Source organism: Rhea pennata, chromosome 5, assembly GCF_028389875.1.
Source record: "Rhea pennata isolate bPtePen1 chromosome 5, bPtePen1.pri, whole genome shotgun sequence".
NCBI lineage: Eukaryota > Metazoa > Chordata > Aves > Rheiformes > Rheidae > Rhea > Rhea pennata.
In genome coordinates this window covers 27,052,663-27,172,203 of record NC_084667.1, presented here as the reverse complement: position 1 = coordinate 27,172,203, position 119,541 = coordinate 27,052,663, and the positions used below count along the sequence as shown (strand labels likewise).

General features: G+C 37.5%; 1 protein-coding gene across 5 annotated transcripts; it reads right to left on the bottom strand.

The window, feature by feature from the left end:
* Positions 1-17,503: 17,503 nt before the first annotated feature.
* ANO5 (anoctamin 5) lies at positions 17,504-73,580 on the bottom strand. 5 transcript variants are annotated; one of them, XM_062576261.1, is made up of 22 exons: positions 73,469-73,580; positions 62,462-62,529; positions 56,011-56,058; positions 50,470-50,514; positions 49,130-49,243; positions 42,777-42,845; positions 41,267-41,551; positions 40,808-40,921; positions 39,534-39,649; positions 38,538-38,672; positions 37,099-37,204; positions 36,951-37,011; positions 35,158-35,309; positions 31,312-31,386; positions 30,432-30,654; positions 27,865-28,034; positions 26,683-26,780; positions 26,279-26,409; positions 24,442-24,647; positions 23,186-23,367; positions 21,986-22,091; positions 17,504-21,183 (listed from the first exon to the last, which is right to left on the bottom strand). In XM_062576261.1, the coding sequence occupies exons 1-22, from the start codon at positions 73,527-73,529 to the stop codon at positions 20,962-20,964; spliced, it is 2,787 nt and encodes a 928-aa protein (XP_062432245.1). In that variant the 5' UTR covers positions 73,530-73,580; the 3' UTR covers positions 17,504-20,961. The 5 variants fall into 5 exon arrangements, with proteins under 5 accessions (XP_062432245.1, XP_062432246.1, XP_062432247.1 ...); XM_062576262.1 differs by lacking the exon at positions 50,470-50,514; XM_062576263.1 differs by lacking the exon at positions 56,011-56,058.
* Between the last annotated feature and the right edge of the window lie 45,961 nt (positions 73,581-119,541).

Here is a 119,541-nt window from a genome sequence, read left to right as displayed (position 1 = left end):
TATTTCTTCTTTCCGGCATCTCATAGTAATCTGCTGACCTTAATCACTTTTCAGTGCATTGTAGATGCAAAATGTCGTATTTCTTTCTAAAACTTTCTAAATATTATATTTCCCTCAGACTTCGTGCTAATCTTAAAATTTCTGTGAAGTAGGTTTTTCAATTATAAAAAGATTGAATGTATTACTTGTACCCTTAACAAATTTGTCTGAAATTTTTAAGGTCTTTCACTTGCTTACTTAATTTGTGACAAAAGGTAAAGATCATTTTATAAAAATAAAATTAAAATAACCCATTCCCCAGTGAAAACGTGTGATGCTCCTGCAATATTCTGAAAGCAACGGCTCTTTGGAATTATATAAATATTTTTTTCTGATATTGCCCTCTGGTGGAGGGTTAACGAAGTTTTACGGCAGCAAAACACTTCCGTGCAAGAAAGGTCAATTAATTTAACACTGAAAATTCCATAATGACTATTTTATCTGTGTAGAATTTTAATATTTCATTTCAAAAGTGTAAAAAACCCACAAAGTACTACAGTGGCAAATAAATTTAAACTATGTATAATTGAAATGTTGTTAATTAACACCATAATACATTGTTGATATCTATGCCCTGGTAGGTATTGAATGTGATTTTCAATATAGGTTTCATTGTAGAATCCTCATTACCTTTACACTGCTGAAAGGACTTTTCCCAGTACATACAAGCTTAGATAGTTACATAACCAAATCCTCCCAGTGTTTCAGACTCCAACATGCCAATGCAGATGCTCAGAAGAAACTAGTATTAATAGATTTTTTTCTGAGTGGCAGAGGAATAGGAAATCATTTAATAAGGAAGAAATGGGAATTCGGGAAACCAATCCTGTCAGAAAAGTACCTGAGCATTTTTTCTGAGCTAGAAGTTGATTGAAAAGTCTGTGGAGCAGAGGATCTTAGCAATGTTTATTCACACATTACCTACAACAAGGAGTCCTTTTTTAGAAGGCTCAGCTCTGATGTTATTGCTGCTGCTGCTATTACTAAGTACTAGCAATAAATATTACTGAAATAATAACATTTAATAAGTAAATGATGACCTATTTGGGAGAGATAAATAATTCATCATATCACATAAGAATGGATTTAAAGGCCAGATGAGACTTTTCTGGACATAGTCTCTTGCTGGAGGAAAATGAGTTAGTCCTTAATTGTATGAAATATGAAAAATGGCAAATATCCCTAGGACAGTAAAATGCTTTAGTGAATAGGCTGCTGCTGTAGCCATTTAAAATAGAAATTTTATATCCATTACATATAATAGTCAGAATTTCCAGAGTCACTTCCTGGTCAAATTCAACTGTTTTCATTTCAATTCAGAAACTAATACGCATAGTAAAAAGCTAATGTCATTAGTGTTGTAAAATATGTACAGACTTGCCAGCTTTTAAAACAACATTGTATATTAGTTCTTCAGTCTGGTTAGACGAAGTCATTTCTACAAGAAACAACACATTAATGTATTATCAATATTATTATTAAAAATTACTGTTATAATGAATGCCTTTCAAGCACTGACTTCCATCCAAAAAGGCCTAATTCAGACGTCATTGAAATCAGTGGGAGTTCTTTCCACTGGCATCAAAGGCAAGTGAAACAGGGGACTATGCAGAAAATTCTAGTTCTGATATCACTGCAAAATGCTCACAAATGCTCAAAGAAATTCACTTAGAAGTCACTCAATAAAAAAAGAAACAGTTCTGAGAAAGTTCTAAGAATAACTGTGGGATGATGCGGTAGATCCAGCAGAACGCTGCAAATCCCTGCTGCTCTGTGCATGGGGCAGAAAGGTGATTGTTTAATCCTGAAGTCTTGTAATTGAGTTAAATTCTCTTTGCCTGATAAATTTTCTTTTTCTTTTGCTTGCCTGGAGGATAAAGGAGTGTGTCCTTATCTGCCCTTTTGTTTCCATAAATAGTTTCTTTTTACAAGTTTCTGACTGAGCTGTTTCAACAAAGAAGATGAGTAATTACAAATGTTTTAAGCTCTGTTTTTCCTATTACTATATATCTAAAGTCAAGATTTTCCACAATAACCCTCAAAATAGTGTCTAAATATAGTACAACCCATTCATGGGACTGTATAATCAATACCGTAATACACATTTCTGTCTCTAAGATTTGGTCTTGCTGACTTGAATTATACCCTAAGCTGAAATTTTCATCAGTGATACATTCTAATAATATAAAAATAGGTGATTTATGTAAACCCCATTTTTTGATCTTATCTTTGCTGCTATATTCCACAGTATGGATTTACTCTTTCTTAAGTGTCATGTATGCAGAGCTTATAAATGAATTTTTAGAAATAACTATATATGTATTGATTTAAATTCATATGATCATATTCATTCTATCTAAGAGATTTTGTTTTCTATGTCTACTAAAAGGCTACAAAGTATGGTTTTTAATGATATAGCTTCACCTTTGGAAATAAATTATGTGCTTAAAATCTTAGTTACGCCATTACATGCTTGCATATAATACAGACCCACTCGGGACTGAGGACATCATGAACACGCTTCACAAATTAAGATCTAACTCATGCACCTATTTAGGTTAGCTGGCCATTAAATCCAATGGAATTTGATGTCATCTTAAAAACACAGCAATTTAGTGTATATTTTGGAACTGTGGAACTGTAAAATCCCACAGCAATGCCAAAAATAATGATTTCACTTCTCAGGCTGCCAGGAAGGAGGTTGTCTGGAAGAAGCAACAGCTTTGTAAACTCTTTTTCAGCAAACTGTTTACTGAAACAAATAAAGTCTCATGCCAGGACTATGACTGAAGAGGAAAAAAGGGGGCCAAAGAGATTATTTTAAACCATTAACTTCCTCATTATCCTTAAATGTAAGGAGTCACTCTCTGGAACAACTTAGGTCAGCTTTTTGTTTTATCCTCCAATGTCATGCCAGGTGATCCACAGCAGCAACTGGTCAACTCTCTTGAGAGATCACGGAGTCAGGCAATTTAAGCATTCATATTTAGTGCCCATGTGTTGACACATTAAAAAGGAGTCTATGCACTTCAACTTGTAAAGGTTCCTGAATCCCAGCCAAAATTATATGAAGTTGAGATGACACAACCTCCTAGATGATTTAGCCTTAGAGACATATTCAGTAGTGGCTAAAATCTGTTTTATGGCCAAACAGCCTTACTCTTTTTTTTTGCACATGAAACTCCAGATCCAGGTTATGTGCACAGTGTGGTCATTATGTCTTGTTGAGAAGTGTATTGCACAATTGTGTTGAAAGGAGTAGCTGTAACATGCTGTAATGCTAGAAGTTCACAGAATTTATTTCTGGTTCCTGATGATCTCTCTCAGGTACATCATGAATGAGATTTTAATTTCCTGAATTATAGGCTACATTGGTAACTAACTAATTAATGTGTGTACTGGAACAACAGAGAGTGGAATGATACTGATTGCTTTGTCTGAAAACACTATAAAAGAAACATGGCAAAAGCTGAGCTTGGGGATCAGATCTTGGACCTGCGTCACTACGTCAGTACAAAGAAGCCTCATTGTAAAGGCATTTATTTATCTTTCTCTTTACGTATCTTTATGTATGTTTATGTATCTAGGTACCTCAGAGAGTAGGGGTTTGAACTGAAACATACTAAAGAATGCATGCTAACTCACAGCATCTGGACAGAAAATACATGTTCACATGGATAGTCACTCTCAACCAGCCCATGCTCCCTGAAACACAATTCTGGAACTTTGGTTCAAGATTGCAGGGACAGACTGAGAGAAAAACGTGACAGGAAGCTGGCCGCAGGGACGAAAGCAACTATGATTGTGGATTTTGGCAAGTAAAGTGCGGTAGCTCTTCTACTACTTTGCTTAGCAGTGGTATGTGTCAGCTTAGAAGCTATTTTGACTACTCTCTTTCAGATGCCCGTATTCAGTTGCTAGAACATTATTACGTTGCTTTGCCACCAGCCTAATAAGCACATAGAGTGTGCTTATCATAGACAGAAATGCACACTAATTCTGCAGGGTGATTCAGTTTCAAGATGACTTGGAGGTACTGAGCCCAGAGATCTCTACACTTACGTAGGTGATGAAATAATCTAACCGCTTGCTACAAAAAGCAGTATTTGGAAAGTTGTTATTGCTTGTTGAGAAAGTAGCAGTGGTAATTTAAAAGAAGAAAATGAGCATAAAATATCAGACAGTAGCTTTTTTTTGGTTTTGATTAAAGCAAATTTTATTTTTAAGCAATTAAGCTCCTAATATTAACTATAATGGCAATATCTAACTTTTAAATAATCCAAGGTATGTTTTGACTCGTGAGTAGCAAAGGCAGATCTTCTTACCCTGTTAAAGCTGTTGCTTCAGCCCTCTAGTGGTAGAAGTTACTAATACACTTGAAGTGGTGCTCATTTTTATTTTCGAGTAGCATGAGATATTTCACTTTGAAAATAAAACACTAATTGATTTTAAGTTAGCATATACGACTACTTCATGGCTGGAAATTTTCCCATTATATTACATCAAGATTTAATTATTTCCCCATTCCCTCTTGCCTGTTCCAGACTTAGTTTGTTTTTAATATTTGCAACTAGATTTTAAAAAAATCTAATAAACTTTCAGCCGATGGCAAATGTCTTTTAAATTGTCAAAGCAATGATCTCTATATTTTTTTAAAAAATCTCATTTTCTTTATATCTGTTGGGGATTTTGATGGTATAAAATATATTTATCTTAAAAGTGAACGTAGGTGCTTATCTTCTTGCCAGATATTATAAGAACATCTGTTCCTTTGAATTCCTGTACTGATCCATGAGTTAAATGCAAGCAGATCCCTAAGGACTTCAAGCCATCTGTCATGTTACACAGACAGATACACACCTACCACTGGGGGTGAAATGGAGTAACAATTTTCTCAGCATACAAGAAGGCTATGCAACACTTGGTGAGTGGGATGAATTATCCATGATGAAATTTAGCCAAGGACTGAAGGATAACAATCTATCTTTTATTAATGTGACAGTTAATGATCTTTTATAAACTATTGTCATTTTGTTTTTCCATGATGTCCATCATTGGCTATGTAACAACATAAATTAATCTTAGACAAGATTCAATTTCATCTTAGTTGTATTAAGGCCTCTTTTCACTACTTTAAAAACCTAAAGGCAAATGTGCAGATTGAAGAATGTGTTATGGTGCTTTTTTTATTGCTAGAATTAGAAAATCAGAATCAGCTTTTCTAACGGTGCAGTAAACTTTTCTGTTAATTTGTATTAACATTATTTTAAAACTTAATGGGGGAAGTCTGGGGAGGAATTTCTTTTTCTCCTCTGCTAATCCAGATCACAGGTTGGATTGAAATAGGATCCAAAGTGATTATGAGGGAACTGATGCACAAAACTGTGTAAGTCTAATTTCTGCAAAAATCTAGACTAAAACAGTCAGCACTAGATGTTGTTGTTGTTGATCTCCAGTCTCATTAATAGCAGAGATTCTCTTTAATATTACTCTGTCATTTGAAAAACAGTTCCTCTGCTATGGGTAAACCCATGGTCTCACCCTCTTTTTATAATAAATACTTAAAAAAATAAGAGCAAGATATCTTCTTTGGAGAACATATCCATTGATTTGAAGGGATAAAAATCAAAATGTTATTCTTCTTACCACAAGACATAAAGGAAAAGTAAAGACCATAAAAGGTTTTGAGGAAATCTGAGCACAGAATGGCTATTCCTGTTGCTTGTTAAACACATAAGATGATTCTCCTTCCCTGGAAGCATTAGAACAGTATGTAATTGAAGGTGACAGGAAAATTTGTTCTTTATTTTAGGGCACTGCTAATAAATGCAATGGTGACTATGTTGTGTTCCATGGTGGCAGAGGGGGGAGGACCAGGGCTATCAGATAGTTTTAGGACAAAGTGCTTTACCCATCCACTTTCAACTGCTGTCAAAATAGACAAGATATCTAAATGTAACTAAAAATATCAAAATTCTCCTCAATTCTATTTCTAAATGTCACGCTTAGGCTTCATGCGTATTTCTTTTCATTTCATTTCATTTCATTATTTCATGTTGTTTCATTTTATTTTATCATATGTCATTTTAGCATAGATATTTGATACTTATTTTTTTCTTATTGCATAAGTAAATCGTCGTAGATCTAGTGGATGGATTATTTGATTCCACTGGAGGAAGCTGTGGCTCCAAATACACTATATAGTGCCATGCAGCGATATTAGCTTTGATAGTGACTTTATAATGCCACTGCTATGGCATAATTAGGCTGTACAGACACATTCACTGAAGCAGGTGAAACGCTTCTGTATCCTTATGTAGCATCTTAATAAGATTAAGGATATGCCCATCTGCACATTTAAGAGCATAGTCCTGATTCTCTTTGAAATTTCCTTCCCCTGCCTCTCCAGATTCCCCTGGCTGTAGTTAGCCACAACTTCAAACATTTCAAGGGATGCCTGTGGCTTACTCAATGCCAGCTGGGTCAAAATGAGCCCACTCATTCTTGTCTGACTCAGTCTCTGCGTGACTACTTCTGATGTCATTAGCTATGCCAGAGTTTCTCCTACAGAGGAGATGAATTCCTTTTGTTTATTAGTCTATTGCAGGACTCAGAAGTTCAATCAGCTCAAAATACTTACACTCAACCTCAGTCTGTCTCTTAGGTTGGCATTTTCATCCTGAAAGTCAGGACCAGCTTCTCTCTTTTGTTTTTCAACCCCAAAACCCTCAGCTTAACAAATGATGTAGATAGAGCCTCCACCATGGCCCCACACTGCATTTATATTATTATACAACTCATGTTCTGTAGCTGAGGGGCTTTCTGGCTCTTCTTCTGGCAAAGACTTTCTGGCTGCTTCCCTTTTTTACCCAAAGAGTACAGTTTTATGTGTAGTTCTTAACTGGCTTCTCTCACAGCTCGGAGAGGTGATCAGTTTTGCCACTAATGCTCTTTCTATATGCTATGGTATCTGACATATGAATCCCACTTTGTTTGCCAAAGCCAAATGTTGAAGCATAGATTTAAAGTTCTTAAAAGGGAACAGTACTTGTTCTTCATTTTGGTGCTACAGAAAGTTCTCAATACATTAGAAAAAAATAATCTGTAGGAAGAACAGGGCAAACCTTGAAGTTCCTTCTTGGGCTATACTGGTACCTAACTCAGCAGGAGGCTTGTCTCTGCAGAAACGTATCAAGAAAGGAATCCAGGATTTGCCCTTCTGTACAGAACTAACTTTAATGTGCACATTTCATTTTACCAATGCTCTATCTTTAGCTGAGAACCCCTGCATGCACAATATTACATCTACACTCTGCTTTCAGAAGTGATGCCAGTTCCTCAAAAATTGTCTTACTGTTGGGTTTTTTTAAAGCCCTGCTCAAGAATAGATATTTTTATCTGTTAGCCTGCCTTATTCATGAAAACATGCATTATACTACAGCCCAGTAAAGATCAAGACTGAGTGTGTATAAATACGTAAGAAGAGGTAGGCTATGAGAACAGTTCTATTGCTGTTTGCCAGATGTTCTGGGATTGTACCCTGGGGACTGCAGCTAGGTAATTAATTTCTGCAACACATACTTGTTAAATTTAGCTGTTTGTTTTCTTGTTCTCTCTCACTTAATATTTTCCTCCAGTTCCAAACTGTAGATCTTACTTTGTATATAATTCCAATAAAATCACTGACGTTATTTCTAGAGCACAGGATCTAAATACTTTCTTGTACAGTGATTTGAATCTTGCCATATGTTTTCTACACAGATCAGGTTTTTTTTTGCCTTCATCATGATAGCCTGACTTTTAACTTTCTTGCTTGAGAAGGTACTAGCTGTACAGAACTGGAGAAGCTATCCAATGTGTCTGTCTTTGTGTACATACAAGGAAGGGAACTAGACAGTCAGCAGCTGAGTAATGTGCTTGGCACAGTGCTTCTTCCCTCTCGTCTCTCAACACCATCTTCTGTCCCAACATGAAGTGTCACCTAGATTTTAGACCAGACTCCCTGTACTTTCAAACTTCAGGTTCTCTGCTGCAGATTCAGCCTTCCAAACTGGGCATTATTTGTAGTCAGTGATTTTTTTTTTCTAAATTGATTTGGGGGGGGGAGGGGAATCGTTTTTCTGTTTTGAGGAGATGTATGTATCCGGCAAGACTTGCTCCGATTGGCCAATTGATTCACACTTAACATGTTATATTTTCCTTGGTTATATATTCAGAAAGTCTTCTGCTTTTCAAAGGGCTGAGTAGATCAGAACTATAACAAAGGCTAGCTTGTGTGACCTTTGGAGCAATGGAATTCATGGCTTTTTGACTTTCTATTAGGAATAATCATATAATCATCTAAGCTCTGAAATAACTATATGTCTCCAAACTGAGTGGCTGAAAAGCAACTACTTCTCAAACACCCATTCTGTCAGTCATGTCTTTTTCACTTCCAAATCCTCTTCTACTATGAGGCCCCACAGCTCATGGAAACACCTTTCCCTGGAGGTAGTTTATCTTTAATAAAAATCTCCACTGAATCTATGAGTTCAATCAGTCTCATATTACTAAGTCACTCTTGGTGAATTGCGTTGGTCTTCTGCTCTCACTGACAAATTTCTGTGGCAGGCTGCCAGCTTCTTACCATTTATGTCAAGAATATTAATCACTCTGAATGGTGCATTCTTCACCATCAGTGCACATCATAAATCACTGAGAGGTACTTTTGCATCTGGTTAACATTATACCTAAGGGCTTCACGCAGCACACTCCTTCCCAGTCTGCATGGGCATCTTTTCTTCACTCATATGTTGTACCTTGACTGGTATTTTCTGAAAGGCTTCGTAAATTGGTTGCTTGTCTTTCAAAAGCTGACCTATACTCTCCATCATTCTTAATAGGTTTCAAAATGACTCTTATTAATTCTTCTTCACTAGAAGAATGGGTGACCGATCATACAGCCTGCAGGTAATGGGAAAACATGGCCAGGGAGGGGTAGAGAGCGCAGGATTGTTTCTTAAGCTTATCTGGGGCATTGAGGAGGTCAGGTAGCGTAAAAAGAGTCCAAGTTTCTCTACTCAAACTCCATCTCCAGGAGTACGATGTTAAATAAAATGGGACTGTCTCATGAGCTTTAGCATTTCTGAGGAAAAATCTCACCAAGATTCAAGGTCTGGTATTGCTTTCCCACACTACAGACAGGTAGTCAGCCTGAAAGTAGACCATAACTAGGCCTTTTGACAGGGAAGAGAGGGATTTATGTTTCACAATTATAGGCCTTTTTTCTGAAATACTTTATGCCTCATCTTCTCATCTAGTCTCCATTTCCCTGTGGTAGGATAACGAACAATTTACAGACCCTGTGGCTCCTGAAATGTGTATGAATGTTTTTGTCAGCAGAGGTGGGATGGCCAATGGCCAATGTGCAGTGTAGCTGAATTATTCACTCACTTTCTTCTCCAAGCTTTTTCTTAGTTTAAACCTTGCTATTTTGCAGAAAAATCAGAGGGACACAAATAGAAAAATACCATTTCCAAACTGTCAGGAATTAGTAAACTGTTGATCATGTTGCTAAACATACAGGCCCAGTTCTGATTCCATTAAGAAATGCTTGGCCCCAGTGTATCTTCATCAGTTTAGCTGCTATTAGCTCCTCCAAGAGAAATCAGGTTCAGGAATTCTTTGGTTTGTGTGCATTAGGAGAGAGGACTGAGTAAACGGAGCTTGCGCAAATGCTTTTTTCTTACTATTACATTCAAATACCTGGTACTTTTCAGCATTTATTATATATTCTTTAGAACTGAATTGGCCAGAAAGTAGTTCTCCAGCTAAGAGGAATAAGCTGCTAATCATGCATAATCTTGCTGATGTTACAGCCACACGACAATGCGTAAAAGCAAGTATCTAAAGTGCAACTTGAATGTGAAAATTGATAACTCAGTTTTGCAGAACAAGACAGAAAATTGAGATGGTCAAAAAGTGGAAAACTTGGCTTTGCCTTTGAGGAATGCAAACTTCTGTTCTTAGTATTTGAAAATATTCCCCAAAGCATACATTATCACCCATCTAGGAGATTTCTTTTTGTACATTTTAAAACTTTTTCAGTTAAAAAACTGTCAACATAGAAGTTTTCTTTTTCATGAAAAATTCTGTTAAAAAAAGAGAGATTAACAACCAGGAAAGCAAACTGAGGGAATCAGTTCATTTCAAAAATGGGGATTCAAAACATGCTAACCCATTTCACTAGTCTTTCTAACAGTGCATGTGATGTACGAAAGGAATAAAATAAATGAACAAATATTATTGGAGAGACTGGCTGTGAGTCTTCAAAAAATTTTGAAAGCATAATCTTTTTCAAGGGTATAGTTTCCCTGCCAGCTCTGCTCATCACCCTCCTAACTTCAAAATCATAGAGCATTCAGGGTTGAATACTGACAGTTTTATTGCCCATAGCCATCTTGCATGATTGGAGGACTGAGCTGCCCAAATAGTTAGTAATAGCTTTTAGAATAGAAGCACCAGTGCCAGTATCTGTCCTACATAAATGGCAGAATGTAAATACGTTAGTAGTTTAGGCATGTCTGAGGGCTGGCAACGTAGGTGACTGGCACATGGGTCAGGGTAGTCTCTGTCCATGAGGAGAGGTAAATCCGTAGCGACTGCTGTTTTCAGCGGATGCACTATGGCCAAGCAGTGATCCATGCTCAGACATGTGACAAAATGAATACTGCGGTAGTAGCAAACATGGTAAACGGTCCTAGTTATCTTGCAAAGGACAGCTCCAAAGACGCGGTGCAGCTGGTTCATGTGGAGGGAGACCAGAAACGGAAGGGTTAAGAGCACGTGTTAGCTAAGAACAGGTAGCAAAGGAAAAGATTGCACAGCGTTTCCCCTGGACATTGAGAATCCAGAGGACAGGGATGGTCAAAATCACCCCACAGATGGGATGAAGAAAAAAGTCCCTGGAAGGAGAGTCCTCTGAACAGTGTCCAAGATGGTATCTGCATTCCCACAAAAATCTGTCTCTGTTTTCTGTCCAGATGCAGAGAAATAAAACACAATGTTTTCCACTCCACGTGACAGAATTTGTCTCTCTGCACTACAGCTAACATGAACATCCTGTGACTGGTTGTATCATTACTGCCAGTTCTGAGAAGAGATTTATGGTTAGGTTGTTCTCATTTTTTTGTGTGTTTGACATTTTACTGACAAATCATTTGGGTCTGATCAAAGCCCATTATAATAAAAAAGGGGGAAAAAAAACTGCCTACTGGTTTGGATTGGCCCCATCAGAGCAATTCTGGGTCCAGTTGCTCTTCCAGCACACTAAACACTATTTGTTTCTGTCTATTCACCTGGAGCCCATACCATATACTTCTGCCATTGAACTGTCTATGTATTTCTGAGTAATCAGGTAGAAGTAATGCTCCCTGTAATAGGAATGTTTAAATGAATATTGGAAAGTATTTGTGTGTCTATGTTTCTCATTTATGCAAGGTTTTGTGCTATGATCTGACTTTCTTTGTTAAGGTGAGTTTTTCTGGGGATGTAATCTACTAGATGAGTCTAAGAATGCCTCTGCATCAAATCCCATGAAGAAGGAGTAGGGAAATGTCTCATTTCTGGATTTTGTGGTAGTTCGGACACGAGGCTCCTATGCACCTATGCATACAACATGGTGGGCAGAGGGGGGAGACATGAGGGTCTTCACTACATCTCCTCTGGATAGGCCACAGCTGAGCAGAGGTTTTTGAGAATCAGCATTTCTGTCTTTAGCACCTGAAATAGGACCATACCTGGGACAGATTTCACCATTTTGCCTAACAATGACAGTAAAAAGATTCTGAAAGAGTTGCATAAATCTTTGCTTTTAAAAGTGACAATGTATTCTTTGAAGACACTGATCCTGTATCACTTGCTTTTCTTATGCTGAATAATATCTCTTTTGCAGATAGAGGCTTCAATTATAAACTCCAGAATGACTAAGAATTTTGTGCATTTGGGTGCTAATTGGCATTTAGTTCTGAATTTAAAAACTCTACCAAGCTGGAGTTAGCAAAAGCTGTAATTGTCCTCCCCACAAAAGAGAGTGAAGTTATGTACTTGGCTAAGCATTTGCCACATCCTTGTCATACACACTACTCTCTTCTGCACAAGTACTTGCTTCTGTGACTCTCTTAGTGCGGAGGAATGAGTCAGGTCCCTGCAACAGCACATGCATGAATAAAGTACTGATAAATGTTGTTGCATGTGTGGGAGAAGGGAAGGCTGCTCAGCACATGGGGAGGTGTCTGATTACACTGAATAGACATTTGAAACAGAGTTTATCCTCACACTGGAGCAAGATAGTGCTCCATCTGCTTTCTTTGTGTTTGATTTCTTCCAGCTGCAAAAGTAGAGCAAAACTTGCTTTTCTCTTCCCTTCAGAATTAGCCTCTTAAGGGCCCTATTTCAGTTCTTGTATTAACTGCTAATAAAACTGGCTCCTCTCTTTTAGGCAAGGGAGAATTGCTGACAAACTAAGGTTCACATTTAAAAGCTTCTTATGCACATCTGAATATTAGCAAGTCTCCATAGCAGTTTCTTGACATAGTCTGGCTTCGAGCTTGTCTGTTGCTTCAGTTTTCTATCTATCTTCTCCAGTTCATCAGCCATCACACTTCTTTTTTCACCTCTCTCCTTTTGAAGATAAGTTAATCAACAAGAATTTCACAATCCCTAGCTAAGTTCCGTCCCCCCATGTTCAGTGGGTAACCCTAGCACCTCGTGCTTAGAGCGAAAGTGCAAAGCAGATTTATTTCTCCTTTGATTTCCTGTACCCATGTCACCTCCTTCAGCTCTAATCACAGTGGTGACCCCATAGATTCGTCATTTTAGTAGTGCCAGAGAGAATACTTCAATATGATAAAAATTTTGAACGCTATTTGTTGGTACATGGTGGCTTGGCAATTGTGGCATCTTCTAATTAAAGAGGAGTCATCAGGACAGGCTGGTTGTAGCCTCAGAATAATTTGCGATCTTCACATGAGCATACTACAACAAAAGTATAATGAAAAAGCAATGACCTGCTTACTGCTGTGCCATAAAATGCGCAGAATCTGGTTATTCCTTCAGTCAGAACACAAAACTTCTCTATTTAGAAAATTTTTAGTGAAAAAATACCTTCATGACAGCGTATCGGACTGTCTCATTTAGAAAAAAGTAGCTGATTGAAATGTTTCCCCAGTAAAACACCCCTGCTACACCTCACAGGATCGTCTCTCACCGCATCGCTGGCCTGAACAAACACATGGCAGCTTCCGCGCTGAAGTGGCAGGAAACATCATAAACACGGGGCGCTCTGAGTTCTTGCCTGAGATACGAGGATTATTTATTGAGAACTGCAATTTGGGGCCAATATGCTGATCCTTCCTCCTGACGAAGCTCTCCAGTGCCTTGTCACATGCACGGCCCTTTGCAGTGCCTTGGGAGGGTGCTCTGGTGGCCCATGCGTCTCGTTTCTGTTTGAGAAACGGAAACCGGGCAAGCAAGCCTGATGAGCAGAAGTGCAATGTGGCAGCGAGGATTTTCTGTGTTGCAGTACTGCCACACTGACTCCTGTGCTACTTCTGAGGATGCCAGAAAGCTATCACGACGTGGAGGCAATTCAATGTGAAAGAGGAAAGCAGGGACTCCTTCCTGATGGCAGTGCACCAGTAGCTTGCTTGTAACACCATGAAGTCTAGACACCTTGTAGTGTTGAATTGCTAGTACTGCTAGTGGTCACAACAATTGCCATTGTATGGTTAGCCATGTGCAAATACATTGGCCCACCTATTTCAACTGCTTTTTCCCTGCATCTCTATTATAGAGAAGAATTGAAATCTTGGCCCCAGCTGAAGATAATAGCAACATCTCCATCAGTATAGATGGAGTCAGGATTTTATCCAAAGAATAGCAGAGATGGCAGAACCAGAAATGAGGCTTAACTGTAGCATTAGTGTGTTTGCTGACACTCTGCTAATGTGATAATGTCAACAGAAATGTTTATTCAAGAGCATCTGATAGCAAAGCCTTCTCTTGTGATGAGGCTGTAGCATGACATAGATCCCAGCCTTCTTACCAGTTTTTCCTAATAATACCTTCTCTCTGGAGTATTTTTATTCCTCTTTTGAAAGCATATTAAAAGAGCCAGCTAGCATGCAGCCCAAGCTTACTGAACATTTGCTTCCTGTTACATTGCATTAAGGACTAGTTGAGACAAATTAGTAAAAACCATGAGCAAGAGAAAGAGCTGGAATAAAGGGTCGTTTGATCTGGAACTTTCCTGCCACAGGTTTTCTTTGCTGAGGCTGACACAGTCCAGATGTACCAGTAATGGTAAGCATTTCAAATACACTGTGGCATGGAGGGGAAAACAAGACAATTTATAAAAGACTTACTTATTTAATGCCTTTTGACTTTAGACATAGTTATGATGTCCTGTAAGTACCTCAGGACCAAAACACTAAATTCTCTTTATCTTACTGTAAAATGGTAGGCCACTGGGATGCAGGTGCTATCATTTCTTTAAGGCCCTCAGATGATAATGGCACAGAATCAGTAAGGTTGGAAGGGACCTCTGGAGATCATCTAGTCCAACCTTCCAAAGATTTCTTGATGCTGGTCCTACTGGGGCTTGAATCCAGGACTTTCTGGATTTTTACATCTGTAAAGCAGATGTGATAGCCACTACACTATGGAATTCCCTTGCTATGTTCTCCCCCAGGTCAGTAGGACAGGTGACTGGAAGGATTGCCTAGAACTGAGCATGGATCCATTGAGGAGCTTTACTTCAGTGCTCTAGTTTATCAAAACTGCTGACAGCTCAGTTTCACTGCAGCTGCTTCAGCTTTCTCCTTGCATAAATGGGACTAGTTTCTGATGCATCGGTCGTACTGGGGGTGGTTAACTGCCCTGGTGCTGGAGAAGCAAGTACTAGTAGAAGAGGGTCGGAGTGTGGTCAATAGATGCCTTAGTGTATATGTAGTTCAATACAGATGAATATAAAAACCCTGTATATTACTGTAACTCTTCTAGACTTTATCCATTTTTATAGTAGTATGTATATAAATAGAATCAGGTCCTTTATGTATTTCCAGCACCATTTATTGTTGTTAGACTTGGAGATCTAATTACTTGGCTATTCTTCTGTAGCTAACCAGCTATGATTTGACTGTCCCATCATTTATTACTTGGCTTTTCAACACAGCAGTTTAAACTGGCTGACTAAAGGTGTCCTTCACAAGAGTTTGTATTTAAAATAATTCCATAAGCTTTTACTGCAATTACTCTGCCTTCGGTCTGTGCACATCTGTATCAGAGGTGTGAGATCATCCCAAAAAAAAAGAGCTGTCATGCATATAAACATTATCATTTTAAATAAGAGCATTGCTGCTGTTAGGTTAATATCTTTACTGCTACCTACAATGATTCAATTTAAATCACATAATATATTAAAAAGTCACCTGAGTTTAAATATCTATCCTTATTTCTGTTTGTTTGTACAGGATAGATGTTCAATATTTGAGCACAGAATAATTGAGATTTCTATTTGTTTCTAGCAGAGACTGTTCAGTGAATGCACAGTATTTTTAAGCTATGAAGGTTTAGAACACCAAAGGACAAAGCTAGGTTAGTTAAAAAAAAAAAAAAAAAAAAAAAAAAAAGAAAGAAAGAAAGAAAGAAAGAAAGAAAGAAAGAAACATTTCTGAAGAGTTAACAGCACTGTTTTGTCCAGGAGGTAAGAAAAAACTACACTTCAAAAATGTTTTAGATTGACTCATTTCTGACTGAGAAAGCAAAGTCACTAATTGTTACCCAGGAATATGCATATGCACCATCCAAAAATTGATATGGCTTTTGGAATTTCACAGCATAGTCATCTCCCAGCAGATTTTTCAGCACACATGTTTATATATATATACATGCATATGAAAAACCTCCCTGAGCTGCATCTGAGTGATATAAGTGTTGGGTAGACATGACTCGATTATTTAAAACCAGAACAAGACTTATTTTAGCTATGGCTTTTCCAGGATGCCAAGAAGATGCTGATGAGTTGTTGCACCCACCCTGGGCATGCGAGAAGAAAGTCAAGCCCTGGTAGCTTACTGAGGTTGCAAAGTAATTCGGATATTCTAGAAATTATTTTGTTGTCTTTCATATGGTCATGAGCACGGCATTGCTTTACGTCTTTCCAGCTGTTCAGAGAATGCCAATTTAACAGCCTTTGCCAGGCTGCATTTGCCTTCTCTCTGTACCATCTGTGTGCCCTACGAGATGTTAGGGACCCCAACCCCGCTCCCAGGTTCTTTCATTGATAAATAGTCTAAATCTTGTGTCAGTTACAAGCTAGGAGATGAAACTGAGCGGTTGCCACTGGTGTAGTTGTGCTGACCTCAAATATTTTCAGTGTCCTATCTAAGGTGTTATCATCTTCATGAACACAGGTTTTCTTTCAATTCTGAATGTTTGAAAGACTATTCGGACTGTTTTGTTCATCTGACACCTCTCTTTCATTTGTGTTTCATTATTGCTACTGCATGTCTCAGTAAGTTAAAAAGGAGATGACCTACTAGCTCTGGAGGGTGTTCTTGTTCTCAGAGTAGTTCCGGTAATTTGGTATGTAAACAGGAGCAATAGCACCTGTTGATGCTAGTTATTGACAGCCAATGCTAAACTACAATCCAGATTTATTGCCATTTAATCTAGAGACCTATGCTGGTGCTACAACTGAGTTTTAAGATAGAGATTAAAATATGTAAGCAGTATTCATGAACAATAATACTTTACCATTCCCTTGGAAAATCTTTAGCTCTACCGTATTTTCCAGTCTGACTGCTCAAGAGTGAATGCATATATGTGAACCACTGGTGCTACTTGTGAAAAACAGTTTCCACAAGTGTGTGACTCACTTAGAACTTCTCATCAACCGAAGTCCTGGCATTGAAAGAAGCAGCATTATACTCCAGAAATAAAGGGGAAAAATAGCTTAGCTGGAATGAACTCTGCTTGTGTGTTAATGTACTGTTTGTACCATACTTATAGAAAGCACAGAGTCTTTTTCACTGAATTATCTTTGCACATTCTTTGTGTCCATAAATCCGCCCATGGAGCATTATATACACATGCTACTCTGTCAGTGTGCATTGTCTACACTATACATGAAACTTGGTAGAGGTTTGCCTTAGTAACCATTTTCCTAAGAAAATACAAAAAGACAGAAAATGGCTCCACAATGTGGTTATCATTCAAGTGTAAGAGGGTAGTCAGATGCAGATTTTCATAACAAGTTTCCTACTCATACTAATGGAGGAAATCTATATAGAGCATCCAAATACACTGCAATGAGTTGAAGAAATCTGTATGAATACTATCCATAAGGCTCTTTGGCCATTTTTCTTTTAATACTTCAGCTATTCTCTGAATTTGTGGAATATCCAAAAAATAAGTTGACAGCATATTAAAAAAACACTGCTTTATTTGCCAACAGATTTAATTCTTATTAAATGTACATATATGTTAGCCAAAGGCAATGTTTAAAAAAATTATCCCAACATTACTGTATCATGTATATCAGCATCATACTTGGTAGTCAAGAATGCTACTCCATTTACATGACAGTACAAGTCAAAACAAGCCATACACACAACAATAAGAAAGTTCATTATTTCCATTCTTCCTGTTATTTGTTTTCATAAAAAAGCAAAAGCATACAAAAATCAAAAAAAAAAAGTATAGTGTTTTGTAGTAGCACTCTTATTTTGCAGTCATTTGCTTAGATTATACCATAATAAATCTTCCTAAGCTGTGAACACTACATTTCAATTTGGGGGGGGGGGGGGGGGGGGGAATCCCTGATCTTACTATACTTTAAAGGCCAATTTTGTTTTCGAACTGATTACAATGAAGCAATCTACTGTTCCTTAAATTAGAGCAGTTTCAGCACAGGAGTAGCTTCACTTTGGTAAAGGACACTTCCAGATACATACTTTAAACATCAAAACTAAATATTCCAACAGTAAGAACAAGTATATCCCCAAACTGACCGGACCATTTTTTTTGATTTTTGTCAATTTCAAGAACACTTCAGTGAATATATATGCATGTAGACCATTATAAACCTAATCATGCTAATGATCTTCTGTTTGTGAAAATACTGCTTAATAACTTGTAAACCATTACATAAAGAGATGTGTTAGAATATGGTCTTATGTGACATTAACTGTTAATATGACAACACATCTTCTCTTCAACAATTTCTATATACCAAGAAGTAATGCTATAAAGTGTAATGATATATTTATATACATATTTAAATAAGCTGATGCCACAGTTTTTCATTTTGTTATTACAGGATATAACATATGCAGAACATCATCTCTATAGTATGGAACAGGAAGTGATGCTAACTTCAAAGCAGCAAGAAATGGGATAAAACATTCAATCAAAGTCAGAGTGTATACGTGGGGCTTCTGCACATTAACGCTGCATCCCAATTTCTCTCTCCTCGTTTTCCTCCATCTTGCTTTCAAATAGCATTATTCATTCACAACAGCTATTTCATTGACATCTTTTCATATTAGACACTTTATTACAAGACATGAAGAAATTAATATTGTCTTTAGAAACCACCTATTTCAACAGAATTTTCAGATGTTTTTAGCTTCAGACCTGTGCATTTTGCACAGAAATATCTATATTATTTTGCATCTCATCACCTCACTAACTGAAGCAATTCTTTGCCATTGCTAATAGTAACAAAACTGCGGAATCTAAAGTAAGCAACTTAGCAATATATATATTTAAGAAGCAGAAAAGTGCTTGCATTATTTAAATTCTGATGTTGCATACATAATTACTATGACTGATACTCCTTTTTGGCTTATACATTAAGCAGCAGAGCTATCTTATTTACTGCATTCCTGCAGTAAATCCATTACTTCAAATGCATGTGAATATTCAAGAACATGGTCAGTTCATCATAAACATGGATTAACAATATGTTTGACTTATCAAGCAAACTTACAGAATGAAAACGAATAACTTACAGTAGAGAGAAATGTACACCTGCTTCAGCCCCCTGGCTGGAGCCCAACCATGTAAAGTTTGTTAGAGGTAGGCACTTCAACATCAGAACCTCTGCTAATAATGACAATTCTACTCAAGACATTGATTTAAAACTCTGTTACGATAAGGTTACTAGTCAAATGTTCCAAGACATAGGCTGGGTCTGCTAAAACCGTAACTGGAAACTAACCTGTGGACCTAAAACAGTATGTTATTTGGCTGATACAGAATACAAATCTGATTTTTTGTATACTTGCAAGGAAGTATAACTTTCAAAGTGCAAATATATTAAGATTTCTAACACTAGCTAGCATACTTCAGCATGAGACAACTCAACAGTCTGGCGCTACTTCACCTAAGCAGTCCAGTTTTGAACTGCTCTATAATAGTTTGCATAGCGCTAACACACAGAAGTGTGCCAAGGCAGGCATTGTTTGGCTAACACCATACAGTTTTGTGTGCAGGTTCACAGTATCATGATGCCTGCAAGCACACTTTGGAAATACACATTTCCACATAGTGATCATTTTCACATCTTTTGTCAAATGCAAATGAACAAGGCACTAAGCAAAGTGTTGATATGTTTTAAATATCCAGCAAAATCACAAAAACGTGTAACTGCTTAAAATTATAAAACAAGGGCACATTCATAAACTGGTAGATATTTTGCACAAGTAGATATTATACAGAAATTTGGTAATTTTGTAGAAAAGCCCCATGAGAAAACATTAAAAAAAAAAGTCCTTCTTGATTTCTTTTTTTAAAGTCATGGCTCCTATGTGTAAAGACAATAGCAACACAAACATACATTACTTGACATTCCTGAACTGTTTTGAATAGTAATCCTCATCTCTGTACAATTGTACAGCTAGATCAATTAGTATGGCAGCTCAGCTCCCAAACTGCTGGACTCTGTCTAAAAGTCACAGTCCACTGTCTACACTCAGGACAGATAGACTGTTTTAGCCCTTTGCTGGCCTTCAGAGATCAAAAGAAACCAAACCAAGGACCAGATCTGGCCAAAACTAACGTCAAGCATATTTTTCTAACGGTAGTTTTTGAAGTTGAGGAAAAAAAAGAAAAAAAAAAAAGCTGCATTCCTCCAAATTGTCTACATCTTTTCAAAAACACAAATTAGATGATTCTACAGTATTTGCATTTAAAGAGCAAACTCTTTGGCAAGTATCTTTATGAAAATATGTTTTTTTCCTTCATTATGTACTAACAGAATTCTATGCCTTAAAATAATTCCAAGTGGAATTAGACCAATATATCTTTAAAAATCCATTCCATCTAAAAACATGTACAAGTTCAAAGTTATGAACAAATGTTATATAAGATATGTAGTGGATTCAAAAAAAAAACATAATCCAATCCCTGCATCAGAAGTATTATCTGATTTAAAGGATCATGCCATTAAAATAATCACTTTCAGCATTTTCCATAGCAAGAGTCATTTAAAATACACTTTTCATTCAGCTGGGACACAGCCTGAGCTGTGCATTTAGGAAGAGTGGGAAGGGCTTGATGATAATAACCACATGATCACCTGTGAGTCCTTATTTGGGAACATCCCCTATCCCGGGAATCCAAATTCTAGGATAACAAGATTACAATTATTATTCAAAGTGATGGGTAAATAGAAAACAGTGCTGAAGTCATAGAAATTAAGTACATTTACTAAATTTAGAATGCTCACTAGAATTTCTTTAAAAAAGTCTGAAATCAATGGACTGAAAGCAAAGGGTTAAAACTATCCCATAGCTCTCAAGATGATGCATACTGAGCAAATCACAGAAAAAAAAAGGCCCAGAGATCCATGAGCTAAATCCTGTACAGCAGTTTTTTCAACTACATTGCGCTGGATAACTCCACTTTCCCTTCTGTGGCAATGAACTCCTTTTGCGTGGCTTGCGTATCTCCTCGACATAGCTTCTCCTTCAGTTTTTCAAGTTCATACTCATGTAGGATTTTCTGTGTTAAGTACTTTTCACGTTTTATTTTGGCTTTCACGTCTGCAGGGACATCAGGAATCATCCATGCTACGAAGAATTTGACAATGAATACAACATGCTGCAAGAAAAAAGTCAGGGAAAATGTAACATCCCATTACTAGATTAAAGTACTACTACTTTATTTAATACCAAAATGATCACTTCTCTTTTTCTTCATACAGACTATTTATCATTCAGTTGTCCCAGAACAATATAAACTAATGTGTACCTGAGATGCGCACAAAGATTAAACCCTTTCTTTTATGGTGAAGTTTTAATTCTAAACCATTGCATTAATTAGCAAATCCAAGAGAAAAATGTCAGGTTTTGAATCCCCAGCATTGCTTCTAATATCTCTGTGTGTTTTCTTAGAAAATTCACATTCCCATGTGCATTCAAATGCGCAGCTTTTGAGAAGTTGTAAGATACATTAGGAAAAGTGATAAGCATAACCCTTAAACAGCCTAATTCTCTCTTCAGAACTTGCAAAACACCAGATTAATACTCAAAAGTCAATTATCCAAATCATTGATTTAGCTATTTTTATCCCACATTGATGACTGCAAAAATGCTTTCAGGATTCTGTATAGCAGTTGTCTCACATACAGCATTCTAAGGAAACCAATAGGAGCTCAAGTGCTAGTCCTAGCGGTTCATGGCTCTTGCCATCTGTCTCTTAAGCTATTTTCGCTGTTTCTACTTTGAGATTAACTTCCTGAAGCTAAAAGACTGAGTTATACTTGTTTTCGACATGGAATATTTGATATTACCTAAGGAAGCAACTACTTTGTACTCTCAGCAGTTCTAGCTCCTGTAGTATTAACAACTATCTACAGAATCTTTAGCACTAATTTCAGAAAGAAATTATGTGGGGAACATACCTCCATAATAATTATAAAGGCCATTTTTGCAGCAAGAATGTGCCAGAACTGCATAGTGTGTAAATATTTCCTCTCGTGATCTGGAGGGTATCGATAGTCCCTGTACCTGTTCAGTAGAAAGACACGTAAAGGTGAAATGTCACATTCAGTCCAAGACAGACTACAAGCTCAGTGACACTTACATGCAAATACAGCTGTCATTTAAGAAACCTTTTCATCTTGTTTTAAATGGTCTGCTTCCTTTCCAGAAAAAGGCTGGCTCTCATAATTTGTTTCTATCTAATGTTTGCTTAAACATCCTCATTCACAGCAATGGAGCATGGAGGAGGATGGGCAAGAAGTGCAATTTTACACATAGGTTACTTTTGTTTTCAGGTCTTGGTCAAATAATGCAGGATAGAGTGATGCAATGTAGTACACATTGATGGACAAATGTTGAATAAACGCAATGGAAGTTGACAGATTATGTACTGGACAAATGTTGGGTTCAATCACAGGGCAGTCTTGAGTATGTGTTCAGCATTCAGCATATAGACAGAACTCCTGAAGTTTTAAAGCTAAAACATCACAGGACTGTGGCTTCTTAAAGGATTTTTCTCTACAATATATGAAGTGTTTTCCCTTTACCACAGATTTCTCTAACCTTGTCTCTCAATTCTTCTTCTAGAAGCTTCTGATTTTTCTTTCAGCAAGAAAGGACTTTTCTCCCATGAAAATGAATGGTTCCAGATTCTCAGTAAAAGTGAGAATATTGCACAGTGACATTTGACTTTAAAGACCATATCTTATTTTCAGTAATGGTGCCTCTGCTTTGGAGTGTAAATTGCCCCTTAATAAAGCTTCCTTGGCCACTTAAGCATGGTAGCTAAATACATTCTAAAATATAGGCTCAAGTCGCAACCTTAGGGACATAAATCTCCTCTGTCACTCAAAAATCAATAGCACAATTAAGAAAGAAACAAATTCTCATACTAGTGAATGAATAAATAAAATGAACAATAAAAAGGTGACTTTTTCATTGCTTACTGGCAGGATCTCTTACTACCTCAAACATTGTCTTGTTAATAGCTTAAACAGTATCTTTCACACTTGAGAATTGTGTCATTTATCTTCTATTAGACTATTTAGATCTGCACTGACTTTTTACAGCTTATTGTAAACAGATAGTGACAAAGTGCTTATTATCATACCAACACGAACCTGCATACAACAAAATCATCTGGATTCATTTTTGGCTTGTTTCTGCCAGGAAAGTCTGAGATTAGAAACACTGACAAACTGTTGTTTATGTATCCAGACATAGGTGAGTCTTCATTTGTAGAATAAGCATAGTAGTAAACTAAACGAGGAATCATATCTGATGTGAAAGCAACAATAAAAGCCTGAAAAAGAAATCAGAAAAAGAAATTGAAGTACCACCACACAAAACTTGTGAGCAGATTAATAAAAGGCTTTTAGTACTGTAACTCTGAGACATAACCCAGGATCCACTTAGCAAGGGTGAGCGCAATCATTGCCTTGATAAAGGAGCTGGCTCTAGCCTTTACTGTAAGGAAGAGCTAATTTTAAATATTTAGTGAATAAAATACGTGAATAGTCTTTGGAAGAGGCACTGAAACCCCCAAATCTTCTTCCCTAGATGAGTGTTTTGACTTGAAAGCATTCCTTTCCTTCCCATTTAATAAATTATGAATTACTTTATGCAATACAGAACTAATTCATTGTACTTCCCATCCTCAGATCAAACCATCTTCTATCAGTGATTACAGCACTGAGAGGAAGACATGTGGGTTTGAATTCTTGTGAGAAAAGATGAACTCGAGTCTGGTGTGTGATCACTAAGTTATTTTATGAAAGAAGGGGAGCCATTTTCTCCAACTGCATTTCAGAAAGAAACAATGGCTACCAACATATTCTGTCTAAAAACGCGAGAAACTCAAAATGCTCGGGTATCTTGCTAGTTATGCAACAGCTGCAAGCAGTTTTGCTACCTAAGACATTTGTAGATCTGCTACAGTTTATTTTGTATTAAAAAGAGTTATTATTCTGCTCAGAAGACTGTTTTACATTCTATTAAAGACAGAATACCAGATGTAGCATTTTTTAATACATTATAGACACTATAATAACAAGACAGAAACATCATCCAACTGATAGAATTAATCCACCTCTGCTAATCCCTATGGTTCCCTGTCTACAACCTTGGTGCTTCCAACTAAACTTCATCAGACTAGCTCACGCCATTCCAAAATACTGGAAAGGACGAGGGAAAGATTATGGCCCAACAAAATGTGGATTGAGAGACACACTGCCAAACTCAAATGCCCGTATCTCCTAGGGCAGTATGGGATAAAGTGAGTATTGCTGACAAAGGAGAGAAAGTGCCTGCTGATTTTTAAATCTGTAAATTTTGAAAATATGATACAAAGTTGACTTAGCACAGTTTAATTACTTACATTAGTGACAACAGACAAGATGGCCATCCCGTTTAAGATTTCTTGCCAAACTCCTATGCTATGCGCTTTGGCAGCAACAGGTCTCCTGTACTGAGTGGTTAACTTCCAGGAGTCTACTCGGATCTCCAAAATATTATTCATTAGAGCAAGAAGGGGAGCCAGAGGAAAGGAGGCCACAAAGAGAGTAATAAATCCAAACTGAATTACTGCAAGAGAAAAAAGAAAACTATCAAAATCTGCCCCAAGGAGAGAATCTTCAGGGTGACAATGGAATATTTAAGATACCACTACCAGACACACTGCAAACTTCTGCCAAGCTGCACAATAAAGTATCTCCACTCCTGCCCAGAGTGACATGCCAGTCTGCCCCAGCCTGTTGACTTCCCTACTCTCCCACAGCTGCCCCTCAGCGGCAGCCAAAGGGAAGGGGCATGCGGGTCCTGTCACAGGACCAGTAGTAATGGATACAGATTTTTTTCATGGAGCTGCATTTTTCCTCCAGTGAATGGAAAGTAACTGTAAAGGAATGTGCTTATATGCTATATTTCTGAGTTTGAGAGAGTAGATGTAAAAATGAATAAATAAATAAAATTTGTGCAGAGCAAACCTTTGGCTTTTTAAGCTTGCTATCAATTCACTCCTAAAGGAAAAGCAACAACAACCTTAGCTCTACCAGCTGTTATTGGTTTAGTCAAAATATTAATTTTGTTCATATTAGTTTCAGTGGGGAGTCTTAACATAATTTTAAAACTGCAAACAGAATACACAAGTGATTCCTTTAGTAACCACCAAAAGGAAATGTGTTTTGATACATTCTGTATCATTCTGTGACATTCCTCAGTGCAGAGCCAATACTGCCACTATATTTTAAACAAAGAAAATGAAACAGAACATCTTGTCTGCTTTAGGCAATGGATGATAGCTCCACACATACCAGTCATCTGATCTTTCATGACTTCAGTGATAAATTTTTTATCTTATTCAAAGAAAAGTCTTACTAGCTCAGCTAGTAGTGCTGGTGTGTACTGGCTCAGCTCTGCTTCATGAACAGCAAGGAAACCTATTACCAGGCGTGAGTGACAAAACTGATTGTCCTTCGCGTATCACCACACCATAGCCCTTGTATGAACTAGCTACATGACAGGAATAGAGCTGCATAGGTCTAGGCAATCTATTAACACTTAAAATTACTTCTCTGCAAATAAAACAATACAAGAGAGCCCCTTTCAACAAATTTTGTCCTTCTAGTAGACATATTTTTTCCAAGGTATTTCACACTTAGTTTGACTCTAATTTCCAATTTTAATTTCTTGGGTTTCATAAACAAGTTTCCTACACTGATCATGTTAGCATCATTTTTGAAAAGTCTTTTTTTGTTACTCATGCTCCCTCTGCTGGTCTATTGGGTTGCATCAAAGCACTAATCAGTGCAAACCTAAAGCCAAATAGATTCCCTCTGATCCAGTTCTTATATCTCATATCTGCAGTACAGTCTTACAGTATATTTGGCATTCATTCCACACTTAGAATTTCCACTGACATTGGCAGAAAACATGCTTGGGAACAGTGACAGAGCTGGCTGCACTAACATTCACCAGCCAAATGAGGGAAATAAACAGTTCTTGTGGTGTTTCTACGAAACTCCCTGCATTACAGGATGCATAGATGGCTTTGTTTATTGGGCTGGAGTATTTCATGATTTCCAGCAATTCATGCTCTACTGTTTACCAGACTGAAGTGGTGCCATCATCCCTCAAAAAATAACTGAAAAACAATTGTCTTTAAGTGTCAGTAAAAGGTGGTTTGTCCTCATTCCAAAAGTGTATTTTTAACTTACCCATTTCTAGATATTCATAGAACAGGCCCAAGGCTCCAAATATCTGCAGATCATGGTCCTGCTCCCAGCGACTGTATAGATTTTCTGGATTACTTCTTGCTTTCCGGCGTCCCCACCAGTTACAAATCCAGCTATATTTGCAGAAAAAGGTAACAATGGAGGAAGTAGATCAAGTATTCCTTTCTCTCTAAACAAGCTCTTCATTGCAATGTGCTTTTACAAACCCGGTTTCACAAATAAAAACCCAAAAGATCATGAACAAGTCTACTTTTCAGAATTGATGTGGTTAATTTACATACAGTATCTTTCTTCATTTGGTTCTTCATCTGACCTACTGATTATCATTCTTTCCAATAATTCCATAGGTCTGTAAAACAGGCATCTTAGTGGAGGGGATAACTTACGGTACAATGGCCTCTTGGATATTTCCCCAGATCTGTTTGCCAGCCATGACTATGGTGAGCTGTGTCGTCAATTCTATCAAGCAGCCTGCAGGATCACACTGATAAAGACATATCAGGAGTTAACAGTAACATCATAATGGACATTACCCAGGTCAAACATATCCTACCCTTGTAGATGTGAGAGAAAGGACAGAAGAAAAGTTCATGAACTCCAGCTAAGATTTTCTCCTAAGGAGGGCTGTTACCTAAGGGCTCAGTGAGCTCAGTACTTTCAATACACATTAAAGCAGAGAGACCATTTAAAAGTGTAACTCTGATGCTTAGGAGCAACTCAGGTGCTTTAGGCTGACCACTGTGCAGATACACAAGATGGGGAAGTACCACACGCAGCAGCAGCAACTCCACTGCCCCAGCAAGGTGAATACACCTAGATCAACACTGATACAGCAAGCATCTGCTTTGTTTATTGGTTTTCCCACACTGGAGGTATTTAAATACCTGCCAGTATCTGGTCTCTGCTGTTTGCTGATAACACTAACTTTAACATTTCTAGTCTTTAATTTTTATTATTATTATTATTTTTTAATAATTTAGTGGCCAGACCAGTACTAGGAGACACTCAATTACTTATTGCACTACATTACTTCATTCTGTTTTGCATCAAGTTTTTTCTTCACTATCGACTTCCAAGCAATATTTAGCATTAAATATTACATTTAACCTCTGTACATGTAGCATGTGAGAGGTGAGAAAAAAGCAAAAGCTTACAGAGGTGCCTCTTAGCAAATGGTTTCTAAAGATGTGCTTCAAAAAGCTAATGAAGATACCTGGAAGCCAGTGGCCATCTCCATTTACACTAGCTTTCTTCAACCTTCAAAAAGAGTCACTTTTCAAACATATGGCTAGAACCACTGGTATTTCAGAAGTGAGGCCAACAAAGACTTAGAGGTTTTTCTTCACCTTTTTGACAAGTATCACAAGTTTTCACTACCAATATTTCCACAAACAGCAACAGCAGGAAGAGCCCTTGGAAACCCCTTCATCAGCCTCAGGATGGCCAAAAAAGGTCCAGCTCATTCCAAACCAAGCATACAGCTGGCAATTTATGGCCCCAGGAGGTGGAAGGGGATGAATAATTTAACTAGTTTATTATTCATTCCATCTTCATCAATAAAGTCCTACCTCTTCATTTCGCCAGCGATTAAACATGTACGTGTATGCACCTGGATAACCAACAAACTTCCCTTTGAAGAAGGCCACATAGAAGCAGGATGAATAGTAGTTGACAAACTGGAACAGAAACATTTTCATAGTGAGCCTGTTCTCATATTCCAGATGAGTTCTGGGAATCTCTGTAAAACCAGAATATAATAATTTTATTCTTTTTATGCCCTCAAAAGGACACAGATTCATAAATACTCATCACCCCCTGAGCCCTAACATCCCAAAGGAAAAGAGCTCAGCAAATGGTATTCCTGTTCACAGACATCTTCCTCTTTATTTACAATGCAATGTTCTGAGTAGGCAGGCAAGTGGAACTCATTCTTGAAAAGTTTATCAGCTTCTATTTCCCCTCCTTCATACTGCCTGCTAGCACTTGCCTCACTCAAAAAAAAAATCTCTCATCTTTCAGTTCCTAAAAATAGCTTATCTCAAAACTCAACCAGCAGTGTCCCCTAGAATAGGGAGCTTTAGTTTTGGCAATGCACAAAATACAGAAAAATTTTGCTATAATACTGTTTCAGTGTGCTGGATATGTGCAACTTCAATAGAAGTCAGCAGGAACTGGAAGGGCCCAGTGCCTCCAAAAGACAAGGCTCACAGTAGGGGAGCATGAGGGAAGTATACAGGAACTTTGGTGATACTGAACATCATTAAGCCTTTGCTTAAGATTTTGCTGCCTTCTCATAATCACATTCTCTATTTTGCTTACTTTTTCTAGTAGTAGGAAGCCCTAAGTATATCACTTGTAAAATGTCATGTTAAATAATAGCAAATAACCAATTCAAGTTGGAAGAGATGGCAAAAAAAATAAACCACAAGAATTCCAGTTCCTCTGATGTGGTAAGACTCTAACAGACCTTAGGCTAAAGGTATTTTATACTGGAGTAAATTCACGCTTCTGAATTTGGCCTAAGTTTGCACTAGTGAAGGTATATTAGGAACCTGATCTTAGAGTGTACAATACAGGAGGCAGTACTCAGAAAGGTGAGGTATAGTCTTCCTACATGCAAGGGTTCACTGAAATACCTTCTATTCTCAGTGAGCCATTCAGATGATTCCATCAAATAGCATGTCCACGATACCAGAGGTGGGCTGTATCTGTATGTCTGAAAGTAAAATCTGATCTAACCTTTTTAAAGAATTCAAGAGTGAACGAAGTTAGGACAGACACTCCTGACAAATACGGTCAGTATTTTTTACTCCCATATTCGACTATCTCTAAACATCAGCTGAGTGCGGCCTCCTGTGGCTGCCACAGGAGGGCAGCAATCCCATTAAAGTAAAGTTTTCCATCTGTAACTGATAAACAGAGTAGTGTTGACATTTACACCCTGCATTTAAAGGCAACAAAGTAACAGGGCTGAGCCTTCCCGCTCTTATTTTTGCCCTTCAACAAGAAATATAAAAGCCATAAAATATTATTTTCTCTTTTACTTATTTATTTTTCTAGTGGCAATTTTACCTATTGTTCTATCTTTCGTTGGTCAAATTTGGTCTAGCAAGATAATCAACAAAGATCTCAGAATTAACAGATGGTTCAGGATCAATCAAAATAAAGTCAATGCAACATCCTATTATGTTTCTGCATACGCCTTCTACTGAGTTAATTTCACTTGTAAGAACTCAAAAAAAGATCATCCAACTGCTTTTGACAGCTGTACAAACGTGTAATATTTTTCAGCTCTCCCCTTCTCCTAAACTGAATATTCTACAAACTTAATTTCTCTCTATACAGCATCTACAGTGACTTCTACGTATAAACCATAAAGGGCAAAATACACAGAAATGGTTGTAGGGAAGGATATTTCAAGCATTCAAGCTCTCATCCTAAGACTCATGTATGAAACTGGTCTTAAGCAAACAGATCTTTCTGGTTCTGCCCTGTCTGCCATCAGCTCTGGAAGCAGTCTGCTGAAGACAATGCTACTGATGGCTGTAGCCACAAAGTATCTTGGGCCTGACTGCTTCTCTATTTGCTCAGGCTCTGCCTTCAAATCTTGTAACTCTGGATCTGTAAATCCATAGCTAAGGAAGGTAGTACTGAGACAACACACTATCCTATCCCCTAATCTACTACCTTTTCCTCTGAAGTAAGACACGATTATTTAGCCTTGCTTTTTCTTGCAAGATGGCTGTCAAAAAGCTGTTACCTGTTTCCAAGAATATTACTTAATAAACATTCAGGAGTTCTAATTGAAACACTGCTAAATCAAGACAGCTTCATCTCACTTTGATGAATCTCATGTAACACAAAATGATTTTTAATTAATGTTCAGAAATACAATTGCCTCTCTGTGAGACTAATTTTAATATATACAAGCATTATAGTAAGAGAAATTAGCTTGTAATAACTACTCAAATGCAGGGAACACATTCCATATAGCCATGGATACAAACGAGTAGTTGCTGCAAACATCATAATGCTCCCAGAGTGCCCAAGGTGAGGACAGCCACGTCAAGCACCTCTAGACAGATTCTATCTGTAATGTCTCCTGGAGAGTATTGTCTTCAAGTGCACTACTTACCCATATCAGTAATCCAGACAGCTATTCTCTCATATAAGAAATTAAGTATCATGATGATGACAAAATTCAGGCAGGAAGCTGTGACTGAAGTTGCCAGTTGAGGTGTCAGTAATCCACTGATGGGTTTTAAAGTCTGAGTATTTTCCATGAGGCTGGCAAAAGCAGCATACACTGCAAGACGATACACGATCACAGCTATCATGCTAGCTATAATGAGCGATACCTAAGGAAAGGGCAAAGATTTAAAATATACTTACAGCTCAGTATAGCTAATATGGGCAACTTTGGAAATAAGACGTAAAGAATCATGCTTTACACTTTTAAAATTTCATTCTTTAAGCACGAGTTCAGCAGCACTGAAATGCAAAGTACACAGGTAACATCTTGTTTTATTAGATACATTAAACTCACCAAAATTATTTTGTTAACACAGGAAAAGCAAGACAATATAATACCAATATTCAAAAAAAAAGAAATAGTGCAGAAGAATACAGACTCACAAAAATAAAGATAGAAAGGACACATTAAATTATATTGCCTGCTTCCTGGTAAACTCATTGTATAGCTATTTCTCTTAAATTGCTGTTACATTTCTTTGTAGGGATTTTTTTTTTTTTTTTTTTTGCCTTTCCATTTTTTCAAGATGATCTGGTAGCAGCATAGTTATCCATATGCTAGAAAGGCTCATCCCATTTCTAGTTAATGACAGATTTCCAGTCTTACCTTTCATCTGGATTCAAGTGCACTTTGCATGACAGCAGGAAACGTATAGGACAATAGTAGAAGGGAAGGTTAAATGCACTAGTATATGTTAATGTGATGATTAGTGATAATCAGCAATTCTAATATATGTTAAAGTGATGATTCCAAAAATGCTCACCCAGAACAACACTGTAGTTCCTGAGATGCAGAATCGTACAGCCTGGCTAGTTAGAGGCAAATAAGGCTCCATCTCCTGAAACAGTCAAGCAAGCATAGCACAGTTCACAAATCCATAATCTTAATATCAAGCAGCACAGAGAGCTCTCAACAGCTGTGTGAAAGTGACCACATCTGAGGAAAACCATTCATATCCCCTCTCTAAAAGAGCAACTACAATATGATTTTGAATGTGCTGATAAAAAAAAAAAAAAAAAAAAAAAAACAGGACAGAAGTGGCCATAAACAATGCTAAAAGTAAACACAATACCTGGAAAGAATAATTAAACTTTAGCAAAAAAAAAATCAATCACTGTCTGAAGGACAAAGACCCACTTCTTAATCACATGAACAGGACAGATATTTATTGTAATGCTAGGTCAGCTGCTGTACAGCTCTAGGTTATTAGACTGAATCTTAAGAGATTCTGCATGTGAAGTTTTTTTTTTTTTTTTCCAAATCATCCTTTACTTGAATGTACCATGTTGTTCCACACAGCCAGAAAGCATTTTCCTCCACTCCTTCAATTTATCTTTTTATTGAAGAAATGGTTACATTCATTAGTTGCCAGTATCTGCTGCAGCATCAGGCAGCTAGGTCTTACCCAAAAGACTATTCCCATATAGCACAAGAACAGTTTTCCACGTTCGTGTACAGTTCTCTCTTTAGCAATCAGTTCTAATTCCTAAAATATCAGATTACATGCATTAAGAAGAGATTACTTAAGAACTAAGAAGAAAATTTAATACAGAAAAATCTGAAGCTGATAAAACTTTGGGACAAAGTACCATACTGTGCTTATGGGACTCTTGGACAAAGGAGCCCTGATTACTAACGGCCAGCACAATTTTAAGTAAGCTACAACTGACTATTTTGAAATTGTAGATACTTATTTTGAAAGCAGAAAATATTTATGCTGTAACATGTTTTTGAAGCAAGTTTAGTTTCTGTTATACAGAAGTCCAGACTGTGCTGCACATACTGGTGTAACATGGCACAATTACTATGAATACAATGGACGCATTGAGCAGCACATTTCCAAGACAATCAAGCAGTATCAATCATTTGACATAAGTGTTCCTTTTTGATGGCAATATTCTGTAGCCAGACCAGTAATTAGTACATTCATATAAATTAAGAACAAACGTTGCAGACATTCTAGGTTATTTTAGCACGTAGTTTTCTACTTAAAAAACAAAATGTAGGCAATAACATTGTGCAGCGACATAGCCTAATTTTGAATAGAATGCTTTGTCATTTACATAAATTAAGACACTATCAAAATCAGCAAAAATGAAATATAGCTATCATCTAGTTAAATACTTGAGCACTGCAAGTACCATGTCAATACTTTAATCAACAGTAAATGAGTTATCAGTTAAATCTCAAGATCGGTGATTTCAGCATACCTAGAACTTAGAATCATGGCTGAGTAATGAGAAGTTTTCTAACTGAAGCAGTTTCCTGGAACCAGTAAACTCTGTGACTTGTATCCATAACATCTTTTCAGACTACAGAATTAATCTATTTTTAAACATTCTCCTTTCCCATGTTCAGTATTAGACAATGTGTAATGAAAGGAAATTAGTGTGGCTAACCTGTGTAGTTTGCTATAACAGGGCATTGAAAAGGATCATTGCAAAACCCTATAACACATAGCTTCTGAAAATCCACTAAGGTAGTAAATGTGATGTGTCATAAAACAAAGGATTATCCAATAATTGAATTTCTATGGTAACTGTCAATGCATAAATAGTGAGCAACACTAAACAGATATGGATTGCCTCTTTTACTTTATAAATCAGTACTTCAGTCTGGGATGAGAAGAATATATTAAGATTCCATTTTACCTAAGGGATCTGTGTGCACTTACAGAGGTAATAATCTCCTCCTCCAGAGCACTAACATAAATGGACTAGCTAATGCCATCTTTGGCTGTAATCTGCTGTGGCTGATTCACCTCAGCAGGCTGCAGGTTTTGGTCCATGCTGTATGCCTACGCATCAGTCCACTACTTCCTTGTCCTCACCTGATTGTGCTCTGCCGCAGTATGTTACTCCAGAGGACACAAGGGTCATGAACTGCCTGTGTGATTTTTCCCCTGTTCTCTCTCTTTCAACTGCAGCAGAACCACAATGGTTCAGCTGGTTTTGGTTACTGTGCAGCTATGTAAGAAAATGGAGGTTTTGAGCCTAGCCAAACAAGACCCACACTAGCAAATATCACACAACAGGCAGGTATCTGATTTCAGTTACTTGAACTAGCTAGTCCAAAATTATGATTTGCCTTAAACTGTTTTCCTGAGCCTGTAGAAAGTAGTATCTCTGCAGAGCTACACTCAAAATCATATGGCATGATCTTTAAAGATCCCATGTGACTGGAGCATGCAAATTACAGTTATAAGAACAACATTAATGCTGCATGTGCTGAAAGGGAAAAGAGAAACACTCATGAGAAATGAGATTAGTGTGTATATATATACATATATATGTATATATACACACACACACACCCTAATCACGGAGACAGTCCTGAAAGGCTACTGTGTGTATAATAATGGTGTTTCCCATGCTCTGTCCAAGTTTTTATTTGTTTTCTGAAGAAATGTGTTACCTTACTATACTCATGACTGGTACAAACAGATTATTTGTACACAATGCAGTTCTAGGAGGAGGGAGGATGTTTTAAATACTTCTGACTGAGGAAGTAGATGTACTAGAATGTAACCATCTGGTTCCTAAATTTGTCAAGTAACTCCTACCTAAATTAAGATTTAGTGAAGATGATTAACTGCACTATTTAACTCTTAAGCAAGTTAATTGTATATCAGTTAGATTTCAGAGAGAGGACTTCTTGAACCTTCCTCTTACAAGTGCTCCCCAAAATACGTTTTGAAATCATAAGTGAAACCACAGCTTATGTCACACTTAAGCATCTAGATAAAGACAACTGTTGCTTTCCATGTTGTGTAGGGATGAGTAAGATTGCTCTACTGAGAGCACAAAAACTTCAGAGACTGCTATGCTGAAACGTGAATGACACTGTAAAGATGGTGTTAAAGTGAAAAGTATAAACTGTGCCTTAGTATTCCTCATTTAATGTAACAATTTCCTGTAGAAATTAAAATCATTTAATTAAAATTATGAGCAAACCCCAGAGGAAAAGAACACACACTCATTTATTCTGGGTCAAGAAGCCTACCTAAGAGACACCTGCATGGAGAACCATGGTTTAAGAGATAGGGCATGCCTGTCATGCAACAGACTGAAGTGCTGATTGCCAGTTACAATTAACTTCAGACTGGAAAGCAGTACAGCCACACCACTGTGGCACTGTGCCAGGATAAAGAGACCCCTGAAAGGCAGGGCTATTAGCTGCAGTACCAGTCAATGCTAACAAACCAACACTGCTTTCAGCAGTTGAAGAGTTTATGTCTGATACTAGTCAATCACAGAGTGCAAACCTCAGCTCTTACCAACTGGATGCCTTCAGTGAGAAAACAGCAAGTGTTACAAATTCTGCTTTGTTAACCAATGCACTCTATTGTGTTCAGTGAGCCTGCAACAGGGTGTGGTTGGCACCATGTTCTACATATTTAAGCCAAGATCTTTGCGATCATAAACACAGTTGTGTGGAGATACAGTATCAGAGCAGGGCAGGCCCTCAGCTATACGTGCTGCACTGCTTATCCACATCACACAAATCTCTACCTAGCAATCAGATGCTCATACTTTATCAAACCCTTCCCTAAAGTCTTTCAGCACAAAATTGAATTTGCATGCATGTCAATTCAGAATGTTTTAATTACCTGAGTTACGGGGTTCTTCTTCTTTTGGGTACATTTGGCTTCATACTCAGGCCTCAGCTGGAGCTGCTGCTGTTCTTCCTCGAAATCAACTAAGTCCCACTCATATTTCAATCTAGCTTGTCGTCGCTTCCAAAACTCCAAGAAAAGAGTAACTGCAATTTGAAAATGTTAAGAAACAGTTAAAAAGGGGAAAACACTCAAACTTTTAGGAAATGTGAACAAGTTTATTACCTACATTAAATAACTTGTCTCTGTACCAGCTCCTGTTCTGCAGTCCATTATTTGCTCTCACAGTGTGACCTACTTTTATTGACTACCTATTAAATTTCACAGATAACAAAAATAACATGGATTAAATGTATTTATGATCTGAAGTCCAGAAGCGGATGAAAAGGAAGATGTCAAGACAGGATATGGATTATTTCCATATTTATGACAACCATGTTCAGTTACACTTTAACTATTTTTCAAGCATAAATATCAATACAGATTACCAAAAGAAAAGAGATAATTCAGTTAATTCCTTGCGTATAGATGTGTAACACATGAACTGTATTACAGATAAGCAGAACCGTTTCAAAGTACTAAGTTCAAATACTTCTGTTACTTTTTTGATAATTATTTGATATTGTGGTCATTTTAAAGACAGTGAATATCTGATACCTTTCAAGTGACTGAGACTGGCTTAAGAACTGTTTTTAAATACAATGGAGATCTTTTTAATATATAAAACAAACAACTATGAAAGTGGTAATACCATACAATGTTAAAAAAAGTCTTTTATCAACTATTTTAAAATGCAAGCCTTTGGTAATCTGATCGTTCTTATTTGAACTCAAAAGGTTATGGTTTATACAAACACTGGAAATTTTATCTTGTGCAGTTCTACAATCTTTTGCTGGCACTTCCTGAGTGACGAATCTATGTCACTAAAAGGTGAGTGCTTAAAACCACAAAAGGTTTAGAAAACAGGCACACAACATCTTAAAGATTTTTTGAGAGCATGCTGTGAAAAAGCTAGTGACTCTGATAACAAATAGAAAAACAAATGTGTGTGTTATCTCCTCAATTTGGATACAGATTGTTGTTCAATTGTGTTATTTGATACAGTATTTCCCCTAAACAGTAGGCAAGGTATTTGAGGAAGTAAGAAATACTAACGATGTTATCCTGAATCCATAAAGACGTATAGAATTCAAGAAAAGAACATGTATTCAAGACAAGTTTGAACAAGTATCTGTTGATGTGAACCCACCCTGATGGCAAGTCTCAGGAAATCTACCCATTTCTTCATCATCAAAGCATACATGTAATTGAAGTTGATTCTTGTCCTAGAAGTGCTACTGGTAATGTGGTAGTGCTCCAGTGAAAGGACACAAAAGCCCTCTATTCCCTCATGTGGGCACTGATAACTTGCAGAACTCAAGAAAGTTATGAGTTCTTCCTTCAGTAGGAAGAGCTCATATAAGGACTACCTGTGGTTGGACCATTCTAGTTAGGCTACTAAGGAGAGAAACAAATGGTAGTAGTTGGAGTACACAATGCTCAGTGACATCCTAGATAGCCTACATACTGTGTTTTTTGTTTCGGTGGTGTTTTTTTAAATATCTAATCACTCGATAACCTTAAATTATTTTTGTTCTTTCATCAGATACAAGAAGTATCTATCTGAGACAAATCATTAAAACATAAAGCCATTTTCTTCCCCTTCTTCCCACCCCAGTGTCCCTCAGCAGTCTGTCCAAGATCTCCTTATTACTTCAAAGAAACTTATTATTATTAAATGTACTCACCCCATATGCCCATGAAAATGGCAAAAAAAAGAGTTGCCACATTATCAAACAAATGGGAATACTGAAACAGAACACACAGGAAGAGTTCAGTAACAATACAGTTTTCAGCATAAGCAAAATGACAACGGCTGGAAAATCAGATACAAACCTCTGAAGATGCACAGGTGGTATTTAGTTTCCAGTAGTCACACTCTTGATCACAAAGAGGGCACATGATGATCTCTCCTCCAATTGCAGGGTCACAGATTTCTTTGCTAAAGAAGAAAATGGTTTACAGTATCTGTTTCATATTTATATTAGAAAAACAATGTCAGAGCTTCATTTGTTCAAAGCTCAACACTTGCAGTTCACATAGCTGTCACATCCACTGACCTGTAGTGAGTCAGATCAGGACAAGAAAAAGCAGCAGCTACAAGGAGGAAAACTAGCAACTCACTTCACATATGCGTTGTGGTTTTTTTTTTAGTAATGGATCAGAGGTCCATAAGAAGCTGAACTGCACATACACAGCTTTCAGGTGAGACAAACTGTGTTATTTTTTGTTAGACTAGTAAAGTGGTCATCACATCTTTTCTAAAGCCAAAAGTATTAATTCAACATTGCTATCTACAGCAAAATATGCTACTTCGATCTGACACGCTTTTTCATCTACTTGTTGAAGAATTCCTATTTTAAAACATACAGAATTTAATTCCTACAGTTGGTAAAGTTTACAATTCTATATATGTTTCCTTTATACCCAGAGAAATCTGAACACGCACAGCAGTATATCCAGGTGAATTCAGAATATGGTAACTATAATGCAAGTCTCAAAATAACATAATTCAACAGAATGGGCCAGATGTATATCTATACAGAATATAAATGCTAAGTCAAATGCTAGTTTCTGAATTTTAATTTGTTGTATTATCTTTTACAATTAAAAATGAAGAAAGTTCCTGCAAGCCTTTTCATTAAGAATCGAGAGCAGAGAAATAGTGTCAACCCTCCTCCCCGACGAATCCCTGATTATTGCAAATCCTGCAATTCTTTGAAGAAACAAATACAAAATTATTCACAAAAGAAACTTTAGCAAACTCTGGCATGACATAAGGGACTCATGTTTAAGAGAAAACACTGCTGATCTACCTTGTCCTCATGTTTTTGATAGTTAATAAAAAAGATGACTCTCATCCCCATTAACTCCGCAAAAGGTCTACAGGCTAGTCTGTGAAACAAATTAAAATTTAAAAGATGAAGGAAACAATAGTTGAAAGAATACAACTGACATCTCTCAAAATAGTTTGTTAAGATCTTATATATTGCAGGTACTCCAATATAGAAAATTATTGCCAAATAGCAGTAAAATACCACCTCTTGCCTACAGGTTGAGTCTTACTAATTTATAGTCATCAGTTCTACATTAGCTGTCCATCACCATTTTAGTCCATAAATACAGCTGGAGAACAAATTGGTCTGCCCCAAGATTAAAAACATGTTAAGTTATCTGTTTTTCCACAAAAATAGAAGTTTTGCATTGCTTGATTTGCTAGGTAAGTCTTAGTTTTTATCATCACAAGTGCAGGAGATTGTCAATATTACACTCACCTGCTCATATTTTCATCCATTGTAAACAAGCCATAAAGAAAACAGATTAAGCCAACAACTGCTGCAAGGAACAGCATCTCAGTGTAAAATCCTAACCAGGCAAAATAGATTCCAATCTTCTCGCCATAGTACTTCCTGAATACAAAAAATGCAATTTAATAGGAATATAAAGCAATGTTTAAAGTTATAATAGAGAAAAATGGCCACAGCAAAATTGAAATACTGCACAAAATTCTCACATAACAGAACAGCAAATCCATTAATGTACACTGGTAAAAACAAAATTTGAATCCAGCCACAGTTAAGAGTTACATGAGCTGAATGAACAAAATATATTGCCTCTTTTGACTCTTTCTTTCTGGCAGCAGCTCCAGCTTTCAATCACTCTTTCCCCTGCCTATAGGATAATATACATAGAGATTTACAAGTTTGATTTTCAAAGTAGTTATATAAACTGGGTACAATAGTTCTGATCACATAGTTGGAATGAATGGGCTATTTATCACAGAAACACAATTGGTTGTTTTAAAAAGGGAGCGAAGGTAACCCATGAAAAAAGTAACATATTTGTTAAGTAAGAATATGAGCTGAATCAAAGAGCTTTAAGTAAGTTTAATTTAAAATTGAGTTCAATACCGAATAAAGAGTCAAGCTTCACAAACTGACTGTTATCAAAATGTTTTCAAGTCTGTGTTGAAATCTGAGAGTTTCAGCTCCATCTTTAAAAATATCTGCCACAGCATCTTGACTGTAATATACTAGGTATTCTTCATATGTGTTCATCTATAGTTGAATTACCCGTAAAATATCTGACCCTAAGAGCACTGGTTAGATTGAACAGGGCTTGATTTGAGGAAAAACATTTTTCCACTTGCTTATAAGAAGATTTGCTATGTACTCCACAGACCTAGTGCCCAATTAAGTATTTCTTTCTCATCAAATCTTAAAAGGCATAAAAATTCAGATGCAACAATTGCTTCTGAGATGGTATTTTACCTGATGAGGTCCAAAGGCTGTTCTTTGTAGAATCGTAAGAAACGGGCCCACTCCATATACAGCGTGTACCTCTCACTGTCACAGTTTGGATCATTTGCCTTTTTCCAGTACTGGCACTGCGAGCAAATCAGAGGAAAGGCAAAACATCTCAGTGACAGACCCAAATACTACACCAAAAGAAGTGAACGCTAATGAAGAGGTGCCCCTCTTAAGCTTTGGCCAATTAAAGTAACTTTGAATTTAAAGTTATTACGGCACTTCAGCACTTAAGTGGAACCATTTCTCTATATGTAGTTTTTAAAGATAATATGCATTTTCAGAGGATATTAATCTTAGACATTTATCCAACCTGTACTGTAACCACACCATGTTATGCTACATGAATGTTGCACTGGTGCAACATGTACTTTGTGATACTCATTTGCTCCAGTGGATCATTGAAATAAATTGTTTGCTGCTTTACACTCTATATACTTGCAGAAGCTCAAACTTTCCTTAAACAGGAAACTCATATTTTACTCCTCCTTCATTAAAAATAATGCAAATTGTTATCTATAGTTCAGAATCAGGCTGTCATTGCAAATTTCACAGTCAAGAGCCTTTTGCTGAGATGTAAACTAGGGGATATAAATTCAAGTTTTCATATCTCCAAGTACTGCAATATATAGTGCTCAGTGCTGTGGTTTCTAAAGCTGTAATACAAGTGTGTGCAAAAATGAAATTCTGACTAACTTCCACAGTGTTCATCACCACCAGTTATCTACCACTCCAAAGTAAGAAAAATTTTGCAACTTCATCAGTTTCCTAGAAATTAAATGTGTTAAAATAAACACTGTTTCTGATAAATCTTGTAACTTTGTTCTGCATTGTAAAACTCTGCCTCTTTAAAATATTTGGCTATGCTAAAAATTCAGTTTGTTATGTTGTTTGGCTTTGTTTTGAATGCCTCTTACCTATGAGGAAAGCATGAAGAAATCCAAAATTTATTAAAAGACTAAGTATCCACATTTAAAAATATTTTAAAGTTACATATTTAATTTTTTTAAAATTATTTGCAAGTAAATATGAATCATCCATAAGAAACATTCTGGCACATAAAAGCCAAATTGCAGGGCTGGCAGATATTTCTTGTGTATTATAAAACAGAATTAATTTCTAGGACAAGTTAAAGAGTTTGAGTACATTTTCATTTCTGCTGGAAACAGGAGTCTCACTATAGGTAAAGATAAAAACATTGGGAAACGCTCAAAGAAAGGGAAAACTAAAGTACTTACATCATGAAGAGGATATGCAGCTGAATAGGTGCCATTATTTAGCAGTCTTTTAATACCAAACTTTTTCTTCCCTTCTTCTGTTCCATATGGGCAACGTGTTAAAATATAATAAACCTAGATTCAAATACACACATTTCAAATCTCTCGTTTTAAAGCCATTTAACAGAGTCCTATACTGGCTGATGGAAAGAGTATGCGATCTGTGAATTTATCTAGTTTTGCTTACCAGGAGTGCCCTGTACAAGTCTGCTGAAGGCAAACTAGCCTTCCTGTAAAGGTCCCAATCTATTCCAACAAATATTATTCTGTGACTCCAAGAAAGATGCACAGGTATCTGCATCTACGTGTCTGCACATCTACTCAAAGATTTTGTTATATATGTTCCTTTCCTGCATGTATATTCCCATGACTCAGTCTAAATCTACATGTAAACGTAAATAGACAAATTCATATACGTACTATTCTGTTTCTCATAGACGGCGAGAAGAAAGTGCTCTCATTGTTAATGAGGTACAACTCCTGCTTCTCCTTGCTGAATGGTGCAGTGAAATAATCTGGTTCAGGATGCATCACCTTCTCGGGAAGCCTGAATGGTGTAAGCATACAATCCAAGGGGTTCTCCACCATTGAAGGAATATCATTTTCCTTTATGGGAACTTTAATGTTCAGCACTTCTGCATACGTGATCAAAACCTCCCATGGGGCATGTATCTTCACAAAATAAATTTTGCCATCTTCAGATTCCTGCCCCAAAAGAGTTACATCTGACATTAGACTAAATTGCATTTTACTGCAAAAATTTATGAGAATAGTTGTTACACAAAATCTATTTCATTTTGCACATTTTCCAAGTCTTAAAAATAAAAGTGTGTGGGGGGGATACATTTACTGAAAAGCTTATCTGATCGGTCGATTCTCAACACAGATGATTGCATTACAAAGCTCACAAAGGATTTTAGAACTACAGTAATCTCACACACTGAAGCCTGAACGCCACATTACATTCTGCATTGGCAATAGAATAGTTTGCTGTCAGGACACTCGCCCCTTGGTGACCCATATGTCCTGCTCACCACTGTGCTGCACTGTAAAATTTTTCCATTTCCCAAAGCAAGCAGTTTTCCTATAACACGGTAGACCCTACAAGTCTCCTTGCAAAAAACTTACTACCAACAAGACCTATAAAGTCTGTTAGAGCCTTGCAGGTATGATGAGGAATAATCTTATCATAGCCTTCCATCCTACAGCATATGTCACGGAGTGTTGTTCTGCATACATTGTATATAATGCACACAAGAGACTACAGCAATCAAGTATTTTTAACATGCATCTCACTGAATCCCTATCTGTAAATGTTAAAAGTCTAAATCTCATCAGAAGTTATTTTGTCCTGCCCAATCTCTGGCAGAGAAGGAAAAAAAAATGTGATGACGACTGTGACTGTCAGGATTGTGTGCCGTCCATACATATTAAGCAAAACAGTATCACTAATGAAATGTCCTAAAGTTGTCACATCAGGGTTCTTCCTCATCCTATTTACAATATCCAGTGGTCAGGACTTCAAAATATGACACTAGTTGCTTCACTCAGTTTTAAAGAGCCTTAAAGAGATTAAATCTAGCTGTGAGTATACTTCCGATTTGCTTGGGTCTGAATTACTGAATTAATTCACAGCTATTTTTCACTTCCTTTTTGGTAGAGAATCAAATGCAATCACTTATTCCTGAAGCAAAACAGCTTTCTTCTTACAACTCCTATGAACATATCTGGAAAGATAACTGAAAGATAGATACATTTAGCTTGTTTCACGGAAGTCAACAAAATCTATAAATGTCAGTATTTTGACTATTATAATCACTTATAAAATAATTTTTCTCATGGGGAAAACAAAAGATTTATTAATAATTTGCAGATCTATTTCTTCGGCTCTAATTTTCCTTCTTTTTTTTGTTTTTTGTTTTGGTTTTACCTTCTTGTCTTCCGTTTCTAGTTCCAAACCAGCCTTTTGGAGATTGTTCTCAAATTCTTTTCTTCTTTCCTGAAAATACACAAACAGACTTTAATAGCTGATGAACTGAGGTAGTTCTACTCCTTCACGCTAAAATGAAGGAGAGCCCTTTAAACTATGTGAAATTTGTAAAAAGAAAGCAGAACAGAAAAATTGGCCAATGGATATCAATTCACTTCTGAGTAATGAGCTAGCCGTGTGTCAACAAAACACTAATTTTGTTCACTAGCAACATGAAGGACTGCAGCTCAAAATGGGAGAGCTATCTGTTAGTTTAGGAAGAGTCTTGTAAACTAGACAAATTTGTAAACCAGACAGCAAAATAGAGTCTTCAGCATTTTGGGGTGGGGGGACTTTTTACAGTTCAACTTTTTTGTTTGTTTGTTTGTTTTAAGAGAAAATGGAAAAACTAGATAAATAGAAAAATTCTGGAAGGTTAAGAATGGCCATTTATTGTTGGTAGGGATAGCTAATTACCAGTTTAATAGTCATTCCTGATGCAAATGTTCAAATACCGACTTAAGACAATACAAACAATATACTTCATAAACACCTGAATTGCACAACTAGGTAAAAGTATAAAAAAATCATGACATGTAAGCCTACATATATTTAGCTTAAATAAAGTCAACATGGACTTCATACAGAGGTCACTAATCCAGTGTGTGGCAGCTATGTGGCGTGTCTTGTTGCTGTGTCAATGCTACGGATGCAACAAGTTAGGAATAAATTGGAGACCCTGAGGTTTACTTCTCTGAACTCTTTATTTTGTCAAGTAATTCTCAGGTAGCAGCTTTAGACAAGAATATTATCTTTCTTCCTCTCCTTCTCTGTAGGATGACACCAATGCTTACTCCTATTAGGAGACTCAATTAATCTTCTTTTAATTATATAAAATTTACTGAAGAATTGCCAGGAGGAAAAAAAAAAAAACAGAATTTATGTGAAATATTGAGCCCTAGTCTCATTTGAAAGCAAAACTACCAACTGATTTCCAGCAACGCCGTACAAGATGTGTTCTCTAGACTGAACTGTTAGCCCTATGTGACATTCTTCAAATGTGCTTCGAAAAAAGTTCTCAGTCCATTTCCTTTTCCCATTTTTCCGTGAGAAGCAAGCTGCCCTATTTGACCTTGAGTTTGCATAAACTACTGAAATTAATACAGAATGAAGAACAGGTTTAAAGATACTCAAATCTATGCTAAATGTGTTGATATATTTACTGATAGTAGCCTTGCATTATCATCTGTAACACCTGGTTTTGCTGACTATCAATGGATATTAGACTAGATACTGGCCTAGAAACTTAGTAAACATGATAATCCCTGCGTTCTCACGCATGCTGGAGCAAATGTAATTCCATGCATTACTTTTAAATTTATCTACCCCACAAACATGAATATACACACCTGTATAAACACACAGGAGAACTGTTGTTTGCTGACCCACTGATCTGACAGAAAACAATCCAACTTAAAGGGAATTTATGATTACATTCAAAGGTGGTATATAAAAGCTGACACTCAAGTCTAGTATCCAAAGCTACATACTATTCTGGATTACATTTTCTCCAAACAAAGCAGACTGCCTTGCATTCTTTCCCTAGCAATCCTGAGGGAGATCCAAATGAGTCAGCACAGAGGGCTCTAGGCCCTTAGAAACTCCTACATGCCAGTTCCTCCTCTTTCTGCCCAGCTCAGAAATAGACAGAATCATCTTACTAATCTTTTCTTACTACGTACTTATTGCGATAAATTGCAGAACTAAAATAGAAATTACCTGCTGCTTTTTATCAGTTTGCTCTTCTCACCAAATTATCTCCTTTGAGAGGCACATGAACGTATTATACATTCATGTACTTTCCAGCTATTGGAAGTAACTATCTTTAAAAGAAAATCAACCTACTAAAAAAAGTTCCTCTTCTCTTGACAAGTACTTAATTTCTTCATAATGCCTCCGCCTAAAGCTTAAAATGGACAAAACATAGTCTTGGGCCAGTGCTGTCTTGTTGATGTTGTTTGTTTAATAGGTACAAGTTCACAATCTCATAAACCTGAAAAGCTACGCTTGGGGCATGTATTCTGGATTCCAAAATAAACTGTGTAATTCCACTGTCACAGAAAGTAGAGAAAAAGTAACAAACAGTTACGTTAGCCTAATATGGGTCTCTCTCTGATCTCCTTCCTTGCATTTTAAGTATAGTTAAAAAAAAAAATCTTAAACCTCTCTGAAGAGAAACCACACTTTCTGAAACCCCAGTGGCATATACAGGACGTAGTGCAATAGCGCATTCACCTCTCCAACCACACCACTGTGGATATCGCACATACTGGTGCCCAATAACTTTACCATCTACTGTACGCTTCAGCATAATGAACCATCCTGATAAGATTAATACAAATCCAAAGTCCAATGGCACTAATGTGCCCGAAGCAGAGGCAACACTGCATGATAAATTACCTAAGGAAGATAGTTAACTGTTATAAATCTGTTTCTTGATAACAATGTTATTGCTAGTAACAGCAGCCAGTAAATAAAAGAATAAAGTCATTCTCAAAGTTCACAACATATTATTCTTTAATGAAAAACCTCTTCCCCCTCGCTTTTTCCCTTGCCTTTATGCAAGAAGCTCTAAGTCTTACATATCACAGTGCTCTGACATATTCTGAGTCTTAAGTAGAACACCGAGACATAAATACAAATTCCAGGAATATTACAGGACCTTAAGGCACACATGAATTCTGCTCTTATTTGTACTCTGAGAAAACACAATTCATGTCACAGGACTTGCACAGATGCACTCAATCTGAGTTCTGGCTGCCTACACATCTCCAGGTGACACCAGAGACACTGAGGAGAGACCACTTGCCATCTCATCTCCTTCAGTCACAAGGCCTCAAGGTTTATCAGACAGATAAAGTACTTGTGCTCACCACAGCCCCTCAGGGGCTGCCCACAGACCTTGTGAGCATGTCCTGCATAGCGCAAGATACATCAAATAGCTGTCTTTTGCAAGTACCAGCCAGGTTGTTCTGAAGCAGTGTGGAGAGGTGCCAAATTTGGACCAAGACTCATTTTCAGTCACCCTTGAAGAGCTGGGTACACTGCTTCTCCCAGCTGGCAGCCAAACAGTGTGCATCAGGAGCACTAAACATCTGATTTTTTTGCTGTTCCTAGCTCCCTAGCTTTGGGCTATCTGGTGTCTGGGAGAATGCAGAAGGTTCTGTCTGAGAGGATGAAAAGTGGGAAAGGCCTGGATAAAATTCCCACTTTCTGTATCTCCATGCCCCACTGGAGACAGGCAGAGTTTGCTTCCAATAAAACAGACAAGTCACTCCACACAGAGATTTCAGAGTCCTACTGCTCTGGAGTTCCCTGAGAAGAAAAACACTTTGGGGTAGTAAAGATCATGTTTTGGGCCTCCATAAATAAGATTTTTTTTAAGTATATTTATTTTTCCATATTCTTGTATCATAGATGGGGTGGGGGAAAAAGATGGGGGAAAAAAAAAAGATATTTCAGTCAATCTGTTAGAGGCGCTATGGAAAGTAAATTGTCTCACAAAAAATATATATTCTTTTTTACAGTAGCTTTGTGGTTAGAATTTATGCATATAGCTCATAGAATGCAAAAGCAAATTCAAGCTTTTTCAGCTGCAGAGTTCCTGGGGAACATCACAGAACTTACCACATTTGTTCTATAAGAAGCTAAGGGAGTAAATGAATAAACTGCCTCATATCCCAAATATCTGTATCAGGGCTGTGCTGAAATGCACAAGGAAGTTATTTATCCCACTCAGAAATGCAAAATAAAGCTGCTTCCTCAAGACAAAGAAATAAAACCCTTTGTCATAACCGTTACTTTTTTCTGTGAATGTTTCTATTCTTAGCTTCTACATTTTGCCAGATCACTGTACTGCAGGGAAAGAAATGTGCATTTCTTTCCAACAAGAACTGTCCAATAGCAAGTATGATATCTCCAACAAATTCCAAAGGCTGCAATGCCTCAATATTTAAATATTGCCCCCCACCAAAAGGAGACAGCATAGTACTTCTATACTAGCAGGCCTGTATTAATTTACTGATACACTCATTGTCAAAAGGCTTACAATGGATACAAATATGGGGTAAGTTTCATTTTTTCAGCAGATTTCCCAAGAACTCTGTGTGAAAAAGAGTGTGCCCTACCATTAATGCTTTCAAGTCTGTCAATTCTGCAGCTGCAGAGGTAACCAACAGAGCCACAGATCAAAGGCCTTCTTCCACAGAGACATAGCTAATTTGCAAGCAGCAGACATAGGCAGAATTAAATCTTATATGTCTGTTGCAAAAGAGTAGAACATCTACAACAAGGTTTATGTTTCTCGCTAACTAGGTTCACCTTCTATCTCAAACAGAAACCACAAAATTAGCTACTATTTCTTGGGCTCCCTCTCATCCCCTTCCCACACCAGGAATCCTTTAGTCACTGACACCCTAGACCGGTAGATGGTCTATCATCAGGCTAAGATCCTTGCCTCTCCCAGTGACCTATGAAGCAATAGGTAAGGAAACTGCTACATACTATATGAATGACTGACTTGAATGAACTTCTGGTTCATTTTTTATTTCCACTTTAAGTACCGGTTAAATAATCTCCTTTTCTTTCCTCATGTTATCTGAGCATGACTAATGGAAATAGTTTGTTTATTGTGCAATACTTCAAGAGTTTCTTTATATGTTTGGTGAAGTTATCTTTTTCTTCTCTCTGCACTGACTGGCCTCCTTTCTCCTTCTTTAAGACGCATTTCGCTTTATGCTAAAAGATAGTATCTGGCTAGGATTACAACTTGAAGAAGCCAAAAAAAGCCCAGGGTGGGATTGAAAAAGTAGGCCCTTAAATAAACCTATAGTTCCACAGCTATAAAGATACATAGCTGCACAAGCATGTGCATACAGCTACACATTAAGCTATTTGCCTATAAATTTATAACATGTAATAAGATGCAAGGGGTTATGTTCTACACTACATTGTATTTGTATATAAGTATAGAAAAAATAAGCGTTTAATGAAATCATTATTTCTTTCACATAGAAACGTAATCAGTAATTATATCAAACAGCCCAATTTTTCAGTCTTTGTTCAAAGGAAATTTTTAATTATGAAACATTTTAATACTACAACACATAGGCAAGAAGTAATCTTTGCTTGACAGAGCTTCACTTTTGACTGTGATTTTAGTAAAAGTCTCAGTATAATTATACTTTTTCAGAATGCCTTATCTTTCAGAATAATGGGATTACACAAAAAAGCAGGCTTTTTGCCATTTTCAAGAACTAACTTTTGTGAATTTATTGCAGAGACCAGTTTGTAAGCATAACATCTCCTGGCTCAGAAAGGAGACAGAAAAAAGGGAACTAAAATGCCTTTTTTTTTTTCTTAAAAACTTTACACTTTATGTAAGTTTATTACTTGTCTTAACTGCAGCTCATAATATTGGATTTTACAGCAGAAACAAATAACTTGAATTTACAAACTGCCCAAATTAGACCTCAAATGTCAGTGTGAGCAAGGAACAAATACACATATGTTATTTACTGGCCTATTGCTACCATTCACGTAACTGGGTCTTGCTGGGAATTTCAGGGATGATCCCTAACTGGCATTGTGGAGAAAGTCTGTACTTTGTTCTCTGCTGCACAGAAGGTCTCTTCTCTCAGACACTTTAAATATCCTTCTAAAAGGAGGAAGGAACTTATGCAGAGAGCAGGCCCAGCACTGCCGTAGAGGAGAGGTGCCAAGATTATTTTATAGAAACGGACTATATTTTGATTTTCCTTCCTTTGACTTCAGTTAGAGCAGAAACAGGTTCTTAGATGCAATACTGAATTCATGCAATTTTTCTTTTATTTTTTTATACTCCGAGTAAAACAATATAAATTATTTTTACATCTTATTTGAATAATGTTTTACTCATTTAGAAATCTCCTTCATTTACCACTGTTTACAAACGCACCTTCAGCAAATAATACAGCTAGTAAGACTATTAAATGAAGCCAGTAAAATCATTTGCAATACTCGGCATGAAGCGGCCAGCTTAAATAATGCAGAGTGATCAGTTCAGTAAGTGAAACCTTAAACGTTTAGTAAAATTAGGTCAAAAACAAACAAGAGTAATTTACACAGAAATTTCTGTGCATAGAATGGGTTTTAACAAAGCCATAAATGTTTGCAAAGTTCAATTCCTACTGAGTATAGTGATTCAAAAGACTTGGTAAAGGATATTCAGGTTATGATAGATAAGAACTACGAAGATACCATAAGAAGCAGCTTACCAACTTTTTTTCCCATTCTTTATTAAGATCGTCCACATAGGATAGAACAAAATCAATTCGACGGACACCATCCCTGAAGAAAATAGAATCTTTGCTTTCATGTCTTTTATCAATCTGCGGAAAACACAGGGCTCTGATTAAAGAGAGTCAAGTATTATTGTCACTCTTAAAACAAACAAACAAAAGAAAACAAAACAACCCACTCCAACAGAAGACACAAACGTTTCCCCCAATTGGTTCAATTTTTAAGTTTTTTTAACAGCTGAAAATGCACTTGGCAAGATTTAACAATGGTTTCATCCAGTTAAAAGTAATTTCAAAATTAATTGTCTATATGCACATACGCTACATGTATTTATGTTTCTTATAGCAATTGTTTATGTTATCACTGTTCACAGGTATTGCCACAATATCATTTATTCTTTCACAGATTTTAGCATACATAAGGAATGATCAAGGCACATGTTATTTGACAGCATGTTTTTTTTTCTGCAAAGTTAGTAGGAATGCCACTCTATAGAAAAGCAGAATAGAGCACAATTCAACTTCAAGCATGTAGCAAGAGGTAAAATCCATGCATTTTCATCTCTATAACAAGGTTCAACCAGCCATCAGAGAGGAATGTGTCCCAGCAATGATACCTGGTGATTACATACAGAATTAGCACACAAACTATACACAGGTTAAATTTCATAGGGTGCAAAATTGAGTACTTGCTTTCTTGGCAGGAAAGGGAGGACAAGACAAATAAGATGTACCAATTCAAAAGGGAAATTAGCATTCCAGCTGATCCATTAAGTTCATAGTTTCATATATCAGCATGACAGAATGTTGCGTTAATGACATGCATCTTTCTCAATGTTATGTCAATAAAGTCTATTACCTCACTGGCCTAGTAAAATTAATATCGTATTAGGGAATATTATTTATTATTGTGCCAGTATTTATCTCTTCAAATGGCTGACAAGATTTCAGTTTCATACAGCAAAGAGCTCTCTATGGAGAGCAACACTCTAGTCTAAGAACTCTAGTCTAACAGTCTAATCTAGAAGTTTTTTTCTTTCTTCTTTTTTTTAAAAAAAAGTCACACCCATCAGCAAAAGTGGCACGTGAATTTGGTTCTCATTTTGTTAGATTAAAAACAAAACCCAAATAATTTGCACAGGGATATGTCAGTCTCCTCCCTCTTAAGCGTTATAGGGATGCAAGTGAAAAAGTTCTCTGAAAAAAGCACAAAACATTTATAACTGAACTTGGCTTAACAAACAGCATCACACAGTGAAGCATGTTATTACTGCAGCCATCCAAGCCACCTGCAATAGCATTCATCACTGTTTTACCCTGAGACGCCGCTTCAGGAACAGCTTATATCTCCTTCCAGTCTGCTGGAATAACCAACAAGTCATTAGCAAACCCCACTGCTCTTTGCCAAGCCCCACACTGCAACTGCTTCAAGCCTATGCTCTACATCCATTTAAACTTTGTGGGAAACCTGTGTACTTAAAGCCAAGAAAAATCTCCAATTATTAGGAAAAAACCAACCATCCATAGTCTGACTATAGTATCTTTACTTTTAAGTACTGACATTCATTGAGATAATAAACTCGGGTATTTGAAAATAATAAGCCCCTACACACACTACTAATTGCTATTAGTTGGCTAATTAAACAGGTTAAAAAGGGAAGAAAAAAATCTTTTTCAGTGTAATACAAATGTAGTAACAAAAACCAAGCACTGGCTAATAATAAAGCATACATATTTCTCTTATGCTCGTGTTTTGTTGGATCCTGTGAAACAAAGAAAAGTGACAATCATGTAACTCCAGAGCTAACAAAATTATAAGCAATAATATCCACATATTACAGAACATGCATTTATTTTCGATTAGGTTTGAGTTTAAAAACAAGAACACACACACAGAGACACATACACACTCCAGGTTTCATCGTTTTGCACAACTTTATACATCATCCCCAGATATACTGACAAGTGCCGAAACAAGAAGCTAGCCTATCTGGACCAGCCACACATTCCAATGAATTTCTTTATTTCTATAGCTATACTAGTCTTTGGGAGATACAGAATGCTATTTTGCAAATGAATCAAGAAAACACAGTTTTCTTGCTGTGATCCTGAAAGGGCTGCGATCCTCTTTGCCTTCACAGTCAGACAACTCTTTCTTTCTTGCGAAACAGATCTAGCAGACCAACTAAGAGACTACTTCATAAGAACTGAAATCAGGACAGTACCTCAGAAAATACTTTTGCTTCCATATACGGTACATGCTCACATAAAATTAAGAGGCTCATAAAAATCATGGAATCCAAGAAAAGAGAAAGTTAGCATTTTCTAAATTCTTTTTATTTTGCGCCTACAGTTCTGTTTGTACAAATAACTGACAAACAATTTGAAGTTGTTTAGATGTGAATCTGATTAGTAGATAGAACCTGGCAGATATGTACACAGCATTAGCAGTACTGTAATTATTCACCATTTAAATAATGGAACCACAAAGTGCATTTTAACAATTGATAAAATGGACAATCTGTCTAAAAATCACACCAACACAACCACCAATTTAAGACAACAAAGGCTTGGTCCTAGTGAACTATCAAAAGCCATAAACAGAAAGAAAAATAAAATGAGTTTGGTAATATTTATTAAAGCTCCTGCCAAAGTGAAGTTCACAAGTTCTTTGGGTAGCATAGTTACAATTAGATCATTCCATAGTTAAAGTAATATTTTGTCTTTAATGTCAGAGTCTGCTGGTTTTCTAAAGTGTATCATAATCCAGTTTGCTGTCATTGAAGTTTTGATTATTAACTCAGGTATGTGAAGATACAATGGTTTATCTTAGATTTGATGACTGTGCCCCTTCTCAAACCAGATTCATTCTCCTTCTAAACATATAATTCTTCTTCATAGAAAAATAACAGGCCTAGTTATTACTCATAAATTATTCCTTCCCATTTTGCTGCTCTTTGATTTCACAAGATCAGTTTTGCATATTCATGCAATTTGTGCATAAATATGAACTTATACACCTAAAAGTACATAAAACATTGACTGGCTGCACAGATGAATCATAAAACATGGATTACTAAATTTTACTTTTTAATAGTTTTTTTTCAGAATTGTGATCAAAATACTTGATCTTAAGACAGCCTACAGGTATTAAAATAAGCCACACCTCACCACAGTTAGCAGATACTTCGTTATGTTACTTGCATGTCCTCTGGAATACAAGAATCCGAATTAAAATTTCCAAAATACATACAGCAAATAGAAGCTTTTACATAACTGCTGTCCTAAACTACTTAATGAGAAATCATCGGAAAGGTGAAGCCAGACTCTTCTCAGAGGTGTAGAGCAAAAGAGGAGACAACTGTTACAAGTCCCAACAACAGACATTCCTGCTTGATAAAAGGAAGTAGTTGAACAGGTAGACAAAGGCTGCCCAAGGAGGCAGTGGCATCTCCATCCTTAGAGACTTTCAAAACTTGACCAAGCAAGGTCCTCAGCAAGTGGATCTAACTTTAATGACAGGCCAGCCTTGAGCAAAAGGTTGGATGAGAAGTCTCCAGAGGTCCCTTCCAACCTAAGTTATTACTATCCTTTCATAGAATCACATGCTGCATATGTTCAACATTTATCAGTGCTTCCAAGAGTTCTATAAATTCAACAGCTACAAAGTAAATTTATTCAAAAACATGCTCAAAAAACATTTTCAAAAAAGAAAAGGAAAGTATCCTTCTATTTTCCTGTAGTAACACCAGTTTTAAGTTTAATCATCTCTAAAAACTAAGTGGTTTTATAGCATCTGGACAGATCAGCTAATTGAACATTAGCTACCTACCGTACAGGGTTGAATTTTCTTTTTATGTAGTTGCATAAGCACAAACTTACTGGATTCATATGGAGTTATATTAATAGTCACAGGTTATCCCATACTGTTAACTTCTACCTAGACATCCACCTGAGGTCAGCATGTTGGACTATGTTCAGCTAAACAACAACCCAGTTAGCACTACAAGTAAATATACTGCAATCCTCATTTTAGACATAAAGTCCCATGGTAATGTAATGTCCAATAGAGAGGTTGCAAGAAAGACTAAAACGTCAGTATCGAAATAAAGCAAGCCTAGTTCAAGACAAAAGTTCCAACACATCATGTTCAGTTTTGCCCAAACTGATCTGGGTAAAGTGAGTAAATGCTGGCCAGCAGTTGCCACCCTCTACTTATTATACTCTCAAATCCAATCCTTTAAACTTTGTCATACCACTAAATACCACTTTATGAACAGGCCGTCACCACCTCATCCCCAGAGGGGGTTTAGCTATGCCTCTCCAGATCCAAAGCAAACAAGCCAGCCACCACTAAAAGGAAAGGGGAAAGCAAACTGCTAGATGCAGCATTAACCACTAAACATAAAGTGCTTCAAAGAAATAACTTTGGATTGATGCTGAGTGACAGACTGTGGTAAACATCTCATTTACCGTACATCTGTGCATTTTGGTGGGCGAGTATGACCTTGGTTAATTCAGCTATCCTTCAAGGCTCTGATATAATGGTACCTGCAAAATAAATTTGTATCAGGCATGAATGATTTAATCCTGTATATTCTCACAGGATTTGGAGAATTTATTTCTGGCCATCCACATAACCTTATATACTCCTTAGCACAGCACTCTTCAGGCAACCAAGTTTCCTCTAAACTCATCTTGCTACTAAATATCCTAGCCATCTCCATGCCTGCACATTAGAAGACGGAGCAATTTTGCTTAACGGTAAAACTTCAGATTAACGTTCAATCAAAAAACTGCAAGGTTCTTAGAAATTCAATTCTCTCTCCCTCTGGAGCTTAACATAAGACAAACATCCAACTTCGCAGAACTGAGACCACAGGTTCAGCAGTCAGCTTCCTTCACCTTCTGCTTTTTGCATCTCAGAGTAAAGAGATCCTTTGGGATAGTAACCTCAGGAACAGAGCAGTAACCAACACTAACCTAAAACCAAGAAACCTGAAAAATTACATTCAGTAGAGTTTATAATATAACTCTACAGAATGTAATTTTTCAGGTTCTTTGGTATAAATGGTATGCTAAAAAGTTATATCATTATTATTACCATCAGCACATCTAAGAGGTATATAATCATAGTCCTATATTGCCAGAAAAAGTGTAAAGCTGGTGAAGTTACAAGGAAAAAAAAAATTCATTTTACAATGTTTTGCACATTTACCTTGTATGTTCACAAATCAAGTATTTATTTACTGATTGTTATTTACTTTTAACTACCTTTGATAACCATATAGCTAATCAGTTTGTTACAGACAGGACAAAGCAAAATGACTGTATTAAAAAGCAATTAGTTAATTCTTATAAATTAACAATCCACTGCAGAAATATTTCCAGAATACTGAAATGCATGAAAATCTAAGGGTTTGAAAGCTGAATCAAAATAAAATATCTGTATAACTGAAAAGACAAGAAATATTCCATGGCTTAAAAACAGTTACCACCATCCCTTACAGTCCAGGTTTGCACAGAGTATTTATATAAACTTTTACACAGAATGAAACACTGATTAAAGTTCTGCTGTGCTAAATGTAGTGTTAAATAACATTTATTTCCAAGAGAAAAAAATTTCCCATAAATGTATTCATACAACATATGCAAATATATAGGCACTCCACTAAAAATCAAAAAGGCAAACTCCACTCTTGTTGATCAAGAATAACTTCAGTTCTTATTATACCAGAGATCAATTTTGCATAAAGTTCCCGCCAATATTCTTCTTTTGAGGAGTTCATGCAACTGAAATGCTTGTGCACTTCAAAACAGTACATAAAACAACTCTTTAACACCATACATGCCCCAATTTCCAGTTATGCTTCATGCAGGCTACAGTTATAGACAAAAAAATTCTTCCATTAAAAAAGAAAATATGAGCTTACTGGAGCTGAATTTTACAGGCTATTTTTGCACCTTCACTACATTTCTCTTACCATTTTGAACTATAATAAAATCTGAAAGCCTGGAAACATGCATTTCAAGTTTTTTTTTTAAGATACCAAGATGTTTGCAATAAAATTTAAATGCACAGAGAAAACCTCTCTGGATAAAAGACGACATTAACCAAAAACAAAACAGAGAAGAAAAAATAAAAGCTATGCTAAGAGATAATATGTGTTAATGTAAGACACCAGAGCCCAATGTAAGCAAGCAGACAACTTTAATATACCTCAGCATGTACTTCTCCAGGTAAGTTAATTTTTTAAATTTTTTCCTTTGTGAAATAATGATGGATATTTAAGTTTTTTGGTATACTTGTTAATTAATACAATTTAACATTTGAGAAATTCAATGAGAGGATATTTTGAGCCTTTCCTTATTATTTACTGAATTAAGAAATGCATCACATCAAATAATATCAGCATTTATTTTTTGCGCTTTGGAACTTTTTAAAGTATCATGCTGATCGAGACCTGCAGATTATAATAAAAGGAATCCTGCATATGTTAATAACACCATAAGCAGAATATAGTCTATATCCCATCAAACCAAAAACCAATAATACAAGCTAAACTTTCCAGTTTCTTCCACCAATAGGCAAAATTGAGAAATTAGCTGTTTGCTGTATGAACCCTTTCAATTTGCTTAAGTTTATCAGTTAAGCTATCACATCATGTGCTTGTGGGGCCATTCACTAGAAATAAACTTTAAAACCACATTCATTTTTATATGCTTGAAAAACACTATTTTTAGAAGGATGGCTTCAAAACTGGAAAATTTTTTGGTAAGGGACTTTTTGGCACATGGTTATAGAAGACGCCACACAAATTCACGCAAGAAAGCATGAATATTTTTTTACTGCTTACCACTTGATGATCAGGGATGAGTAAAGTAGTCTCAGTGCTGTTTAGGCCCTGCCAGTGGTATCGCAGGAAAGACAATGTTGTTAGTGACAACTCAAAGAATGTTAAAAAAAAAAAAAAAAAAAAGAAAAAGAAAAAAAAAAAAGAAAGAAAAGGCTATTTCACAAGAAACAATGTAGCTTCTGGTTTCAGTTGCTGAACAGTTCTTCAGTTATAGTTGGATTTTCAGCCCAGATATCAGAAGTTTAAATAAATCTCTACTTCCTCAGATCAACTGGCTCTCCAAACTACCGTCATTGACTTTTACACACCACACACTGATTTTTAATGATCAGAAGAACAACTTTTAAGAGAAGCTATATACCATATTCCTCAGCATTTCCATTACAGAAGTTACAGCCTGTAAAAAAAACTTGGCACAGATTACAAGTTTACAAGATGATAAAGAATAACCGATTCAAGATATTTTTCTCATTTTAATTTCAAAAGAGAAAACATACAGAACAAGGACTGCTACAGTTGCTTTCAATATCTACGCGAGGCCACTTATATAGCTATCTTTTCAAAGCAAATGGAAGTTACATCATGCACACTGAATGGGAACAAATATGAGGAAATAAATTAGTCTCCTAATGTAGATAGGGTAAATTCTTATCAGGCATTATATTGGTTATGCTTAATGAGACTCGGGAACACTTCACAACTTCTAATTCTGATACCAACCAGGTGAAGCCCTAGCCTGATTTGAACCATACAAGATCTGGGTGCACCTTACTTCTGTGAATGCAGGCCCAGATGCAGCTGCAACATCCTCCAGCCAGACTTTGTAACTATATGACCAGCACATCAGAGGACTCCGTAACGCAGAGCTGTCCTGTCAGGACGCGTCTATTAATTATTTGGTGTGCTTGCTCCACCACTGTATGATTAGTTGCATGAACTGATCTTGGCATCAGGCTTTATTAATGAAAAAGATAATGGTTTGAAATACCTAATTCTATTGGTTAGTAATTTCTCAGTGTTGTTAAATATTTGTTTCTGAAAATGACTCTGAGCAGACAAGTGTAGGCAGGGCAACTGAACAGCAGGAACACAGTGAGAAAATGCAGCAGCTCTCTATGCAACAGAACCAACACTCATGAAGTGAGGTCAGTACTCTGTTACTACTGAAGGTATCGTTATTTATTGGTTTGAGGCTATAGTACTTCAAAAAGTACATTTCCCAAAGCCACTTTTCACAAAGCATTGTGCATTAATTTCAGATTTAGAAATTAAATTATACATTTCCATTTTTAATCAATCCTGTTCACTTTTTGTCTTCTATTAAAACTTTAGAGAAACCACAACAGTTCATCTGCATAGTTTTGTAATACACACACAGATGCTATTTTTGTTCCTGCTTACGCTGCAAGTGAACAAATATACGTCTCTTCATTCTTTGCCGATGAGGCCATTGAGTGTTTCCTTATCTAAATAAGAAAGGGTGCTTCTCATAATTCAAACACACACAGGAAGATCGATCTACCTGCCTTTTCCCAGGGAATCAACAGAGAGAAGAAAAGCACTACAAATGCAAACAACCACATTGTGCTCTTATCCCGAAGTATTCTGAACTCACTAACCCTCTTGTCACTGATGCTGACGGAAAAACCTGTGCTATTTGTGGAGAAAGTAAGGTTGAGACACTTAAGTGGAAAGTTTTCTCCAGTTATATTCTGAAAATATCCTCCTTATATAGGGTGGGTATTGTACAAATTTGTGAACAACGAAAGTGGTCTCGCTTTTCCTTGTTCCCCAGAGGATTTACATCCTCTTCATTCCACATAGGTCTCCCTTGTTGTGCAAGCTGACACCCTTCTATCTCCTTTCCCCTCTCTGCCTCCCCACCAAGTCCCCTCTCCTCATACTCCTTCCACTCACAGCTTTCCATATCCACAATTAGACGTAAATATAGGCTTTAGCCTTTCAGATGCTGCCTACACTGCTTCACTCAAAGACAGTATTTTAATATATTTAGCACAAATCTAAAGTGCGGGATGAAGATATAAAGCAGGCACAGTCTAACTACTGAAAACCCTTTGTACATTTCTGTGCTTTCTGCAAATGCTTTCCTGGGAATCAAGGCAACTTACCCTGCTCTGCAATTAATTAACTGAAGCCACAAGGTTTAAGTACTGTAAAACTGCTGATACACAACATATCTTTTCCTGAAGATTTTAGATGTGAAAACTTTTACAGGGATGCCATTTTTTGATTATATGCCAAAGTGTGTGCAGCACAGCAGGCTTCAATTCCGATAAAACGTAACTCCAAAACAAAAACTAAACAGTGCTTTCAGAAACAACTCAGTCTAACTTTGTTTAGATGAAAGTCAGAAATCAAAGTTTGGCACTGGTGGCAGAGTTCAGCTGGTCCTTAGCATTTGGACTCCTAGCTTGTACATCTTCGGCATACTCTCTCGCTAAAATATGCCTCAGGCTATGTTTCATAGTTACACTTAAAAAAGCCTTTTCATGTTTCTTTCTAGATGCTGAAATTAATTTGGCCTATTTTCACAATATTATATCTTATGTTCCTTTCTATAAGAGAACACTGCTGTAAATTAAAATATGAACAAGCAAGAGCAATGAGCATTATGATAGTGTTTTTTCAGAGGGGGAAAAAAACAACTCATTTGAGATACAGAGGTAAAGACCTGGAGCACCTGCTTGCTCTCACTTGAAAAGCTGATAGGCCACACTACTAATGTTGGTAAAAATGCATTGCTGTATACATTTGATGGAGCTATGACAACTTCTGCTCACAGCCTGGTTTAAATAAAGGCTGCTGGTTTTCAAATCTTCTCACAGTCAAGTCTACGCCACAATACAGGAAAATGCCAATTAACAGAAATCCTGATTTAACAGAAGGTTCCAGTGAGCATTTCTGTGGTAGGAAATTACTACAAGAGGTGAAAAATTAATACAGTATTCTGCAAAAAAAGAATTTACCTTCGCACAGGTAAAATGGGGCAATCCTGCAGCTTCACTCAGAACAGTGCAGCTGCCCTTTACAAGGTTGATGAACTTGAGCTATATGCAGCAGATATACACAGCAAATACTGTAAGTGATTTTAAACTTCTTAATTGGAATAGGAGACACATAAATATTCCTCAGTATATGCGTCTTACAGATGTTGACTAGTTATTGACTCAATCTCCCTCCAAAAAAAATCTTAGTAGTCTTAAAATTATCCCACTTAAAAGGCCTAGAATTTTACTATCAGGAAAAATTACATAGAATTCTAATTTTTAATCTTTCTTCTAATCCTTAAACACAACATTTCATTCATCTTCTCCCCTCCTGAGAACTGGAATTCTGTTTTGTCAGTAGCCCTTGTTCTCATTTACTTGAAAACTTGATCAGCTAACTAGGTCACTGAAAAGAGATGCAACACGTTATCAAAATACATTTGTTCCGCTATATATTTTCTAGCTCTATCTCTGCATAAATATTAAGTACAATGGAAAACTAGACTCTGAGCTTTTATTTCATTGATTTTCAAAATTGCTTGAGAGGACTAACAAAGGCATTTATATATTCTTTGAAATAGGAACTCCATAAGACCTAATTCAGCTAGATTCTTTACAGAATCAATCAGAAGGGTTGCTTATCTCTATCACAAATGGTTGTCTGTGAACCACTGCTTTAACAATCACAGTTTGAAGCACAGTTCCCTTTACAGCTTCTATTTAAAAGTATCCCTATCACAACTCTTTTCTTTCCTCTGCTGCTGCTGAAAAGCTCTCTATGCCTCCCTAGGATGAAAGCATCCTGAGATGACTCATGATTACTTTGATTACGAAGATCTGCTGAAATCCTGTTTCCTTCATTCTTCTGGGAAACCGACGGAAGAAAAATAAGGAGACTCAACAAGAAATGTATAAAAAAAAAAACCAAGAAGGTAAGAAATAGGAAATAAAACTGAATTTGTGACAAAGGATGAAGGATTAGCCTTATACAAAACATTTGGGCTATCTTACTGCTGGAGTGAATTAATAGAAAAGACTTCATTGATTTCACCTGAATGCATAGGACAATATCTCCCTGAGCCAGGTCTGTCACAGCTGGTAAAAACTTTAAACTGGGCAAGATGATTAAAAGTAGCTGTGTGACTTCTATGTCTGGTTAATACACAGGAAATGAAAAATCAGGTAAATGAAACCATCTGAAAGGGTATGGAGTAGGAGGATGCAGAGTAGAGACAGTACTAACTCAAGTAAGCAAGCAAGCATCAGATAACCAGCTCATCTGGAGAAATAAAACGTATGTAAAGCCATTAGAAATTCGGGTTAGATCCAAGAGAAATACCTGAGTTGCAGTCTGGGCTACCAAACGAACTGCGTGCAGAAAGTGAAATCAAATAAAGGTACCACAAACATGCTAGAAGAGTAATCTTTACTGGAAAAAAAATATTGAAAGAAATATGACTTTAAAAGGAAAAATCAGAGCATCTATATGGTTAAAAAATGATTGTAAAGAAAGCTAAAATCCTAGAAAACTAAAGCTAAATTTGTCAGAAAGAAGAAATTGCCAAATATGAGTAGAACTAAAACAAACATCTAAAGATCCTTTAAGGTTATAAATAAAAAGAGCATAAAAAGCAAGAGGACTTGAGGCTGGTATGCAACAACACTGTGTCCAAAACCAAACCCCAGATCCCATGAATACTTTGCTTTGGCTTTCATTATAAAAACAAAGATATAGATGCAAGATCGCAGAGAATCAATTTTTAGAAACTGAAATTACCACAGTTGAGACTGAAACAAGACTCAACAGCTTACTGAACTCTAGGGGGATAACTAAACAAGTTTCATTTCAGAATACTGAAAACATTAGTAAAACAAACATGCTGTATCTTCCCTGTGGGGAGAACAGGAATTCAATAATCCGGTCAACTATAGATGTACTAGCGTGACAATGCTTTGTTATAACTCACAGCAAATTACAAGGAAAAGTAAGGAGCATATCTAGAGTAGAAAAGGCAAGAAAGAACAGCACAAATTTACCAAAAAGATTGTGCAAAGGCAACCAAATATATTTTTTATAAGGAGGCTCACTTCCCAGAAGAAAGTGCTGAAAATCTTTTCTACTTCATCGCACATCTATCACCCTTAAACAAGGTTCAAATCTTATGTCCCCATAGATATAAAACACATGCCTCCCTTTCTCCCACATTCTGAAAGAATTCATGTGAGAAGGGAGGGATTTTGGTAAAATAAGTCCTCTCCACTTGCACAGAGATGCTCAAAAGGAACTTCAGACTCTGCTGCATATGTATGACGGTTCATGTCATAATTTGAGATCTTATCTGCCCAGGTTTCAGTGAATCATTTGATATGGCTGTTCAGTGAAAATTTTCCTGAAGAAAAAGATTAGTACTACAGTCCTTCAATAGACTGAGAAGTAGCAAAATTAATTACTAAGTACTTTTAAGATAGAATTTGGTAAATATATAAAAATATTTATATGGTATAGTTGTATGTGATAGTAAGACACAGATGTAATCTAGGAAGCACTTTTGCATTTTGTCTTTTCACATCTCTTCTTTTGCCTCTTAGAGGAAGGCGATAAAATGTTTTACACATGAAGTTCAGCAGAACAACCAGTTTGCCAACACTCAACAGATCCATCTCAGATGGGTGCTCACAGTCAGTATGAGACTTTATGTCAATGGAATAGCTATCCCTATCTTCCTCTAAAACATAACAACCATACTAAATTATAATGAAGAAATTAAAACACTGATTTCAAGACCACATACTTTCAATGTTATTTTTATATCCATTCCTTAATTGAATGGCAAACACACCTCCAGCTAAGATATATAAGATATGTGTACTGCATGTATTAAGCAATGATGTACTGAAAGAAATGAATGGCTGAAGACGTTTTTTGGATTGCATATGTAAGAAAAGGTAATTCTTATAACCAAACCTTCATTTAGCTTCCCATAAATCTTGCTGCACTCTTAAAAAGTTCCTAGAGCACAGGGATGCCAGAGTGCTCCAATTTCACTATCAGGCCAGCAATGTAATGTAACACAGCGTAAAAAGCAGTGCTGGGTTTGTACAGAAGCATTGTGTTTTTCCAATAGCCAAAATATTGTATTATCATGTGCTTCTTACTTCAGATTAGTATTAGTAATACTGTTAAGCCCATGCTGTTTTCTATCATTATTAGTACTGATGTTTTGTAAAGTCTTTTGTAAGACTGTGTAGCAGTGTTGCTTTCATGGCTTTGCTCCTTAAAAACACTAGAGGAAGAAAACTTGTACATGGATAAATATGTAACTACTAGAATGTAAAAGAAACATTTTTCAGAATTAATACCATCTTTCACAGCATTGTTCCTGTCTATCTATCATTAGTATTTAACATTGCAAATCTGCAACACTGGGTGCACTGTACCTTACCTCAGAGCTGCTTGGGACTTCTGATCCTGTTGAAGTCGTTTCACATAGAGGTCCATTGCATTCTTCTCCTACAGAACATTGAAAGAAAAATTCACATGCATATATTCCTCCTTTTAAAATATTCTTATATTTGAAAATGAAGTAAAAGTTCAAGGAACCATACAACAAACAACAAAAAGCAATAGCTGGAAAATAATACTCAGCTACATAAAGTCTTAAAGAATGACTCTTTGAAGGGAAAAAGAATGCTGTGAGACACGGTATCTTCAATCTGCGCAGGCTAGTTGCATCCTTGCAGTCACAGAAACAAATTTCTGACAATCAAACAAAATGTGTCAGCATTAGGTATTTGAGAAGGTAACATTTTTCCTTGCTTCAAATATCTGACTAGTTAATCTATACCTGGGTCACACTGAGAACTTTGCTGCCTGATTTCTGAAAGTTCAATCATCTTTGAGGTTATTTGCTAGAAATTGAAATCACCTTCTTTGTGGCTAAGAAATCAGTGGTGTATAACCCTCACATGTCACACTTGGGCCCTACGTATTACAGATGCTGACATAATGGAGGTACTTTGAGAGAATCAAGAATAACAGCATCAGCTTAAATTACCAGACTTCCTGTTGTTTGAAACAGAGTCCTTGATTTTAACAAGAGTATTATTTCTGGAATGACTTTCTCACAAATAGTTAGTCCACCAATTACTTAAATATTAACATTACAGGTAAAACCACATTGAATAATGGTCCTTGTAATTTATAACAGTCCTAACTAATTTATAACTGCCCATTTGATGTGAAAAGAAAATGGTCAATGATACAATACAGCATTCAGAAACATCTTCATTATAACACATTTAACAAGTTGCTGCACGCTATTTTGTTAAAGCAAAATATACTTGTAGAGGTCTGTGTTAGTTATCTCACAATCTGAACACCTAAGTTCTATTTATGTGCCTGTAGAAAGGTATTTGCACATGCTGATACAGGTGTGAAGACTCATGTTAAGTCAAACCTAAAGTTAGTGCAGAAGTAACTGGTTTAGGGTTATTCTTCCTACCCAATGATACCATAACAGCTTCAGGGACTATGTTCTTTCTAAAACAGAACACCAAACACTGAAAAGGTTTAAAGAAAAAGCTGCAGCATGGAACTGAACTCAGTTCACCTCCCCAAAGCACAAACATTCAATACTCAAGATAAACGAATGCACGTAATGGGAGCGTATCGCAGTAAGAACATGGAAGTCTACTTGAAAATGACTATCAAAATATCCAAATTAATTTACTTCAGAAACTGTTCATGCAGTAACATTCCTACAAGAGGCTGTACCTTCAGACAAGGCTGGCTCTGAACATAAGCAAACTAGGCAGTTGCCTAGGACAGCAGACTGCTGGCTGATGAAAGAAAGAGCATACTGTTCATGCTCAATATCCACTAGATGCCCTATACTGCTGGAAAGCTGGTTACATGCTGCTGCTTTAAAGAGGATAGCAAGCCCAGGCCCAGGAGCCATAAGCTCAAGTTCTGGGGATCTTCACCAAAAGTTGTCACATAACTCTGCGACAGCAGCAGCCTGACACTTCACTTCCGGGGCAGCAGAATTCAATTTTGCCTATGCTGCTGAGAAGACTCTGCAGCCTAGAACAGCAGCCTTCATTTCTGTATTTGCTGGATTACCATTCCTATAGCTGTGAAAGCTTAACTTCAAAAACAAACACAATTCAGAGTTTTACTTCTTTATGCTCTTTCAATAAGAAAGTTGATTAGTTATGTAACTTGTGAAAAGAAATCCATTATTGCTTTCCTGGCGCCTCTGATCTAGGCAAATAAGAGAACAATCCAAGTAAAGCACACAGGACAACAAAAAAGAGAAAGCAAAACATATGATAAACGTACAACGTATGTATGTTGTATGTACAACATACTCAAAACATTCACTCCTTGAAAAGCATATGAACATGTTCCTGAACAGCAGGAAAATGAGAAATGCATGTCCGTGTCATGTGCGAAGGTGTAAAGGAACCACAACACAGAACCACAACACATACCGCACTAGGAATGAAGATGCCTGTTAAGTTCTTAACTATGAGCGCAGCCCATTGATAAGTAGAATTGACTTTAAATCACACTGCACAAAACCTTGATTGTATGTGGTATCAAGGACCCAAGCTAAAGCCAGATTCCCGGAGGCTCTCAGCAAACAGAAACTAACAGATGACATACACAAGAGGAGGAAAGCTGGTTAGTACAATACCTTCTGACTGCCATGGCTTGAACTTGGTGAGAGTCACAATGTCATCTTTAAAGAAAAAAAACATTTCAGTAAAAACCAAGAGTCTTTTGAAGCAAAAGCCACTTCGAACATTAACCCAGTGAATAAATCTCCTCTCTCCTTTCACCATAAGGCCACTATATCCCAACAGACGAACAAGCATTAAAACCAAGGATTATGACCTACACAAAAAGCATTGTGCAGCTTCCCCTTGAAACAGCAACATCCACCTTTCTGTCCAGGTACCATAAGGCACCATATTCAGCAACATAAACAAGCATGTCACTTGCCCATATCAGCAACAGCGAGGGCTGCAGAAGTTTCCACTAGCCAAGAAAAAACTTAAAAAAATACTTCAAGACATTACATCTTCATATCTAAAGAGAGTACAACAATATTTTGATAAAACCATCACAGTTAAGGGAACTGCCTTGCTCTTCAACACTACATACTTTACTGTATGTAAGATCACCTGAAGATGTCTGTACACCAAAGAAGAATGAATGAGGACATCCACTCAACATAAATGGCCTATCAATGCACTTTTAATTTGAACAGAAGTTGCAGTCACTCCTTGAATTTTTTCCCCAAATTTAAGCACAGAACAATGATCAGAACTATCAAAATCCATTCAAGTAGCTTCAAGTATAAATAATTTTGTTTCAAGTTACTGCCCTCTCATGGGCTTGCACATGTCATATCAGGGAGGGAAAAAAAGGAAAAAAAAAAAACACCTCTTTCCCAGTGTAGCCATGATCTCCAACAGCCTTACAGTCTATTTGTAATTCCTTAAATATAGGAGTCTTGGGAGTTGCACATTATCGGCAAAGACTGAACTTCACATGCCCTGTAACTTTCTAGTATTATTAACCTTTACTGCCCCAAACTATACCCTACTTTAGGGCAACCTATTTATAAACATTCAATATGTCACTCACAAGTATTACAGATCTTATGTCTTTCAATTATAGACCTGGAAGATGAGAGCAACAGTAATCCAAAACAGTTCAGAGAAATCAACATTCAGAATGGAAGCCTAGTGAAGATAATCATACCTGATCTGATCTTTTGGAATACATCTAATTTATTCCATATAATAAAGGTACCTTTACTACTGCAGTCTTACAATTTCTGTAACAAGTACGAAAAACAAGGCTTCTTGTGTAATGCAGCGATTGGGCATGCTGGACTAGTAAGTCTGTTCTAACTGCATGAACCAGTTTTCCTCCAAAGTATCAGCTTTGCCATGTGGAAAAAGAAATAACAGGATTTTAATTCCACATCCAGACCAAGCAGTAAGACTAACATCTTTAACAGCACCCAACTGGCAATTTCCCTGGACCATGATCTGTGCCATTCCACCATCCTCAGAGAGAGCTGGGGGTACAGTGGCTGATAGAAGGAAGAAAGCATGGCTAACGATGCTGTACTCAAAATACAGTCAGGCGCTGAGCAGCTGATGTGTAGTTACTGTAGTCTGGCATAGTTTAGAGCAACTTAAGTTTAAAGTTTCCCTTTCTTTCAGCTTCTGGTGCCCTGACTCATACACACCAAGTTAGAGCACAGTTGACAAATCAGCTAAAAATTCTCATGGCTGCATCTCACTCCTTGCATTGAGTCCCTAAAACGTTTATGCCTCCCTCTGGCACAATGATGCCAGATTTTTGAGAAGCCTCCTTCTCTTCCACTTGTCCTCTATTTTTTAATGAATCCTCACACTTTCTCCAGCAATTTTTTACCCTCTTCTACCAAAGCAGAGGTCTGAGCTTTGAGACAGGGCCTAGAAAATACATGCAATCTGGTACTTAGAACTGGATTTGCAGAAAACAGCAAACGAGCAGAAAGCCAAGTAAGCCAGCAAGCCAAAACACCGAGGGCAGAAGTGTCTTGCATCATCCTTCCCCCTCCCTGGCAGGGAAAAGCAAAGCACTTTCACTCAGTATTCATAAATGGCTTAAACACCCGCTGGAACAGTCACATCTCCTAAGTCTCTCCCTTCCAAAACAAACACCTTAAACATGGCAGTAAGGGTACATACTCTCTATGGCTCAATAACCTTTAATCAGGAGCACTGATAATGGACAAAATTAATATCAGAGCATGAAATAAACAATGCAGTTAAAATGCCCAGTCAATTCAGAAGACAAGGCATGTGACACTAAAGCATTACTGATAGCCACATTGAGAAACATACTGGTAAATAGTAGGTATGCTTCTACCAGTATTTTAAAAATAGAACTTCTGATTTTGCTGCTAAAAAGAACAAGTCTTCTACACTTACACACTTAGGACCTTTTGTAGATCTATCGCAAAGGAAAAAAAGTCAGAGTCAGAGTTCTAAGGCAGGAACTAACAAGTTGTTTATTGCTTACAAGACTACATTATTACTAGTACCATTATTGTTTTCAGTATTATTTCCAAAACACTGCTTCTATATATTTCCACGATTTTTTCAGACCTAGCAGTAATGTCCCTTTCAGTCAACAAAAATTAGCTGGAATAAAACCCTGTGGACTTGTCAGGTGTTCTGCATTCATGAGATACCTTTGGCATATCAGTTTATATGCTCCCCTCCCCAGCAATGTTTTGATATTTCAGGTGAAACAAAACTAAATAAATTCAAATACATAGTCTACCTGTTACAAAGTAGCTGCTTCAAACTACAATATTTCCTAATATTCATCATTACCAAGTAGTGGAAAAAAGTATTATCATTATGGGATTGCTGTTTGTATTTTTCAACTGAGACTTACTGATTCCTATCTTTAATCTAGGAGTTCAATTCAGCACTGAGTCACTAATATTAAAATGCATACTCAACAAACACCTCTCCAGAATAAAGCTACTCATTCAAAGTAATCTTAAAAAAAAATATTTTAAGTGCTTGCATATCTAAGATAAAAAATAATTTAAGATGACTTATTAACTATGCTTACATACCTATTGACCATAACCTCCCAGCTCACATAATGTGCACTTCCCTGCTGCTGCTTCCTGGGATTCCTGAGACTGGGAGGGAACCACGATACAACTGACTAAATTCCTGCCCTGGATGACTAGGCTGCCTGAGGAAATTGAGGACCCACCTAGTACGCTGGCTCCTGGGCCAGTACACGTTACTGCTTATCAGTAGAGTTACTACATCTCCTGGGATCACTGCAAGAACAGTGTCTGCACTCCTCAACCAAACATTCAATCTTAAGATTCTTGAAGCGGTGGTTTAGACACATTGCTGCTCCTGAAAATTTACATCTATTCCTTAGCAATTAAAACATTAAGTTTTCAATAAAAACAAGATAGTGTAGTAGGAACCTTCTAAAAGTACTTTATGACTCACTTTAAGAAATAATCATACTGAAGTTAGTAAGTCATACCCAGCTAGCTGCACATTTATTTTTTTTAAATCCCCTACATGTACACATGAACAAGACAAGATCTACCACATACCAAGAAATTTAGGAAAACTGACTAAAAAATAAAAGAAAAAACAGATGCTGCTAATTTAAGTGTGCAGCTAATTTAAATGTGCAGTAATTAATGAAAGAGGGATACATCTTCAGATTAACAGATACAAAACCACCAGTGCAACTTCTTTTCTATGCTTAGGATACTAACACACAAAAATAACAGACTTCTTTGGAAGCAAATACTAATCTCACATTTTGCATAGACATAACAGTTCTCAATCACCTGAGAAAATCCTGTCCTCTGAATTTTCATTTTGACTCATTTATACAAAGAAAACGTTATATTCCAAATATGTAGCAATAAATAAAACTTGCTACAGAAAGCTGAGCAATCTTGTATTTCTCATCTAAAGGTGTTAAAGCCCACATACAAACCTGTTTTAGTTAGAAACTTTGAGCACATATGAACAAGTTATATACTTGCTAAAAACACTGTTTACATTAAGTACAGCTGTTTTTTAATACCACATGAATTTTGTGTGTGTATCTCAACCTCCAAAAATCAGAATCAAATTAAAACTGAATGCATTCATCTGCTTCACAGACATTAATTTATAACAGGTGCTTTATGATTAAATGGGTGACTCCAGAGAACAGGAATTTATCAATATATTGGAAGTAAATGAAGAAAAACTAGTATTAAGAGATGAATACATGAGAGAGAAATCTATTCTTAGCAATAAGAAGTCTCATTTACTATTTATAAAAGACAATAAGAATGGTTCCTACATGCTAAAACATCATCTAGAGTAGCATGTCAGAAAGGAGAAATTAGTGAATGTTATCACCTTACAGAGTACTAACCAAATTTTCATACTTTTTTTTTTTTTTTTAACAACTCACTTTTAATCTCTACTGCAGTAAATGGGTAGTTTAAACTCAGAATCTGAGATTTACTCTGCTGCCTTCTTTTTAAAGAATCATAAAACCTCCCATTTTAATTAGAGGGCACTGGGTTTTTTAAAAAAAAATGAATGATTTGTTCTTAGCAAAAAACCACAAGCAGAGTAACATATAACTAGAATGAAATTTTAATGTGGTTTAGGCAATAACCTAAAGTCTTGCAAGATATTGCAAGTCTTCTCTACACTGGAAAACAGAGTGTGTTACAATTTACTGTGAGCACTGAAGTTGGTATTTACACCCTTCAGGTGCCATCATTTTTCAGAATGACACGTGGAGGAGGTACAAATAAATTACAAAAAAGATAAAAGGTATCCAGCTTGTCAATGGCCTCAAAAACGTGCATCTGCTAGTCATCACTCATCAGCACGATGTATTTCTAGCACACTACAAATCTGGCAAATATAGGCTTTCTGATTTCCTAGCCAATAGCTAAGAAAATCCCTTTGAATAACAAAACCACATAGCCCTTTGTAATTTAAGGCCAGCTCAGAAAATTAAAGACCAGTCACTGGGATCCTGAGCCTTACCCACAGGGCCTGCTGAGTTCTGTCACCTTGCCAAAGGCCCAGTTTCATATTTATCCTTGGCAGCCTGCTAAGGAGGAGGAGATCACCCAGGATTTCCAGTTTTAAACTGCACTTTACGGAAAAATATCCTCACCTCCTAAAAAAGTGCACTGGGAATATCTAACTCCATGGTCTCTACCTGTTGTCACCAATAACTAGAGGAGAATGGTTCTGACTGTACCAGAAGACCTGTGCAGAACAAACAAGACAAAATAATGAGGTGCTTATATTATACTGTTAGTGAACATGTGATCCATGTATACTTTTTAAAGTCTAATATGAAAAAATTCACAATCTGAAATCTTTGTTTGAAGGTTGGAACAGAGCCCTTTCTTTAAGAACTGGTGCGAAGGAGAAACAGTGGCAGAGTTTTTTTCTTTCAATTTATGAGCAAAAGGTGAGATTGTAAAACCCTTTTTAACCACACAGGCTAGACAGCATTCACTTGAGCTGTGAGAGATGGTTGTTCCACTCCTTCCTCTACCTGAGGGATTCAGCTGTATTTCCCAGCTCTCAAAAGAGTGGCCTAAACACCAACCCAATAGCAATTATGTGGGATTAAGCATGTGTGAAACACTTAAATTTCCTCTTTGGAGCTGTTCTAGTTTGTCAGTCACTGGGCTGCGGAGAGAGTATGTAAAGGTGACTAATTTCACAACTTCAGGGTTCTCATTTAAAAGAGAAGTATTATAGGTCTCAGTTACCTGTCTAGGGCCTTTTTTATTGACATAATCTTTGGAGAGAATTCATATTTAAGAACTGTAGTGGAACGTGGTAGAAGTTTTCAGTTTTTCATTAAAAGCACCACAGCATATACATGGCAGAGATATAAAGCAGTATTATTCTAGTTGTAGGAATCTGTTCCAGAAAACACACTTTCCTACCACAAACCACAGTTTTCTGTTAAAATAAGGTTTACCTTTTGGATAACCAGCAAGTACATAAAGTGTGCCCAGACAGTGACATATCTCAGCCAGTAAAGAAATTCTGTTCAGGAGTTACATGTTGTTTGATCTAATGGAACATCTTCTCATCTACCTTTTATATTCTGAATAGCTCTACATTTATTGGAGTTTTTATTTCATTATCTAGGAATAGTCTTTCAAATTGTTTTCTGATTAGTAAGTCTTCCAGTTTAGCCCTGTGGGAACATGATATCCAATTCTACATGATAGGTCCATTTCTACAAATGGATCAGAAATTAAGTACATTTCTTCAGTAATTAAAGACAGATGTGGTTTTGAACAGTGCCCCATATTTAGTTATTATTGTTATTAATCATAACAGTTCCAATTATGTACAGTAACATCATTAAGTGATACTAAAATTTGGCCCAGAATGCCGATACATTACTAGAATGCAATAAACTGGAATAAACGCTGTTCAGAAGTCACCACATCAGCTCTTTTTGACATTTTGCTACCTACTTTCTCAGATGAGAAAAGATGAGCAAGATGTCAAATGACATAAGCATTTGAAATTACAGTAATCAAGGTAAGTCTTAGAAACATGATCCACAGCTGGATGCAGTATCCTGCTACCAAAGGCAAGTGTTGTATAATCTCTTATCATCTGCTACAATATTCTGAGATCAAACCATACTTTGGGGAGTTTTGCAGAAAGAATCCCCAATATAAAGGTAGTCCATTTCAAAACATGACACCGAGCTAATCACTATTTTCCAGAACATTCACAGCCTTGGGACATATTCCACAACACAGCTACTGTAGTATTAATGTTTCATGCAAAAAAAACCCCACACACCCACGAAACTGAAAGATAGCACAGACCTAAGGAAACACTCCTAATCACATATTATGGCCTTCCTCCTGTGATATTTACATTCAAATTTTGCAAGTTCATTTTTCTTAGTTTTTATTAGGTAACTATCACATATTCAACAAAACACAAATCACACACATGCAAACGGAAGCTATTACCTCATGCTGCTGTAATTCAACGGGAAGCAAGAAGGCTTCCTTCAAGGTAGAAGGCTTGGCATATGGCCTCCACACACACACTGCAAAGGCTGAACTTTCTGCTGCTGGTAGGTAGTTTTTCATTCCCATAACTTATTCTTCAGCATTCAATAATGAAATGCAGTAGTAAAATAGAATTAAATGTACATTCACCCACCAAATACAAACATGTCTTTAAGGGAAATATGCAGCAGTTGTCTTTTCTTCTGCTTCACTCCTACTGACTCACATAGATCCTCCTTCTGCACCATCTACAGCTCAGATTTTCCTTAAGAGACTCTGTTTTTCTCAACAGCACAAAGCACATGTTTAGATCCACTAGAAGTCCTAGTGGAGATCTTATATGCCTATTGTTAACTTTCATAGACCACTACTGATGGAAAATTATTTATTTTATCAAAGACTTTTCTACCCTAAAAAAATTTTTGAACAACAAATTAACACTCTATTCACTACAGTCCAATTTCCATTTCAGGAAAAAAAAAATAAAAGGAACCGGTACAAGATTTTGCACAGACAGTACTGTGTTACAGTACTGTAAATTCGAGTAAGTCATCCATGTTCACTAAAACCCCTCAAATCTCCTTATATTCAAGGGTTATGACTATTGAACCACAAGATATACACAGGAAAACTGAATGCTAGGGAATCATGTTTACAAACCTGACTTTCCAACACTGTTCCCTAAGTGGTTACTGTATATATTACAAATATTTAGTTTCCTATTAATCATGATGAAAACTTAGTCTCAAGCTACTTCACAAAAAACAACCACTGCTTATAAACGAGACAATTTTAAGTACGTTTCCGTGCTTACGTGCAGTGGGAAGGGCAATGACTCAGATCTCCCCACAAGGCTTTGGAAATGCACCGCTGGCCAAGAGCTGTAATATCCCATCTGCTTCAGTTCCTGAGCAAGGCTGCCAAGTCCAAGATGCTTGCACAGAGACGGCAACTGCCTGTCTGACACTAGCTGTGACCTCCTGCCTCTTGACTAGCTGGTCACTGCAGAACAGTTTCCTTCAGATAATTTCCACAGGTGTTATCTGCAGTCTTATTTCTCTAAAGCAACACGACTTTACAGTACTGCTCAGAGGATTTAAAACAGCAATATGTATTTTTCCAAAATAAACAAGTGTCAGGCTTGTGAGGGAAAATCAGGGGCCTGTAAAGCCAAGAAGTCACTCCAGATGCTGCCAGTGATCCTTCCCTCCCTTAGTCTTTACTTCTAGGACTAATGTCAAAGTACCGCTCCCAAAGCGGCTTTCCCAGCTCGATGTTCTTCTCTCTCTTTTTATCTAAATACTGAGGGATCTTTCTGAAAACGCCTATGCACAATCTCACATCCGACTGTTGCTCGTGTTGCCAGGCAAGCTACGGACCGGATACAGACACAGGGCATTTACACAATCTCGTCTGAGGAAACCACAGCGTCGCCACGTTAATTATAAATAATCACATTAGATACTGACATGAGCCGAACTAACGCGACTGCGGCAGAAAGCAGAGCGCGACACAACCCTCCAGCGGCGCCGCCCGGCCCGGCCCGGCGCCCACGGAGCCGCATGGAGGGCGGCGCCGGCGGAGGAGGCCGAGGCCGGCCCGCAGCGCGGCCGCTCGCCCCGGCGGCGGCGCGCTACAGACCCCTCCCCGGCCCCTCGGTATCCGCCGCCGGCGGACCGCAGGTGCCGGCTCCCTCCCCGCCCGCCGCCGCGGCCGGGGCCCTCCCGGAGACACGGTGCCGGGAAGCCCCGTCGCGCCCCGCTCCGCGCTCCCGCGGCGGCGCCGCGCCCTGCCGCCCCTGGCGGCACCTACCGTCTGCGGCCAGCGCCATCTCTATGAGGGTCTCGCCCGCCTTCCTTCCCAGGCGGCTCATGGCGGCGGCGGCCCCGGCGCAGCGACCCCTCCTTAAGCGGCGCGGCGCGGCGCGGCGGGGCGAGCGAGGGGCCGCGCGGCGCGGCGCGGCACCGGCGTCGCCGCTGGGCAGCCGCTCGGGCATGCGCACTGCCCGCCCCGGCGGCGGGGGGCGCCGCCGCCCCGCCCTGCCCTGCCCCGCCCGCCCCGCGCGGGGGTGCTTGGGGGGAGCGCGGCGCGGCCGTTGGCGCGGCGGGAAGGGGGGGGGGGGGGGGGGGGGGCGGGTGCCGTTGCGCTTGGCCGCGAGCCGGGGGCAGCGCCCCGCTGATGGGCGGGGGCGGGGTGGCGGCCCTCCGCCGCCGGCAACGGCTGTGGCGGGGCGCGGCGCCGCCGAGGGCCCGGGGAGCCGCGGGGCCCTGGGCGGGACCGGGACCGGGACCGGGACCGGGACCTGCCGCCTGCGGCCTGCCCGCCCCGCTGCGGGCACCGAGCGGTTCTGTGCTCCGCTCTCGCCCGCTTTCCGTGTCTTTCTTGCCTGAAACGTTGCCCCAAAGCAGAGCGATGCCGAGATGATCAGTCTCTCTGCAGTTTCACGTTGTCTAAAGTCCCGGAGACAGACATCTTGGTTGATGCAGTCCCTGGGTAAGGACGCTGTTAAAGTCGTTAAATTTGTGCGGAGACTACTGACAAAGCTACAGAAAACAAGCGGAAGAAGCGTTCGGAGCAGGGCTGTTTCGCAGAACGGCAGTTCCAGCAATGAGTGTGAACATTGCCTGCCCTGAGAGGTGTGAAAGAGCAACCAGCCCCCCGGCAGTGCTAGCGGGACACGGAAAGGGAAAGGGGGGGTCTGCCTTCGGGCTTGAGTTATTACAATAACAGACCTAAGAGCGAAAGGAAGAAGTTAAAGGAAGTGGGACAGAGTAATATTTGCTTTCCAGGTTTCTCTTTTTTTCTTTATTGAGGGCCAATTTGCGCTTGCTTTTGACCAGGCTGTGAGGATGACGGGCGCAGTGCACAGGTCTCCTCGAGTGCTCAGAGGGCTAATTTGTGCAGGCATCAGGCAGTGCAGGAATTTCCTATTAGCTGCCCTGATGACACACTTTGCATGTGTGAAGCAGCCTTGCTTTATCATCATTTTCTTCAATAGTTAGGGGTAGTTTCCAATACTTTTTTCCATTTATTTCACATACCTTTTGTTTGTTAACATCATTTCAGGGCAGACCCTGAGGCCTTTTTGCAGATCAGCTTTGCATATTCACCTTTTACTGACTAAAAAACAACTTCATGCAAGAAGCTGATTTGCAGTTCTGTTGGGCAACTGATGCACGACAGCTGTGTCATGATGGGATTTCTCAAGTATGAAGTTAATCAAGTACAGTGAGTCAAAGTTATTCAAAGTGTTGGAGTTGTGTTCAGGGCTACGTGTAGTATTAGACCTTAATTCTTCGTGTCGTGTAACTGCTTCTAGAATTGTATTTTTAGTCAAAGGCAAGACTAAAAACATACTTGGTTGCTTTCCACAGTCTAAAATGTTTAGCTTGGGTTTTAATCTGAAGATACGGGTAGTGGGAACAAAGAGTACAGAAATGGCATGTCAAGGGAAGAAGCATTTAAGAACTTGAAAGTACATACAATTCACTGGGTCAGAATGATTGCTTTAAAAGCTTAATTTTCCAAGCCTTTAATTTTATCACAGCTTTATAATACAGGATAAAAGCTTTTATGCCCACAGAAGATGCAGTTCGAAGCCAGTGTTCAGTAAGAGCCAGGAATAGCAAGGATTTCAGTGGCCAAGGCTGGGTTTTGCCTTCTAATTAAATGCTTGCCCTTCCCAGCTCCACCCTGCGTGTGCAACAGTAAAGTTGACCATATCTAAAGCTATAAGTATCTACAATGCCAAAGATGCTTTTGCAAATCTCTGTATTGGACAGACTCATGGTTTGTTGTATTGGTTAGTGTAAATTACACACTGACCAACGTTAGAGACAGGACAGAAATCTGCTGTCCCAGAAAGAGCTGTGAAGGCCTTGTGCCCCTAGCAGGCACACATGAGCTGAGTACATGCAATAACCGGCTTTTAGGTTTCTTGTATATTCAGAGTTTAAGCAGCTGTTGTCTCATACTGTGGTTTCACAATATGCTTAAGCGATCCAGGATCATGCTTCTTTCAAAAGGCATAGAGCTTTTCTCATAGAAGAAGCAGGTACCTTCTGTTGTTGAATATATACGTATATGTATGCCTCTTTCCTTTAAAACACAGTTTGGGCTTCATTTGTTTCCTCTAAGGTGTAATTTGCTTAATCACTCTTTCAGTATATATATTCAGAGTTACAGTAAGTATTCAAATCTGACTGAGCACAGTTTTGAAATAGGTGTAGATGTAACAAAAGGAGAGCAGTGGATCTCCTTTTCAGTCTCTATTTTCCTTTGGTAGCTAAGCAGCCACACAGATGTTTACTTTACTGTGAGATTTCAGGGGACATAAACTACACCGCAGAAGCTAATGTTGCTGCCTCGCAAAACTTTGTTAGTGTTCTCATCAACTGGTTAAAGGTCTTTGAGACTTTCCAGTTGTAGAGCTGATCAGTTTCTTTCTCTGTCTTTGAATTAGCTCTTTAGAATATAAGCAATAATTTGAAAAGAGATTAATCATTTGGAGACCAATAGAGCTAGATACTAAACAGGCCTAAAAAGCTAAAGTGGGACTCAGATGGAAGTTACATGCCTAAGTCCAACATGATACTCAAAGCCTATTGAGTTTTTACATAATCTTGAAACTTCCACGGTCATTTTTAAAATGTAGACCAGAAAGGAAGTGCAGTATCTGTTTCCCGATGCTATCAGGTAATAGCATCAACTAAAGTTTAAATACTTGTCTGGAACGTGAGTGATCCAAGACCAATGATTGTGACTGAAGGGAATTCAGCCTCTCCCAATAACACTAACCAGCAACCTTTATGCAATGGCAGATATGATGAATGAGTGAGGAATGAAGCAGAAGACAGGGAATGGCAGAGGAAGTATTATGCTACTAAAGTTGCTACTGTAAAGTAAAGAAGGTAATAGCCACTGATCGGAGAGAAAGCCCAAGGGAGATTATAACTGCCTGGAGATTCAGTCTGGGCTTCCTAAACTGTTTGTTCATTTTACTCAGCAACTGTTTGACATCTGACTCTCCTCTCGTGCTATACAGAGTTGTTATGGCTAAACATAGCTACTTGAATACCACCCCAGGATCAGGCACCTAAGACATACAGCACAATGCTTGTTGATGGGATGGGCATTTCAATTTGCGTATTGAGAGAACTGATTCTATTTCAGTACAGCTGTACAGTCCTAAAACCTGCAGGAAATGATAATGAAGAGAGAGTGCCATAAGCAGTTCCAGTGTAATGAGGTGACAGAATGCAAACCATTTTCAAAGGAAGTAAAAAGTTTTCTTTAGTAAGTAAAAGCTCGTAATTGTTCACTGCATTTTTTTCTACATCATCACTTTTCAGTTTATGTGCTATTTTTGATAAGTGCCCCTGGCAAAAAGAATATGACACTATGACACTTAAACAAACAGATGATTTTACAGGCTATAATCTGCCTTTTTATTGGCCCTAGTTACTACAGATTTACAACAGTAGAGCTAAAATCAACATCCTGGTTTACACTCTTCCCTAAGGCAAGGAAACTACATGGGGGTGGTCTCAGCTAAACAGCACACCTCTGTAGGGTACTGACTGCTAGAGAAAGCAAGCACAAGACAGGACTACCAGTTTTGTTTCTTGTGTGTGAGTAACAAAGGTTTTGAAAAATCTACTAGAAATTGAGTTAAACTTAACAGAAGTCTGTAACTCTTTTCAAACCCATGCATATGTTTTAGTTCTGTAGCCCTGCAGTTACACTCCAATAACTGGATTTCCCAGTTTATGGCTGCCATCAAAGCCTTCTTAGCAGAATCTAAAGAAACCACAAGAAAGATCACAAGAAAAAAAAATGATTTTGGTATATATCAGGAGCTGAGAGAATCTGCCTCTTCCACCCTGCTGGAGAAATTCTTAAATACCTTAATTAGGACAGATTTATATATAAAATCTATTAACTGACTATGACTGAGGCATGATTATTCCCTCTCATTATGTTTCCCTGGATATAATTCCATTAATTTCTTTAAACTATTCTTAACTAGGATGAGTGAGGATAAGTATTTAATTCTGAGGGGTAGTGCATTGATAGTTACATTCACATAAAAGGCTGCTTAATACAGTAGGTATGGGGAAAGGCTATTTCATTAGTTCTGGCACTTAAACGACGATGGAGAATGCCATCTTAAGAAGTTGCACTATTTTAATAAATTAATAATAACTGTCCATGCTTTCTAATGTAATCATCCATTTTCTCAGTTCTTCTATTACAATTCAGTTTGTCAGGGGTTAGTGCTCTCTGGTGGCAGACAGGGGTAGCTGCAAAGGTGTGCTATCTTACCTAGTGGTCTAAGTGCGGGGGAGGCAGCACTTCTAAGTGGAAATGAGTGAAGACAGATGCGCCAGGAAAGAGAAAACACACAGTTTCCCATCAGGATAGAAAAGGTGGGAGAAAAGGAGAAAAAGTTAGAAACCAGCTTTTGTAGGAGCAAGCCAGATGAGGGTGTGTAGGGTTGTCTGCCGTAGGAAAGATGCCTATGTGATGGTTATAGAGAAGAAAGGGTGTTTGTGCAATAATCAACCATATCCAAGCGCACACAGGTTTTCCCGGATTCCTAGAGCTATGGACTGGCAGATGCTATCTCACAGCTCAACTGTACGTTTGAAGGTGCTGTTGGCTGGAGATGTTGATTTCCGTGCTGGGCTGTACCCTGATGGAAGTATATTAACATATGCTGGAAGGGAGCTTTTCTCAAACGAGGTTACTTAAGTAGTGGATGACACCAGCATTGATTCGGTGCTAATGGATACTGCCTTATTTTTAGTTCTAATAAAATTAGAAAGTGAGCTGATAGTTCTTGGTTGTAGGAGCCTTTTGGTTCCCTTTTGGAGCCATTTTCACAATTGTTACGTGTGAGACAGTGATAGTACGGCAAAATGTTTACAGAATTTCCCTAGTTTGTGTTTACCATTCCTATTTTCGAGCCAGAATTGATCCCTCATTCCTGTCTAAATAATGATCTTCCCTTCCCTTGCACAGGAACCTTGTGTAAAGTTGTAAGGGTTGCCCCAGCTGGCCAGTCCATCTCCATCAAAGTTCATACTAAGCAGATAGATCAGTTGTGTGAGCCTTGTGAACAGGATAAACATCTGGGAGCAGTAGGGACTGGTGAAACACATGGGCACCCTCAGCCACATCAAATATAATTGGGAGGATCAGGCAAAAACTAAACTGACAAATTTAAGCAGAAAATATGTATCTAAAAATCAATACCATATAAATAAGATAGAAGTACAAATAGTATGATGAAATCCATATAAACTAATAAAATGTATACTCATTCTAAACTGGAAAAATCAGAGCCTGTGAGGGAAAGAAGTGAAAAAAATTTAAAACAATTAATATGAAAAATGTATTATCTAATTAAAACTTTCCTTGCTTGGAAAGTATATATAAAATTTCAATGGAATGGAGGAAAACCCCCAGACTACCAGGTGCTGCTTTGTTTCATCTGGCTACAAAGAGGCATGGGAGTGCAAGCAGTATAAATTCTTTTTCATGCCATTTACCTCTGGTTCCAAGTAGGAAAACTGAAGTGTAACAAAACAAGGACATAATTCTGTAATTTTTGTACAGTAAATCTGGTATTCGAACACTTTTTTTCTTGAACACTCACTTTGCCTGAATCAGTAGGAAACCCAGGCCAAAAAGACCACTATTTTATGTTTGATGACTTGTTCAGAATAAAAAGAGGGAAATGAACCCATTCATTGATAGCCCTCTGTGTTGTAGAGTGAAGGAGAGAAAGATAATTGCTTAATATTTGTTATCTGATATATAAATTTTGGCACTGCAAATATACATTAGTAGATCTATTTTTAAAACATTTTAAGAATTCCTGTTGTTTTTTTCAAAACAGACCTTTAAGTCTGGAATAACCCTTCCCATTTTACAAATCAAACTTGACCCTAGATTTTTGCACGCTTTTCCAGCACAATTGTATTTAGTGTCTCAGAAACGCAGTCCATGCTTCACAATTTTAAATTGTGCATGAATCAGACACTGGGCTAGTATAAAATCCGTGGCACTTTCTGATCCGCCCTTTAAAACCAGTCAATTACACAGAGATTCAGTGATCATAGTCCTTTCCTTCATGCTCTTCCATGAGTTACTGAAGGAAGCTGCATCATCAGCATGTGCCAGTGTAGTGATCTTTGAGTTGCTTCACACGCTGCCTCATCAGCTCTAATTTACACATTAGAGGAGTGAATTTGACTTTAAATTGGAGCAGTGGCATTAACTTTCCCTGATCCCTTCCTACATTAATTAAGCCAAACGATGTTACTTTCTCCTTCAGTTCAGAGCATGTTTGTGTGTTTCGATAGAGTCTAATGATCTCCAAGTGATCTTAGGACAAAGGATCAAATCCTTGTACAGTATCTGTGCATACAACAGTTCTTAGTCCATTTTTGCTCAGTGTTGTGATAAAACTTGTCTGTTTTATCAGTTAACAGAATTAAGAGAGGCAGCTAAACTGTTAAAATTCTGGAGAAAAAGTTTTATTAAAGTTGGCTGTTTAGTAATGGGTCTGTGGTTTCTGAGGTGATTTAATTTTTCTGGGTCTGACATTTTGAGAATTAAAATAGAATGACAATTTTTAACACTGTCAGTAATCGCTGCTCTCACCAATCATTAGCCAGTGAGGCACCATCTATACCAGCTAACTTTGGCTTGGCCTGCAGCAGCTCTTTTCTTCATTTCCTTTGTATTTTTAATCACCTCTTTCAATGTATTAAGCTTCATTCCTCCATTTCTGTTTGTAAAATTGATAACCTGCTCACATTCTTCCTGCCATGCTCAAATTAAAACTGAAATAGATAAAGCGTTTCTTTTCCTTGCACTTATAAGCATCCACACTATTTTTAAAAAAATATTTCTGAATATCTGCTTATGGTTTAGTATTTCTCTAGCAGAGCCCTTAAGAAGAAATGTTAATGTTCTAAGAGTCCATCATTGTTTTTCTATCTGCATGCCACAGGATTCATGCTGAAAATCTCATATTCTTCTTCTGTTATCATGTTGTCATCCAGATATCTAATAATCCTTGTTCTGGATTCATTTTCAGTATCATGCTTTGTTATTAAATTGGTGGTCATACTCTCTTAATTCAGCATGATTGCATACATTGTCAGGGTCAATATCAGTTACAGCGCTTGCTTTAATCAATCTTACTTGCTGGCTTTAATGCTAACTTGTCTGATGATGTTTCTGATAGTAGAGAATTTATTTGCCATGGTACTTCTTATCAAATTATTAAAACAAAACTTCCTCCCTCTAAGACCAGCAACTTCTGTATAATTCTTTCCTGAAATTTACTTCAGTCTCCAATGCAGTCAATGTTCTGTAACTCCTTGTGAACCCTTCTCTTGGGTTAGGAGAGGCTGACAAACCTCTCATAAGCACCTGCTAATTTTTTCTTGTTTGTGTCATTCCTGCTGGGACAAACAATGCTCTGATTCTTTCTGTTGTTTTTCTCTTGTAAGAAACACTAAGAAAACAATTCGGTGCCTCACCGTGATTATGTGGTGCATTGCGTATAACCACCATGACTGCGTACTATATGAGAACCTAGATTTGAAAGTCTCCTTATGTGGATCCTGTGTGGCTCCCAAATCCTGCCCATTTCACCACTGATTTTCATTCAGATCAAAAATGGGCCCAGACAGTGATGGGATAAGCATTCCCCTCAGTGGTGTGCAAAAACAGTTCTTGTCACTAGGTAATCATTACTTTTTTGTAGAAACAGTCCTGTGATAATCTGTCACTGGATTCAAACCAAGGTTTGAATGATAAAATTATTAACATCAGGAACATTGCTCCATATTTTTACACTGTACAACTTGGAGGTTGTTTAGCTAGCAGTGAACAGGTATGTCAGGAGGTGGGGTCCTGTGTGAAAAACATGACAGAGACTTTCCTTAGTTCTGTTACTCCTATATTAAGGGATGCCATCTGAACTTGGCTTTGAGTAATATATTACTAATATTTTCCAGTGATAGGTTTCATTTTGAGATACTATCAATTTGCCAGTAAAATCAGTTGGTTCAGCAGAGTATAAACATATCTGAGTTAAATCCAATGGCTTGGCTGGAGCCCAGTTCTGCTATTTCAAAATGGAAAGCAACCAGCAGAATCACAGGGAAGTCATGGGGTTCACAGTTGCCTCAGTGTTATGATCCACAGTAGCGCTGTAGTTACTCCTGCCAGAGTAACCTGACTGCAACTTGGTTCCTCACTCCTAAGTTTCTACATTTATCTCTTCGTTCATACCTATCTAGATTATCCTAAAACCTGAACTGCCTCACGTACAATGTCATGACAGCCATATATAAAAACCTAACCTGTTCTCTTGCTAATTCTTTTGTGATTTTTCACCCATACTAATCCAAAAGACACTGCTTTTTTATGGCTTAGAGAGCCTTGTCCCTTTGAGAACTTTAATTCCAGCCTACCTTCCAGTTTGCCTGCTGTGTTGCAAGCATGACTAGAAATATGGGTTCTTCTGATGGTGATATTTAGACATCTCCCAGTATATAGCCTGAGTGAGACTTAGATATCAGAGTTGGAAGGGAGGTGGGTCTTATATATGTGACAGGTGTACTCAATAGTTAGGGATCACTGGCATATACAGCTAAAATACAGGTTTAGATGTTGAAAGAGTAGTTGGAAGAAGGAGAAGGAACAGATAAGACAAATCACAGAAAAAGATGTATTTGCATAAACATCTCTAGACAGCTAGCTTGGGGTAGATGAATCCAAGTTCAAGTCATATACAGGCATATACTTTGAGAGAAATAGGTTTTGTCATCTCTAACAGAATACTCATTTGTAAAATAGTACTAGGGCTGGAACCTAACGTACTCATTGTAATTTTTCACAGAGTTCAAGACATAAAGCCCACTTTCTGAGGCAAATATAGCTATGTAGAGCCTAGCTTCATCAATTTTCATAGCAGCATTAGTAACAGTAATAGCTACTATGAATAGCAGTAGTATATTAGAACCACAGTCTTGAGCCAGGATACCTCTGTGCTAGAAGTTGTTTTGAAAATTTTGCTTTATGTCACAAATCTACATTCACAGCTGCTTCTAAGTAACGGTTTTTAATAGCAGCGGTAATGGAAATTTTTACAAATTGTAAAGTGTTGATCAAAAAGAAGAGGAAAAACATATGAAAACATATTTCACAATGTTCCAAACAATTTTCCCAGGCTGCTGTAATTGTATAAGAAGACGCATATACAGCCAAATAAGGGGATCAAAGAGCAAGGTAGAAATATTGTATAATATGAAAGACTATGGATAGTAGAAATACTTCCTGCTTTCATGGCTAGCCTTATGCTTTTCCTCCATGGCCACATATTCTCTCTTAGTCTTCTTAGCAAAAATAGATTTCCTGCTATCTGAAACTGAGATGGTTCAAGAGGTAGATGCTCTCACAGTAGCCTGCTGTTGTCCAGCTGTTAGCCCTGGGGAGCAACTAGCTTATGTCACCTTCAAATACCTCTTTGTCTACAAGTATTTTGACATTTTACATCGGAATATATGAAGTGTTTCAGCATCAGACTACTATGAGCCAGTTTCTGATACTGATATCCTTTTTCCCAGAACAGACCCTTTGGAAGTGTTAAGATATCATTCACAGTGAATAAATATTTAACTTCTTGAATCTAATGATGGTTTATTTCTATGGACCTAATCCTGAAATGCTTAGTTGGTCCATTTAAAAATTCCTATTAAAGTTAATGGCTCAGAATTTTTGCTGCTATAATGTCATTCATTTTTAGATAGCAATACTTCACTTTCTTCAGTGAGAAAGGAGAATCAACTAGAAAAAATAATAATAATTGAGAAGGTCTTAAGGCATTTACAGGCATTACACAGTGAATGAAAATGCTTTTATATAAGGTTTTGCTGTAGCAAGTTAGAAGTTATTTTCATTTCTTTTGAATTAGTATCTTACATTCCCAGAGGCTTTGTCTTGGGTTTAAAAAGCACAAGTGAGAATACTGTCCCCAGAAAAGCTATCTTGTGTAATTTCTTTCTTCTTTGCTTGCAATCAATCATTCTTTCAGTGAGGATGATCTTATGTGCTGCTTCCTGGTTTCAGAATAATTCTTGCTGTGTGATACCCATGACTGTAGCTTTCCAAAATACAATTATCCAGTTTGCTAGATGTAGTGATCTGTAGCTAGGTTCTTCAACACAATATTTTGACTTGGCTTAATCTGAAGAAGCGTGTTCTTCCCTTGTGTCATTGCTAAATGCTTTTCAAGAAGTATCCTGCTTTGTCGCTTTCTTTCACAGAGGAATTATGGTGTGTAATGAATAGAATTGTGCTGCACTACCGCAAGAAAGTCTCTTGATTTTTTCTTCCTGTAAGTGGACTAGCCAAGAGTTTTGTTAGGAAGATGTGCAGAGCTCTCATTTGAGGGGAAAACTGTAATAATGTTTCTGCCTATTTTAGTTACCTTTTAGAGATTTGCAATCACTTACTGCCTTTTTTTGGTCTCTAATCTGGCACTACAGGCATATCACTCAAATGGGAGAAGGAGATTTGAACATTGATTTTCTTCAGCAACTGTTAGCCATTTAAAACTGATGATTTTATCAAGAAAATTGCCATTCTTCTGACTCCTTTTGTTCTAGAAAGATTTCTCTGGTTCTGGTCAAAATAAGAGAGAATTACCACAATGTAGTTGAATAGGCCAGTGATCAGGATACTAACCTGGCAATGAAGAAACGTGACTTAGAGCTTTTGCTGGGGACTTTCTCCCATGCCATGGACTCTCTTACTGTTAAAACTATTTAACTTTACAGACTCATTGATTGCAGATCAAGGAGAAGGAAACTGACTTTACTCCACCGTTTTGGGCATTCATTTGGCATATTGGAAAATCTGCTCCATATTCCAGCCCTACAGGCATAATGCCGTTAGAAAGGAAAGCGTGAATTATGGATGACTCAACCACAGTACAGAAAATTACATTAGCATATATAACACAGAGAGATTTAAGTATAATCATGCTGTACACAGCAAAGTATAGACTGATAGGAAAATAGTGAGGCAAAAGCTATTCCTGCTGGGTAATCTTGGTTTGCTTGGAGAAACAGATTCCAGGCTTCCTTTGGTTTATGTAATCTGAATACTTACCTGACTCACTCTTTTGCCAAAGCCCAATATGTAGCACAGATGTGGGGTTAATACTAACATGATAAATTCAAACTGAGCCTTGAATGAACGCTAACATAAGGCAATTCAGTTCTGATATGCCCCCAAATGCTCACAGACTGAATTTTATTTCCTTCACACGGTAATTTTTTAGCCCCTCACATCTCAGTGGTCCCAGTTTGGAATGGTAGCGATGATCAACCAGGTGACTAAGACAATACATTTGCCGGGGGGCAGGAGGATAAATATGTGCAGCTAGGGAATTTTCAGCAAGCTTGGAGCCATGGGGGAGTTTCCTAGTCTAGAATCTGTACAGTGCTGCCCCTCCCTCCAGCAGAGACTTCATCTCTGATTCAAACACCTCAGACTTGTTGAGGTAGTTTTTTTTTTAAGGACATGTTTTAATTGCTTTTACAAGATCTTCAGCTTTTGTGTTAAGCATTTAGTTTAAGTTGATCTTTGAGTTTATTATATCCCTCCACTACTTAAAGTTTCTTGGTTTAACAGGAGTGTTCACTAGCCATTGCTTTCTTTGGTACTGGCTTTACAGATCTCCTTTTTTTGGAGACTGAATGCCAGTTTGATACCAGGAATACTACTTTATGCTGCTGTGACTATCTAAAATGTGGGATTTATGGATTACTGCAATTAGCAAAAGATGTTGGTGATGTAAACATATAACCTTGACGCACTCCTGCTTTTCTAATAGTAGTGTAAAAAGTTCTTTTCACCAGAGTACTAGAGGAATCTCATGTGTTTGCATATGGTTCTGTAAGTGCTTTGGTGTCTGAATTCGTTAGCCCTGTGGTGTCTCCTCTCTCAGCTTTCCTAGTCTGTCTCTGTTTTTTCTCATAATCACCCAGAAAACGCAATTACAATCTTATCAGTGCTTAACCTTGTGTTTTGTTACTTGTTAGGTAGCCTTGTGTTTAGTACTTCAGTCCCAAGAATACCTTCTAGACTGCATGACTAATTCCCTGTGTTTGTATTCTCAGTAGTGCTTCTATTGTTTGAATGTGCTGCCTATACAAGAACACTTCATGGTTTCTTTATATTTGTTCTGGAAGAAAGAGAACTGTTACATTCACAAGCTTTAAAAAGATTCCTTTCTTCCTCTCCTGTCTTTCCTTCTCTCCCCAGCCCATGGGCACAATGATACATTAATGGAGTAATATTACAAATATCAAACACAGAGTTCTTAGGGTCCAGCTATCATGCTTTCTCCCCGTAGTAATCCAGCTCTAATAAATAATCCAGCTCTATATAGTAATCTTAATGAAATGTAGTGCCTCCTGGGGGGGGGGGGGTGACAACCGTATGCACTATGAGACTATAGGTTCTAGCAGCAGCTCAAGACAGACTCCTTTGTGTATACAATTCAATGGAAGCTAAATGCATCATGCTAAAATCAAATCAATGTCCTCCATATCAGTCACCAGGGGTCACTTGATCTCTTCCTAGCAAGGATTTTGTTATTCACACATTCCACAGAAGCTGTCAAATGGTCCAACTCAATAACAACTAATAAAGCAAGCACCCCCTAAAAATTTCCCCAGGGAATCTTTTTAAATTGAACAGGGAGTAATAAATCTTGGAGTGTCAATAATGGTGAAAATGTTAATTTTGTTGACTCTACTGCATGCCTCCTCAACAGAGATTTCAAGTGCTGTTCAGGGAAGATGGCTGCTACTTGCGTTCAGTCTGCTGCTGTCTGCCTGCAGCAACAGTTTCTGATCCGTGGAAAGGGCTGTTTGACGTGGGCTGTGCCACAAAACAATGTGCTGGTGATCTAATTTTTTTTTTTCTGAATCTTGTAAATCTCAGCTACTGATTTTAGTGATGCCCTTAAAGAGGAGTTAATGATAGTGATAAATGTGCAGATAAGGCTTTCTCAGATGCCTGATATGGTCCCTAGTGTGTAACTGAAATGTGTCCCTATGTTCAGGATAGTAAGTCTTTCTTACTGTGGCACACAAAGCTAGTTTAACATTAGTATCAATACAATTTTCTCTGTCATACCGACTGGATAGACTATGGCTTTTATGGTGTAAATTTAGCCCATTAAAGGCATCGCTGCGAGTAAACTGTACTAGATGTGCTTTTCATGCTTTTTAGCAGAGTTTTTTTTTGTGACAGATGTCATTTTTGGTCTTTAGGCAATTTTTTCCTTTTACTGCTGTGGAACTGCAAGTACTGACATCAAACATTTTTGGAAAATTGTTCGGTTCTTTTTATAGCAAGCGAAAACAGTCCCGCCAGAACCTAAAGCTTCCCGCGCTTTTGATCTCTGTTTTATTGAGTGTAGTGTTCGTCAGGTTCTTGCTACCCTCTTAAGGTAACGATTTAAGGGGCTATTTCCAAAAGTCCCAGTTGCACCCTTACTCCGCGGAGTCTCGTTTTTATTCTCCATCCACAGCGGAAGCCGCCGCCACCTGCGCGCAGGCAGCGAGCGGTGTGCGCGCACGGATTTACGGAGCGCGTATGTTCACGCACCTGCGGCCTCTGAGCGCTCTGCGGTGCTAAAAGGACGGCAGGTAGCAAGGGAGGGGGCGGTGCGCGCCAAGTGCCCGGTGCAGGCAGGGCAGGCAGCGCTCAGAGCCCCCATTTCACGGGCAGGACGCTGGAGCAAGGACACGCTGCAGATCTGCAGGGTGGTCGGTGGTGTCCGGGGATTAAACCCGGCCTCCCGGGCACCGGTTTCTCTTCCAGATTATCCTGTTAATATCGGCACCTACTGGTAAGTGCGCAGCACCGGCGGGGCTGTCCTGGCCAGCGGATATGTACAAACCGCAGATGATGTGCACAGAGCCGCAGCTGAGCCGCTGCGTCTCCGCGCAGCTGCGCGAGCCGGCGCGGCGCCGGCGGGGGGCGCGCGCAGCCCGCGCTCGCCGCGCAGCCGGGGCCCGGCGGGAGCGGCGGCCGCTGCCGCACGGCACCCTGTAGCGGTAATCACGAGCCTGCAGGTCACTTGCAAGTTCAGTTGGTGGTACAGTGCGTGAAATGTTTATGCTTTGCGAGGCGGAGTGAAACACGCCCGTACATTCTCCATTTTCTCGCAGGCTTGCGGTGGCTCGAGGCATATGACCGCTTCTAATCCGAACAGAAACCCTTAACGCTGCCACGTGGCTCCTCGGACTGTCTGTAGAAGGGCTGAACATCGGTCACCATCTGCAGAGTTGATTATTTTTCCAGGAGAAGAAAGCTATGAAAAAAATGTGAGAGGTGTGTTCATTTTTGTTTTGTTAATATTCGCACCATAGGAGCCTGGAGGCACAGTCATGAAGCAGACTCTTCTGTTCAGTGTTGCAGAATAATCTGCAGAACAAGAAGATGGTCTCTGCCACAGTGAGCTTACAAGTGTCTGCTTGCCAGAGGCACTCTGTCCCTGGGAAAGCGGCAGCTTTCAGAGGAGTGTGTTGCAGGTACTGTCGCAGGTGCTTTGTTGCTCTGTGTGTCTGTAGGTGTCACTGACACCTACACTACTGTCTTTGCCCGATACTATCCTGAGGCAGTAAGCTGTAGTTTACTGCTAGTGATACAAGTCTTTCAGGACATGCAGGTTCTTTCACGGTTTCCTTACTGCAGGCTTTCTTGGTAGTGCTTGCAAGGTTGAAACTTTAAACTTCTTCTGTTTAGGTGAATGTAAAAATAAGTAAAACAGTTGAATGTAGGGCTTCCTTTCTGAATACACTTGACCTTTTATAAGAATGCAGGTCTGGAGAAGAGTTCCTATATCACTGGTTCCAGCTGCCTACACCTACAAGCAGCTTTGTTTTATCATCTCTTTTACAAAGTAGTACCGATTGCTGCATGCTGGGTAATCGTCTTCTACAGGTGTAGCAAAAATAAAACAAGTAAAAACACTTCTTCTAGAGGACTACTCTTGACAATAAATTTCTATAGTGGAAATTCAAAGGAGAGTGATGGGTTTCTTCTGCTTAGTCTTTTTTTTTTTTTGTCCTGTGCTGTTAGCTTTAAAACAAAATCAACACTGGTTGAGATGGCTTCTCCTGACAGACTATGTCTGTACAGTACTCCATCTTCTGCATGCAACATGTTCATACAGATATCACTAATAATCAATTATCAGCAAAAGCTTATGAGAGAACGTCCTAATTTTCAAGTAGCATGATGCTACTGAAGACCTCCTGTTTGTTTCCTTCTGATCAAATCATCAGCTTTAGGTGACCATCAATTTCTGTTCCTCTAAACTCTAGCCTTTCGCTGAAAAATTTCCCAGTATACTATCACCAAGTGATTCTCTGCAATTACAACAATTTAAAGTGACTCCTAGATCCCCTAATGTAGAAAAGGGCAAAGAAGCAGGGTTAATTGCTTTTCTGTCATTGTAGAAGCTGGGCATATATGAGGAGAAAAAGAAAGTAGTAAAGGACAAATATTTACTTTCAGTTGGGGGAATCCTGTATCTGTGCAGAGTTTCATGCCTCTCTTGTCCGTATCTTATAATTTTTGTTAGGCAATTATTTGGCCTCCATTTTAATCATATCTGAGAATTTCCCAGTAAAATATATGTAAAAATATATTTATGCTTGTAATCTTATAGTTTTCTCTTGCTTTTGGTACTGTAGCAGAGTTTTGTCAAGTTCTGTTTGTTTGTTTTTAAGAAATCTTACTGTGCATTTCAGAGAGGTATTTCCAGTCTTCCTCAGGCTGCTTCATCCACAGCTTAAGAAAGAGCAACAGCAAAGCTTACATGCTCTGATCAGACAAAGCAAGGAGGGCATATATTGTAATGTCAGAAAGGGTACAAGCATCATTAAGTTCCAATACCACAGCAGTGCTTGTTGATTTAAACTGTACTATTGGCAGCCAGTTGTTTTCATACTTACTCTTGGGAGTACTTTTCAATTGGATACATTTGCAAGTTCAGGATCCCATAATGTGTATTTTTATGTGTGGGTAAATTACTTAAAGCATTAAGTGATCCCACTGGATTTGCAGCTATTTCCACTTTCCAAATTTAGATATGATTTGTGGTATTAGTTTATCACAAAACATTCATTATATGAAATAAGAAAAGGAGATGCTGCAACAGATTAGATGATGCAGCTCATTTAGATGAGGGACCTAATACTATTTGAAAATAAAATTATGAATTCACAGAACCAGATTGGTGGCACTTTCTTTGAGCTAATAGATTTGTTCTATTTTGTCAGTTGGATCTTCAGAGATATGCTAGATCCTTAAATGCTGTTCTGCTGAGGAGGGTTTTTTCAGAATGACAGGTTATTAAAGGCTCATCACAGATGGAAATGCCCAAGCCTCTGAAATGACCCTTTAAAGTTCCAGACTTCAGAGTCAAGGGACCGTTAATGTAATTAGCCCCCCTGTTGTGCTGTGCAAAAATGAAGTGAAAGAGAGTCTCTACTTAAATAAATAGTCATCTGCCCTAGAACTCAGCAGATTTCTGAATATTAGAAGATGGCTGGGAAAGTGTTTTTTGGAATGTTTAGCTGATGGAAAATTCTCTTTTCTAGAGAAGAAATTCAAGGCACTGAAGATACTTCTGGGCGCACGGGAAGAGCGAAAGAGATAGGAAAGCCTCTATGTTCAGGCTGAGGTAACGGTGAGTCTGGCCTCTGTGAGCAGCAGGGCTAGGGAAGGAAGGAAGTGTTGTTTCACTGCCTCCCTTGCAGCCTGTTACCTGGCAGAAGGGGAGTCAGGCTTGTATCCTAAGATTTTGCCAAACTACTAAGAATAGTTTTTAGGAAGAAACTGAGCGTACCATTCTTTTTTCCCCAGCCAGTTAGAAGGTGAGAACACAGGTATTTCCACATTCCTCCTCTTCTGGCAATCCTTTCCTGTGGAAGTAGTTGACATTTTTTTAAACTGTTTGCCCACATTCTAAATAACATTTTTCAAAGAGCATCAAAAACAATCTAGAGAATACAAATCTGTATTTTGAAAAAAGTTCACTACTGCCCAATGCAGTGGAAATGATTTTGCTCAAATTATTATAAATAAGAGGGGGGAAAAACAACTGCTTTCTAACAAACTCCAAGCATATATAATTTCAGTCCTAAAGATTAACTTTGTGTAATTTATGAATACATAAAAATAGAGTTTGTAGAAATATATGTAGCCTCTTTATTCACTTGAATGTCAACAGAAAAACAGTTCAATTTCTAAGACTTCTGTGGGGTTTTTTGTTTCTATTTTTCAATAAAAAAGCTTAATTTATCTTGATTTTTGTGCACAAGAATTGGAGATTTGCTATGTTGAGCGACATATATTTTTAGAAGAATTAAGCTTGTAAGTGCCTGTCTCATTCTTGAAAAGGGAATTTATGTTCCTAAGTCATAAATGTGCTTATGAAAATTTTATTATAAGTGGCTTTTCCAGGAGCTCAGTGGTTCTGGAATGTGAATGTCTCTAAGTTGCATCTATATTTCTGAAAATCCTGGAGAAATTGTCATATAAGCAGATTCCCTATGTATCTTTTCCTCCAGGAAGTTCAGTTAAATTGTATTTGATAACATACATCTGATTTTATTACATTTACCTTTAAAAATTTGCAGCATTATAATTTGACTGTCCTGAAATTTAGTATAGAAAAATTCTGAAAAATGTTTAGTTCGTACTTCTAAAAAGGAAAGGACGCCCTATTAATAAGCCAGAAGGTTTTCAGTATTTTTTCAAAGTCAGAAAAAGGAGACAATAAGACCTGTTTTTAGCAGTGGGATCAGTTTGGTGCTGCTGTTCCCAATTATGTTGAACAGTGAGAAATACTTGGTTCTGACAGCCTGCAATTAGAGATTAGTTTCCTTCTCGTCTTGGGCAGTGGTAACTTAAATCACAAAAAATACAGAATATTACAATATTCTGTCCTGTAAAATAACCTGACCTCTATACCCTTCTTCAGGCAACACACAGCTGAGACACTGAGGATAGATTCTCAAGGGGATTCCTATCATTGCCGTACTAACCTACATAATTCTGAACTCTTCATACTCAGAGGGCTAGAGGAATTCACAACCCTGACGTAAATGTGTAAGTTCTGTCATCCAGTGCTTGGATCTAATATTCACCTAGAAATAGGTTTTATAAAAGTCATCATGCAGAAACAGCAGAACAACTAGCTGATGGGGAAAGGCTAGTAGAGTGGAGTGCCCAGACTTAAATTCCTTGTCAATGTCTTCGGTGAACGCCATCTCTCATAGCCCTCCTTAGCTTCCCTGGTGAAACTTTCCTACTTTTAAAGAAATGATATTTTTCTCAGGGACTTCAATTCATTTTTGCCTTTATCCTATATGAATTCCAAGAATCTATCAAACTAATGACAAATATTTATTTTTTCTCTCTGAAAAAAAATGCTTCACAAGGAAAGACTGAGGAATGCTTGTCTTACCATTTCCAGTGAATTACTGTCCTACAAGTATGTTTGATAGGTTAAAGTTTTCTACTGTTTTTGGGTTTGGAAAATCCAGCTTTAAAAACTTCATTACATCTTCTAAGGGATTTATAAATAGTGCTTCTTCGCTCTTTTGTATTGTGGTTGAACATGTTCAGAACATGTCTGTTAGGCCGTATCAGTGAGATAGAAACATGAATGTCAGTGTTGTGATTCACAGTGGTTTTTGAGCATAAAGTACCATAGAATTGTACTGAAACACAGAAACAGGAAAGTGGGAAGGAATTCCAACCTCAGAGAGGTCTGGAAAGCCCTCACACACCATTTCTTTATCAAGTCTAAATGGAGTCCAACCTTTAGACATCATATATTTTTTTTTCAGTTCTATATTGCAGTGATAGAAAATGAAACAGAGCATCAAGACAAAGAATGTTTGATTATTCCAGAATGTAAGAGAATAAAAATAATATATTTTTAAGAAATAGCTTGCTAAATTCCAGACGAAACCTTGTGATTGCTAAAATTCTTGGAACTTAGTATTTTATTTATTCAGTGAAATGACATAGTTATTTGTGATTACTCACTGTGATTTATTTTATTCACTAGGAGCTCATATTATTAGTGTGGTACTATATCTGAGTTTTACCAGTTAAGAATTTGGCTTGAGACTTGAATTTACACACTTGAATCTATTCAGTATAATTGAAGTTCCATACTATCATCATAAAGGGGAGAAACGAGACTCCTCGCCTGAGCACATTTCTTCATTCCTTGTAATCTAGTACTAGATTTCAGTGTCAGTGAGTTCTCTATTTTTTGTAGATTGGTCCACTACACTCATATTTTGAAGATCTGAGATCCAGAATCAGATTTAGATTTTGAAATTTTTTGAAAAATCTCCTCTCTAATTTTGCATCAAATTTTTTGAGCAGAAAGGACTGTCTGTAGGATATTGTTGTATATTGCTATACTGGATACATATTTTGCACTGTCTATAGTGATTCCTGTGAAATGCTATTAACAGCAAGAGATTACTCTGCAAAGTTTATGATGGTAGTCTTGCTGATATAAGCAAATGCTTTCCATTACATTAATGTTCCATTTAAATAACAGATTGCCAGCCACAAACTTTATGTATTTTATTCCCCATACAGGCAATGTATGGATCTGTGAGTGTGGTTTTGTAGATTCATTTAGCACCTAATACACTTTTAATGAAAGATTTTCTTCATCATCTCTTTGTAAGGCTTGTGATACTATGAATTTTCATAGTGCTTCATAAAAAAGATATAATTTTTAAAATAGTTATGAAAGATACTAGGTTTACTGAGGCATACTGCACTGGGCAGCAGGGGGAAGAAAAATTAAAGAGAATTAGGTCAGGAAGCCTTTAAAGTAATCCAGTACAGCCTCATGCCCCTTCATCCTGCTCTTTCTGCTGAAATCTATCAGCTAAACTGATGAGCTGTTTCTGCTGAAGAACACAGATGCAGAACTAGTCAAAAATCCTTCCAGCTACTCATCTCATCAAAATCTATTTGATGAAACAGCTAATCAAGGCCAGTGCTTTCACAATTTCAGAAGAATGGAAATAAGTGTGGAGAGAAATCAGTTCTCCGAAAGACTGATGTTGGATAGGGTGCAAAAATTCATTTGCATGACTATGTTTCGCTAACTAGTAAGAAGACCTATTACTTAATGTTGCAAATCCATGCTTTATTTTGGCTTTAGAAAGCCTAGTTGGGGTGTGTGTGTGGGGGGGGGGGCAATTTATCAGAGCAGAACAGTGAAGAGGAAAGGAGGCAATGTGAGGATTTTACATCTGACTTTGGGAATCAAAAGGACAGACAGCTGTTAAACTAAAATCCAATAACTTGCTCTTTGAGTGCAGACTGTAGTTACTATGATTTGGAATATTAGACAAAGTAAGTTCAACTCAAAAAAATTGATGATGATAGTTTTTCAGCTCTTTATTAAAGAAACCACTTTGATGATAGTTTGGATGATTTTTAATATAATTAATGTATTAGATTACATTTCTTGGTAGCAGATGGAAAGAGAGCCTGTTTCCCAAGTAAAACATGTGCTGGGCATGTGTGTGTCAGATGCTAATAGACTGAGAGAGAGCAACACAGGAGTGAAATGTTGCTTAGAAATACATGAACTGAAATGGTCCTAGTATTATCAAACTACTAGAACTAAAATTAGAAAGAACTGACAAATATTAACAGAGTATAGTATTTAAAAGATTATAAATCATGATGTTTCAGGGCATATTAGTCCTACGTTTGGGAAGAATTTTTTTTACTGATCCTACTCTTCAGAACTTTTTTTTTTATTAGAATTTCTTGTACCTCTTCCATCCTATTGTGTGACAACTAACTCATATTGACCACTAGTAAGGATAGGACATAAAACTACATGAATTGCTGGTTTGGTTCAGAAAAGAATACTTCCTTTCAGCAGCAAATACTTCCAGAGCATATAGAGTGAAATGGCAAGGAAGACAAGTGGAAAAATTCAGTCAAAAGCCTGTAGCAAGTAGGAGCTCTTCCTTTTCTATGAGAAGTTTATTATGTGTCTCTCTTTGCAGACCATGAGACAGCAGGTACATATTAGTAAGATGAAGTGTTTAATAGCTTCCTTCTCTATTCAAATCCTTCGTAACCATCTACAGTAGGTAAGAGTGCTTAATGACTATTGTTCCCAGCAGAATTTTGAGCCAAGATTTACCTAACATATTAACTGGTGAACCAGCACTTCAGATTTTACTTGCTTTGCTGGATCATGCTTACTTAAGAGGAAATTTAGAAGTTTGCTACTTATACCTCTTTTTTATTATGTATTTTCCCTTGTTCAGTTCTCTTTTTTTGGTGAGCTTAAATATGCCATGAACTTCTTTACTTTTCCTTTTGTATTTCAGGCTCTGAACACTGGCCCCTTGGCTGCTGTTAGCTTTGGAAAGTAGCTGCAACTGATTGTACTTCGGTATATTTCTCTTCCATCTTTTTCTAGAGTTCAGCTATAGTCAGCCTTGCTCGGATACAAAGCTAAAGTAACAATAGGTTGATAACTTGGGTTTTGTGGGCTTCACATTCAACATCCAGAATTTAGATGAGCCTGTGATTAAATCTCAAAGGGATTCCATCTGGTAAGTGTTCTGAGAACTGGAAAGATTGGACAAAAGGCAGTAAGGGAGGTCACTACATTTAAAAAGGAAGATAGTTTCACTCTACTCTTTCCCTTATATGTAATAGCCTATAATTGTAGAAGAGCTACGTTCACCTATTCTTCACCTGTCTCTCTCTTACTGAATTCAAATCCACATCTCCCATTTCCTGGCCCAGTTTTCTTGCCTGTGGTTGACCTGAATATATGCACAGGCAGTGTTGTCCAGCCATCCCACTGAATTGATTGTTTTACAGAAATGAATTCAAGATTCACTGGGCCAGTAAGATAATAGGAATATGAATGTAGCTTCATGGGTAGGGCACTACATGATAGGTGGATAGCTTGAGTTCTGCTCTGAGGATTCATATTTTATTTAGTGCTGTTTCATCATGTCCCCGTTCAGCTGTATTTTAAAAGAAAAAAGAATGCTCCCTGCTAGCTGTTTTGAAGACAGATCATAGACCTCTTCTTTCAGGAAAGGGCTAAAAACTCTGGATCCACTGTAGATAAAAGCATTTTTCCTGCAAAATATGAAGCATAGGTCAGGGTCACATTTCAAACACATGCTTGTGCTTGGTGTTTCCTGAAACAGCAGCTTTTAAAAAGCACTTCCTCTCTCTCCTTTCCCCATAGCACAGAAAAAATTCTTGAAATATATTCTCAGGAATATGAGAAAGACTGGGGAAAAAAACATCTGATCACTGACTCTACCTTTCCCTTTTTTCTTTGTCTTTTCTCCTGGCAACCATGTGAAAAGTGTACCCTATTTACTGTAGGCTAATTGTTCTGGAGAAATAGGGCATGAGCAGGACCCAAGGCTTCAGCATACTCTACCCATGTGGCAGCAGCATCTCTCCTGCCCCTCTCTGGTCTGCCTGCCTGTGTGCTGGCAGCATCAGCACCACTACCAGATCTGAGCTCACTGGTTAAGGTAAGACTGCAATGAAACTGGGCTGTGAGAAAATAGTTTATTCAACAGAAATGCAATTTTCCAAGAGAGCTCTGTGTGAATGGGGACACAAGGACTGAGATGAGTGATGGGAGAACATACTAGCCTCTTTAGTGCAAGTTTGGCAGGGATTTAGCTCCCTTGATCCCTAGACAAGCAAGCATCTCCCAGGTAAGAGCTAGGTGCAAGACCTACTTGACTAGAAATGGGAGCATAAAAATTTTTAAGCAGGAAAGAAAATAGATAGTCTGAATGTTTATGCTGGAGGAGACCTGGTGGAATGGGAGATGAGGTGGATAGCTGCAGCAAGCCTCAGAGAGAAAACATGTGAGTTCGTGAGAGGGTGGACAGTGAAACGTTTCTGAAGAAAAGAAGTATTTTACTTTAGTCCTAAAGTACCTTGAGGACCACCAGAATCCTAGTGCATAGCCTTAATACCACTTACACATTTTAAGCTTCTCTCGATGCCTGTTTTGAGGTACTTCACACTCTCTGTGCACTGTGTTTAGAGGGATGGCAGGTATCCGGATTTCTTTTGAAAAGCTGGACACTTGTAAGTGCAAGTTTGACTGTGGACTACCTGACTTGCAGGTGCTTGCTCTCCTTTTTAGCTTTGGCTTTATAAGCTAAAGGTAAAACAAAAGCCCTTCCTAGCTCTGTTAAAGCACATCGTCATTTTCTGTTCCTCTACTGGTTACTTTCTTTAGATTTTCATTTTCTCTGATGCTCATCAAGTGCTGCTCAGACCTTACTGTCCAACCTTACAAAACCCAGTCACACTACCTTCTAGTTGTGTTAGATGAAGGAGAGCATGTATTTTCTACATTTTTTTTTCCAAATCTTCCCCCTCCAGATCAGGTATTCTGCTAGGAAGCAGAGAGAATAAGGCTAATGCCTCAGCTCCAACCTGATAGCTGACCTACATTGTTTAAGTAAACAGAGAATATCAATTTAATTGACCTTGTAAGCATGTTGAGGGGCTCTGACTACACCATAAAGCACTTTGAGAAAATGAATTTTACTAGTTCAGCTGAAGTACATGTGTGACTGTGAAGGTGATTAGGATATTCAAATGAAAGCTGAATGAGTTGAAGTGTGATAAATAGTAATAATAAAAGTTATTTCAATGAGGATATTCTAACTTCACTATGCTTCATGCTAGACTTTAAATATTAATGGCAGGAAAAGTGGTACAGTAACAAACAGTAAAGGGCAAAACTGCATGTTTCTTCTAATATGCTTTGTGTCTTAAAAGATCTGCTATATTATACAAAACAATGCAAAGGTATGTGATGGCCTTGAAATATTTTTCTTATACCACCAAATATTTTTTGAATTTCCTTCTTCTGTATGAAGGTTTTGATCCTTGCATACAAGAATAAATGCACACATTCAAATATTGATATAGATAAAAGTGTGATGATCATGAAAATAGCTGCCAAAGTGAACTGTGCTATCTTTGAAAACTGACAGAACTATGGAAAGGCACTTGGGTAGTGACAGCTAATTCCTGCCTCTCTTTTGGCATATGAATGGAGAACAGTCAAAAGCAATATAATTTTTCTAGCTGTATAAGTAGTGTGCTAGCACATGTTGTATATGTTTGAGAGTTGTGCTTGTCCTCAGTCTTGGTCCCATATTGGTTCTTGCCATTATGTTGGAGAGAGGGAAAAGGGAAGGATGGTGGGAAAGCAAGCTAGGCATATCTAAGTCCTTTGTATCTGTATACAGCTTAGGGGCGCTATATGCTCTTTGCTCTGTGAATATATGTATTTGCAAAGATTTGAGGAGAATTTGAGTTTTCTGTGTCCCAGCCTCCATACAGGCAAATACATCTTTTAAATTTGGCTTGACTATAGCTTCATCTACATATATAAAAATATATGAAGTAAAATCATGTTAAATACATAGTCCTAAAACTTAGGCTGCATGGATAATCTTGTAAGTGAAAGATCATCAGCTACACAGTCTACTCTGTCAGGGTTATGACTTCATTTGTTTATCTGTCTTTTTATTTGAGGCCGTTTTTCTATTAGGACACACTTTCAATTATTCAGTGAAATATCATGCAGTGAAACCTATCAGTTTTAGTTTTGCACATATTATTTATTGACTTGTTTTCCTTCTAGCTATTCATAATTCCTTTTTTTATATCAGAAAGGGAAATATCTTGCCTCTTCTTACCCTGTTTACCAACCATTTTTGGTGGGCAAGAGAGGATCAGATACCAGTGGGGAGAGAAACTCAAGGTTCATCAGGGGTTAAACAGGATAGGTTTAATATTTATTCATTTGATTTGCACTACAAGCTGCATGGGGAGCCCTGGGGACCATGAGGAGGGGCTGCTGATTGGAGGCTGCTGCAGACATGGATCGAATGCCCAGAAAGAACTCAACTCTTGGTTTGCAAGGGTGCCTTAAATCTACTAGAACTACTTCCTTATCTCAGCTGTGCTACCCTTCAGCAGCTACTGCCTGAGAAGCAGCTAGACATTGTTGACCAAACAGAATATGCATGCCTGGCCCTGATGGGAATTTGGTCAGTGTGTAGTTTCACACACTGGGCCTATTATCACATACTCTGCCAATCTCTGACTCCTTGCCAGATCTCACAACAGGTACTAAAAAGGTAAAAGGAGTGCCAGATTTTACTGCACTTCGTGAATATTTAGCCTGAACCTCAGATCACAATAGCAAAATCAGAATCTAGTTTTAAGAGATTGCCTGTATAAACTCAGCATGTCCTTGAGCCTATCCTTTGATAATGCAGTTGGCTCCAATCAGCAGATGCATGTCACATCACAGTTTAGATATATCGTCTGATCCTCTACTTCATTTCCTTCCTGCACAAGGACAAGGCTTCTGAAGCATTTAATTCTAACTCAGTCTTTCAACAGTACTATAGGACTTGTGGTACTACTGTACATAAGGTGAATGTCATCTTACGTGACTCATGGAATTGAGAGAGGAAACGATGCCTTAGGTTATTTGTCTTTTCTCCCAGTGAATACGGTATTGCTTTCTTCATTACAAGAAGTCTTTCTTTTAAGTATTAGATTTGCCAAACAATCTCTAGAAGGAAGGATTAGAAGCATTTTTATTCAATAAATTCATGCAATTTACGGTCACTTTTTTCCTCATATTGTACCTAGATTTTTGCCAGTTTCAATTACATACCTTTATTCTGCCAAGTTTCCCCTTTTCTTCTGAATGAAAATAAATTCATCCACATAATAACACTGATTTCACTGTTTGTCCATCTCCTAGTCTGTTCCCAAATCTGACAAAATGGCAGCATTTTCTGGCATTGCTTTCATTTGCAGAACAATTTGGTCAGCTCCAGTGCAGATTTCATCCTCATAACTCCCTTGGCCACTCTTAGGACTTTGCCTGATTCAAGTCAGATAGACGCTTGACTTGCACTGTCATATTTTATGCTTTTGAAAGTAAATCCAGCCCAGGTCTTAATTAGCAATGACGTATTCCCTGAACTCTTGGTTGGTAAGCAGAAGATAAACAACTCTTGGTTGGTAAGCAGAAGATAAACAGCAGTTGCAGGATTCTTGGCTGGGAATCATGCCCTCAATGCCTATGCTTGATGCACAGACATAGTCCCTAAGCTGCTTATGCTCATGTCCATCTGCTGAGATGGCAGAGAGCCTTCTCACGAGTTGTTTGGACTCTTGCCTTGAGGGCAGAGATGCCAGGCAATGATCAGCGGCCTGCATAACAATGCAAGTGTCTTTTCTTCTAAAAGAACAGCTCCTTTAAGCAATTACTGTAGTACAGGCTGTTACCAGGAGCCTCTTAGAGCATGATTACACCTGTTGAAAATTATGTGCCAAGAAAAGAATACATGAACCGTGCCTGAGAGCACTCCAACCAGTGCAGAGACATTTTTAGCTGCCAAGGAGACAGGTTGCATTGCCACAGGGGTATGAATACTCATCAGTGGTTCTCAGGGTGTCAAAAAAGATCTCACCAGGCCAAAACTGCCTGAGGACACATTTGAAACAGACCATAGCCCTGAGTAACAACTGAAAAAAATAATGGTAATAACCTCTGTGAAAGCTTTCCTCATGGAATAAATAGGTCACCAGCTCAAGAAAAAGCAGGAAAGCTCTGTGCTCTACTCTTCAAAGAAAAATAGAAGACCCTGACCATATTCTTCCTGCTAAATAAACACATCAGTGATGTAAGGTATAAAGGCACAGGCATAGTAGGAGAAAGAGAAGGTAAAATGCATTTTGCCTAAGCATAGGAAAACCTGCAGAGAAGGTTGTTCACTACACAATCTCAGTACAGCATTATTAAACAGTTTGTTAGGAGCGCACATAAAAGGACAAGGAGGAAATAGTGAACTTTGCTCTAACACAAGTGCAGTAGAGGAGTGAGCATTTAACAAATCTAGGTTAAGGAGAGAATGTCCATTTTGTCTCTCCTGGGACAGCCAGGAGGCTGAACAGCCCCTCAGTTTTGAGTAGAATAGCCATATGACAGTAGGAGCAATTCTGTCAACTAGGATTACTAAACCTGCTTCTGTTTTGTCTTGACGTGTTTTTAGACCACTCCAAGCCACTTGTTTTGGGAAGGGGTCCAGAAGCAGCTTGTGACTCATTTTGCCAGCCTCATACCATCTGAAGATCAAATTTCACCAAATGAGCTAGAATTTTTTGACTAACACTATTTTGGGGGAAGTGAAGTTTCCGCCAATTTTAAGCATTGTTCCAATTAGCCCGTGTGAAAAATAAAGTAAAAACTTTTATAAAAAACCCTGAAATACTTTGTTATTTTTAAAATCAGAATTACATTTTGTTTAAGTGAATAAGCAAAATATTTAGTTTTTCTTTATTTTTAAACTGCAGTGGAAAGCATTTTAAATTGAACAAAATTTTTACTGGAGTAGGAATTTGGGGATTTTTTTTATTTATATGGAAAGTTAAATGTTCATCTGAGATGGTCCTGAAAAAACACTTCATTTTTATTTTTCTTACACAGCAATAAAGTAAAATCCAGTTGTATCTGTACTGCTCAGCATTAGCTTTGAGGTAATATTAAGTTTCCTTTGAGTTGCTGGAGTGGACAAAAGGACTTGTGAAAGCCGCTGTATGTTTCCAAAGAAGTACAATTAGCTAAAAGGCCGTTACCAGTCTTCTCCTGTTCATATGCATTTGTCAAGTTCTGTCTTGGGTCAAATTGCGTTTGATGGGAAGTCTACCATTAATTTCATTAGGACCAGGATTTGCCCCAATGCCAACTGATATTTTTTGTACACCACTGGAGTTACTCAAGTTTCCACCAGCTGATCATTTTGAGCCCCAGATTAAGAGATTTCTGGCAAAGACCACTGAACAGTGTCTAATTCCTTGTTATGGAAAAATTTTTTTGAAAGGTTGTAGTATGCCTGTGAATTAGTACTGTTCAGCTGAGTTTAGAAACTAGTCTCTTGTGTGCTGACTCATGATGAATGCCAGAGCCTTGGATCCTTGACACCTGCAATTAATATCATAAATGGCAAAAGAGCCAGAGAACATGCAGATGATGTAATTTAAACACAAATTGGACTTTGTGTGAACCTTTCCCTATAATTGTAAGGAAATACAGAATGACTGCTCTATAACAAAAGAATATTGAATCAAGCAAAAAACCCATTGGATTTCTTCTGTGTGCTGTCCACAAGACTCTGGAATGGTATTTCAACATCATGTCATGGTTTCATTGATTGAAAAGGTAGTTTAGGCATTCATCCGGCTACATCTGAGTCTGGAGTTATTCCAGCTAGAAAGTAGAACCTACTCTGTTCACTAAACAATTTTACAGAATATTAATTTAAAATTATTTTGAGAAAAACAATGTGAATAATTACAACTCCTATAGCAAAATGCTAGCATCTGTATTTTTCCTTGGATCGATAGGTGTAAGTCTCACTGATAGCAATATACATCTAAAAATAAGAGTTGACTCAAGATACTTTTGTCTTACACAAGGTATATATTCTTGGAGATCTTTTGGATGCCCATGTTTTAGGGTAGTGTAGCACACCTGGAAGCTATGTGCCAATCTGTGTGCCAGACTCTTAGGAATGATAGTTAAATAAGGAATTGTTGCTCATATGACTAGCACCATTTGTTTTTCTATTCCTCTTGAGTAGTTGAAAACAAAGTGAGAATATGTGATGGTACTTACCAGAGTCTTTGCCTCAGTTGCTACTTTGCTGCTGAATTGAGTAAGTTGTTAAATAAAACAAGAGCAGATCATCCCAAAAGTGTGCTGACAGAGTCCACAGTACCTCTTTTGTTATCTATTATCTGTTACTTGTTGTCCATTCTGTTGTCACGGATGGAACTTAGGTGCCCAAGTCCAGGAAGCAGCCCATACACCCCATTTTCCAGTACCTGCAAAACTCTAGAAATATCTACTTTTTGAAGTACAGCATTACTTAAACTTATATGTTTGCAGCAGCCTGGTTTGTTCTGCTGTGTTTCCAAGGCAGGATGCAGAAATGCCTAGATTCAGTCTTAAGACTGAGTGGCATGCGTAAGTGTCCTGTAAGTACAAAGTTTGCTTAAAGCCTGACATACAGTTCATTACTTTATGTCAGACTGGGAACTGTATACTTTATGTGAGTTTGGGCCTGCTCATGGTAGGCTTTCTGTTTTCTTTATGCAGTAACTGGATAGTGTAAAATACATATCAGTCGTGGAAAAAAAAAATGAAAGCCTTTTGATTTTCTTCCTAGCTGCAGACAGCTGAGGACAGCTCACCTGTCCTCAGAATTTTGAATTTTTGGCTGCACAGTAGTCCAGCATGTACACAAGGGGTCAAGTTTCTCCTTTCTTACTGCTTTACCTGATGATTATGAGTGTATGAGCCAGTAAATATGGATCTAAGTCCCTCATATTGAAGTGGCAAGTGTACTCAAGTTTCTTGTATCCTGAGTAAATGCTCTATAGCAGTATTTGAAACCTGAGATCCACTATCTTTTACCCATGTTTTTAGATTAAGTTGGCTTTTTGAAAATTGTAACTTTTGGATTTGGATTACTATTGATTCAGTGCTGTCTGTATGGTTAAATACGTTTTGCATGTGTGTACTGGTGACTTTGGGTACATTTACTTGAATAACTTGGCTCAGGAATCTGTTTCTAAAGCAATTTTCCCAATTATCCTTTCTTTTACTGTGCTGTGTTTTATGTCATGGAATAGTCTTTGAGTGCATCCCTTTCAGATGAGACTAAACTAGTAGATGTATCCAAGTATTGCATCTAATGTACTCCAGCCATTGAGGCTGGGCATTGAGGTTGGAGTAACTCCGAAGTAAAACTCATGAAACTTGTGTGGTGTGGATACTGATTCTCCATCACCAGTTGTTTCACTCTACAGATCTGTTCCTGTTGTGTTGCGTGGCTTGTAAATGTAAACATAGCCTTAGACTGAGCTTTGGCGCTCTTCTACCTCAGTCGTGTCTACTGAAGAAACCTAGCGAGCACGAGAGAAAAATATAGATGCAAAGAGAAGTGGGGAGACAATCTGTTCTGTCTTTCCATGAAACTGAATTTAAACCGTATAAAGAATACTTCATTAAATATTACTATTTTCATTGCACTTCAGAGAAGAAGTGGCTGAAACTAGAAAAAAGGTCTCCTGTTGCAGCATTTGCGGATGTAATTAGGGAACAGGAAACATCCAGCTCTCAAGAAGTTTAATTCATGAGAAAACCTGTTTGAATTCTGAGATGGGAAGTAGCATCCTGCTTGGCCTTATAAGGAATAGCTTTGAGTCAACTGCCAATATTGCAAAAACTGACTAGAAAGTTAGTATTGAGCTTTAATTAAAAGATTAAAAGCAAATGCTACAGGCTTCAGCAGACTACCTAAACAAAATATGCCAAATGAGCTCTGTTTATCAGTAATCAAAGTTTTATGGCTCATTTAATTTTGTTAAGGTAGATAAACAAAGGGAGGTTATTTTTTAAAACTTAACTGTCATTAGAGGAAAAAAAATCATTATTCAGAATTAAAAAAAAAAAAAAAAAACATAGTGGATTCTGGAAAAGAAGATCTGTAAGAGGTTTGGGATGAAAGTGCAGTGATGTTTCCAGAGAGGAAGCTGTACCAAGCAATTGCCAAGGAATCTGGGTAGTCAGTAAGCCACAGTGGATACTTCAGCTAATAGCATTATAGAACATATATCTACTAGAAAATCTTACCCTACTGTTCCTTAAAGCAGTCTCAAAAACATTGGTTTTCTTCTTGTGAAAAAACGTTTGTGATTCTGTTAAAAATACTGGAGTAGGCTGTCTAGTTGCCTTTCAACCTTAGCTGCCTTGGTATTCCCGGATCTGTCATGTTTCTTTTATCCTTTCTGCCATACTTCCTCCCCAAACTTATATACACATCTTTATGAGACAGAACTGGCTATTGATGCTACCATAACAAAGAAATTATTCCTATTTCTAAGCAGACAACAAAACAATATGCTACTGTGAAGGAAAAGGAGGTGAAGATAGGTGATACACCCAAAGGACATTGCGTTAGGAAAGTGTATACAGCTATAAACACCTACTGGGTGACAGCATATCGCATACAAAATGACAAGTATAATCAGAACTGTTCTGTAAGCCTTGTTATCTCCATAAAAAGTAAACACAGGTGATACATTGGATATATGCAGTGTGGATATGCTTATAAAAATGGAAGGAATGAAAAATATAATCAACAATAATTAAATTGGAATAGCTACCATCAACATGGCATTTTTATAAGGCAAGCTAACAATATAGTTAAATTTTAAAAAAGAGCATGTAGCAGAACACAAAATATAATCCCAGTCGTCTAGTCTCTGAAAAGAATGATAGTCTTATTAAACAACATCTGTCAGAGGCTCACCAAGTCTTCATCCTTTTTAGTTACTCATTAAATCCCCGTAAAATCTTTGAGAGTTCTAGGAAGAAAAAACAATCTAATCCTATGCAAATTAAAGGAGGGAATGCCAGTATGATGGAATTATATCATTTAATGCAGCAGTTACTGGTAGAAGAACAAAGAGCCACAGATTTGGATGGCGTAATTCAGGTTTAGGTAAGACTTGGCTAACAGTTTAGTAAAAAATTGTTATTACAGAAGTTCCTCCAAACTACAACTGTTCCTCTCTCACTGTCAGACATTCGTTATTTAACACAGCTGTGACCACCCATACTATGCATTTAGTAAAACTCAGTTTTTACCTCCATTTCCTAGTCTTTATCTGCAGCTTCCAGTCCACAGCTCTGATCAGAACTGGATCTGAATCACCTATGTTATTTAGATTAAGTGAGTACACAATGTCTTCTGTCTGTTAAGAGGGACAGACATCTCCTGACTGTAGATGCCTAAATCATTAAATTTTGTGTGAGAGCAGATTTACATGGATAAGAAGGTGGTTTTCTCACTTCATCAATATTAGCTAAAAGGGAAGAAATGAAACACATACTCTTAACTGTAAAAGCTTAGGCTGCTACTTAGCGAATTAAAAGACCTGCTAGTTTAGGTTGCAAAATGAATTGCCCCTGTAAATATTTCTGGATGAGTGAGATTGACAGTAGTAGTACTTTATTTTTCCACACAAAAACCTGAATAGAATTATTTATTCATACAATAAGTGTTCAAGGAAGAAATCTTCTGAAAACTGGCATGCTATGCTTTCAGAAGTCTGTTTTTCATCCCATTAAGAAATAATTATGAGTCAATAATCAGTCTCCCTATATTTTGTATTAATTGAAAATAAGAGAATCTAGAGGCCAATAATTAATGTGATTTTTTTCCAGATTCACTTGAATCAAATCAAATATTAGAGGACAAAAATTAAAAAAATTAGCTCTTTGTTAAATCATGAGCAATGGATTTATTGGTTCTTTCCATCTCTACCCTGCAATTCTGATGCCATGCGCTTAAAGGATAGGCAGATGCTCTCAGCAGCTGTGATGGGGTTGGGCAGGGGCGCCTTGTGGGTGATGCCAGTGAGGCTGATGTGTGTGACTCCTCTGGCTGGGGTTGGTCCATAACCTGTATGGCATTGCCAGCATTTTGTTTCAAGTTGCCAGTTTGAAATTCCTTTCTTTCTTGCAATGAAGTATCCATCAATGTAAAACCAAGGTGTAACTTGTAAGACAGCACATGAACAATAATGCACAGCAGTTTAGTCACTGTAGTAGCAACACAAAACAAGGAAAGAATGAGAGGGATCCATTTGTTTTGAAAAGATCATGAAGGACATCATGATTCCACTGAACTGGTATGAGATACAAAATATTTTTCCACTGTTTTCTCTCAAGTTGCCTGGATATATATTGGGAAGGAAAGCCTGTAGTTGTATGAGGTGCTTTCTCCAAAAAAATGTGTAAAAGAGGGGAGGCAGTAGTTATTCTCTGAGAAGTTTAGAGATGTTTGTTCCATGATGGTCTGCCCTGCCCCCATCTAGTACTTTTCTCTGTGCTAGGGAAGCTCCGTGTGCTTACAGATCCTGCCCCAGATAAGGACTTTGACTATTTCTAGTGTCAACAGTGTGGATCCTAGTTTGCTCCTAGTCCTCATTGCCTAAATTTCCTGTTTGTTGTTCACTCTCAGGCACAGTAACTGTCTGAGAAGGAACTGGATGTGGTTCCTAGGATAGCTCGCTTTAGATAATATGCACAAGAGGGAATCAACACTCTATCCTCTGCCATCCTCCAAGACTGTCATGGCAGTTCTCCAGCATATCTCTGTGTGTCTGTGTGCTTTTGTGATTTTAGGGTGCTTTGTATTTACCTTCAGACTTGCATTTTGAAAGAGCAGCTCTGCTTTGCTACAACACAGTCCTCACTATTTTGTTAGCTATGAAATGAAACTCTATTTTTTTCCTCTTTTTGACAAGAGAGTTGGCAAATGGGGCTTAAACAAGTCTCGATATCCCACTGTTACCTAGTAAAGAGGCATCACGTGGGATACTGTGTTTTGATACTTCCTATCTCTGTAGGTAATTTTATAGGTGGGCTATGACTGCACATTCACTTATTTTAACTGTTCTGTTCATCTTCATAGAGCTATTTTGTGTCCTTTAACACAAGCATTTAAACCCAGACATTTTGTATACCAAGAGCATCTTCCTCAGCATTTGATGTGGAAGAGTTGGTTACAAACAGAGACTGTGTGTGACTTCAACCATAGTGGCTTGATTTAGAAGCCTGTCATATCTTTCCACCTGAAAAAATCAGATTACTTCCTTATTCAGAGTGAAGACAGAAGGACCTACAGCTAATGGAATGTACTGCTGTTAATTCAATAGGTGATAATTTCCTTCTTCTCTCTTACCTCTCTGAGATAAACATTGGGTGGAAGATCTTAGGGGGCAAGTGGATCCTAACTATGGAGGTAACTGAAAATTTCCTCGGCCAGGATTTCTAATACTATGATGCACTTTAACTATACAATTTGAATCTCTGAAGCACTGATATAATCAATCGTTCTACCGTATACAAAATTGCTTCTTGTCTCAGCATATGAGAAGAGTCTATGCAGTCTGAAAGCCTTCTGACCTGATAAAATTTTCGCTTGGCCTAGATCAAGAAGGGAACAAGGTCTTGCAAAAAAACCTTTCTGCCAGCAGCCCACTGTTTGTGACTTGTAAGTCCAGATTGAGCAGGTTTTCTACTGAATGGAAATTTGGCACAGCAGATGTTTATTTCTCAGTATGGTTATAGGTCACATAAATGTTTATAGTGATCACATGCTTCTTAGCAAGATGCTCAGGGTAATAAATTGAGTTTTTGTTCAGATTTATCTACAAAGGGTTTAAAGGATAGTTCCATGTTAAATATATTTCAGTAACCTAATTTTGTAGTGAGAGTGATAAGGGCCACATGCAAAGAGAAAGTTTATCATGTCAAAGAGAGATGCAGACTGTCAAATGATGAGAATATTGCTACTTTATGATTGTCAAAAGTCAAAATCATTTCTGAGTTGTACATTTTAGAAACTAATCAGTTCCACATTCTCCTGTACTCAAAGGGCCTAATACGACTTTTTTTCGCTTTGGGTAAAAGTCATGTGGCACTTACTACAGCGCTAGGGATGTTAGAGCTACAGCCCTTGCCAGTTCAATCCTATTAATGAATTCTTACCTTTAATGTTTTCCAAAGATTGATTTCTCAGTATTTTTTATTGTCTGAGTGTTTATTTGTTGGTGACTTATTGGTGACTGTTTATTTACAGTGTTAGTATGGTTATCATCCTGCTGATGGGGAAAAATTTCTTTCAGTCCCTTAGCAACCTTATGTTATGTCATGTAAAATTTGATTCTTTGATGAAGTGCTTTGAGAATGCTGGATTAAAGGTGTTAACGAGAAACAAAGTTTGATTATAATCCAATTTGTCTTCTGCCTTCCTTTAATTGCTACTTTTAATTTTAGTGTAATCTCTTGGAAACTTGAGCAAAACCTTTGTATAGCAGCTTCAATCCTGTTCTTCTCCTCTCTACTCTTGCTCCCATGTTGTAAAACACATATATATGTATGTATATATTTATAAATACACGCATATACAACTTTTTTCTCTTTTTCCTTTCTGCATCTTTGTCTCACATCAGTCTCAGCTGAGCTGAATAGTAATATTTATTAGTCAGTTGCCCAGTTGAATCAGCAGGAGAGTATATCCGGGTTTAGAGGTGTGTAGAATTAGTGAATTTGTATTTCCTTGATGACAGACTAACAAATTAAAAGGTGTGGAAAAAAAGAAATTTAGAACATATAACAACTTTAATGTAGGTTCAGTCTGAAAACTAAGCTATCTGAAGGTTCCTTTGGGTGCCATAATTAATAGCAGCTTACATTTATATAGCACTTTTCGTCCTGAAGCACTTTCATGAATATACACGATACATGCAGGAGTTGTTAACCATCTCTGGAATGGAGAGGTGATGGAGTGTAGAGAAGAGGAGATATTTTCATTCTGTAATTTCAGCCCTTTCAGAAAAGGTTCTGACATTTTTGACTGAAAGGAAGGGCTTTTGAAAACCTCATGCTTAATAGAGGCTCAAATCAGACTCTCGGAGGGTTTTGATAGTGCTGTTTATTTTCTTATTTTATATTTAGAAAAATCAGTGTGTGGAGGAATCTTACCCAAAAGATATTCTGCACAATACCAAGTTCATCATTCTGAAAAGCATGAAGAGCTTTGTAAATATTGCAGTAAACATTTAGGCTATGTTTCCATAAAATCTCAACTATCATTTAGCTCACAATACCAGAGAAAATGGGCGTACATTACTGTATATCATTCTGTGTGTTTTGGCTAATGAGAGATTTACAAACTTAATAGGAAAAAGAAGGTAGGAATACAAAATTTAGTATGCCAGGGCACCTCAAGTACTACACAGAGTAGCTGTAGTGCTAGAAAGCTTCACTGTCGCATAAGAATTAAGATGCAATGATTAGTTCAAGGTTTGAGAGCTGTAGTAGCTTACACGATCAAAAGAATACAGGACATCAGAAACAACTATGTTACTGGATCTTATTGTCTCTAATAACAGGCAATAACAGTAGATAAGATGGTACATCTAGGAAGGTTCAGTTTGTTCACCAATCTTCCTTGTATACAACAAAAAACAATACCATCACCTTAAACCAATTTAAGATTTTCAGCAGAAAAATTTAAAATGTCAAAAAATCACACATAGCAAGAGAGGAGAGGACAAAATGATATGCTAACTCCCTTATTAGGCTTTAGTGATGACAGGTCTCTTCAAGTAAAATACTGAGATGGTTTTGTTTATAGCAGTAGCATTTATTCACTGCTAGTTTCAATCAAATTCTGTAAGGCTTTGTTTACTTTCTGTAAAGTACTGGCATTTACCAAGACTAGAAGGGTGCTGTACAAATCCTCTGCCAAACAACATTACAGCAGTCATACAGCACAGCCAGCCTGTTTAAGAAAGAATCATGAATCAGGCTTCCTGAAAGTGGCATAAAAAATAAGATGTATTTTGTGACTTCTCGGGAGGTTTATACATTCTCAAATAAGAATTTGCACTGGGAACTATGAGGGAAAACATCAAATATAGGAAATCTCATGATAATCTGAAGAATTCTCAAAGCTTTATGAATACTGTGGTTGTTAAACATGACAACATAGTCTTGCAGAATACCTTTTCTCTTACTTGGGACCAACAAAAACATATAGCAACACAGACAGTTTCTAGGAGGATGATGAAAATGAACAATAACTTTTAATCTTATTGTGGCAAAAATCCTTGCCTTTGCCTTGTCATCACTGAAGTTTAACCTGCTATTCTTTACCTTGATTTATGCCTTCTCTGTACTAACAACATAGCTGGTGAACTTCTAGCTCTCTCTAAGCTTCTGATAGAAGAATTTTCATGATACAATTTCAGGTTTATTTATCTATTTTTCACTTGTAAGCTTTATGTCGATGACGTGCTTTTTCTGAGATAGTGAGTTTGGCAGTCTTTTATTAAAAAAAGTAATCCAAAAAACAAATGAGTTTGTTCTTCATGCATCTCTTTTCTGTTTCTCTTGGGTGTTGTTTAATTACATTACTCATCTCCATACAAGTCTTACAGATGATCTCTGGTCTTTCAGGAGTAAACAACAACCAAGAGGCACAGATCAATGTGCATGTTAATCCATAACTAGCTATTTTACCATTGTGAGCATAAACACCTGCAAGAGTAGTTACATAATCAAGATCAAGTGAGGGGAGTTTTCCTGTGCCAGGGAAATGGTAGCATATAGAAAATATACTAGGATTCATCCTTTAAATTGCCATGAATTCCATTACATTTCAGGGAAGATAATGACATCATGAAATTGGATTAGATATAGCATTGGAAGAGATAGCAATCTTATCACTGGAGCCTGAATGGTTTTATTTGAACCCATTTATCATTCTCATTACAATCACTATAATGAGAAAGAAGCCCTATTCTATTTATAAGCTTGTCAGCCTGAAACATACAGCATCTTTGAAAAGAAGGCAGCAAAGCACAATACTACATCTGTTTTCACTGTTACCTCTTACAATTGTCCCTGCATTAAGAGCACACAGATATTGGAAGAAAGAGGGGAAGGACACTGCAGCGAATGTGTGTTCTAGGTCTGTGTTCAGCGTGATTCATACATGCAAAGTGGGTAGCTTTAGTCTAGGAGAGATGAAATGGAGAGGTGTGAACTGATAACTGACAAAACAAAGAATTCAGTATATCACTATTGGAAGTGGCAGTCTTTTTTCCGCCTTCATTACATTTTCTAACAGTGTCATGCTGGTGAAAAATGCCAAATAGAGGGCAATAGAGAATGAAGTCTTTTCTTTATCCACCGACTACAAATCCTGCAGAGGGAATGCAAAGCTTCAAATATTGCCAACACAAGGACAGGCCAGTTGTACAGGATTATCTGCTTTGGTTTGTCATTCAGATAAGTCCAGCTTCAACCTCAGTGTAACCAAATGCAACATTATATGTCTAGGAACAGAAAATGTAGGTCAAATTGTTGGGCTGAGGGACTGGGTTCGAGAGAATACTGCCTTTGGAAAAGACTTTCAGGTCATGCTGGGTAATCAACCACCTTTGCAAAGGTCCGTTATAAGAACTAGTGTGTTCAGAGGATTTATGAAGAAAGAACTTTCCTTTGGGAATTAGGAAATGCTATAACCTGTGTGTATGGCATTAGTGAAATTACTGCTGGAGTATTATGTCCATTTCTGCCACCCAGAATTTCACTTCAGAGTGAAATCTGAAGAAGCACAGTCTGTCTATCAAAGAGAAGTTTAAAATGTGACTTGATCACCTCTCTGTGTTGCATGGGAAGAAGACTTAAGGTGTTTGCAAACGCAGCACAATCTAATAGCTAGAATTTGATGCCAGGCAAAACTCAGGTGGAAATTACATTCACATTTTTGAATGGATTTATAAACTTCAAAAACAAAAAATTAAAACTTGTTCAAGGATTGGTGATTCTCTAGTGAATGGAGATCTTCAAAGAATTAGTGGTATTTTTTGAAAATATGCATTTCTTCCTTAGCCAGAAATTAGCATGAGAGTCTTACGGCATGTGTTGTGGAAAAACAGAGGATTTGAGTGCTAAAAGGTGGCCCCTCTTCAAAATTTCTGGCTGTAATTGTAGTTGTAGTGACAACTGTAGTTGTCATCTACAAGGACAGGTTGTAGGTGCAATGTGGTATAACATCATCATGCCAAATCAATGCTTGTACTGACATTAAAGACTGGTATGAAATTTTTGGGTGTGAAATGGGTCAACTTATTTAAATATAATTAAAATCTAGCAATGTCATTTCACATTAGGCCATTGAAAAGCTATCTGTATAAATTATTAAACAAAACCAGTATTTCTCAGAAATCTATCTACCATGGTCACACCTATCAGGTAATAATAGTTTTTTTCAGCTGTGTGCTGAGAACTCTTGGAAAAAATGACAAGCAGTATGATATGTGTTATAAAGACAAATAAACTGGAACATAAAATTATAAGCTATTTAAGGTCATAGAGTAAGGTAGTGGGTACATCAGGAGCAGAACCCAAAGAACCTGATTCCCAGCCATCTCAGGAAACAACTTTAAGCTAATTGAATCTTATTCAATATGACTTTGACCAGATTAAGAGACTTTCATGTTCCTAAGAAAGCTGTATTTGCTGGAGAATAGCACCCTCCTAAGTGCCTTGAGTTAGCAACTTCTTAGGGCATACCTTTGCCTGTCAACACAGTATTTGTTCCTTTGCTTTGGTAGAGATCTGCAAGAGATGGTTACCTGTAGGATTTCATCTAAATATAATGCAAGCATCTATTTAAAAATACTATCAAGAATATAATAGAAAATATTTAACCTTGTGTATTTATAATTTTATTCTGACAGGAAAGGTTTATGTGTGTACATATAAGTGAAGGAGAAATTTTGCTGGTACCATGGCAACAATTTCTCCTTATTCTATAGAATGAAATCTTGCAGTTTTTTTCATTGTAATAGAGTAATTTTGCCTTTTTGCCGGTTTTATGAGGACAGTAGATTCTTTAGGCTGATTCTGCTCACCCTACTCTCTACCCTCTTGTTCAATGAACCTCTCAGTTCCCTTCATGTACATCATGTAACCTTGGACAGATTTTGAAAGGCCTATTTAGAAGACAAGGACTTGAATGAGAAATGTTCCAAAACAGAAGCATTGAATTTCAGCTGCTTCATATACATAGATCTTGGTTTTTTTGAATTGTCGTTTAAGATAATGAATATAGTAAGCTATGCAGAGCAAAAGTAGAGAAGACATGACAGTTAAACTTAGCTCTGGGTTGCTGAAAGTCAAGGGTCAAGTGCAAACAGAGAAGAACTTTATATTGAAAGGTGTTCCAATCATGTGAAAAATATTCTGTTTATTTGATGGTTCTCTCCAGAAATGCAGTTATTACTTATGGAGAGAGGCCTTACTCCAGTCCAAAACAAGCTGGGACAGGCTGGAAATTTTGCAATTGTACCAGTAATTTCAAAGGTCCTTTGGAATAGAAACCTTGACTAAAAAAAGCAGCAGTTAAGTTGCTATTCCAGCTTTCTAAGAATTCCTTCAGAATTTACCTGTATCAAAGAGTATAATCTGAATTTCACAATAAACAAGAAATGTAATACAATAAAGACTAAAAGATGAAGTTTTGTAGCAAGAATATACCTTTCCCTTCAATTATAGACATATTCATGGTGTCATCATCATTCCTTCTATTTATACATAGATAAATTACACTTTACCTAGAAAACTGGCCTCCCAGCTTAAAATTATTTATATTCCTGTTCCTTTGCAGTTTGGGGATCTAAAGTTGAGACAAAAGTACAAGAATTTGATAAGTGTTCCTTTTGTCATAAGGCTTCAAACATTTTGATTATTCAGTTGCTGTATGCATGCTATATTACATGTCTGCATGCTTTCTTGGATGGAATTTCTGAATACATTACTGGTTAATTTCCAGTATAGTTATTTGCTCTTTTACAACACTTGGTTCAGAGGGCAGTTGATGTGGCTGGAAAAGGATATTATAACTTTGCCAGAAGAGACTTATACAGAGTTCATTTAGACCATGTAAGTGAAAGGCTAATCCTTCTCAGTCAGGGAGCTGGTCATCAAACAGGTCCAGGAATGCCATGTGGCCTCTTGGGCTTTTCTTATTATAAGCCAAATGCCAAGCAAAGCTTAAAATTTCTTAAAATGTCCCCTTAGTCTTAACAATTGATTTGAGGTGAGAGAGAGTGGATATAATGTAGAGATTAGCCTGAAATGTGAATATGAGGACAAAGCCACTAAGAGTGGATGAAAGACAGAAAACGTATGCTGAGAAATCAGCCAGTCTCATGAACAGTTACACAGCTTACAGTGAAGCCTATCTGGTATTAGAAAAAAAATGCTATTAAAAGAATATTGTGCATGCAAATGATAAACTGCATGCATTTCTTTCTTCAACTGAGAACGTAAAATGTACCATATAGAATATGCTATATCTCAGTTCATCTATACAGTGTGGCTGAAGACAGGCATCTATGTTTCAGAGCCACTACAGTCCTAGGCAGAGAAAAAAATATACCACTGAAACAATGTGAAGTTTTTCGCTTGGACTGCAACAAAAATATTTTCTAATTAGAGTTGAAAACCTTGTTCCAAAAGGGTCATTATTTAAGGTGAAAGTCGCTCATGTTTAACAGGCTGGTGTACCATTGAAGTCCCAGTGCGAAGGCTTAATGGGATTTAAGTTGTTGTATAGGCTTTGTGGATTCCACAGTAAGCATATCGAGCATCTGCTGCACAAATCCAATATTGGAGAAGGAACCAAAATGATTGAACTTAATAAAACAATGCATTCAGAGCTATTGTTTCTGATTTTCAAGTGCAGCCTTGTACAAATAAGATAACGGCCAGATACTGGCTCGAGGCCATTACCAATAATGTCTCTGTCAAAGAGAGTATCAGTATCACGTTACAATGAAACATGTTCATTTTAATTTTCAAATATTAGTTTCTTCCAATACATCATTGAATTTAGGAAACAATGCCATAAGTTAACATCAAAACGTCTGCACAAATGATAATCCAATATTTCTCCATTTGTATATAGCTCTATTTGGGTTAAGACCTGTGCTTCCCAATTGCCTATGACAATACACTAATTAATAGATTGAAAGCCTCCTGCTTAATAAAGTATTTCAAAATGTAATGATTACATATATAAATCCAGTTCTTCCTTTGCATCATGCTTTAGCTTGATTAAAATTAATTTGAGGGAAGAAACTGAATGGTTTTTAATTATCTTGAATTGTGGCTATTGCCTAGAGTATATTCTATAACAATAATTCACAAACAATGCCCGGAGGAAAGGATGGGACACTATGACTTCACTGTCATCTACCTATGCTGCTTTGCTTTGCTTTACAGGAATTGTTTTTATCACTCATTCATTAATATTAGTGATTTTTCCCTGCTGATAATGCTGTTGAAGAAGGGATATATTTTTCTCAAAATTTGACATTGGCAGTTAGTTTTTATTGTCTTCAAACATGAAGAGAGATGCTACTCAATGGTTAGAGTATATTACTGAGAATGATGATTCCAGCTTTTCTACAGACATTTAAGTGAAATAATTTAAGACAAGGTTTTTAAATGTCTTCTGCTGCTTTCTGTTTTTCAGAAGTATTAAAAATAACCATTTGTTTACTAATGGCTATGTCTACTAATGGCTATCTTTACTTAGCAAGCAGAGCAGACTGCAGGGAGCAGCTCTGTGGAATGTAGGAGCTGATGTCCATGTTGTTTGAATTCCAGAAAGTTTTATTTCAGAATAGTCTAATTTGGGGTCCCGTGGAATGAATGCACATAGGTGGTTTAGCACCATCTTGTGATTTGTTTTCAAATGAAAAATGACCAATTCATGCAGTCCAAGACCATGCTGCAGTGTGAATTAAAGTGCAGTAAAAGGATGTTGAACAGATTAACATCAAATCCAGTCTCCTGATCTGTACTAAAATGCCAGTGTAGAGGTACTCTGTGCATTAAATATTTCTCACCAGTGGAACATTACCAGTTTGGCATAATACTGGTGCATAAAAAGCTACTATATCTTTTACTTTAAGAGTAGAAGCTTCTATTTTAATGTTGAAGGTCTGTTTCTTGTAAGGTAATTACTGTAGGCCACATAAGCTGATTTAGAGTGGCAAAATTTTTAAGAGAGTATTTTCAATAGACTAATTGATAGAGTTGGAAAGCAGATGTGTTTCCAGGCATGTAGACCTTTACTGGGTCATATTCGGACAAGTGAGTATTCAACATCTTTTATTAGAATACTCTAGGGACCTAAGTTTTTGGTAACTGCCATTCATTGCCATTCATTGTCTTAAAATGGTTTTGTTCATGCCAGTTATTCCTGAAAGGTAGTGTAAACACACTTCAGATTGCACCCAAGACATGAGAAAATCATTTTGAAAACATGGATCTAACCATCTTTGATATAATAGCGATAACTACAGGAAAGATTTTGTTGAGCATAGTACTATAGTATTTGTGCAGCGTTTTCAGAAAAAATGTATGAGTAGCCCAAAACATTATGTATTATTTATTGTTATTAACAAATCATTATATCACATTTTTACAAAATCAGCAACAAACAGTTAATCTATTTTGATGTATCCTTCATCTCAAAGGCAACTTGCAACCTTGTTAATCAGCAAAAGATTATGTTATTTTAAATCAATGTTTACAAGAAGTCAATGTACCTTACTAACTAATCAATGATATATATTTCAAAAAAAAAAAAAAAAAAAAAAAAAAAGGCTGACTAGTATTGGTTTGCAAATGATTCCGTTCAAGAATATACAAGGGAACTACAAAGTCTGTGTTTTTCTATATAGTTTCAGTTAACAGTCATGGCAGAGGTATAAAACTGAATTGTGGCTCAGAAGTAGCATAAGCTTAGGAGAAGAAAGAGCATAATAAGTAGAAGCAGCAAAGCAACATAAGGTATGAAAAATAAGGAAGCTGTATGTGAATATAAAAGGGCAGTTAGGGAACCATGTCTGATGATGAGTTAAAATGTAGCTCATTTTAATAATCAAATAGAAGGTTACTGAAAAACCTGACTTACTTTCTAGTGCATGTAAATTAGGCTACCAGACCAGATAATCTTCTCTCCTCTGTTCCCTGGCAAATAAATAAATAAATAAATAAATAAGATGGGAGAATCTGTTTCATTAATGAAAAAAAGCTGGTAAGATAGGTGAGTGAATTGGAGAACACTCTTGCATTAAGTTTTAAGAAAAAAGTGTCTAGAAGGATAAAATGAGCACCACAAGATTAAGAAGAGATATGGTGAATGGATAACTCTCTGAATCTCCTATGAGCTTTGTTGGGGTGAATATAGTAATAATCATGTACAAAATGAATGGATGAAATGTGTGACAAAAATATAGATCAGATAGAAATGTTATATAAGCCTAAAATCTACCCAAATGTTGCTAAATTTAACCAAAGAGATAAGCTCCCTGTAAACACCAGGTTCTATTGACAATATTTGATTACTTGTAATCAATAAATAAAAATTCATTTTACAAGTAGTAGATTTTAAATATTTTTCAGGTAATCAAAATTATCATTTCTGTACTTTTAGATTCATTCAGGTTGTCTTAAACTCAAAGTTTGGGATTTGAACGTATTTCTTTTTCAGTCATCTGTAAATCCATCAAAATGGCTAAGTCTAAATCCACATTTCATTGGAACTCTTCTAGTATCCACAGTTTGTAGTATAAATTGTCATATTGTGTTTCTTCTATGAAATTTTTTAAAAAATTTTAAAATGTTTGCCCTATGATACATTTTCCGTAATACAGAGAAATGGAAAGAGAATAGGCATTTATCTTGATTTTATCAATCTCAAACTTTTTTTTATTTCGGACTTTATACTCTCCATTTGAATATTAGCAAAGACTTCTTCAGGAATATTGGATGTTTGCTTTTGTCTGTATTCATTATTATTTAAATGATAACATTTCATGTTATTCAGCATTGGATCATGTGTGAAAAAGACATCACTTTGTCCTGAGAGCTTGTATATTGTGATTTATTTGTAGGTTCAGTAAATATTATTACATTGCCAACTTTGTGCTTGCCATTCCTCATGGGAAAATGCATGATACCTCTTATTGCTGTGAGACATCAAAGTATGATGCATTGTGCCAATGTGTAGTATTTTTATTACTTAAACTGTAGGAAATCTTATATCAGAAGAAAATCTCACCTGTTTCTTTGATGTTAGTTTATTACAAGATTCACAAATGGTCCAATATAGTGTCTTTGTTACCTAAAACAGAACAGAAGTTAAATGAAATGGCAATGAGGCTTAGAAACAATCAATAACAAGAACACTGATTTGTTATTGTAGTCTCAGTTTAATGTCTTTGCGTTCAGATATTTACAACATATAAAACAAACTGAGGAAAATGCAGAACAAGGCCAAGAAAGTTCTGTATATCTTTAATGACCATATGCTCCATTAAATTAAATAGGAGCATTATTTGGGGCTAGTGTTAGATAAAAATCTAATTACTATTGGCAGTGTACTCGTAGCAGTAAAAGGAAGTATAAACAAAATGATACAGTATAAAATATGGAAGTTGGTAGCAGATCTTATTTAGTTATCCTGTTACTTCCATTATAATGACTCTTGTGATCCCTTTGGTAAGCTTTGTTACCTTTATTTATGTCAGCTCTTTGAAACTTAATAGGAGCTGTACTACAGAAATAAAGATGTGCCTTTTATATTGTCACATGGAATTCTATGGCAGTTTTGCTGTGTTACTGATTATTAGAAATCCCTATTTCTTTTTCTTGCCTGTACCTTTCATGAAGATTGTGGTGACAGCCAAAAGAATAACTAAGGTTGAATATTTTAAAAAGCAGGGCCCAAACTGTTACCAAAGTAATAGTGATAACAGAGGCAACAAGAGCACATCTTGTCCTTTGACCTGTTATAAACTTTTGATGCCTAGACCCATGTAGCTGCAACCATTGAGAAGCAAGGTGAGCAGAGGTAGCCCAAATTAAATTAGATTGACACCTCCTATTGATATATCCAAGCTAGATGTAGAACAGAACCACTAATAGTCTTTTAAAATGC

Bases quoted from the DNA above. Each gene is read 5' to 3' on its own strand.
- ANO5 (XM_062576261.1), bottom strand. From the start codon at position 73,529: ATGAGCCGCCTGGGAAGGAAGGCGGGCGAGACCCTCATAGAGATGGCG. The intron at 26,410-26,682 runs GTAAGTTATCCC...CTGCAAATATAG, and splicing joins ATCCAAGAGGCCATTGTACC to CTGGATTTGTAACTGGTGGG. The intron at 24,648-26,278 runs GTAAGTTAAAAA...TTTCTCTTGCAG, and splicing joins CTATGAATATCTAGAAATGG to TAATTCAGTTTGGATTTATT.